General features: G+C 50.5%; 3 protein-coding genes and 1 long non-coding RNA gene across 7 annotated transcripts; 3 read left to right on the top strand and 1 right to left on the bottom strand.

The window, feature by feature from the left end:
- The first annotated feature begins 34,518 nt into the window (after positions 1-34,518).
- LOC121456222 lies at positions 34,519-64,732 on the top strand. The gene is made up of 3 exons (XR_005975616.1): positions 34,519-34,543; positions 58,694-58,870; positions 64,712-64,732. It is a non-coding gene; the product is annotated as an uncharacterized LOC121456222 (long non-coding RNA).
- A 4,481-nt stretch (positions 64,733-69,213) lies between these two features.
- On the top strand, positions 69,214-88,900 carry LOC121456711 (GRB2-related adapter protein). Its single transcript, XM_041665114.1, has 5 exons — positions 69,214-69,355; positions 76,446-76,543; positions 80,466-80,588; positions 86,042-86,210; positions 87,898-88,900. Exons 1-5 carry the CDS (start codon positions 69,278-69,280, stop codon positions 88,081-88,083), a joined length of 654 nt encoding a protein of 217 aa, XP_041521048.1. The 5' UTR covers positions 69,214-69,277; the 3' UTR covers positions 88,084-88,900.
- A 125-nt stretch (positions 88,901-89,025) lies between these two features.
- On the bottom strand, positions 89,026-140,203 carry Slc5a10 (solute carrier family 5 member 10). Of its 4 annotated transcripts, XM_041664777.1 has the most exons (18): positions 140,090-140,203; positions 134,502-134,573; positions 134,041-134,145; positions 133,635-133,694; positions 133,110-133,214; positions 127,091-127,196; positions 126,764-126,844; positions 125,272-125,477; positions 120,342-120,477; positions 108,090-108,098; positions 105,650-105,665; positions 100,307-100,329; positions 94,537-94,644; positions 92,345-92,495; positions 90,007-90,175; positions 89,702-89,917; positions 89,431-89,488; positions 89,026-89,318 (listed from the first exon to the last, which is right to left on the bottom strand). In XM_041664777.1, the coding sequence occupies exons 1-18, from the start codon at positions 140,201-140,203 to the stop codon at positions 89,212-89,214; spliced, it is 1,842 nt and encodes a 613-aa protein (XP_041520711.1). In that variant the 3' UTR covers positions 89,026-89,211. The 4 variants fall into 4 exon arrangements, with proteins under 4 accessions (XP_041520711.1, XP_041520710.1, XP_041520713.1 ...); XM_041664776.1 differs by lacking the exons at positions 100,307-100,329; positions 105,650-105,665; positions 108,090-108,098; XM_041664779.1 differs by lacking the exons at positions 94,537-94,644; positions 100,307-100,329; positions 105,650-105,665; positions 108,090-108,098.
- Positions 99,272-127,448, top strand: Fam83g (family with sequence similarity 83 member G). The gene is made up of 6 exons (XM_041664775.1): positions 99,272-99,371; positions 99,667-100,260; positions 111,253-111,420; positions 117,760-117,884; positions 118,546-119,806; positions 124,841-127,448. Exons 2-6 carry the CDS (start codon positions 99,736-99,738, stop codon positions 125,201-125,203), a joined length of 2,442 nt encoding a protein of 813 aa, XP_041520709.1. The 5' UTR covers positions 99,272-99,371; positions 99,667-99,735; the 3' UTR covers positions 125,204-127,448.
- Positions 140,204-141,561: the final 1,358 nt, after the last annotated feature.

Below are 141,561 nucleotides of genomic sequence, written 5' to 3'. Positions count from 1 at the left end.
ATCTTCCTGGAGACTAAAAAAAGTAAAAGAGAGCCAGGCGGTGGTGGCACACGCCTTTAATCCCAGCACTCGAATAGCAGGTGGATCTCTGTGAGTTAGACACCAGCCTGGGCTAACGAGCTAGTTCCAGGACAAGCTCCAAAGCTACAGAGAAACCCTGTCTTGAAAAACAAAAAAAAAAAAAAAACAAAACAAAACAAAACAAAACAAAAAAAAAGAATCTGCCTGGAGAGCTGGAGTCCTAGCTTGGCTATACTGGCTTTCAACTTAACAAGTACGATTTACACTCTTAAAAAGACAGAAAGAAGAAAAAAACTGCTTGCAATAGAAGGTTAATGGCAGATCTGACAATAGTAGAGAACAGCTTAATATATTTTAAATGAGGGTTGGATTAAGAGACTTAAAAGTACATACCAATTTAAAACATGAGACTTATTGCTTCATAGTCTGGAATGAGATGCAATGAACAGACAATTATAACATTTAACAGTAAACATAGGTGCAGTGCTTAAAAGGCCAGGACAGACCATTATACCACCACTTCTGAAAAGCCCAGGAGTCTTTAGGATACACCTGATACGCATCAATAACTAAGAAGGTGAATTTAAATATATATATATATATGTATATATGAGATTTTGGCTGCATGTATGTGTGTGCCATATGCATGGCTGGTAACTACAGAGGTCAGAAGAAGGCATCAGATCACATGGAATTGGAGTTATACACTGTTGTAGGTCCTGGGACTCAAACCCAGGTCCACTGCAGAAAAAACAAATGCCCTTAGCCATATCTTGAACCACTAACTTTACATGAATGAAAGATAAATAGAGTTTTTAAAGTTTACCTTTCTGGTGCAGAAGAGATGGCTCAGCAGTTAGGACCACTTACTGCTTCAGCAAAGGACCCAGGTTCAGTTTCCAGCACCCACTTCTTGACTAACAACCATCTGTAACTCCAGTTCCAGGGAATCGGGTACTTTCTTCTAAACCATGTGTGCATATGGTACATTTTGCTTACATATATACAAGCAAAACATTTAAATAAGTGTTTTTTGGTTGTTTTAGTTTCTCAAGACAGGATTTCTCTGGGTAATAGCCCTGGCTATCCTGAAACTCGATTTGTAGACCAGGCTGTCTATGAGTTTCCTGTAAATATAAAATCGTTCCAAGCTAAAGTTTTTCTTTTCTTCTTCTTCTTCTTTTTTGTTTTTTTTTTGTTTTGTTTTGTTTTTTGTTTTTTGAGACAGGGTTTCTCTGTAGCTTTGGTGCCTGTCCTGGAACTAGCTCTTGTAGACCAGGCTGGCCTCGAACACCCAGAGATCCGCCTGCCTCTGCCTCCCGAGTACTGGGATTAAAGGCGTGCACCACCACCGCCAGGCTTAAAGTTTTTCTTTTAAATACAGACACACAGAGCTGTCCCTGTGGCCTTAACTACTGTGGAGATTACAGTACCACCTAAGCCTAGGCGTTTCAGGCCATCTTGGGCTAGGTAATGAGAACAACAACAAACAAAATAAACAAAACACCTGCACAGAAAAAGTTGTCAACAATGCATCAGAATGTAATTGAGAAACCCCAGCAACTCTAGGAGAGCCTCTCTCTCTTTTTCCCTCTGTGTATGTGTGTGTGTGTGTGTGTGTGTGTGTGAGAGAGAGAGAGAGAGAGAGAGAGAGAGAGAGAGAGAGAAGAGAGTCCCCATCCCCTCTTTTGTTATTTGTTTGTTTGCTGGGATTTGAACACAGGCCTCACACAGCTAAGCCACACTCTGGCCGAGCCCATACACAACAACATGGCACATTCTCATACAGGCCAGGAGGGGTAAGAAGCTGGTATGTCACCTAGTGCTGCAATCCTATGAGGCCATATATGTGATGTGGCCGATGGGACAGTTGAACCAGGATGGCGGCATGGTCTGCCCCCTCTACACATTTGGAGCAGTGCTCTCGGGGTGCAGTCTCCTGTTTCTGGAAGTGCTTCTCAGAGCTTTTCCACACTAACCCATCAGTGGAAGAAGAACTATCTCAATTTCTGTTCTTACCTTTCTTTTTATTTTTAAGTCCTGGATATAGAACCTAGAGTCTTGCAAATGCTTTTTTGTTTTGTTTTGTTTTTTGTTTGTTTGTTTGTGTTTTTTTTGATTTTTCCAGACAAGGTTTCTTTGTATAAAAGTCCTGGATACCTAGCTGTCCTGGAACTCACTCAGTAGACCAAGCCAGACTTGAACTCACAGAGATCCACCTGCTTCTGCCTCCCAAGTGCTGGGACTACTACAGGCATGCACCACCACCACCAGACTTCCTGCCTTGTTCTTAATGCCTTCATGTAGTTACAAGTCTCATGGGACAAAGAACAGTACCCCTTGCCGTGTGGTGGTGGCACATGCCTTTAATCCCAGCACTCGGGAGGCAGAGGCAGGTGGATCTCTGGGAGTTCGAGGCCAGCCTGGTCTACAAGAGCTAGTTCCGGGATAGGCACCAAAGCTACAGAGAAACCCTGTCTCAAAAAAACCAAAAAAAAAAAAAAAAAAAAAAGGAACAGTTTCCCTTGCATTCTCCTCCCAGAAGCAGTGCTGCACGCAGCATGTCTTGATCCAGTTTTGTCTTCACTCTCCTTAACTATGTGTCTGCAAGGCAAATTTTTCAGGGAATAGTTCTAGTCAAGCCTGGTGGTACAGGCCTGGGATCCCAGCATTTGAAAGGCCAGCTCAAGATCTGCCTAAGTACTTTGGTAAATCCTTGTCTCAAAATAACGGAGAGAGCAGGAAAACATAGCTGAGTTGTGGGGTGGGCCCCGGGCACTGACTGAAGCAGGAGAGCCAGGGAACAGAGTAGCAATCTGGAGCTCTGCTCAGTTTGGATTTGTACAGTCCCAGGTCCCGGTTCCTTGTGAAAAAGCGTTTGACAGTCCAGTTTTTTTGCCTGCATGTACTATGCACACACACACACACACACACTTGTCCAAACAATGCACGGACCCCCCCACCTGCATTGGGCTACAGGTACACCTCTCTCTAAACCAGTGGTCCTCAACCTTCCTAATGTAGTGACCCTTTAATGCAGTTCCTCATGTTGTAGTGACCCCCAACCATAAAATTATTTTTGTTGCCATTTCATAACTGTAATGTTGCTAACGAATCATAATAAAAAATATCTGTGTTCTCCAAAGGTCTTAGGCGACCCTATGAAAAGGTTGTTCACCCCCAAAAGGGGTCTCGGTTCACATGTTGAGAAACTCTGCTCTAAATAATAGTATAAGTCTTTCCACCCATAACAGCAGTCAAACTTAGACAGTTTCTACTCAAATATGCCCCCAATGTATCCAGTAAAAAACATAGAAGGACCTATTGGGCCTGAACTGGTTGTGATGTACATACTGCAAGGGCTTTTTTTTTAACCCATTACCATTTTAAGTATATTCATAATTGGGCACACATATGATTAAAATCAGGAGCATCATGGAAAGGAAGATACTCAGTAGGAACAGCAAAGAAAAGAGAGACACAGACTACAGTCTTTGGCCACCTTACTCCTCCTTCTCTTGAACTCCGTAAGAGGAAGCCCCTTAAGTACACTCACTGACCACACTCATGAGGCCCACCACCAGTCTGGTCAGTACAGTCCTCTTTCAATCTGTGCGATCATTTCTAATCTTGCTTCTTTTGTAGATCAGTGTAAGCCCTATTTTCGATTCTTTGGATGAGCAGTCAAGAGCCTGGAAACTCCTGCTGGGGAGGAGAGAGGATCAATTCCATAGTCATCTCTAGGATCCTGCTAGGCAGGAACTTACATTGAGTTCTCAGGCTCAAACGTAGGATTTGTGCCAACCACCAGCGACAGACAGACTGACAGACAGACGGCCTGTGTGCTGTCAGACAACCTCCTACCCACATGGGTGTCCTCCACTGGGTTAATGTGACATCTATCCACTGTATCAAGAATATACTTGCCAGCCAAGCATGAGAGGCAGAAGCACATGCATCTCTGGAAGCTTAAAGATAGTCTAGTCTACATAGCGAGCCTCAGGATAGCACTAAACAACAGAGAGACCCTGTCGCAAAACAGACAAGCAAAAAAAGAATCTGTCCGTCAAGTCTCACTTCCTAGGTACTGGTGCAATCAGGGGTGGTGATCTTCCCCAGCCTTGCTGAGATTCTCTGAGCTGTTCCATTTCTTTCTACAGACTCCTCTTTCTCTCCCTCTCCTATACTGTTGTTAGAGGCGCATGTGTAGCCCCACACAGGTGGACTCTGAGGATCAGATGCACTGTTTGGACAGGGGCGTGTCTTGCATAGTACATACTCCTTTCTCCCATTGGTTAACTAAAATCAATTTCTGTTCCTCCAGACCAAAGAACTTTGCTTGACATCTTCCTTCTCCAACTGCGGTTTAATCACGCACAGAAATAATAAGCAACTCTTCCGGCGCCATGGCTCATTTACACCATTCATGAGAGACACTGAGTTGCGCTAACCCTCTGCTCCCTCCCTTCTGGAGACTGAATCAGCTGGGGATACTCACTAAGTTCATGCTTAAATCTAGTTAGTTTTTATCCCCGACCCTTCCAACCATGTTTTATACGCAGTAACAAATCACTTCCTGTTTGTATTCAGAAGACATTGTAGAGAGAAAAGACTTGCCACCAAGCTGGGAACTGTCCCCAGTAGTCTGATGGCTGCTGGCCTGCATCACAGTCTATGCCAGCATCAGCTGATCATTTGGAACAAAATGTCCAAATCAAGACTGAGATGAGCTCTCTGGATGTGTGGTCTTCTCCGATGCCGTGGTGCAAATCCTAGCTCCGCCTCTGAGGAGCTGAGGTTGCCTTCCGGGGCCTATCCTTTCCATCCTGTTCAATAGAGCTAACAGCCACAATGTTGCCGTACTGAGATTTCTGCCAGGGTTCTGTGAGCGGTCAGGTCAGAATGCTTTCACAATCTACTTCCTCAATTTTCTGAGCCTCATTTTAATCAGCCGTAAAACTGATAGAAGACCCCTGTTTTATTTGCATCACATGTTGGACAGGAGAGTCCTATTACCTAAGATCTGAAAGTGCTGGGTATACAAGGAAATGTCGTATGTCCTTTGGGACTGTCCCAACTATGCAGTGCTGCTTTGAGACTAGCCCCATAATCCTGATTTCCTAGAAAAGCGTGAGAAGCCACCGCTGCCACCACCACCCCGAGACCAAGCCTTGCCCAAAATGTCCTCACACAGACCAAGCAGGAAGGAACTAGGTGGGTGGCTGCACCTTGTCACCAGCGGGAAAAGTGAAAGCTATGGAGTAGGCTGGAGAAGCTATTCCATCTCTCCAGCCTTCTCCATTGGAAACTGTCCCTATCTAGAAACAATCCTGGTTCCATGAAAACACAGTTCCTGGCAGCTAGGAGGCCCAGTCACAGCAGTGCTGACATTCTGAGCTTTGAACTGCCTTTTGCCTCTGCTGAGTGCTGGATAAACCGCTAACTCAGAGTAGCAGAGAACTGCCCAGGCTAGACTCTGTGCATAAGAAGCACCTCAGAGCCAGGCCATGAGCTCGCAACAGCAGGGTGATCTGGAAACCTGGAAACCTGCAGGGCAGCTCTCCTGCTGCCTTTGCCCTCACTGCTACTGTGCAGCATAGAGGCCGAAGATGTCCCTGGGCCTTCAGGAAGGAGAGTGACAGGGTCAGAGCTACTGAAAAGTCAAGATGTAACAATCCAGAAAGAGGACAGAAGACCAGGGTCCCGTAGAGTAGGAAAGTGCAAACTTAGCCACACACAGAAATATCCCCAGTGCACGTCCCTGATGCACGTGTGTGTGTGTGTGTGTTTACCCCTGCTGGGGTACTACACTGAAAGTGAGAGGACAAAGTGTGGAACTCAGTTCTGTCTACCACATGGGTGCCAGAGATTAAACTAGAGTCCTTGGGCTTGATGGCTCTTCGTTTGTTTAATCCATTTTTGCCTTTTTGAGACAAGTTCTCACTATGGAAGCCAAGCTGGCCTCAGACACACAGAGATCTGCTTGCCTCTGCCTCCAGTGCTGCTATTACAGATTCAGGAGCAGCTTATGAAGCACAAGAGATGAAACCCAAGGCACCGTGCACGCTGGGAAGCACGCTGTCACCGAGCTACAGCCCCACCTCTCTCCCAACTTTTTTTTTTTTTTTTGCCTCTCTCTCTCAATTCTAAGTTTTTTTCTGTTCTCCCCGCTTCCTTCCCTCTTCATCTCTTCTCTCCAAACAAAATTCGAACTGAAGACCTTGAGCGGTGGCATACACCTGTAACCCTGTCTCTTACCGGGGGGGGGGGGGGGGGGGGGGGGGGGGGGGGGGAGTGAGTCAGGTGGGCAGGGCAGGAGGAGGCACCTCTAATCCCAGCACTCCAGAAGCTCTCTACATAGGGAGAGTCAGGACAGCCGCAACTAGAGAGACCCTGTCTCCGCAAAAAAAATGGTGGGGGTGGGTGAGGGAGGTGAAGCAGGGAAAACAGGAATCCGAGTTCAAGGTCATCTTTGGCTAAGTACCCCATTTCTAAAAAAAAAAAAAAGGAAATGTAAATTGAAAATATACAGCAGTGATCACTAATAAATTTTTATAGATGTGCTTAGCTGAGAGGCTCTGATCAGAAACGCGACAAGTTGCACCCCCATTCTCTCCATCTGGGCTGCTAAGCACAAGCCTCCCACACACATACCAGGCAAAGGCAGGACAGGTTAACCAGCTGGCACCTCTCAGCCCCCACCCAGCCCCGCTTTCACATCTCTGTGGCTACCCATTGCACAGATGGGGAAACAGCTCTAGCGTGGGGCAGAACTGCCATCTGCCTCATCCGCTGGCCCTGTTCTGCAGGTGTCCCTGAAATATCTGCCCCGCCATTTCCAACCACACATGTGTACGGTCACCCTGCGCATACTCTTCTCATGTTTGGGCTGGCCAAGGCTAACAGGGTTGGGGGAGTCAGTAGTCACTGGGGACCTTTTCTGGATGTCCATCCTGCCTACATGAGTTCTCCAGATGGTGACATCCTGTTTAGGTTGTCATCTGTGGGACAGTTCTTGTTTACTTGTGGTTCTGACTTCTGTAAAGTCCTGGTCATAGGCAGCAAAGCCTGGGTATGTTTGTTGGGTCAAACGCAGCAGTTCCAGAGTGTTTGCGTTTGTTGGGCCAAGAAAGGAGAGACTAGATGCCCCCATGGAGCTGGTCCATACGTTGTGTCTGGATGTGGGGAGACCGGGACTACATCTCCTGTCTAGTGAGACATAGAAGCTGAGTTCTTTGTGAGATGCCAGGCTGGTGGTAGGATGGGGAGAGAATGGCAGCTGGCGTTCCTGTGATCCCGTCAGTCGGGGACAGAGCCTACAACCATAGTAAGGAAAGCGAAGCTCATGATGCATTTACGCTCATGTGTGAACTGAGAGAAAGCCTTTGGCTCTTTCCCAGAAATGGAAGCAGGTCTGCGCATGCGTGGCTAGGGGTGGTGGCGCTGAGACGCTCAAACCACGTACTGGAAATGGCTCTACACAGCCTACTCCACAAGGGTCAGGGCAGTTCGGAATCCACAGCCTGGGGCTAGGTAGGGTTGTACATGCCCATATTCCTAGTGCTTGAGAGGCTGAGGGAGGAGGAGCCTAGCCTACCGTTGTTTGTCAAACCTTCCTAGGAAGCTGCAATACACTCATCTACTCACCTCAGATAGGAATCACAACTGACCAAAGTACGGATAACTACAAAATCCAATTTAGCGGACCAATGAGTTTCATCGGGGTGACTGTTGTGTGACAAAACTTTCCCTGGGGAAATGTGGCACATACATATATCTACTCTCCCCAGAAAAGGAACCCACACGGACCAAAGCAGAAATACCACCAAGGTCCAATTTGGTGAACCAGTGAGATTTATTGGGGTTGCTTACTCAAAGACAGCTGCCTTACTGAGGTCCACTCTGGCATGGTGACAGCTCACAAATCTGGGAACCTGGACAGGTCCACTCTGCCTGGAGACAGCTCAGCAGGCGGGAGAGTGTCCTTTCCAGAAGCCTCATTTGGTCTCCCTCCACACACACACCCTTTTTTTTTAACAGTTTTGTTAGACTGAGAATCTTCACAGCTAAGAGTTGAGTCTGTTGAGTCTTCTTTGCAGCTTGTCTTGTTTCTGAGGGACTTGGCTTTTATTATTTACTCTGGCAGGGAGGGGCCTAGTGAATCTGCTCAGTTACAGGGACTTTGGGAAGAGATCTGAGGTGTTTACCTTCCTATTGAAAGAGCTTCCCTGCAGAACACACAATTTCAATCTTTTTTTTTTAATTTATTTATTTTACATATATAGTGTTCTGGGCACCAGATCTCATTATAGATGGGTGTGAGTCATTATGTGGTTGCTGGGAATTGAACTCAGGACCTCTGGAACAGCAGTCAGTTCTCTTAACCTCTGAGCCATCTCTCCAGCCCATATTTCAATCTTGTAGTAAACTGTTGCACAACACCAGCGGAGTAGCAACAGCCTGTCTCAAAACCAGCAACAGCTGCTCGAGCTTCATCTCTGCACTTAGGAGTTGCTATTCCTGCTGAAGACCTGAGGATTTCGTCTTCAGTCCCCACGTCTGGCAGTCACAGCCATCCATAACTCTAGCTCCAGAGGTCTGACTCCCTTTTCTAGGCTCCAACACCTACATGCCAATAAAAATAAACACATCATTTCTTAATTCCAAAAAAGTATTAGACGTATTGATTTTAAGTTATATGTGTGGGTGTTTTGACTGTATGCATGTATATTTAACATATGTATGCTCAGTATCTTTTTGTAGTTGTTGTTTTGAGACAAGGTTTCTCCATGTGGTTGCTGGGAACTGAACCTCTGGAAGAACAGCCAGTACTCTTAACCATTGAGCTAGCTCTCCAGCTCCAACATGCTGTGTCTAAAAGGTCAGAAGAGGTGATCAAATCCCTTGAACTGGAATTAAGGATGTTAGTGAGAACAAGAGCAGCAAGTGTTCTTAACTGCTGAGCCATCTCTCCAGCTCCAAATACATCTTTTTTAAAAATTCCCACCACCTGTTTTAGAGCAAAAAAGCTTCACTCTCCCCACACTCCTCTGCTTTATATATGAATCTCCCCTGCCGTCCTTTGCTGTTCCTGCTGTCCTTCCCTCAGATTCCTGATGCCCAGTCCCCATTCCCTTCAGCCCAGCCTTAGAAAACACTAAAATAGTCCTCTGGCTTAACCAGCCTCCATTATCCCTGGCAGCATGTCATAGGCTGATTCTTATATCTAAGGACTAACCAGACCTGACTAGCTTAGTCTCTAAAATCAGGTACATTCCAGGTAGCTTGGGGCAAGGTGGTAGTGTGAAAGAAAATGGCTCCCATAGGGAGTGGCACTATTAGGTGTTGCTTTGTTGGAGTGGGTGGCCTTGTTGGAGGAAATATGTCACCATGGGGGTAGGCTCTGAGGTCTTCTATGCTCAAGTTACACACAGTGTGGCACTCAGTTTACTTCCTGTTGCCTGCAGATCAAGATGGAGAACTCTCAGCTTCTCCAGCACCATGTCTGCCTGCATGCCACCTGCCATGAAGATAATGGACTTCATTGCTGAACTGTAAGTTAGCCTCAGTTAAATGTTTTCCTTTGTAAGAATTGCCATGGTCACAGTGTCTCCTCACAGCAATACAAGCCCTAAGACAGGCAGTATCCCCTAATTAAGACAGACAGTGTCTCTACAACCAGATCAGGGATACTTAGTCAGGATATGGTGAAGCCATGGTTAGAAGCCCAGGCAGAAATCCAGGCGCTTATGTGGAGAGTAGTTTCCCCTGGGCTTTGTGGAATTGTTCACATCCAACTTCTCACTCTGCCAGTCCTGGCCACCAGCCATGAGGGATGCAGATCTGACTTCTATTTCTGAGAAACAGAGAGCCAGGACTTCCCCTCAGCTCACCCCACACACTATGTTCTTGAAAACCTGAGTCACAGCCACGCTGTCTGAGTCAGTCTGGCTAGGGCTCCAGTCTCCACACCACCCCTACCACACCCTGTACCCAGAGGAAGTCTGCAAACCCCTGTGCACCAGTGACATGGAGGTGTAAACTACCAGCCTTATGGAGTGACCCAAGGATGGTGAAAAGGGAGGGATCCTACTCTCTCACATAGAGTCACAGCATGGCAACCAGGACTGCCAACATTGTCCACCCAGAGGCCACTACAGGGGCTCTACCCCTTAGCACTCCCATGTCTGTACAGAGTGAGGACATGACCGCTCCAAGGTATGGTTGAGGGGAAGGGTTTTATTGTAGCTAGGAGGGAGAGTACAGCCAGAGGCATCCGGAAGAGTCCAGAGCTGGGAAAGAAAATAGTAGACCAAACACGACCAGCAGACTGAACTGGACCATGAGAGAGGAGCGGGGAGAGTGAGAGAGGAAAATGAAAGAGAGAGCAAAGAGGGAGGGGCCAAAGAGAGTACATGGCTAAAACGGCAGGGTTCTGTAGGGATAGGAAACTGGGAGAAGGGAAGCCCTGAGTTGAAGAAGATTAGGGTAAGGAGCTGAGGGGAACCACAGGTATGGAGAGAGCCTGGAGGCCAGCAGACACTTAGTATGCTAACAGGCACCAACTATAGTTAACCTCTTTTGGACCTGACAATACCATCATGCTTTGGAGCAACAAAGGAGAAAACAGAGTCATGGGAAAGTGACTTCACTCACCTCAGGTCACAAGACAGCCAATAAACTGGAGAGAGAAACCTAGAGACGGTGTTTCCATTCACAGCCTCCACATTCCTCAGACCTTGTGCCAAAGATGCTGAGAACTCTGTCGTCAGCTTTGCCTGATCTTCGAATCAGCCAACAGAGATGAAGATTAGGATGGACCCAGTTCACACAAGGCTACCCACCTGTGGGAACCACTCTAAAATCTGACTGCCATGGGTCCCGTCAGGGGTAAGGTTTCTAAGATGGTCACTAAGGGGGACAGTGCCTATCAGGGGATGGGGTTAATCCTCTGGGAGTCATAGAACCTCCCTCAACAGTAGAGGGGAAAGAGAGGGGGGAAGGAGAGGAAGAAGAGAAGGGGAGAAGGGGGGGATTGTCACACAGTGAGTGAGGCAGCACCCGCTTTGCCTCTTCTACCTTAGACCCTGGTCTTCTTTCTCTTGGCACTTACTGAAGCAGTACAAGGCACTGGTGACCATGAACTTCCCAGCCCCAGAACCATGAGCCAACACACCTATGTTCTTTGTAGCTTTTCAGTCCTCGGTATCCTGCTATACCAATAGGAAGCAGAATATAGAGGCGTGTCACAGGTATGGGGCACAATCAGAATTCCTTTTCATCTTCCAGCCTGACCCAGAAGGACAGCTTTTAATCCCTCAGAGAAACCACATACTTGGCCTTATCCCTAGCTATGATTTGGGGTGTTCTCTGCCTCAAACCCTGACTGTGTTAGGGAAGAGAGGTGTTACTTGGAACACTCCAGATTCTGAGGAGCAGGTCCAGGCCAGGGTACAACCACAGTGTTCAGACAAAATCCTGGGCTCGGGCAGCTCCAACAGGCTGGGCTTGGCTCTCTGTGCCAATACACCAGTTAAAGAGACGTGTTGGTAATAGGAACAGAAAAAGGGGCCCTTCCTAAGTTCATCTTCAGGGTAGTGACTTGTGTTAAAGCAGAGGAGGAACTGGAAGGACGAAGGTGTGTATAATTAAACAGCCTGCTCACGGTGTGGCCTGGTTGAACATCTCAGCTGTGGTCCTTCAAGGTGATCCAGTAAGTTGTTAGTCTTCCAGGGATGGGTCTAACCCGGTTCAGGGTGATCTTCTCCAGGGTGAAGTCTCTCCTTCCTAGGTCACTGTCCTCATCCGGAGGACAGTCTGTCCTGAGACATCCTGCTGTTTTTGGAATCCCAAGAGAGCGTCAACTTAAAGCAATGACTTATCTCCTGCTTTCAGCCCGGACGAGAAGACAAGTCAGAGAGGCATCCATTAGTGGTGAGCACACCTATGCAGGGTCAAGGGGAAGTCTGAGTTAAAGGAGACTGAAGCAAGGATGGAGACCCAGACTTGCCTCCCATGTTTTTGGTACCCTGGGGGCCCAAGTAAGAAGCCAGCATTTCTTAGCAAAAGCAGATTCTGAGGCCTGCTCTGAAGAGCAATTTGGAGACTCGAAACTGAAGACACCCAGCCTCTAACCCCAGAGCTCTACCTGCCAGCTGTGTCAAGGACTTGACTGACTTCTGCAGTACCTCTGTCTCTATTTAGAGAGGTCTTTAGGTTGTGGACACCTAGGGAGGACACGCAAGCTCCATGCCAACAAGGCTACTGCTCTAGCTGCCCAGGGTGGGCCAACCTCATTTTCTGGGGGCTCTATCGAGGGAAGGGAAACTATTAAGCCTCTATGCCTTCCCAGAGAAAGCATGTTCCCTCAGATCAAATCCTGCCCTTGCTCAAAAAGGATCAGTAGCTACACAACACTGAGAGTCACCCCACCCTCACCTCAAGTTCAAGGTCAGTGCGTGTGATCCCACCCACATCTCTAGGGCCACCACCTGCCAGTCCTTCCTTGCTTCCACCCCAAGTTTCCTCAGGCCATTCTGTATGCCAAAGGTGAGACCTTACCCTCGCTACCATCCTGCTGGGAAAGGCCTGCTAGGTCCTCAAAGTCAAAGAAGTTCCACATCTCCCCAAAGGAACCAGATTTCAGTGTGAGAAATGCCTATTTGTCGTTCTGTCAAAGGTACCTAGCTCACTAAGGGCCAACATGCCATCAATGTCCCTGCCTGGTAAAACTTGTATAGAAATCTTTTAGTTTCCCCCACCTGGTAAAATTTTTGTTGAAATAAAGGCCCTTCTGCATCCCTGAAACTTGGTGGTCTGTAGCAAAGACCCTTTCCCCCTTTCCTTCCTTTCCTTTATGCTAGCTCTTTTTAAACCAGCCAGTCCTCAAAGACTGTGAGGTAGGACCCCCTCCCTCTGCTGATAAAAAGACATAGTCACGGGGGCTGGAGAGGTGGCTCAGTGGTTAAGAGCATTGCCTGCTCTTCCAAAGGTCCTGAGTTCAATTCCCAGCAACCACATGGTGGCTCACAACCATCTGCAATAAGGTCTGGTGCCCTCTTCTGGCCTGCAGAAATACATGTAGACAAAAATATTGTATACCTAATAAATAAATAAATATAAAAATAAATATTTATTTATTTATTTATTTATTTTCGAGACAGGGTTTCTCTGTGGTTTTGGAGCCTGTCCTGGAACTAGCTCTTGTAGACCAGGCTGGTCTCGAACTCACAGAGATCCGCCTGCCTCTGCCTCCCGAGTGCTGGGATTAAAGGCGTGCGCCACCACCGCCCCACATAAATAAATATTTAAAAAAAAGACATAGGCACCACCTTCATTAGCAACAAACAAACAACAACAAAACAAAAACAACAAAAACAAGTGCTCCTCTTGCTCCTTGTGCTTGCTGGCACTGTTGTAATTCTGGCGCTCCCTTTTACACAAAAAGAAGTTTCCTTGCTAAGCTACTTTGTGCATTCCTTTGTGGACACCAAGATTCTTCTTTGTTTCCGCCTCCAGGTGCTCTGGCCCCACATCGACCACACTGGGTGGCAAGTTCCTGTCCCTCCTGCCTCCTCCACCAGCAAAGCTGTCTGTGGGCTAAAGCAGCCTAGGACTTCTGCTCCCAGGGCCTCCCAGGGCCGGGCTCAGGGGAGCAGCCCAGCCAGCAGAGGCCTGGCTTAATGGACGGCAGTCTTCACTGGGTGCCCTTGGGAGCCTGCCTTAAAACAATGGCCCTAGAGCCAACCCCTGGATACGATCTCAGAAAGAACTCAGATGGGACAGAAAAGGGGAGGTGTCCACAACGGAGCATGCAGGACAGTCTTGAACAAACTGCAGGCAACTGGTACTCAGTTTTGTGGGGGCATCAGAATGATGGCGGCCTGAGCTAAAGGTCACTCTTGGATGTGGGAGCCCTGAGGAAAGCATGGTCAAATTCTGGAGCAGGGGACTCCAGCCAGCTTCTTAATAAAGCCCCCAAGCTCCTGGCTGGAAGTCTTTGGGTCAATGTACCTGGATATGTGAACTTCTCATGGTGAAGGAAGGAAGGAAGGAAGGAAGGAAGGAAGGAAAGAATGAAGAAAACACGGAGTGTTACTGCCCAATCCAGGCATCTCCAAGCATTGGGCAGACCCAGCCCCACTAACTGTGTGACCCTGGAGCAGTCACCGTCCCTCTCTGAACCATATTTCATCCTCAGTAAAGCAGAATGCCAGTCCTACCCTCACAGGAGACGAAAGGCGGGGTCTCCGCAAAGAGAAGGGTGTCACTCGGGCTCTCAGCCCCAGACTACCCACAGGAAGCAGCACACGGGCTAGTGAGCACTATGTGGGTGCAGAAGCCACAGAAGGCAGGCTCAGTGCCCAGATTAGAACCACAGGAGCCCTACAGAAACCACATCAGGGCTACCACAGCCCCACCTGCCCACAGGGACTTCCGCTGCTGCCTCTCCCAGGCAAAGCGCTCCACAGACTGTCTAGTGGGCGTGCTGGGGCTGTCGTGGATCAACAACCGTACATATGGCAGCCCCCCCCTCCCCCGCCTTCAAGCCCTGGTACCTGCTGCTCCACCATCTCCTTCCTGCCCTTTCCTCTCTGCTTGAGCAACACTTCTGCAATTGTTTTAGTTGCTCTTAGGAAAGGGAAGCCCTGACTAGTCACAGTGGGACAACCAGACCCTTCCCTCATGCCTGGCCCTCTTTCCTGGTAACCTAATCCTATGACTGCCTCCTGTTAACTCCACTGCAAAATCCACAGAGACCCGCCTGCCTCTGCCTCCTAAATGCTGGGATTAAAGGTGCGCGCCACTAAGTCTAGCTTTTCTACTGCTATGTTTTCTGTGAATGTGTGAGCGTCTGTATATGTACCACATGTATGCAGGTTCCTTGGGAGGCTAGAAGGACACTGGATCCCATGACACTGGAGCTGCAGGCTGTTGTAAGCCACCCAACGCTGCTGGTGCTGGAAGCCAAATTCAGGTTCTCTGTAGGAGCAGCAAGTACTCCTAACTGCTAAGCCATCTTTTCGGTCCCTTGGAGGACAGTCTTTGTACGTGCATGGGTTCATTAATATAGACAATTTTCTATCACTTCTTATTGTTTAGTATTTATTTTTGCAGGGCTGAGGAACATGTGTAGGGCTCTACATACACTAAGCAAGCACTCTGCCACTTAGCTGTACCACCAGCGCTCCTGTTTCTACTGAATTAAGAATATGCCTTATACATTACCCCCGTGCTCACCCCCCCATCCCAATTAGAATACCTGACCACATGTCTTGAGATTATTCCTTATCTGTACACAGATACTGTTCCTTTGCCTGTCCATGGAGGTTACTGTAGTCAGGCTGTTCCCAGCGCATAGGCCTCTAACGGAGAACCTTGCAGAGTGGAATTAGTGAATATGAACCAAGCTCTGCGAGACAAATTCAGGATTTCATTTGTGTACCATTCCTTCTGCCCCACTCCTCAGAGCCAGCTGAGTGCTATGGAGTGTGCCTCCCAAGTCTTTGTTGTTGCTGTTGCTGCTGGTCCTGTTTATCATAACTCTATATCTATCTATCTATCTATCTATCTATCTATCTATCTATCTATCGATGAGTTTTACCTACATGTGGGTGCCTGGTTCTGGAAGAGACCAGAAGAAGGCATTGAATCTCTTCTGACTTGAGTTACAGAAGGTAATGAACCACCTTGTGGGTACTGGAAATGGAACTCTGGGTCCTCTGGAAGAGCAGTTCGTGTTCTTAACCCCTGCTAATCCCTTTGCTGCCCATTTATTTTAACCTCCAAGAATCTTCCCCTGGCCTCTTGTACTAGAAGACCCCTTAGGTCTCTCTTTTTGGCATTTTGGATTTTTTTTTAATTATTTTATGTGTATATACAGGTGTTGGGCAGCATGCTTGCCTGTGCACCACATGTATGCAGTGCCCACAGTGGCCAGAAGAGAGCATCAGATCATCTAAAGCTACAGATGGTTGTTAGTTGCCGTGGTCATGTAGGTGTTAGGATCAAACCCAGGTCCTCTGGAAGAGCGGTCAGTGCTCTTAACTGTTGAGCCATCTCTGCAGCCCCATCCTTCGTGGGGATCAGAAGAAGAGGAGGATGAATATAGGACCCACAACTGAGGCCAGATATCTGCCTGTGTTTGGGACAGCGCTTTTAGGCTCTCTAGGAGGTCCACTTCTTCCAGAGGCAGGATTAACTCATCCTGCAAACTAGGCACAAGGGGTGGGGGCAGACCATATATTATCTCAAAAGGGGTTAGTCCTATCTGGTATGGGGAGTTCCTCACCCTGAATAGGGCATGGGGAAGGAGAGTCACCCAATCACCGCCAGTCTCCAAGACTCATTTGGTAGGGTCTCTTTTAGGGTTTGATTTATTCTCTCAACTTGTCCTGAACTCTGAGGGCGGTAAGCACAATGGAATTTCCATTCAGTCCCCAGTGCAGTGGCTACTCCCTGGCTTACCTGTGAGATGAAGGCAGGGCCATTGTCTGACCCTATCATGTGTGGGAAGTCAAACCTGGGAAGGATCTCTTCAAGTAATTTCTTTTTTTTTTCGCGACAGGGTTTCTCTGCGGCTTTGGAGCCTGTCCTGGAACTAGCTCTGTAGACCAGGCTGGTCTCGAACTCACAGAGATCCGCCTGCCTCTGCCTCCCGAGTGCTGGGATTAAAGGCGTGCGCCACCATTGCCCTGTTCTTCAAGTAATTTCTTAGCCACCACATAGGCAGTCTTGTGTTTGGTAGGATAAGCTTCAGTCCATTCTGAAAGGTGTCTATAAAGACCAACAAATATTTATATCCATATTTACCTGGTTTGACTTCTGTAAAGTCCACTTCCCAGTACGTACCTGGGTGATTATCTCTCATTTGGACACCTCTTTTTCCTTGTGTTTTATAGGAGTTTACCAGCTGGCATGCTTTGTAGTCACTTACAGTCTTATCAGTAAGACAGTTTGCTTCCTGAATCTTTAGTGGAGATCCAGAGATTAGTTCTCTAAGTTTTCAGGTTCCCAAGTGGGAGGTTTGGTGAATTCTTTGGAGTAGGTGCTTCCCTTATTAGGGAAGGAGCACCTTTCCTATTGGGAATCTCCACCATCCGTCTTTTTTATAGGCTCACCCTATTTGGGCAGCCCAGGTTTCTTCATCCGAATTATAATTCGGCTGGAGAGGTAAGTTACAAGGAGCTGGATCAGTTAGTATGGGTAGTCACTGTAGCTGTCATCAGGGCTGCCTCCTTTGCTTTTTGGTCTGCTAGATTGTTTCCCCTAGAGATAGCATCTGTTCTCTTTTGGTGTCCTGGGCAATGCATTACCGCTAGCTTCTTTGGAAGCCAGAGTGATTCTAGCAATTCTAATATTTCCTGTTTATTTATAATAGTCTTTCCCTCTGCAGTAAGCAGCCCCCTTTCCATGTAAATCACCCCCATGGATGTGCAAGGTGGCAAATGCGTACCCGCTGACCGTGTCAACGCTGATTCTTTTGTCTTTTCCTAGATGCGAGGCTTTTGTTAATGCTATCAGCTCGGCCTTCTGGGCTGAGATACCAGTGGGCAGGGCCTCCACCCAGACTACCGCATGGGCTGTTGTCACTGCGGCCCCAGCATACCCGTGCCCATCTCGCACAAAACTGCTCCCATCCGTGTCTCTTCTGCATCTGTCGATCACAGAGGTCGGATCAAATGCAATACACATGAGCTAAAATTTCAGCGCAGTCGTGGAGGGGAGCCTCTAGGTCAGGGTCAGGCAGCATGGTAGCTGGGTTCAGGGTTGTCGGTGTTTAAAAGGTTATTCTGCTAGGGTTTAAGAGAAGAGGTTGGTAATGAGTTACTCTGGCATTACTTAGCCACCTGCCAGGAGACTGCTTTAAAATAGATTCCAAAGCATGTGGGTACACACCTCAAGAGTTTGTCCCAAAGTTGGGTTAGCAGCATCTCTGACCAAAAGTGCCACAACCACAATGATGTGTAAGCATGGAGGCCACCCAGAGGCCACAGAGGCCAGTTTCTTAGATAAGTAGGCAACTGGTCTCTTCCATGGCCCAATGGTCTGAGTCAAAACTCCCTTTGCTATTCCCATGTTGATGTCAGGGAGGCCTAGGGCAGGAGCCTCCAACAGTCTCTGCTTGATGGTATCAAAAGTCATCTGTTTTTCTGAGTTCCAAGTTAAATTTTTCTCCTTTGTAGCCTCATAGAGAGGGCGAGCAATTTCAGCGCACCCTGGAATCCAAAGTCTGCAAAATCTTGCAGAGCCTAGGAATTCTCTGACTTGTCTCATTGTCTTTGGCACAGGTATTTTTAACACTGTCTCTTTTCTGGCTTCAGAAAGCCATCTCTTACCTTCCTTTAGTATATATCTGAGGTAAGTCACCTGTTTCCTGCAGATCTGGACCTTCTTTGCTGATACCCATAGCCTAAGGTTCCCAGAGCTGTTAAAACGTCTTTGATTCCACTCAGGCATTCTTCCGCTGACCTGGTGGCTATTAATGTCATCTACATATTGTAAAAGGGAGACATGAGGGTGTAGAGCTTGGTACTCACTCAAACCCTCACGAAGAGCTTCATCAAATATGGTGGGAGAGTTTTTGAATCCTTGTGGCAGCCTCGTCCAGGTCAACTGTCCACTTACTCCAATGTCCGGATCATGCCATTCAAAGGCAAAATACCCCTGGCTACTTGGGGCAAGCAGGAGACTAAAGAAAGCATCTTTTAAATCAAGAACTGTATACCACCCCTTTTTGGGTGGGAGCATGCTCAGCGAGGTATAAGGGTTAGGTACAGTGGGATGGATATCCATTACCCTTTCGTTAACTTCTCTGAGGTCCTAAACAGGCCAATAATCGTTGGTGTGTGGTTTCTTAACCAGCAGGAGGGGCATGTTCCATGCGGACTGAACAGGGCCACAAGATCCCCTCTTATAGAAGCCGTCTTATGTGGGGAGTAACTCCCATTTTGGCCTCCAGAGTCATGGGGTACTGGGGAACTTTCACAGGGTCTGCATTAGCCTTCAGTTCCACATGTATTGGAGGCTGATGTTTGGCCAACCCCATTCGCCCTGGCTCTGTCCAGACTGTTGGAAATTCTAGGAGCCAGGTGTCCATATCTGGGCTGGGGGTAGATTTCTGTTTGTGGAGGCAGTACTCCTCCTCCAAAGGCACTGTGAAAAACACTCCAATGACCTTTCCATCTGGGTGTTTGATGACGCCTGCATTGGTAAAATAGATCTGTGCTCTCATTTTGGTGAGGAGGTCACACCCCAGGAAGGGATATGGACATTCAGGAAGGACTAAGAATAAGTGGGTTACGCGTCCCACTCCCAAGTCCACTGTTCTTCGGGTCGTCCATTTATAGGGTTTGGTGTCTGTCGCACCTTGCACCCAGGTCTGTTTCCCCAACAGGAGTCCCTCGGGTGTCAACAGTACTGAACTTTCTGCCCCTGTATCCACCATGAATTGGATAGGTTTCCCCTCCATTCTTAGGGTTACCCTAGGCTCAGGGAGGGGGCTGAGCCCCGTCTCCCCTAATCACTGTCTTCTTCCAAGGCAGCAAGGATGGGAGTTGACTTTTTTCCCAATCCTGTCGATACTTCTCCTTTGTTTCTTATTTTGGGGCACTCTCTGGCCCAATGTCCTTCTTCCTTACAATACCTGCACTGATTCTTTCCTAATTTAGGCTAGAATCATTGGCCTCCCTCCTGTCCTCCTGTCCTCCTGTCCTCCTGCCTCGGCAGCGAGGAGTACTTTTTCCATTTGAGCTTGCTGCCTATCCAATATTTTGGTTAGGCTCCTCTCTTGTCTTTTGTCTCTCTTCTCCTCCCTTTCTCTATGTTCTCTTTCTCTTCTCTCTTCTTTTTGGTCCTCTGTTTCTCTCTTATTGTAAACCTTTTCTGCCACTGCTACTAAGTCTCTTAGGCCCTCTCTCCTAGTCTTTCTAAAGACTGTAATTTTCTCTTACTATCTGGTGCTACTTGATTGACATAGGCTCAGATAATGGCCTGCTGTGCTTCCCCAGACTCCAGGTCATAGGGCAAGTATTATTTGAAAGCCCCCATCAACCTTTCCAGGAACACAGCTGGGCTCTCATCCCTTCCCTGCTTCTTTTTCATTGTAGGCCTGCATATGAGTGGTTACTAATAACCATACAACAGAGTTAACGTTAGGCTGTCTTAAAATCTCCCCCACTCAGGAAATTGGTGTATTACTTTTCAATTTAGTCTCAGGCTAATTCTTAGGACAGGAGCAGAAGACAGCCACATTCTTTGCCCAAATATCACAAGGATGGTCTCTAGCCAGTTTGCTGATAGTGTTCCCCTCTGAAGCTCTTTGAACTCCACAGTTCATGTTGCTCTTAGCAGTTTTCCAAGTTCCTAGCAGGATGGTCCATTCAACCCTGCTTATAACATTCAACCACATTCTAGTCTAAAGTTCCAAAGCCTTCCACATCCTCAAAAAACCCACATGGGCAAGTCTAACATAGCAATAAGCCACTTCCTAGTCCCAATTTCCACCTTACTTTTTCTTTGTCTTTCTTTTCTTTTCTCTCTCTCTTTTTTTTTTTTTGGTTTTTCGAGACAGGGTTTCTCTGTGGTTTTGGAGCCTGTCCTGGAACTAGCTCTTGTAGACCAGGCTGGTCTCGAACTCACAGAGATCCGCCTGCCTCTGCCTCCCGAGTGTTTGTTCTTGTTTTTTGGTTTTTTTGTTTTGTTTTTCGAGACCAGGTTTCTCTGTAGCTTTGGTGCCTGTCCTGGAACTCCCTCTGTAGACCAGGGTGGCTTCGAACTCATAGAGATCCACCTATCTCTGTCTCCCAAGTTTTGGGAACAAAGGCATGTGCCACCACTGCTCAGCCCATCTTACCTTCCTATTGTGGCAAAACACCTTGCTCAAGACAACATAAAAAGAAAATATTTGCCAGGCAATATGAATGCATGCCTTAAATTCTAGCCTCAAAAAAAAAAAAACACAAAAACAAAGCAAAGAAAAGAAAGAGAAAAGAAAACATTTAATTGGGATTGCAGTTTCAAAGGGTTTAGAGTCCATGGTGGACTTTGGTGGGCAAAGGCATGGTGTCAGGAACAGCTGAGATCATACATCTTGATCCATAAGCATGACGGTAAGAGCACTAACTGGAACTGAAACCTCAAAGTCCACCCTCAGTGACGTACCTTCTCCATCAAGACTCCACCTCCTTGTGAGGGTTTTCCCTGCACAAGGTCATCTTGGCAGTCAGGAGCCAAGGAATACCACAAAGTCACACCACAGAACAAACCTCACAAGAGAGATTTATTGGAGAGAACAGAACAGCAGCTGCCTTTGAACGGGAAGAGACAGCAGAGGGTCGGGTGGAGGGAAGGGCTTTTATAGGTTTTTTTGGAGCATGTGCAGTGAGCTAGTGGAAAATTTCGGCATGGTTAGGGGTTGGAATTATTGATTGGCTAATAACACTGAGTCACAGAACGGGGATTTCCAAGTTGTAGGAGATCCAGGTCAAGCCAGGGGCAGGGTGTTTTCCCTTTGACCCTGGTTTTGGGCTTGGGGTCAAGTCCAAGGCAGGATGTTCTTTCCCTGGGCCCTTTTCCTATACTCCTAATCCTATCTGAACAGTGCCACCAACTGGGGATGAAGTATTCAAGTTTATGATTCAATGGAAGCCATCCTCATTCAAAACACCATAGCTTGTCTTAAAAAACAGAAGGAAAAAAAAAAAACCAAAGCAAAGGAAAAAGAAAAAAAGAGTAAAACTCAAGGTTACAATAAGCATGGTTTCAAGACCTAAGAGCTCAAGAGTGTGGCCATGGTCAGACACGCCTGTAATACTAGCACTTAAGAGAACAAGGACCAAGCAGAAAGATTGTTATGTGTCTGAGGCCAGTCTGGACTACACAGTACGTTCTAGACCAGGCAAGACACTGGCTAAAAAAATAAGGAAAAACCAAAAGAGCTCAAATGATATGGAGTGTGCATCCAACATGGCTACCATGTTGCCTCTCTTTCCCCCCCTCAAAAAACTCACAAGTTATTAATTCTCTCTGTAGGGCGACTGAGAGTCACTGGCTTGGCTGGTGTGACTGGGTACCTCTATTTCAGCTTCAATACAGACTGCATGGAGGGGTGTGGATGTCCCATGTATCTTACTCTAAGGCCTGGATAAAGGGCTGATGGCTGGGCAGAGGGACATCCTTCTGGACACCTGCCAAGTCAGCATACTGGAGCCTGTAGCTTTATTACAGCTTCTGTTACCATTCATTGACCAAAGTCAGTCGGATGGCTAAGGCCAGCACAGAGTAGTGCACTATGGAAAATGGGAAGCTGTATTCTCAGCACTCTGTATTATGCAGACCATTCAGTGAACACCTACTTGCCTTTCTTATAAGGGCACCCTAGGGTCCAGGGAGAAGTGGCCCACAGTGATCAGCACCTGGCTGATCTCTCAGCCTTTTCCATAACTCAGGCCATCTTACCAGTGACCTACTGATGTCCTCAGGGCTTTTGTTGTGTGACAAAACTTTTCCTGAGAAGAAGAAAAACACACATCTATTCACCCCAGACATAGCAGCCAAAGTACAGATACCATCAAAGTCCAATTTGGCAAAACAACTGAGAGAGCTGGGGAGCCAGACCAGAGCCATGACAGGCTTCTAGTAGCCTCTGTCAGCGACCAGGCCTTAGTTTCAGTTTACTGGAACCAGCTGGAACTGGGCAAGCAGTTCTTGGGGAAGCGGCATCCTGGGACAACCAATCAACCAATCAGAGGGTGCCCTACGACCTCTTGCAAATTTAAGAGCTAAAGATAGCATCTCCCACCCTTAGCTGAAATAAGGGTGAAGAGTTACTTCCAGAAGCAGAAATGAATCAAAGACAGCTGCACTGCCAAGGCCAACTCTTACCAGTGACAACTCACAGCCTGTAGGTAGCTCAACCAGCTGCAAAGAGTCCTTTCCAAGGAACCATGGTCTAGACCTCTTCCAAACAGCCGATCTGGTCTGGATCTTAGCCCAGCTTTGCTCCCGAGGGGAACTCTCAAGTGTTTACTGTGTACTCTGGCAAGGAGGGGAGGTTTAAAGAATCTGATCAGTTTCAGGAACTTCCCAAAGCCTTTGAGTTGTTCATCTTCCTGCTTAAAGAGCTTCCCGGAAGGATGGATTGTTTAATCTTAGAGAAAACTTTTACACAATACTTTGGACTCTGATATACCTCTGATAGATCTTGCCCTGCTCCCTGTGGCAAGCACTGGCCTTTCTCTGAGCCTCAGTTTCCTTTATTATAGACTGAGACTCATAAGAACATCAACTTTAGACCAAGAAAAGGTCTGGTAATGTTGGCCTATGATGACCTCCAGTTTGGGTGTGATAGTGAGTACCAATTTGACTAGACAGAGATACTTAAGAAATTAGCACATTTGTTCGTGGGCCTGTGAAGGCATTTGTAGACGTGAAGTCTCTGGCTAGCTATTGATGGATTTTTTTTAAAAAATAGACCTCATAGGAGAAAGTAGAACAATGAAGGGCATGCTGTTTGGAAGAGGGATATCTTTGGGTTCATGTCTTAGGGCCCCTCAACCTGTCTGCCATGATATGAATAGCCCTGTTATAACACACTTTCTGCCCTAAAACTGTAGCTAAAACAAACCTCTCCTCCTTAAAAAAAAAAATTGGCAGGGTGGGGCTGGAGAGATGGCTCAGAGGCTAAGAGCACTCACTGCTGTTCTTCCAGATGACATGGTTTTGAGTCCCAGTACTCACATGTGTAGGCGGAGTTTTCCTGTCCCTGCAGCTGCTTTTGAATTACCACACAGAGACTTAGTATTATTTATAAATGTTTGGCCATTAGCTCAGGCTTATTACTAACTAGCTCATGCATTTAAATTAACCCATTTTTATTAATCTAAGTTTTGCTACATGACTCATGGCATTACCTGTCCTCTAGGATATCTTGTTCCCCTGACAGGCTGGCTGGCATCCCCCTGACTCCATCCTTCTTTCCCCAGCATCCTCAGTCTGATCACCCCACCTAGACTTTTTGCCTGGCTATCAGCCAATCAGTGTTTTATTAACAATGAGCATATCCACAGTATTTCCCCCTTTTGTCTAACTAAAAAGGAAGGTTTTTAACTTAAACATAGTAAGATTATATATGATAAAAACAGTTATTAAGTAAGAATTACAGTTACAGTATTTAGCCCATTTGTATTTGGCAAAATTAGAAAATAAATGCTGTGGGTTATGCCTGTTTTCTCCCTTCTACAGTCCTCCAAATCTCTATGGTCAGCTAGTGTCTAGTTCTGCCCTCTTACTCAAAGCAAACTTTGTCATAAAATAATCAAAATATTGCAGAATACGAATGGGGCCTCACAACCTTCTCTAACTCCAGTTCCACAGGATGCCATACCTGGAATATATATGATGCACAAATATACATGCAGACAAATACTCACACACATAAAGTAAAACTAGTGAGAAAAAAATGACAAGTCTCATTATATGGTCCTGGCTGGTCAGGAACCTGCTATGAAGTGTAGCTTTGAATTCACAGAGATACCCCTGCCTCTGCCCCCCATAATTTATTAATTATGTATACACTATTCTGTCTGCATGTATGCTGCAGGCCAGAAGAGGGCACCAAATCTCATTATAGATTGTTGTGTGGTTGCCGGGAATTGAACTCAGGACCTCTGGAAGATCAGCCATTGCTCTTAACCTCTGAGCCATCTCTCCAGCCCCATGGTGAACAATTCTAAAGAGACACCCCAAACATAAGTTTAACTCTATGTCTTCTCCCTCTGAGGAAGTGGGAAACTTTGGATCAGATTTGAGGAAGGAGGAGAGCAGACAGATACAGAATATGTGTCAGTCCAGTACTGCCTTAGACCATGTGGCCCAGGTCTTCCCTTACTAACGAGATAAAAGTGCCACACAATGCTACTAAGGTTTTAAACTGGAGTTAAATATTTTAACAATTTAATTTTTTGTTTTATGAGACAGAGTTTCTCTACTTAACAGACCTAGCTGTCCTGGAACAAGCTCTTGTAGACCAGGTTGGCCTCGAACTCACAGAGATCTGTCTGCCTCTGCCTCCCGAGTGCTGGGATTAAAGGCGTGTGCCACCACCGCCCAACAAATTGGTTTCTAAGGAATTTAAAAATCCAGCCAACAAGCCAGGCGATGGTGGCGCACGCCTTTAATCCCAGCACTCGGGAGGCAGAGGCAGGCGGATCTCTGTGAGTTCGAGACCAGCCTGGTCTACAGAGCTAGTTCCAGGACAGGCTCCAAAGCCACAGAGAAACCCTGTCTCAGAAAAAAAAAAATCCAGCCAACACAGAGGATCACAAATCAATCTGATCCCCATCCAAGCTATGCTCTCAGAATAACAGCACCACCTACAGGAGGTTGGCACACCTCCCCATCCCTTCGTTCCCATCAAGAGTTTGTTCTGAGGAGCCCAGGGGAGACCTCAACAAGCTTCAGATGACATGACATTTCAACCGTGATAAGACAGACATATGGACTCTCTACCTCCTCAGTTTGAGACTATGGAATTCCTTCTTGACTTTCCTATTCCTGCATATGCAGGAGTAATTTCTTTTGTTAGAGTCACACTAACATCTAGTATGAATGCTTGTTTGAAAAACATAGAGTCATTGTCTGCATTTAATCTCTATGATGTGTGGATCCCACATGGACCTGTGCTCTGTTAGGGGATGGCCTCATTTTATTGTTGTGCTGAGCTCACAATAAGCAAAAAAGTTATTATGTGTTTATTGCCATTTTATTGACAATGACATCATGAAGACATTGACTGCCTTGTGACTTTACCACCATGGTTCACGATATCAAAACTTCAAGACTCATAACACGTCCCAGTACTATCGAGCTCCCATAGCCCCAGCATTTCCTGCACACTGGCATTCAGTTACATACCTTAACCCTGGATGTCTAATAGCATCATGGAAATGGGAGACCCAGAGGAAACTCCAGCATGGGCTATGTTGCCTAGTAACCAACTTGGTGCCTCTTTTCTTTTCTTTTCCTTTCTTTCCTTTTCTTTTCTGTGGTTTTATTTATTTATTTTTTTGTTTTGTTTCTTTTTTCTTTCTAGGCAGGGTTCCTTTGTGTACTTGCTCTCTAGACCAGCCTGGCCTTAAACTCACAGAGATCTGCCTCTCTGGGATTAAAGGTGTGCACTACCACCCAGCAACTTGATGTATTTCCTATACCAGACTAAGAGGTAAGTAATATCAGATCTCCACTGGCTTTTTTTTTTTTTTTACTTTTGACACTTTGTTTTGTATGATATATTTATTGACTTCTAGTGTGGAGTAAAGAGTTTTCCCAGCCATGTGCATCCAACACTAGCTAGCTACTAGTGGGAGTGGGGGCTACAAAGCGTTAGTGGGAGCTGACACTGTGAGATAGTGAGACCTGAGGAGTCTGTGTGACCTTACGGTGAGCCGGGGTAGGCAAAGATCTGCGAAAGCACAGACCTGAACTGAGGCCCAAAGGATAGATTACCAGGTATGGAAAACAGGCCTGAGTGATTTTTTTAAAATATTTTTTTTAGGGCTAGAACAACCAAAAATTAAATTATTTATTTATTTTTATTTTATGTGCATTGGTGTTTAGCCTGCATGTATGTCTGTATGAGGGTATTGGATCCTGGAGTTAAAGATGGTTGTGAGCTACCATGTGGGTATTGGGAATTGAACCCTGTTGTCTGGAAGAGCAGTCAGTGCCCTTAACTGCTAAGCCATCTCTCTAGCCCCATGGATGTGTACTGTTCACATGAACACAGCCACATCAAGAGTGCCAATGTCAAGCCAGGCAGGTGCACACACCTTTGATCCCAGCACTCAGGAGCAGAGGTAGGCGTATCTCTGTGAGTTTGAGGCCAGCCTGGGCCACAGAGAAAGTTCCATGACAGCCAAAGATACACAGAGAAACCCTGTCTGGAAAAGACAAAAACAAACAAGTAAGAATGCCAATGTCTGGCACTGACGGAAATGGCAAGGCTTTCCTTGGGTCGGGGTCAGAGGAAGGGCAAGGCCTTCCTCTGTGCAGTATGGATGTTGACTAAAGTTGACGTTTAGCTAAAACAGCTCTTGCACGAAGTTTTTTTTTTCTTTTTTGTGGATTTTTTTAATTGATATTTATTGAGCTCTACATTTTTCTCTGCTCCCTTCTCTGCCCCTCCCCCTTCTCCCTTCAACCCTCCCCCAAGGTCCCCATGCTCCCAATTTATTCAGGAGATCTTGTCTTTTTATACTCACAGAAATCATCCTGCCTCTGCCTCCCAAGTGCTGGGATTAAAGGCGTGCGCCACCACCACCTCCCAGCTTTGCACAAAGTGTTGACCTTAGTTAGCTTCCCTGTTTCAGACTGCATTTATTACACCACAACCCAGGTTGCTCTCCAACAGCGACACCCTACTGAGATTAGTAATCTACCTCCTGGTTTGTGATATTATATAACAAATTCACTGAGCATTCAACCCGGCTTTACCCTACTCGGGTCTGTCTTTGCTACTCTCCCGTCACTCCCAGTTTCCATGGCCCAGTCACACAGCAGCAGCAGCCAAGTGCTAGACAAGTTGCTGCCAGTAGGCAGCTACAACAGCCAGAGGCAAAGAGGAATCGGGCTGCCTGTGTGGGAGGCTGGAGATGCAGGCTCCACTGGGTCCTAAGGACAGCTCTCACTGCTCAGTGTCTCCGAGACCATTTTTCTTCTCTAATTGAGATAGAATATCTTCTCCTTCTTGACACTCCTTCGCTCCAGTCTTGTCTGCTTTTGTTCCTGCCACACTGAGCCCTGGGTACCACTTCCCACTTATAGTGACATAGATAGATGCTATCCTCCCCCAAGTTCTTTTGGATGCTATTGTGTTCTGCGTTTCATATTCTTTAGACTGCAGGTAGCAAGTTGCTGCTGCTGCTGTTGCCAGTCCATTGAGAGGATAGAGAGGGTCCTCTGCCTAAAAGTATCTCAAGAGTTAACTCCAACATCATGGTTTTAGCAGGGCCTTCTCAGTTGAGCTCCCCTGGATCTTTTAACACCAACCCGATGGTCCTGCTGTATGCTGGTGCTTCCTTTCTTTCCTATGAGCTACTTCTAGTCACTCAAAATCAAAAGCACAGCTCAATAGATCATTCTCTCAACTGTACGAAGGGGGAGGGGAAACTTTAGAAAGATCTATTTTAAATTATGTGTATATGTGTGGTTTGTGTGGGGGATGTGCATGTGCCTTCAGGATCCAGAAGAGGGTGTCAGATCCTCTGGAGCTGGAGTTACAGGCCATTGTGAACCATCAGGTCCTCTGCAAGAGCAATAAGCACTGCTCTTAACCACAGAGCAGCTTCTCCAGTAACCCATCCCCCCCAAAAGATTTTGTCGGCCTTATGTTTCACCTTGACACAAAGTTCCAAAGTTTAAGTATGTGCATAGGTAATACTAATTTGAGACATTATCTTATGTTTGTACTTGAATTTAGCCTTCTTTTATTTATTTTTTTATTTTATGTGCATTGGTGTTTTGTCTACATGTCTATGTAAGAGTGTCGGATCTCCTGGAACTAGAGCTACAGACAGTTGTGAGGTGCCACATAGGTACTGGGAATAGAACCCAGGTTCTTTGGGAGAGCAGCCAGTGCTCTTAACCACTGGGCCATCTCTCCAACTCTGGTCTTCTTTTATTAATGTGGTATCAAAGAAAACTATCCTTTAAGCCAAACAACCACTATCTTCATTAGACTAGCTGTGTCTGCTGGGTTTGTTGGTTGTATAAAAGGACGGAGTAAGGATACTTACTGGTGTGTGTGTCCAGCCTCTCTTCCCAATCAGTTGTATGCAGTTCTGCCATAAGTGCATATGGCCCCCAGGCTGGGAAGACTAGGAAAAGGGAAGGCCAGCCACCTAAGCAGCTAGAGGGAAAGCATCATCCAAACTGGAGAAGACTTGCTACTTTAAGGTCACCCACACTTCTTCAGTAACCCCTCACCCATGCCCTGTAAGTAAGAAAAATAGGAATTTTTTTTTTTTTAGTAAAAAAGGATTTCTATGTAAATACTAAGATGAGTAGATGTTTTTCCACAACAGAAAAGAAAGATGGAAAACTTAAGCAAGTTACAAAGACCTGAACAAGTTATATAAAGTATGTAGACGATGAGACTTTGTATATATGATGGTAAACTTTCTAAGGTCTAAGTTCAATACATTGATGACAAACTTCTACTTAAACCAATGAAGCTATTGGTTTGCTTTTCATAACAATTACAAGGACAAAAATCAAAATTTATTTTAACAAAATGGTTAACCAAAGTTTATTTTAGCCTGTTTTTTTTTTGTTGTTGTTGTTTGTTGGTTTGTTTTTGTTGTTCTTGTTTCATTTTGGGGTTTTTGGTTGTTTGGTTGGCTTTTGTCTCAGCTTTATCAAAATATTGCACAACAATGACATGCTCCAGAGTGGCGTAGCTGACATTCTGGGTGATCGATAACCATAAACGAAGGCGTATGTTGACATGGTCACAGGAATTTAAAAAGTTGACTTTCGGGGGCTGGAGAAATGGCTCAGAGGTTAAGAGCATTGCCTGTTCTTCCAAAAGTCCTGAGTTCAATTCCCAGCAACCACATGGTGGCTCTTCTGGCCTGCAAGCATACACACAGACAGAATATTGTATACATAATAAATAAATAAATATTTTTTAAAAAAAGTTGACTTTCTCCAAGTTCAACTAGATTCCAGGTGGCTGTTGGGTGGGTGGTGGGCAGTAGAGATGATGAAACACATTTACTAACAAATTCCTCTTACATTCTTAGGTGACAGGGACCAGAGCAGCAGCTGGCTTTGTCTCAAGGGACAGACCAGAAAGGGGTGGGAGGGAGGCCTGTCTGGTCTTAAAGTGACAGGCTTGTAATCCACTGCCTAAGTCCTGTGGACATCTTGTGGTCTCTGTATTCGCTGTCCCCACCCTGTCCCCTACCTCAGGGTCCTCAGAGTATAGTTTAAAACTCACCTGAAGGGGAAGCCCGCCCTTCCTCGGACAGAGCGTGCAGCCTCTATGTGTGCAATCTCCTCACTCTGTGCCTACCTCTCACCTGCAACTTTCTCTTTGGGGTTCAGCCTGGCAGCCCTTAATTGCCCTGCCCAATCCCCGTCTTCTCTTTCTTGGGACCCCAGGAAAGTTGTTTTCTCTTTCTGAGCCCATTGCCACTCCTGTGAGTGGGAGATATTTGTCCCACAACTCCTGAGTGACAGCTATGAGCTAGGTAGCAGCTGGAACTATTTATCTGACTCAGAGGCTGCCAGCTAAGCAAATGCATAGCATCAGTTGGTGGTCCCAGGCAAGTGCTGGGGTTGGGATGGGGGTGCAGGCATTCTCTGGAGAGGTAAGGACATCAGTCTCCTTCTTCTGGCTTTGGAGGTCTGGGTGACCCCGTCACTCTCAGGCTTGTTGCCTGTCCATGCTAACTCTGGGGTGGCTCCAGACAGTCTCGAGGCCTTCAACAGAATTGCTGAGATTCCTTCTAAACCATCCTCCTCGGACCGTTTGTCCCACCACTCCACTCCTGCCCTTGCCATCTGAAGGAAACAAGCTCCTGTTTTCCACTCACCCGTTGCTCAGCAGCCTTATTACCACAAAACTCCACGGTGGCTCTCAATGGGAGTAAAAACCCTTTCCCTCGGGGCCCGAAACTTCCCCACCTGTGTGTCTGGCAGCCGACTGAGAGGGGCCAGGAACCTGCCACTTCCAGGTTCCCGCCTACACTCTGCCCCGCCCACCTCTGCCAGCAGGGACGTGGCAGGAACTTTGCTGTGAACCCTATCTTTGCTCAGGACAAGGTCACAGTCACAGCCACCACCAGCCACTTTAGAGGTTTATTGGGGTTCACCCTGCCTGAAGCTTCTTGAATATACAAGGTCTTTTTTTTTTTTTTCATTTTGTTGCTTTTCTTAAAAAAGGGCCTTGCTATGTTGCCCAAACAGCCTCCTGCCTTAGCTTCCCTCGGTGCTGGGATTACAGGCCTGTGGCACCACCCTTGGCAACAAGGCCCTTCTTTAAGCAAAAGACTACAACCTGAAGAATACATAACAAGACAAGTTGCCAAGAAGGTGAGGTCAGAACAGAAGCCTGCGGGAAAGACAGTCTACACCACTGCAATGGAAATAGTTTCTAGGCACCCGCGGCCAGGCTCAGTGGGGCATTCCTGTAACCCAGCACTCCTACGACAGCCTGGGCTTTGTAGTCAGAATCTGCCCCTACCCCCCAAAAAAAGCTTACAGGTATTCAGGATGTGCAACAAAAATAAAGTAAAAGCTGAAAAAAGATTTGCTTGTCTTATGCAACCACTTGGCAAATTGTTTGGCGGTGGTGAGGGAAATCTACTCTGTAGGGCCTCACAGCCACCCCATGTGGGCGTAGGCATCAAGGGCTGTGCTAGAATGTTCCCCACTGTGGATAATAGCTCCGAACTGGTGCATGATTCAGACAATGATGCCCCAAAGAGAAGCAGGACCTCTGACCTGTCCTCCTCTCTCCTGCCTCCTCTTGGCTGTGGATCCTGCAAATGTTGAGTCATTTGGCCTCTGCTTCAGTTTCTTCTCAGGGAAAGTGGGTTGAAGATTCTGCAGAAGGTGCTGGAAAGGAGTGAGTTACTACACCCCAAACATGTGTCTAGAAAGTGCTCAGTGAACCTGAACCCTGACTGCTGCTTCTAAGGTCACTTCCTCCTCTCAAAGTGGGAATTTGGGTGCAAGGAGTTTCTTGGGGAAGTAGCCCTAGGAAGTCAGTGAAGACAGGAAGGAAGGAAGGAAGGAAGGAAGGAAAGAAGGAAGGAAGGAGAGAGATGGACACTGAACTGGGACTAGTCCCTGCTGTCAGCCTGGCACTGGAGCACTGAGACCAGCACTCAGGACTGCTCCCTAGCACAGGAGTGACCGAGCAGCCCTGGCCTTTGCCTTTCACCTGGGCTGAGTACTCTGCAGCCAAAGGAAACTCTTTGCTGAAGGCTGCAAAGCAAGATAGGGCACTCGGTTAAGCTAGAAAACAGTGAAATTCATTTTCTGGTTTTTTTTTTTTTGCTTTGTTTTGTTTTAATGAGCAGGAACATTCCAGAAATTTGGCGCATACTTACATTAAAAACTATCCATTGTTTGTGTGAAAATAAGTTTAATTGGGTTCCTGTGCTTCCGAGGTGGGAGTGGGTGAGGAACATTTGTTAGCTGCTGGCTGGAAGCTCGGTTGGGGCTGTGAACTGGGAGCCTTGGTCCCCACAGGAGTGTTTCTGCCTTGCATCTTGGCCGTGCTCCTCCCCGTGTGGCACATGCTTTTTCCAGGAGCCACTGATGATCTTGAGGGTTTTGCTTGTGAATGTTCTGCTGTTTGTTTGTTATTACAGGCTTATCCCAGGCTGTTCTCACTATATCTATGTGGCCCAGGATGAAATATACACGCACACACGCTCGCGCGCGTGCGCGCGCACACACACGCACACACACGCACGCACGCACACACACACCCTACCCCACCCCACCTCTACTGACCAATCGCTGGGAATATGCGTGTCTGCTGCCATTGCCTGGCTCCCCTGAGGCTTTTACAGGTCCCTATTGGTCTAAACAGCCTCAAGTACGGTCAGCAGGGATTTTAGGGGATATATGGTTAGTTTCACTTTCTGTGGACTCTGGATCTAGAATGTCTCCCCAAAGCCCATGAGTGGAAGGTTTCCAGACCATAGTGCTATCGGGAGGTTTAGAACCTTTGGGAAATGGGCCCATTAGAAGAAAGCTAGGACGTTGGGGGCACCACCTTAAAGGGACTATTGCAGCCTCAGTCCTTCTCTGTGTCTTTGCTTCCTGGATGTCATGGGATGAGCAGTTTTAGCCTCCTCTGGCTGTGATGTACTCTGCCACCACAGGCCCTCGGAAACTGTGAGCCAAAGTCAACCTTTCCTCTTTGCAAGTTGAATTTTCTCAGGTTATTTTGGTGCAGTGACCAAACACTAACACATTTATTAATGCAGGAATGGGGTTTGTGGGTGTGTGTACACACACGCACGTGCACATGCAGATGGAAAGGGGGTGCTGACAGTGGCCATCTTGGGAGTGACTTGACTGTAACGAGAAAGCAGTTCCCTTTTTTGGGGGGTCACTTGACAACTGGGCGTGAAGCCAAAGATTCCACGTGTACAAAGCACATGCTCACGCCAGCCGGGCAACTCCTTCACACTCGTCCCGTCTGCCAGTTACATCATGGTGTGAGGACAACTTTAATTCTCTCCCAAGTGCTGCCTTGTCTCCTATAGATTGTGCCTTCTTATGTGAACTCTAAAATCAATGTAGTGGATACAGAGACTCAGTGTGTAGCCCAGACTGGCCTTGAGCCTGCACCAGTCTTCTCAGCATGGCCAACTGGGTGATGGGTTACAAGGGTACAAGTGTGTGCTTCCATGCCAGGATAAACGCTAACTCCTATCTAATTAGCAACATCTAAACATGCTCAGAAGTAGAAAACAGGAGTCCCTACCACACAGCCTCAACCCCACCGTGTGTTTCATTGCTTCCTTTTTGTTGTGCCTTGGTGGGGGGGGGGGAGCAGAGTCTCATTATATAGCTCTGGTTGGTCTTGAACTCAGAGAGAGAGGCCTCTATTTTCCCAGTGCTGGATTAAAGGCACAGAACCACCATGCACAACTGCTTCTGCCTACTTCTCAGTGAGGAACAACAAACTATTGTAAAAGTAAGGAAAATGTTCTGCGACATTGTGTTACATTTATATGTGTCCCTTTTGTTTTCTTTGTTTGAAACAGGGTCTCACTATGGAGCTGTTGTGTATCTTTTTGTGCATCTGAATCAGAATTTAAGTCCCGGAAAACTTCCATCGTTGGTTGGGTGCAGTTCAGTGACAGAGGCTTGACCCCCCATACCAAAGCACATTTGGCTTAGGAAGAGAGCAAGCTTCCTGGGCTCTGCAGCCAGACTCCTTTAGCATTAGCATTCTTGATTGGCAGTATTTTTGTATTGTTACCTAAGTGAACTTGACCCATCAGAGCTCTTTTTAATAGATCCATTTCTCTCTCTCTCTCTCTCTCTCTCTCTCTCCCCCCTCCCTCCTTCTCCCTCTCCTTTTCTTTTCTTTTTCTTTTTTTTTTTAAATCAGCTAATGGTAGAACAATTTAGGAGTTCCGGGGGTGGAAAATTCCTGAGCTGCAGGAACCGCAAGGCAGAAGCGCCCCCAGCTGGCCGTGTCTGTCCCACTTTCCTCTCGACCGCGCCCTGCTGGCTGGGGTGGGGTGGGGGCTGAGGTGGGGGGGATTGCTAGAAGAAGCGGGCTAGGGAGCTGCGGGGATGAAATGCAGCGGTGATAGGAGCTAGGGAGTTGGGGAGTCAGGAACTGGGGAGCTAGGGAGCAGAGAAACTGGAAGTGATGGCCACCTGTGGGACTGGGGAGCTGGTTTGGAGTTTGGGGAGCTGGGTGCAGAAAACTGGGATCTGGTTCTGCGGGGGAGCTTGGTCCGCGGAGCGTGGGGACCGACGTGAGGTAGGCTGGGCTTGCGGGAGAAACTGGGGAGCCTGAAGGCTGGGTGTCTGTGGGCTGGGAAGCTGCAAACACACACACACCCGCGCGCACATACGCACCCCGGCTATCGGCAGCCACCTCGTCTGAGGAAACCCGGCTTGGGTGGCTAAGTGCTGCGTTGGGCTGAGTCTTGGTGGCCAGAACATCTGGAGCTGCTGCAGGAGGGAAGTCTGGAATGCCTATGGTGCCTGCCGCAAGAGGGCAGAAGGGCGATGGTGCTGTTTGCACGTCGCTGAGAAAGCGCTGGACCCTGGATCCCATAAGCTTGCGGCTTCCCACCGCACTCCCACCGGGTGAAACAGTCCGATGTGGACTAAGTACAGCGCAACCTAGCAAGCTTTGGTTCTTGAGCCTGTGAAGAGATTGGACTCTTTACCCAGTGAAAGGAACTTAAAGAATTTTCATTCAGCGTGTGCTGGAGGATAATGTAATTATGGGGATGAACAGATTAGAAAGAGAGTTGGGCAGAAAGAAAAGAAAAAACAAAGGAAAAGCGGGGTGTTCAAACTTCCTTAACGTTTGTACAGCTTTGGGTTCCATTCGAGAACTTTCTCTTTTTGCTTTTGGAAACAGGGTTTCTCTGTGTAACAGCCCTTTCTGTTCTGGAGCTCAATTTGTAGACCAAAGATCCGCCTGCCTCTGCCTCTTAAGTACTGGGATTTAAGTGCTTTTTAGCAAAAGAAGCCAGCATGGAGAGATGGCTTGATAGCCGCTTGCCTCCAAGAGCGATGAGCTAAGCTTGATTTGCAGGATCCATATTGTAGAAGGAGAAAAAGGACTCCAGGATTTCTTCTGACCATATACACACACAAATGCACCGCGCGGTGCGCGCGCGCGCGCACGCACGCACACACACACACACACACACGATGGATGGATGGATGGATGAACAGGCAGACAGACAGACAGATAAGATTGAAGAGCCAGGCAGAGTGTTGCATGCCTTTAATCTCAGCACTTGAGAGGGTGCGGCAGGCTGAACGTGCTGTCCTGCTCTATATACGTGGAGTGACCCTGTCTCTAAAACAAGAAGAAATAAAATGGGAAGAGGAAAGAGGCCATCTGTCCCCACTCTCTACAGGGGACTCTGGCTTCTGCACCTGCAGTCTCTTTCTCGGAGTACACTTCCACATGCACAAATAAATACACAAATCATTACCCTAAAATTTCAGGGATGTGGGCTGGAGAGATGGCTCAGTGGTTAAGAGCATTGCCTGCTCTTCCAAAGGTCCTGAGTTCAATTCCCAGCAACCACATGGTGGCTCACAACCATCTGTAATGAGGTCTGGTGCCCTCTTCTGGCCTGCAGGCATACACACAGACAGAACATTGTACACACAATAAATAACTATTTTTTAAAAATTTCAGGGATGTAAGGAGTGTCACATAACTTTATTAAAATTGGTTAATAAGTTTTGTTTGTGTGTATGTGTGTGCATGTGGAGGCCAGAGGTCAATGTTGGGTGTTTTCTATAGTCACTCTCCACCTTATTATTTTTCATTTGTTTTTATTTTTAGTTATATATGTCTTAACTTGGTTTCTATTGCTACGATTAAACATCATGGCCAGAAACAACTTGGGGAAGAAAGGATTTATTTGGCTTACACTTTGATGTCACACTTCATTACTGACTTAAGCCAGGGCAGGCATTCACCAGGGGTGGGGTGGGGGTGGGGGGTAGGGAGAGAGGTGGAGTGGGGTGGTGGGGGATGGGGAGACCTGGAGACAGAAACTGAAGCAGAGGCCACAGAGGAAAGCTGCTTACTGGCTTGTTCCCCATGACTTGCTCAGCCTGCTTTCTTTTGCTGCTGTGACCACTAGCCCAGGGCTAGTACTGTCCATGTAGCTTGGGCCCTCCCACATCAATCATTAATGAAGAATATCCCTGCCCCCAGACTTTCCTATAGGCCAGTATGATGGAAGCATCTTCTCAGTTGAGGTTCTCAGAGGACACTAGCTTGTCAGGGAAAAACTCACCCTAGCGTATATGGGTGTGTGTCTGTGTATGGGTACATAACTGATCTTTTAAAATAAATATGTGGAGCCAGGTGGTGGTGGTGCACGCTTTAATCCTAGCACTCGGGAGGCAGAGGCAGGTGGATATCTGTGAGTTTGAGACCAGCCTGGTCTACAAGAACTAGTTCCAGGACAGGCTCCAAAACTACAGAGAAACCCTGTCTCAAAAAACCAAATAAATAAATAAAACAAAGTAAATAAGTGACAACAGGGGCTGGAATGACAGCTCAGTGGTTCAAAGGATCTGGGATCTGGGTTCAGTTTCTTGCATGCATGTTGTGGCTCACAACCACCTGTATTGTAATCTAGTTCCAAGGGGCCCAGTCCCCTCTTCTGCCTTCTTCAGGCTCCAGGCCATGCATGCAGGCAAACACTCACACACACAAAAATTGACTGAAAGGAGAAGGCAAAAGCACCTTGGCCCGAGTACTGCCATTTTGATTTCAGACTCCATTTTACCTGCAGGGTGAAGTAAAGTTCAGGTCCCCAAGCCCTAGGGGAGCTGAGAACTTTCCAATGGCTGACCAACCCCCTCCCTAAACCATTGAAACAGTTGCTATGCATCTTTGGTTCTCTAGGAACATTACGGATGTTCCTTTTTGTTTTTTTTTTAAAACTTTTATTGATTCTTTGTGGATTTCACACCATCCATTCTGATCCCACTCATCTCCCCATCCCTTCTGCCCTTGTAACCCCCCCCCCAAAACAAACAAAACAAAGAAACAAAACAAAACAAAAATAAAAAGAAGAATTGTGTTGCGGTGGCTGTAGTGTGACTCACTGAGTCACACAGTTTACCTTTGGTCCAGTCATCTTTACTGCAGTGTTCATTAAAAGACGTAGGTCTGGTTCAAGACCTCTCCTTTCTGCCGCCACTGATCATGGGCTCTCGCTGGGGCTCCTCTTGGGTTGTCCTGTGTCATGGAGATCCTGCTGTTTTGGATCTGTAGGTTCACCCCCTTCCCACGCTCCAACAGTTCATAGATGAGGTGGATGTTGGGGTGGGGCACCCCATAGCCCTGGTTCTGGGCCTGGGTGGTAGCTGGGTTGGTCAGTTTGCTAATTTCCCTCATCCTAGGCAAGCCCTCCAGCACTGCCTTGACTCACTCACTTGATGCAGCCTGCAGCAAGGAGCAGGGCCAGTTCTTCTGCTTTTGGGCTCTTAGGTCCGGGTTCCCCTCACTCATATTGCCAGGGCCAATTCTACTGTTTTGCCAGGCAAGGTGCAGGGCCCCCTCTCCCATAACAAGTCTAAAACAAATGTCTAACAACAACAAAACCTCAGAACTGGAGAGAGGATTGACTTTGTATGGGCTGCTGGGCAAGTGTGAGGACAGGACTGCGCATCTCAAGCACCTGCATGAAAACCCAGCGGGTGGAGCCATGGCCCAACAGTTAAGTGCGCTGGCTGCTCTTAGAGGACACTCACTCGTTCAGTTCCCAGCACCCACATGGCAGCTCACAACTGTCTGTGACCCCATTTTGAGGGGATCCAGTGCCTCTTCCGACCTTCATGGGCTCCTGTACGCACTCGGTGGACATACGGACACATACAATAAAATAAGTATATTTTTTAAAAAGCCTGGAGCGGCAGTGCGTATCTGTAGCCCTAGCGCTGGGAAAGGCAAAGAGGTGCAGAACCCAGGTGCGTGCTACCCAGCCAGTCTAGCAGAACCTGGAGCTTCAGGCTCAATGGGAAACTTTAATTCAAAAAATAAGCTGGGCGGTGGTGGCGCACGCCTTTAATCCCAGCACTCAGGAGGCAGAGACAGGCGGATCTCTGTGAGTTCGAGGCCAGCCTGGTCTACAAGAGCTAGTTCCGGGACAGGCACCAAAGCTACAGAGAAACCCTGTCTCAAAAAACAAAAACAAACAAAAAAAAGGTGGAGCGTTATAAAGTAAGACGCTGGACTTCCATATGCTCACACATAGGGGTGTGTACATCCTCGTACACATACATATTTCACACACATACGTACACACATGCAGGGTCTCTGGGACCTGCGTGGTGACAAAGTGACAAGCTTCGGGAGACAAGAAGGCCATTCAGCACAACACAACTCAGTAGCCAACGTTGGATCAAACTGCAGGAGTTTATTTGAGGCGTATTTAAACAGCACAAGCTTGTGAAAACGATAGATCCTTGCGATGGATGAGCGATTAACTCAGCCCCATCGGCATAACCAAGCAAACGTAAATCTCTCTGGGGAACAAAGTAAGAGACACACAGCTGTGGTTACGTCGAAACTTGTCATAAAATAGATGTGGCACCTTCCACAAAGATGGGTTCTACACAGTGACTGAGAAGAACAAGCTGATGAGAAGGCTCTGGGGGAGGTGGGGAAGGTTCTGGTAGGGGAGGACCTGGAGGAGGTGGGGGAGGGTCTGTTACTGGAGAGTCTCCAGCCACACCGAGGGCTCAGAGGTCACCAGGCTAGAAAGCACAGCAGCTCCAGCCTTCTGGGTGGAAAACAGGTTTTGCATTCCTTCCCTCGAAGGAACAACCCTGTATGCTTAACATTCCAGGTTTCCCTAGTGCAGGGGTTCTCAACCTTCCATAATGCTGTAACCCTTTAACACAGTTCCTCATGTTGTGGGGACCCACAACCATAAAATTATTTTTGTTGCTACTTCATAACTGTAATTTTGCTACTGTTATGAATTGTAATGTAAATATCTGATAGATAGGATATCTGATATGTGGCCCCCCCAAAAGGGCTGTAATCCCTTTGGGAACGACTGCCCTATTGTATGTCTGTAAGCAAAGGCCTCTGTGTCGTCCCCAGCCCTGCCCCCAAATCTAAAACTCTGAGAAAATACACAGAAAGGAGACACAAAAAATCAGTCAGCCAGTTATTTCCTTATTAGGCGCAACAACTGAAATTCTGGGAAGGCGGGGCCTGGTGAACCCGGCTTGCATGAGAGACTGTCATTTGGCCTGATCGCCTGTGAGATCGCCTGTGAGATCACCTACAAGTTGTCACAGCTATTCTGCTTCGGTGTGGTAGTTTGATCGTGTCAGACCTGGAGGAGAGAGCCATACTAAATGCTTTTATGTGCATTGTGAGTAACTGTCCTCCAAGACTAGTGACCACCATCCTAGGGGGTTCAGCTGTGCCCCGTGGAAAAGATTATCCCAGCTAGGCGTGTAGACCAATTACTTCCCCTCATGGGAGGATGGGGAGGGTCACAAACCTCTTACCTGATAGCCAGCCACTCCCTCCCGCCTGTTGTGTGTCACTCTTGATTGCACTTAATTGCACATGGCTAGGGGGAGGGGCTGAGGAAACACTAGGAGAGGGGGCTTATCAATGCAGCTACAGGGAAGTCCTCGTCCCTGCTGAGCAAAGGCTTTCCAGGTGTGGCCTGTTGGGGGCGGAACAACCACACCCTCTAAATCAGCCTCACCTCTGTTCTGTAAGGAAGCCCAATAAACTCATTGGTTTCCCAGAATGAACTTTGATGGGATTGTGCCTCACAGCTTGTCATTGGCACCTTAGGAGAAAGGGTAATTCTGTTTATGTTTCCCATTGGGAAAGAATTTAGGAACAATCTGGAATTGTTAAATATAATTATGGTTTATGTTAGGGTTCTTTCCTGCAGTACATTCTGTGGATGCAAAGTGACAGGTGTCTGTCACTGCAGTAGCCCACAGAGCAATTAATTCTACTACGGCTCACATCTCTGCCTGTTCCCCTCTCCCTTTACCCTCTGGTGACCACTGATCTTTTAAAATATATGTACTTCTATTTTTATTTGAAAGACAGAAATCAACCATAGAGGTCTGAGGAATTGTGACATCTAATGCATGTTCATGTGTGGGCTGTGAACTGATCAGATGACCACTGATCTTGTTACTGTTTCTGTAATTTCATATTTCAGAATATGTGTTGTTGAAATACAGCCTTCTAGAATTGCTTCTTTCACATGGTGATGTGTGTATCGGTTTCCTTATGTCTCCTCCTGGCATGCTGGCTCATTTCTTGTTAGCACTGAATAATTCCCATTGTCTGGATGTACCAGTTTTGCGGTTTTTTTCCCCTTATATTCTTTCTAGTGGGCATCTTGGTTGTTCCTCCATTTGGCAAATGTGGACCTAGCTGCTATAAACATCCATGTGCAGGTTCTTGTGTGGGCATACATTTTCAGTGTAGACATACATTTCAGCTCATTTGGGCAGATACCAAGGGCTGAGCTCGCTGAACCATATGGTAGAGTGTGTTTAGGGATGATCTGCCTGTCTTTTGTGGACTGCCATAGCAAACCCCACACTGGGCAGGTTAAACAGCAGTTAAACAACAGTACCTGCTTTCCAATGTCAGAGGACTAGCAAAGCAGGTTTCCTGCTTTGTCTTAGAGATTACTGCCTGATCCACAGCCCTCCCATGGGAAAAGGAGAGGAAGGGAGGCACCAGAGAAGGGATGGAGAGGGGAGAGAGGAGAGCACTAATCCCATCGATCCTGTGGCTTTGTTTTACCCTAATTGACCCCCATAAAATCCCTGTCTCTAAAAACAGAGGGAGCCGCTAATCTCAGGACACGGAAACATTCAGTCTAGCATTGTAAAACTGTCCTCTAAAGTGGCTGCACCGTCTTAAGGTCAGTCACACCTCCATCAAAGACCTCTCTGGCTCTGTGCTTCCTCAGCCCCGATGTCAGGACTCAGTGTTCTGGGCCTCCTCCATCTTCTTTTATTCCTTCGGTTTGTTTGCCTGAAATCCAAATTCAATACAATCTTATTTTCTTATTTTGTTTCATCTTCTGCAGTGGGGAGGGGTTGGTAATAGAAGATGACCCACAGGGTAGGGCCTGGAGCAGAAACTACCTCAGTCAAGGCATGGCCTACCCACTCAGGAATGATTCTTTTTGTTTTTCTTGTTTTGAGAGAATCTCACTATGTATCTCTGGTTAGCATGTTACTCACTATATAGACCAGGCTGGCCAGGAACTCAGCGATCTGCCTGCCTCTGTCTTTAGAGTGCTGGAATTAAAGACATATATCACCATGTCCTGCTAATGTATTTTTTAAAAAGATATTTTGTTTCCAGTGTGTGTGTATGCATGTGAATGCAAGTCCCTGTAGAGGCCAGAGGAGGGCCTCGAGTCCCCTGGCATTACAGGTGACTGTGAACCTACAGACACAGGCGCTAGGAGCCCAACTCAGATCTCTGCAAGAGCAGCAAGTGCTCTTAACTGCTGAGCCCTCTCTCCAGCCCACAGCATACCTTTTAAAACGACTGTGTTCCAGATTTTTTCTTTACATGGTTCTCACTCAGCTGCTAACACTATGGATGTGGTGATGGGGTACAAACATGAAGGTGTCTACTCCCGACCCCCAGTTTAACTTGGGCTATGCCCAGATTTGAATAATCTAGCAGACTAGGGTAAGATAAAAGGATTTTATTCTCCTATTAAGTCATCTATTACCTTGATCATCTATTAGCTCCGTACATTGCTCCATCAGGGTTAAAACATCAAATAACAAACAAACACTCTGCCTTAGTCAGGGTCTGTTGTGATGAGACACCGTAACCAAACAGCAAGTTGGGAGCCAGGCAGGGGTAGCATATGCCTTTAATTCCAGCACTTGGGAGGCAGAGACAGATGGATTTCTGTGTGCGCTTGAGGCCAGCCTGGTCTACAGAGCTAGTTCCAGAACAGGTTCCAAAGCTACAGAGAAACCACATCTTGAAAAACAAAAACAAAACAAAACAAAAAAGCAAGTTGGGAGTTGGGGAGGAAAGGGTTTATTTGGTTTACACTTCAACAGCACTCTTCATCATCAAAGGAGGTCAGGACAGAGCTCAAACAGGGCAGGGACCTGGAGGCAGAAGCAGATGCAGTGGCTACCGAGGAGAGCTGCTTACCGGTTTGCTCTTCATGGCTTTTTTTTTTTTTTGAAGATTTGTTTATTTATGTATATGAGTACTCTGTCTTTCTAGGCATCAGATCCCATTACAGATGGTTCTGAGCCACCATGTGGTTGCTGGGAATTGAACTCTGGACCTCTGGAAGAGCAACCAGTGCTCATGACCACTAAGCCTTCTCTCCTGCCTACGGTTTGCTTTCTTACAGAACCCAGAACCACCAGCCCAGAGATGGCACCACCCATAATGGACTGTGTCCTCCCCGTTGGTCACTAATTAAGAAAATTCCCTACAGCCCGATTGATTTTTGTTTGTTTGCTTGCTTGCTTTTCTGCAACATGGTTTCTCTGTGTTGCCTGTCCTGGAACTCACTCGGTAGACCATGCTGGCCTTGACCTCACAGAGACCCGCCTGCCTCTTCCTCCTGAGTGTTGGAATTAAAGGCAGGCACCACCACCCCGCCACTGCCAGGCTGCCTAAAACCGGATATTATGGAAACATTTTCTTAATTAAGATTCCCTCCTATCGCCGGGCGGTGAGTACGCCTTTAATCCCAGCACCTGGGAGGCAGAGGCAGGCGGATCTCTGTGAGTTTGAGACCAACCTGGTCTACAAGAGCTAGTTCCAGGACAGGCTCCAAAACCACAGAGAAACCCTGTCTCAAAAAAACCAAACCCCCCCCCCCAAAAAAAAAAGATTCCCTCCTATCAAATGACTTTAGCTTGTATCAAGTTGACATAAAACTATCCAGCACATACACCCATCGGACAGTGCCTAGCCCTGTTTCTAGTGTCATTGAAGTCCCACTCTGAATCCTTGGCCCATGTGAAAGGCTGTGTTTAGTGTACAATTTGCAACTGTCCCTTGCTCTAGCTGAACCCCAAAGAGTACCAGGCTTTCAGTGTGGAGCCAGGAGTTCAGGAGCGAGGAGCCAGCGCATGTGGCCATCCCTGCCTTCTGCTGTGTACATCTCTCTGTTAGCATCAGGTCCCAGGATAGAGGAGCAAAGTACCCATAGCTTTGAGAAGAGGCCACCCCAGCTACCTAACACTACTTAGATGACAGAAATGTAAGTTAATACTTCTCTCTTTTTGGACAAGGTCTGACTATATAGCCCAGGATGGTCCAAAATCATGATGCCCTGCCTTGGCTTTCCAAGTTCGGAAGTTATAAGCACCCACCACCATACCTGCCTATCCAGCTTTCTTGAGCTTATGGGTTCCAGTGTGACAATAACGCTCACATTTTGAGCCACAAATCATAATTCATTTTACACCATTTCAAAAATAAACGTGTTAAAATGAATTGGTTTTATTGATGAACCCCCCCCCCCCCCACACACACACACATAGAGGGGATAAATCCTGGGTTTAAGATTTCGTTTTGCTTTGCCACAGAATGTGAGTTCCTGCAGTGGTTTGGGTGAGCATGTCTTAGTGTCCTGGCTCCAGTCACTGTGCCTGCCTGCTCCCATGATGGTGGTGGACTCTTGCCCTCTGGAACTGTGAGCCCAATAAACCCTTCCTTCTACAGGTTGCTTGGTCACAGTGTTTTGTCACAGCAACAGAAAGCGAGATGCCTGTTTGGGGGTGTTGTTCTTTTAATGCCAGGTTGTTAGCCTGGTAAGATTCATATCTCCTGAGCCTTCCACTTCCCTTTTGTACTGATTAGTCAACTGCATCAGATTGTGAACTTGAGTTCCCACCAATCGGATGAGATGCAGTCTCCACCCGCCTCAGGCATAGCAGAGCCACATTGGCTCCTGTGTGTTGCTCCCCTGGTTTGGGTCCTGACACACTCGTTTTGCAAAAAAGAACTGCCTTGCCACGCTATTCTTGCTGTTTATAATGTGTTCCTTTGTTTGCCTTGGAGATTATTTCTAACACTTAGGAGCTGGGTGTTATAGCAGAAGCCTGCACATCCCAGTGCCAGAATTGCAGAGCCAGGAGAATCACTGAGTTTGGGGTCAGTTTGAGTTATAATGGGACCTTATTTCAAACAAACAGGCAAACCAAACTGATTGACTTTAAAGAATTCCTCTATGGTTGAGACACACTGAAACTAAGCAATACCTTGAAGTGCTTTGCTTTGTTTTTAAACTGTTCCAAATTGAGACTAGTGCCGGTGACCATGAAAAAACAAACAAAAAAAAATGAGACTTCAATAAGTAGCACTGGCTTCTTACATTGTCCTTCCAAATTTAGATGCCTCTCACTTTGGGAGCACAGGCCACACTGTGTGCGGTCTGTGAATGTAAGTTCTGGGTTCTGGTGAGAGGTGCCATGAGTTCAGTACTCAGCGCCAGTCCTGGTAACACGGGCTTGCTGTTTCCGAGCTTTCTGTTGGACTTTATGACCGAGCTGCTTTTGAGGATGACAGTCTCAGAAGTGTGCCGCCAACAGGAAACAGAAATAGTCAAAACAGCAAAGGAGCGGCTGTCAGCTTGGCCACCAGCAGAGGGTGCGCTTGTGTGCGACATGAGCTTCAATCGCCTGGGCCCCTGCAGGAACAAGATGTAAGGGAAGGTGATCTGCCGTCCCCAGCTGTACGATAAGACTGATGAAAGATTAATTAACTAATAGATGTAAGGGTCGCCTCTGTGATACACACCCCACTAGTCAACTATGATAAAAGAGCAACTAGCTATAAGATATCAGGGGATGCACTATGGTATCCCCCATGATGAACTGTGTGACAATAGGTTAACTATAAGATATAATAGAAGAACTGGGCAAGGTGGCGCACGCCTTTAATCCCAGCACTTGGAAGGCAGAGGCAGGTGGATCTCTGTAGGTGGCCAGCCTGGTCTACAAATTGAGTTCCAGGACAGGCAGAGCTATGTAGAGAGACCCTGTTCACTCCAAAATCTGTTCACCTCAAATAGGACATCAGTGGCAAACAACACACAACCACCCAGGCAATTCCACCCAAGTGGCTTGGGGAATTGTTGAGTTTAACTGGGGCGACTTTCAGTAGCGTGGGCAAAGACTAATTTATAGGAGTGTAGGCGACTTACGGGCGACTATACCATTGAAGAAAAACTCTCAACAATGGTTAACTACCTATATAATCCTTGAGGAGGAGTGGAGTGGCACCTTACGAGCCCCTCCCACATCCACGATAGAAAATTAATGGGCCCAGCCTTGTGCAGCTCTGTGGGTAGCCACAGCTGTTGACAGTAGCTGAGGATAAACACCAGCTTCTGGCGGTAAATGCCCGATGCCCAGGGGCTCAGAAGGCTCCACCTTACAGCCTCGCTGCCTACAACACCTTTTTTTCTCCTGGGCTGGTTTCACTTCCTGGGTGAAGTTCTCCTTGGCAGATGTTTCCTGGCTCTGACATCGTCAACATCCTGGGGTCTCAAACTTCATGAAATGGCCTCTCAGGGCCTCTGTGGAGAGACTCCCCTGTCCACACACTTGGCCACAGAGGTTCTGAAATTGTGGAGGAAGATTCCACAGCCAATTTACTCCTGTGTCCTTCCTCACGTCAAACCAGAAGCACCGGGCACTCCCGCGTTCAGCTGCTGGCTTGGGTAGAGTCCGCCTTCCAAACACCTTTGCAGGGATCGTGCCCTGTTGCTTTTCAGGAGCAGGAAGCTCCTCAGGACTGGATCTTCACACACTGGAAGCTTAGCTGGGTGGGATCTTCCCCCAGGGCAATCACAGAAGTGTGACTGCTGTGGTGTCAGCCAGCAACTGCAGAGGCCCAGTCACTGCAGTCACTGTGGGTGACAATAGATCTATCTGATATGGTGGCAACTCTGGAGGTGAGGAAACTCCAGGTGTAAGGGAGGAAATGCAGGGGAAAAGGGGCATGAGGCTGCCTGGCTTCAGCCCTGGCCTCCCACTTAGCAGGTAGATTGGATATAGAGAAATGGAGGTGGTTGACCTGTTGTTTTTTGTTGTTGTTGTTTTGTTTTGTTTCTTTGTTTGTTTACATCTAAGGGCCCTAAAGGGGAAGAGGACACAGATTATAGCAGTAATATAGAGCCATCTGTGGGACCCCAAAACCTGGAACCCATGGGAGGAGTCAGGTAGTGATGAGGGTGGGGGTGATGGCCTAGAAGGAACAAAAGATACCCATGAGTAGTCTGACCTTGGATACAGAGAAAAGGAAAATCCAAGAAGCAGCACAGATAGGGGTCTTTTCAGTGGTCTGGTCACAAGTGTGAGAGACCATGGTAGTAGAATAGTCAGTGCTGGATTTCTGGAATTAGGGAAAAGTTTTACACAAGCAATGAGAGAATCTCTCGGGGCCTGGCCTGTGATGCTATGGGATGTGGGGCAGATGGGATCAACGTGAGTGTTGCAGAAGCTGAGAAACGGCACGGCGCAACATAGTATCCCTCTTTGAGACACAGGCTGCACGGCCTGAGGCGGTCCAAGTGGAACCAGTCCCTGACGGACTGGCTCACAGGAGCCATTAGAGATGCTTGGTCATCAACAGCTAAGGTTCCCAGAGATATCGGGGGCTGGAGGACAACAGAGGAGGGACAGGCATGACCGAGGGCACTAGGTATGAGGGAAGAAGTGTATGATGCCTGGGTCACAAGGCCTGAGAGGATGGAGTTTACCAGAGACTCAAGGAAGACTTGATGAGCAAGGACCTGGAGACCGTCACAGGGCTCTCGCAGCTTTGCTGAGTCTTTTGGTGGAGTAGGAAAGGCTTTGGCGATTAAGGAGGACTTTGGAGGACTTAGACCAGCGTGTAAAGAGTGAGAGCCACCCAGAGATAAGTGTAATGTAGAGCAGAGGAAGACGACTGTCTTTGTTACCTGAAGGTAAATGTGGCAAAATCTGTGTCAGGCTCTAATTCTTAAGGGGGGAAGAAAATGACGGAAAAATCAGATTCTGTGCTAACCAACTCCTGGAAGGTTTTAAAGCCAGAAGAGGAATTTACAGAATGCGTCCATGATGAAACAACACAGATGCAGGAGGTCAAGGCTGCCCAAGGGGTGGGCCATTATCCCTCCAAGACCAAGCAGACACCTTTCCTCGCCTGGAAAAGGATATACTATGGGTGGAAATGGTTTGCCCAGCCGGGACTTTTCCCAACAGCAAGGTGTGTGGGGTGGAGAGGCAACAGTCTTACCTATACCTACAATGCCACCCAGAGCCTCTCTGACCCAAGAAACCAGTCTGAGCAGCAGGTGCAGAGAGGACAGCCAGATCTCATTTGCCATTAGTCTTGAGCAGGGCTGAGCTGTCTAGCCAGCCCCACCAAGCTCACGGGGTTGGGGAAATACAGGGAGGTTCCATGGAAGAGCTCCAGGGTGTGGAAGTGAAATGGTAGAGAGAGAAAGAGAGAGAGAGAGAGAGAGAGAGAGAGAGAGAGACTGAGGATTATGGAGGGCTAAGTTAGTGCCTGCTTTCCACGCTGTGGGTCTGCAAAGGGAACAATTAACAATTAATACTGATGGATAAAATCTTCCCGTGCTGTTACTTTGCTTACGATTGACTTTAGTGACTCCTGAGTGGTAAACTTCTGTAATCGCCGGACACAGCTCAAAACAGATGACAATGGACTCCCAAATGCTTCACCAGGGTCATCCCACAGTCCCTCTCACTATTCACTAGGAGATGGTGGCTCAGGACTTAGGACTGCTGCTCTGCCCAACCCGCTTAGAAAGGCTTTGTTTACAAGGCTGTTGTGGAGATTCAGAGACTTATTTCAGAGACACATGGGTGCCCCTGAAGAAGCCAGTATGGGGCGTTAGTTCCCCAACTAGGGGAAGGGGGGCTCCATCTGTGAGGCTATGGGGAAGCCCTCATCCTGCTGGGTAAAGACCTTGTGAGGGAGGACCACTCATACCTGGTGCTGGGTAAAGACCTTGTGAGGGAGGACCGCTCATACCCGGTAGGTAACCCCTCACTTTTGTTCTGTAAGAAAGTCCAGTAACCCCATTGGTTGGTTCCCCAGAGTGAACCCTGGGTGAATCCTGCTTTTCTTGGACCTCGGGAGGAAGTGGAGGTGGCTTGCAGCCCCTGGGAAGGAACTTGAGCAACAGCTCCTGGTTTGGAGGTTCCCACACATACACCACTGGGCCCATTGCCCTCAGGTCGCTGGTGAGGGGCCGGATGGTAGTGGCAGGTAGCTCATGGTGAAACTGCACTGCTCACCTCAAGGCTAGAAAGCAAATGAACAAGAAGAGACAAGAATCCTATTACCTTCTCAACAGTGTGAGACCCCAGGACCCAAACTTTCCCTTAAGTATGTCATCACCTCTCAGCAGTGCTACCCTGTGGTTAAAGCCTTTAGCAGGTGAGCCTTTGGGGACCTTTCTGCATCCAGACTCTAGGAAGCTCCTTGTTGTCAGAAATGCCATGTGTGCTGCTATGATGCTTGAGTCGCATTCTGGTTAGAGCTAAGGATCCTGGCTCCAGTCTTACAGACAGTGGCAACAGCACAGGCCTTCTGGGTGTACCCAGAGGACAGCTGCCCTTGGCTCATGGCCCCACAAAAGCCCATGCTTTTTCTCCTTCACTGGGCCTGCTGTCAAAGACTCAGGTGCCCACACAGCTGCTGTGTCCTTTGTGTGAGAGCAGCCAGTTGTTTTGTCTTTGTCTTTCTCTCCTCCAGGTCCCTCTGCTGGGAACTTCCTGTTTAGGAGGAGGGAAAAATCCTACACATTCCCAACTCTGACTCAGAACCCCGGGGTGTTGCCAATCTGAGTGCCCTACCTCCATCTCATAGTGTATGAAGATGCTTGCGATGAGGGGTTTTGTCAGCTGGACACAACTTAAAGTTATCTGGGAAGAGAGTCTCGGTGAGGAGTTGTCTGTATAGGGTTGGCCTGTGGTCATGTAAGATCCAGCCCACCATGGGTGGGTACCATTCCCTAAGATGGGAGTTTCTAACTGCATAAGAGTGTAGAAATTAGTCAGGCTGTGGTGGGGCACACCTTTAATCCCAGCACTCGGGAGGCAGAGGCAGGCGGATCTCTGTGAGTTTGAGGGCAGCCTGGTCTACAAGGGCTAGTTCCAGGATAGGCGCCAAAGTTATACAGAGAAACCGTGTCTCAAAAAAAAAAAAAAAAAACGAAACGGGTGTAGAAATCAAGCCAGTCATAAGAAAGCAAGCAAACAAGCATTCATAAATGAATTCCTTCTTCTTGATGTGGACATGATATGAGAGTCATCCCAAGCTCCTGTTGCTAGGGCTTCCATGCAATGATGTGCTGTAAACTGGAATTTCACTGAAACAAACCCTTTCTCCCCTAGGTTGCTTTTTGTCAGGGCATTTTCTCACAGCAACAGGAAGAAAGCTACAGCCCTTTCTAGTCAGCCTTTCACTGGGGCTCCTCCCACGTGACTCACCCTGGAGGCTCTGCTGCCTCACTTGACTCTCCTTGCATGAAGGAACCAGAGGAAGCGGGCTGTGACACTTTCTCAAGTGTTAGTCTCTTGCTTATGCCAAGCATGGAGGAACTGGAGGCCTGACCGCCATTTGTAGATCGTTGCTTTAATCAACCACGCCAGCCCCTGTGCTCTCCCGGCTCATCTGACCCGAATATTCCAGGTCCATGAACTGGGGCCCAAGTGTTCAAATATTTGAACCTACAGGGGTCATCCTGGTTCAACCCACCACATGGAGGCTAGGTGTGGGGCCAGATTCTCAGCTGACTTCCTGACCTAGCAGAGCAATCGCCCAAGACTTTTCTCCAGCCTCAGGCAGCGACTCAAGGTCTCAGTGAGTTCTCCACTTCAGATGATGACTGGATTGAAGTGAGCCCTTTAGACTGTTTTCTCACATGTATGTACATGGGCATACTTGTGCTTGTGTGGAGGCCCAGAGAATGACCTTCAAGAGTTGGTTCTTTCTATCCCATGGGTTCTAGGCTCAAACTCAGGTTGTCAGACTTGGTGGCAAGCACCTTTGCCTGCTGAGGGTAACAAGAACCTAGACATATCAGCAGCAGTGGAGCAGGAGCCAGAGACACAGCTCCACAGTGCCTCAGCAGCCTGGGGAGCCAGCCGGTCAGAGGCCTCCCCTCGGGGGAGCTGGGTTCTCACTACACAGCAGAAAAGGGTTTCAGGCCCAGCCAGGGTGAAGCAGAGCTGGAGTCTGTTAAAAAAATGGTTTGTTGGAGGAAGTGTTGTTGTTGTTGTGAGTATGTGTGTGTATTGTGGTGTGTGTATATGTGTATATGTATTTGTGTATATGTATGTGTGTGTATCTGCGCGTGTGTATTTGTATTTATGTGTGTGTATGTATTTGTGTGTGTGTGTATGTATTTGTGTGTGTGATGGTACACACGTGTACCACACAACATGCATGAAGCTCAGAGGACAACCGAGTGTTGCTTCTCACTTTCTGCCTCCTTTGAGGCAGGGTCTTTCTTGTTTGCAGCAGTGCTGTGCACTCCAGACTGGCTGACTGGAAAGCTTCCGGCGTTAGTTATCCTGTCTGCCTCCCACCTCAGTGTAGGAGCGCTAAGGGCGCACACTACAAGTGTGAGTATGGGCCCCTCAAAAGAGAACCCCCACTTAACAGTAGTCACACTTATGATTTTAGGGGCTTCTAAAGTTAGTACTCTTTAATGGGTTCTTTTCCCTTTTTTTCCTTTCCTTTCTTTTCTTTCTTCTTTCCTTCCCTTTTATCTTTCTTTTTTTCCCAACTTCTCTTCAGTTAGTCCCTTTTGTCTTTCTTTCTTTCATTTTTTTTGAGACAGAGTTTCTTGTAGCCCATGAGAATTCAAGCCAGCCTTGAACCTGAGGATGATCTTCAACCTCTGCCTCCCGAGTACTGGGATTACAGGCATACACATCCTTGCCCAGTTAGGTGGTCCTGGGACTGGAATCCAGAGCTCTATGCATTGCATGCCAGGCAAGCATTGTACCTACTAAACTATACCCCCGGCCCTGTTGAAAGGATTTCCTCTTTTTCTTTTCTCTTTATTTATTATTGTTTGTTTTCGAGAAAGGGTTTCTCTGTGTAGCCCTGTCTGTCCGGAAACTCTACTTGTATACCAGGCTGGTCTCAAATTCAGGGATCTGCCTGCCTTTGCCCCCTGAATGTTTGAATTAAAGGTGTGCACCCTCATGCCCTGCTAATCATTTATTTCATTTTTCTTTATTTAAGATAGATAGCTCAGGCTTGCCTGGAACCAGCTCTGTAGACCCGACTGCCCTCGAACTCACAGAAATCCTCCTGACTGCCTCCTGAGTGCTGGGATTAAAGGTGTGCACCACCACCACTGGATTTCTCTCTCTCTCTCTCTCTCTCTCTCTCTCTCTCTTTCTCGTAAATGAAATCCTAGGTTTTTCCAGAGTCATGCTGAAAAGAAGTGTACAGGCTGGTAAAATCAAACCATAGGACATAAGAACTGAGGGAATGCTTCCCATACTAGTTTCAAGGGATGAAGATGTATGTTTTGACTGTAAATGAATTCATAATTTCATTTATAAACATCTTGGGCTCGTAACCAGGAAAGGAGAGAGGTTAACACAAATACCATACTTTATGATAAAACATAAGCATGATTCATTGCTGTTTGAGATACTTATTTGAAATATCTCTACATAAAAAGAATGTTGTTTCTCTGGACGATCCTCATAGCAAATTTTCTCAGTGGTGATGAACTCTTGACTCTTAGAGGGCAGGAGCCACAGGTGAAGGGCTCCTTTTCCTCGCATGCTCCCTTTGTTTTCCGTCTGACTAGAAGCCTGTCTGCTTCCTCTGAGACTCCCCAGCCTTTGCCTTCTGGTGCTGGGTGTCACTCCTCACAGGGAGCTCTGACATGGGACAGGAGAGCTGAGGAATTCAGGAGTGGCTAGAGGCTGGAGGAGGCAGGACTCCTCAGATCAACACTGCCCCCACCTTGACTTTCCAGAGACACAGCCAGGGCTCCAGAGCCGTAGAGCACAGCTCCGTGGTATGGTGAGCCGCTGTGTTGTCGCCAAGAGCATAGGAAGCCAAGATGCTCTGAGTCAGAATGGGCTGGGTGAGAGGAGAGCATCATGAGGATGGAGTCAGAGCAGTGACACTCAGCTCAGCTTCCATCCCAGTAGAAGCTGGGCTGCCCTATGGGGAGCAGGCTGTAGCTTCCTGAGGTTGGAAGCTGTGCAGTCACTAGACTAGATGATGAGCGGTGTAGAGGTCACGTTAGGGGCTTTTGTCATCCAGATTGGCAGAAACATGGGATCTCTCTGGAGAGTTCATCCCAAGCACACAAAAGACAGAGGGGGTGGGGTGATGACAGAGACACACACACATTTGTGTGTGTGTGTGTGTGTGTGTGTGTATGACATGCTTGTGACTGGAGGTACCTGAGTGTCATAACGTGTATATGGAGATCAGAGGACAATTGTAGTGATATTTCATTTGTATTTTAATAAATGAAGCTTGCCTGAAGATCAGAGAGTGAAACAGCCCCACTGGTCAGTATTACACAGGCAGTGGTGACACACACCTTAAATCCTAGTACCCACACTAGTTTGCCATAGAAACCGGACATTAGTGGTACCCAACTTTAATCCCAGCACTAGAGAGAAATATAAAACGGGAGGAGACAGCTCTCAGACAGTCTCTTCCTGAGGATTCCTGGAGGCAGGATCACTATTTCAGACTGAGGTAGAGGTAAGAGTCAGTGGCTGGCTATTTTGCCTTTCTGACCTTCAGGTTGAACCCCCAATATCTGTCTCTCTGTTTTTATTAATCGCGCTACAGACAGTTTTCAGGAGTTGGTTCTCTCCTTCCTCTGTGGGTTCTGAGGATGAAACTCAGGTCATCAGGCTTGTGCTGCCATAGCTTGTATCTGCTAAGCCATCTTAGCAGGTCAAAGATTTCTTTAATGTGTGTGCATGTTGGTATGTATACATGTTTTGTGCACGCAAGTACTCATGAGCATACATGCGGAGGCTGGTGGTCAAATCCTGGTAGCTTTCTCAACGTCTCTCCCTTGTGTCTGGAGTAAGGTGTATAGTTACTTGTCTCGCTGATGCAATGGCATAGCTGATACAATCAACGTAATGAAGAGTTTGTTTTCGCTCACAGTTCCCGCAGATAGTGTCCGTCATGCCGGGGAAGGTTGGGTGGCAGGAGCAGCAGTCTGGTCACACGGCATCTGCAGTGAGGAAGCAGAGAGCCATGGGTGCTGGCGCTCAGTTCTCTCTCTTGCGTTTGGTCCAGCAGTTATGGTGGATTTCCCCATCTGTTGAAAAGTCAGTCTGGAATCCGAGCACGCCATCGATACGACAGCACACAGGCAAAGTAAAAGTAAGGCGGCGAGGCAGCATTTACTGGCGCTGAGCCATGCACCGCTTCGTTTGGGTAGCAAGCGCACTGAACAGGAAATGTGCTGGATTTCTGTCCTTGAGGGCACTGTGGTGCTAAGAAAACGAAGGAACTGGGGGAAAGGGTCCCTTGTCCTGGCCCATAGAGTTTTGAGCATGTCACAAGACTTCTGTGTAAACAAAGTTTTCCAAGGAGGAGGAGATTACGTGGCCACATTGCGAAGGTTCCATTCCCATGACTAGTCCTTTGATAGAAAAGACTTGATCCTTCCAACTCTTTCCCCCACTACCTCAATGTACCCAGCCTAGAAAATCCCTTGGAGTGGCTCAGAGACCATCACCAAAGTTACTCAACATCCTGTCAAGCTGACAGTATTAGCTAGTACCACAATCTGATTTCAACAGTTCATTTAGACTAGCTAGCCCACAGCTCCTGAGGATCCGCTTGGGCACTGGAATTGTGGGTGTGTGCCCCTGTGCCCAGCTGTTTTTATGTGAGTTCTGAACTCAGTTTCTCATGTTTGTATCGCAAGCCATTTACTGATTGAACCATCTCCCCCACGCCCAGAGAGCTCTTAAGACTAAATTATGTGCCAGGTTTGAAGTGAAACGCTGTGTTTCTAACAGTAAAGAAGCAAACTAACGAAAGACTAAAACCGGAGTCTTTCAAGGTCCATGTTGGGCAGGGCGCTATGAGGACCTCTGCAGATCCGCTTCCCCCCCCAAACTGGGGGAAACCAACGCGAACAAGTACACATTTAAAGTCCTGGAGAATTATCGTCGTCATGAACAGAAAATGAAGACTCACCTACAAGTGCTTCTCAACTTATGATGGTGTCCCAACCAGATAAACGCATGGTAAGTTTAACATGGGAGAAAAGCATTAAATCTACCTAAATTTCCTTAAACGTGCTCAGACACTTATGTTCGCAGACCGTTGGACAGAATCATCTAACCCCTACTAGTTTGTAATGAAGCGTTGGCTGTTTGCAAATTCTGATGAAACAGAATGTGTGTGGGCGGGCTCACCTTGACTGGGAGCTGACTGTGAGCAGCTCCCAGCAGCTCTCAGAGAACTTTGGGCAGTAGGTCTCTAACCCAGGAAGAATCCAAAGCCCACACTCCAAGTGTGACTTCTACCAGGCAAATGTCTGTCTCACATACTGTAAAGTTGAAAAACCCATGAAAACCATTCTAAGTCCAAGACTGCCTGCATCCAAGGGGCTGGGGATGTGAAGGGAGGTGAGGTGGGGGAGGGGAAGGAGAAGGAAGGACCAAGTGAGACCCCACACATTCTTCCTCCAGAGGGGCAGAGTTGACTCATCTGTAGAGTAGTTTATGACTCAGAGAATTCTAGAAATGGCAATTACTGGGGGTTTAACAGCTGTGTGAGGGCTGTTAAATCAGGGAAAGAGACGGGGTAACCCTGACAAAATCACCTTTATCCTGGGCCACTGTGGGTCTACCTGAAGTTGTGCCTGCTGAGGAACAAATAATCCACTCACTAAATAAGCAAACGAGAAAATAGTATAACAAGCCCTGGAGAAAGTGACGAGTACCTAGAATTATTACTCCTAACAACAACAAAAAAAAAAGTTACGAAACACACAAAAGCAAGAGGAAAAGCATGACCCAAACGCAGACAGAAAAAACTGTCCATGACATCGATCAAAGGCTGGGTTTTTCAGGGACAGGGACAGCCACAATCCAGCGCACGTTGCCAGAGGGCTCTTTAGCAAAGCATAGATAAGTTAAGGAATACGTGAAGATGGCATCATGCCACATAGAGGGTATCAGTGAAAGGGAAGAACTTGTGTGGAAGAGACAAAGGGAAGTGAGGAGATGAAAAGTACAGGAAGGAAAACGCAGCTTGAATGCCTGGAAAGTAGATCTGGTCGAGCAGAAGGGAGAACGTGTGGAGTAAGCATAGGCTGGTGAGCTGGGAGCAGTGGTGTGTGCCGAGTCCTGTGGACAGCTTCAGAGAGAGAGAGAGAGAGAGAGAGACCTGTGGACAGCTTTACACACACACACAGAGGGACACAGAGAGAGAGAGTCCTATGGATGACAGAAGTCAGAGAGAGGGAAAGTCCTGTGGACAGTTTCACAGAGAGAGAGAGACAGAGAGACACACACACACACACACACACACACAGAGAGTCCTATGGACAGCTTTACAGAGAGAGAGAGAGAGAGTCCTATGGACAGCAGTCAGAGAGAGAGAGAGAGAGAGAGAGAGAGAGAGAGAGAGAGAGAGAACTGTGAGCCGGGCGGGGTGGCGCACACCTTTAATCCCAGCACTCAGGAGGAAGAGACAAGCAGACCTCTGTGAGTTCAAGGTCAGCTTGGTCAACAAGAGCTAGTTCCAGGGCAGGCTCTAAAGCTACAGAGAAACTCTGTATTGAAAAAAAAAAAAGAACAAAGAATGAATGAAAAAATGCCAACAGCTTCACACAAATATGGGACGTTCTTGAAGACATCCATCAGATGAAAGGAAGGAGAAAGGAGAAGAGGAAATAGTCAAGAAATTTGGCAAAAAAAACTTCCCAAATATATCAGAGAAACGGCAACTTCTATATCTGGGAATCACAACAAAGCCCAAGAACAACACGAACTACAAAGAGAAATGACATTGAAAATGCTGACAGTCAGAGGAGATGAGAAACTCCTCCAAACAGTTTACAAGGGAGCCTGGTAAGACTCATATCTGAGACTCTTTAATCCCAGCACTTGGGAGTAAGCCTTTAATCCCAGCACTTGGGAGGCAGAGATGGGATGATTTCTGTGAGTTTGAGGACAGCCAGGGCTGTTACACAGAGAGACCCTGTCTTGAGAAAACAAAAACAACAAAAAAGAGACTCACACCTGGCTCATCAGCACAAATCATAAAAGACAGGAAGACCGCGTGTTTTGCTCAGGGGGGTGGAGGACAGCTGAGAACCCTACATCTAACACAGCACAGCTGTCTCTCAGAAAAGAAGATGAAACAAAGACTTTTCCAGATGAACAACGACAGAAACTGAGAACTTGTTGCTAGCACATTTGCTCTGTGGGGAATAGCGGAGAAGCGCTTCAGGATAGAGCCAGTGACCCCAGCCAGCAACTTTAATTCACATAGACAGACGGTGATAGAAGTAGAGAAAGATAAAACTAAAAGGCACTAGTAAGGGTGATCATAAAAGATGGTTGATATGGTCTGAATGAGAATGGCCCTCATGGCTCATATATTTGAATGCTTGGTCCCCAGTTGGTGGAATTGTCTGAGAAGGATCAAGGTGTGGCCCTGTTGGAGGAGGTGTGTCAATAAGGGTGGGCTTTAGTCAGGCCATGGCGATGCACACTTTTAATCCCAGCACTCGGAGGCAGAGACAAGTGAATCCCTTGAGTTCGAGGCCAGTCTGATCAACAAGAGATAGTTCCAGGACAGACGTTAAAGCTACATAGAGAAACCCTATCTTGAAAAAACAAAACAAACATAAGGGTGGGCTTTGAGGTTTCAAAAGACTTCAGCCATTTCAGGTCGGTCTCTCGCTCTCTGCCTCTGACTTGTGGATCAAAATGTGAGCGCTCAGCTCTTCCTGCTGCCATGCCTCTGCTCGGCCATCATGGACTCTAGCCCACTAAAACCATAAGGTCAAATTAAATGCTTTCTTTTATACATTTGGTGATGGTGTTTTATCATAGCAATAGAACAGTAACTAAGACGGAGGTATTTATTTTCTTCTGTCCTCTTTTAACTGATGTACACAGTGAGTAAAACAATTGTCACGTCACATGTATTCACACACACAAGGTAGGGCCTTAAACATATGGAAGCCTAATCTATTTGTCAATAATAGCACAAAGTGGGTAGGTGGGAGGAGATCCACACAGAACGAAGGCAATGAAAATCAATGGTAAGGTGATGTGGGATGTCCTGTATATGTGTTACTTTTATTTGTTGATGAATAAAGCTGTTTGGGCCAATGGCTTAGCAGAGCAAAAGCCAGGTGGGAAATCAGAACAGAGATAGAAAGTAGTCAGAGTCAAAAAGACACCATGTAGCTCCTGAAGGAAGAGGACGCCATAACCTTACTGGTAAGCCACAGCCTCATGGTGATACAGATTAATAGGAATGGATTAATTTAAGATGTGAGAGTTAGCTAGGAATATGCCTAAGCTACTGGCTATACAGTGTTGTAATTAATATAGTTTCTGTGTGATTATTCGGGTCTGGGCAGCTGGGAAACAAAAGAGCAGTATCTGTCTATAAAATGGCACCCACTGTCTGGGGCATGGATCTACATAAGACTTAAAAAAGCTTAAGAAGAAAAAAAGGGGGGCTTCTAGACTCACAAAAAAATGGGAGCCAAGCCCAGTATCTTGGTAGCTGCATCTTTTTTTTCAAATAGACTCTGTTTGCTGGCAGTGAGCAAAAGGCATCCTGACTCAGGATATGATCTAGAAATGAATACTTTGCCTTGGTATGGATCTTGGTCTATTGATATAAATTTAAGGTCAGTTTTGTTATACTGTGTATATTTATTTCTGCTCTTATTTAAGGTATTTAAATTTCTGCTCTTATTTAAGCTCAATTTAAAATGTAATGTATAATTTAAGAAATACAGATTAATAGAGAGTCATCTATAATAATCAAACTTTTAGACATGTTAGTTAAGTTTTCTAGATATGCAGAGATATATTTCAGTTAGATAGATAACCTTCAACACTTCAGAGACCTACAGAATATGGCATTTAAAAGGTTTTAAGGAGTTAAACTTTTGGGGCTGGAGAGATGGCTCAGAGGTTGAGAGCATTGCCTGCTCTTCCAAAGGTCCTGAGTTCAGTTCCCAGCAACCACATGGTGGCTCACAATCACCTGTAGTGGGGTCTGGTGCCCTCCTCTGGCCTGTAGGCATACACACAGACAGAATATTGTAAGTAAATAAATAAATATTTGAAAAAAAAAGAAGTTAGACTTTTCTCAACAGTGAGACATATCTGCTTTTGGCAGCACCAATTATTTCAGAGAAATTGATGGTCACTGAAGAAGCTTGTTAAAGAATTTGCCTTCAATGTGACAAGGGTAACCATTGGACATGACGCTGCTCTTGCTGAACTGCTTGATGGTATGCTGCATGAGCTGGATATGCAGGATCCACAGAAAAATGACTGCTGAGCTTGCCTAAAGGTGAGATCCTTTGGGGTTTCTACTTCATGAAAGAGCCTGCCAGACATTCTGCAGGACACAGAAGAAAGTGTTTGACAAACTGCCAATATAGGTGAAACAGTCTTTCAAATTTCCTGCTTCATGGAAAAGTCTACCAGATACTATGGGCCTGTAGTTTGAAGATGCCCCAATGTGACAGAAGAACCCTGGGTGACTGTCCAGGCAGTGAGATGTCTCTGTCAGTTCTAGAGTCCTGGAAGTTGCTTACAATGCACTCCCTGCTTACTTAAGTAATATTATATACTTCTGTGGTCCTTGAAGAGTTGAAGACAGATAGTTGCAGTTTTCTTTAGTTATGATAAAGGATAAATTAGATATAAAACTTTAGACTCACACAAATAGGATAGATGATAGAGTATATCCTTAATTTGCCAAATGTAAATGGACTAAATATTGTAACTATAATTCTTGCTTGATAACTGTTTTGTATATGTACTTTTACTATGTTAAAGTTAAAACTTTCTTTTTTATTTAGAAAAGAGGAGATGATGTGGGATGTCCTTCTGTATATGAGTTGCTTTTACTTGTTGATGAATAAAGCTGTTTGGGCCAATGGTTTAGCAGAGTAAAGCCAGTGGAAAATCAGAACAGAGATAGATAGATAGATAGATAGATAGATAGATAGATAGATAGATAGATAGTAGGTGGAGTCAAAGAGACACCATGTAGCCACTGAAAGAGGAGGAAGCCATAATCATACTGGTAAACCATAGCCTCATGGTGATACACAGATTAATAGAAATGGGTTAATTTAAGATGTAAGAGCTAGCTAGGAATGTACCTAAGCTACTAGTGTTGTAACTAATATAGTTTCTGTGTGATTATTCGGGTCTGGGCAGCTGGGAAACGAAAGAGCAGTCTCTGATTACAGTAAGGTGACAACATTGTACTGCTGAGGTTGTGATGTTAGTAAAAACAACAATACACACAAAAAGGAAAGGGAAGTACTATTAAGGATTAATATTTTTAGGCATCACTGGTTGCAAAGAAACAAATCAGAAGCCCATTTAGGTAAGTTAGGATTTAGAAGCAAGTCAAGCATGGTGGCGAATGCCTTTAATCCCAGCACACAGGAGGCAGGGGAGGAGAATCTCTGTGAGTTTGAGGCCAGCCTGGTCTACATAGTGAGTTCAGGACAGTCAGAGCTACATAGAGAGACTGTATCTCATATATAAATATGTATATGTAGAAGCAGAGGCCAGTGAGACAGCTTAGCAGATTTAGCTTGAGGTGCCATGCTGCCAAACCTGTTTGATCCCTGAGACTCACATGGTGAAAAAAGAGAATCAACTTGGTTTTTGATTTCCATATGCACACACACGTGTGTGTGTATGCATGTGTGTATGGATTGAAATTTTATATTGTTTACATTAGTCAAAAAGAAGTCCTAAAGATTAGTAGAGAGACAACACATGGGCATCTTGAAGACTAGGTAAAGTTATAGACACTGAGCAGCTACATCAATGATATCATTAAGTGTTTCTTGTTGTTTGGTTTGGGTCTCATACTGTAGTGCAGGCTTCTGGTACTCATGATCCTCCTGCCTCAGTCTTCAGAGGGCTGTATAGCACCACACCTAGTCACATAACATTAAATATTAATGGACTAAGTATTGCGTTCAACCCAAAAGATACAAACAAAATCTAGCAACTCATAAAAAGATTTTGACAGTATCAACAAGTAGGATTTCTCCCAGGAATGAAAGGTTGGTTCATCATATGAAAATTAATTAATTCAACACATTGTATCAGTACAATAAAAAAAGGAAGGCTGGTTGAGTCACAGAGACACTGTAAACTATGGCAGCCTGTGTTCTGTGAGAGAGGGTTTTAAAAAGACATAAAGTGCTGGTAGAATAGTTGAACAGGTGAGGGCATCTGCCGCAAAGCCTGGTGGTCAGAGCACCCCCTGGGATCTATAGAGAAAGAACCAACACCTGGAAGTTGTCTTCTGACCTCCACAAGCACATTGTGGCAGGTATGAGTGTGTACGTGTCTGTGTGTATACACATAAAAATAAATAAATAAATGTGATAACTAAATAGATACACGTTTTTATAAAGCAAAACAATCATTTCTCTAATCCCAAGAGAAAAGTCATTTAGCAAAATACAAAATACAACCTTTTTTCATGATTAAAAACATTCAAAGAACTAGAAATAGAAGTGAATTCCCTCAACACAATAATAGAATCTACAGAAAGCCCACAGCTTGCATCATGTGCCGTAAAGATGGGTTATTTTCCTCCAAGTCCGGGAACAAAGCCTCTTTTTACCACTTCAACTCAGCATTGTGCTGGAGGGGCTAGCCATGGTAATTAAATATGAGAAATAAATAATTTCATGCATTAATATTTAAAAAGAAGTAAAATTATGTCTAGTTATGAATGCTATTACCTTGTGTCTAGAAAATCACGAGGAATTATACACAGATATGGGGACTAATGGGTGCACTCAGCAAGGTCACAAGTTGCAAGACCGACACATACAAAAATCACTTTTATTTTTGTACACCTGCAGTGAGTAACCTGAACAGGAAGTCAAGAGCTAGACAATTTTGTTTGGGTTTTTTTTTTTTTTTTGCCTGAGACAGGGCTTCTCTGTATAACAGCTCTAGCTGAACTGGAGCTCGCTTTGTAGGTCAGGCTGGCCTTGAACTCACAGAGATACATCTGCCTCTGCCTCCAGGGTGCCAGGATTAAAGGTCTGTGCCTGACTGAGAGCATTCTAATTGTAATGGTAAGAATATAAGATTAATGAATACATCTAGCAAATACAACATAAAATTACACTTCAAAACCTACAAAAAGTGCTGAAATTCAAGAAGGTTGAATAACTGGGCAAACATCCCAGCTCACAGGCAAGAAGACTTAATGAGAGGTGACTACATCGCAGGAAGACATGTTCCCCAGGTTCTTCTTCATCTTTGGGGAAGCTGGCAAGATGATTTTAAAACCTGATGGAATTAGAGGCTAGAGAGAGTCAGTCAGCAATGTGTTTGCAGAATAAGCAGAAGGATCCATGTAAAAAGTCGGGTACGGGTAGGGTGTGTTTGCATTCCCAGTGCTGGGGGGATGGAGACAGGAAGATGTTGATGGTGGCACAGAGGGCCCAGAAGAGCCACCACAATATGCAAATGAAGTGCAATTTAAGAAGATATGATTCTCCTGATTTTTAAAAGCAACTACAAAACTACAGTAATCAAAACAGCATGGTACTGGCACAAGAGCACACACTGATCAGCAAGGACAAAGTGGGAGCTGCTCTGACTAGACCTGAAGCATCCCCTAAGGTCTCATGTGTTGAAGACTTTGTTGTAGCCCATGGTGCTGTATAGGTGAAAGGAAATTATGTTAAGGGAGGCACCTGCCATGCTTAAAACCTTTGGGGGTCAGGGGATCAAAAAGATGGCCCAGTGGTTAAGAGCAGAGAACCTCAGTTCTGTTCCTAGCACCTATAACTCCAGCTCCAGATCCGACTCCTTCTTCTTAACTCCAAGGGCACCTACGCCCACATGTACACACACACACACACACACACACACACACACACTTAGAGAATATATAAATAATTAAAACAAAACAAAACACAATCATTTTCCTGGGCCAGGGAGTTGGCTCAGTGGTAAAAGTACTTGCTTCCCAAGCCCAAAGACCTGAGTTCAGATCCCAGCACTTTGTTTGAAAGTTGGGCATGCTGTCATCTTGTGTCTGTAAATCAGGAACTCCTATGGAGATGAGAAACAGATAATTGGCCCAGGAAGTTCATGGGTCAGCTAGTCTGGAATACACAGTGGATCCAGATGCAAACATCAAGAAAGATCCTGCTTCAGATCAGGTGGAGAGCACCCAAGACTGTCCCCTGACCTTCACGCGTGTCCTGTGACACATCTGTGCCCTCACACACAAATGCACACACACACACACACACACACACACACACACACACACACACATGCAAAACAACAACAAACCCTTTCTCAAACTCCAGCTCTGTTTCCCACGTCTGGTCCTGGTTCTGCTATGCAGTCAGAACCCAGCTCTCCCTGCGGGGAGGCCTCGGACCAGATCCCTCAGGTCACTAGGGTAGCCCTGTGGAGGTGTGTCTCTGGCTCCAGCTGCAGCTGACATGTCTGGGTTCTTGTCTCAGGCAAAAAAAAAAAAAAAAATTCAGAGACAAGCAAAGTAAGGAACCCAAAGGAAGTTTATTACCAAGATGAGGTCTGTACCCAGTGGGGCAGCAGTCTTTCCAGGATCAGGAGGCCTCTTGGGATCCTAGACAGCTCATATTATAGCTAAGCTTTAATGGAAGGGAGATTATTCATGATTTCAGATGGGGGAACTCCAAGAATCGGTTGGACTTTCCCCAATGGGGCTTGCTCCCCATTTCTATTCTTACATGGGGTTTTCTAGGTGCTTCATGGGTAAAATGTGTGTTAGGACCAGGGTTTTATTTTTTTTTTCTTCTCTGTGTTCTTTTAGTGACAGGGTTTCAAATAGCCTAGGCTGACCTTGAACTCCTCCTCCTCCTCCTCCTCCTCCTCCTCCTCCTCCTCCTCCTCCTCCGGCAACTGCCACCTCCTACTGTTGGAACTACAGGCGTGGATCACGATGTCTGGTTGCTTTTTGCTGACCACTCTGTAGCCCAGACAGCCCTTGAACTCACTGTGATGATGCTCTTGCTTCAGCCTCCTGAGTGCTTAGCACAGGGTGTGGTGGGGTGGGCAGGTGATTTTGCAAGGCTAAAGTCACTAAAGTGAGGCAAAGGACAGCCAGCAGCCAGAGGCCATGTGGGCCTGAGCCAGCTCTGTGGTTACATCACCTTCCAGCTGCCTCTGCATCTGTGTGCTTGTCTAGACGACGTCATGTGTCACGGGCGCTTTCTTTCACGGCTTCCGGTAAGAAAGCTGGCAGTTCTGGTTCCATTTTTTAGCTCTCGGTGGTGGTTGTGGGGAGCAGGGTGGGACAGGGGAAGGTGTTACAAGAAGCGGGGGGGGGGGGGGGGGGACGGGGGAGAACTTGCCTCTTAGTTGGCTGGCAAGCCCAGAGCAGTCTTAGGGCTTTCTTGTGCAGGTGTTTGGGGGCCTCCTCACAGTCACATGTTCTTTTGTTATATTCCAGGAAGGAGGTTTTGAGTTGTGACATCACAGCGTCACTGACTAGACTAGCTGGCTTTTGCACGTATCCGTTCTCAATAAAGTGGTGCCAACCAGCCCTGGAGTAGATTCTGGGGCATTTTCTGAAGGATAGGTTAAGAATTTTTGTCTCTAAGGAACCGATGCTCAGGCCCTGGTCATCACATCCGTGGGAGGCCAGCTTCAACCCACTATACCACGGGGAGGCATAACCAGAATTTTCAGGGCAAAACCGGAAGTCCAGGCAGCCTCAACAAGTCAGGCTTGGCCACCTTGTCCTAATACAACAACAGGGGAGAGCAGTGAAATCAGAGACTTTCCCCTATAACCACATTTGAAAGAGGAAATAAAGAGTCCAATGACCTTGTCTGTCTCCAGGAGGCTGACTTGAGGTGTGCAGGGGGCTAAACAGGAAGCAAGGAGACAGGAAGCAAGACCCATGTTTAACTGTGCAGTCCTAGTCAAGCTGTGCCTTGGTTGATCAACAGCTCAAGTCTGGTTCTGCAAAGTAGTTCAAGAAATTTTTATTGCTCAATTGGATGGTCACCCATAGTGGTGACTGCCCTCCGCTGGGGTGTATTGGGGGTGTCTGTCCTGAGGACTCCTGGTTGCTGGGGGTAGTCTCAGTCCGTTGTCATAACCAGTTCATTAACCAGTTCTGTTTTTGCAGGAATCCAAGATGACCGTGCGAGCGAGTGACTTGGGAGGGAAAGGAAGACAGAGGTAGGAAATAAAGAGCTGATGAATGAGTCTCGCTCGGCCTGTAGCTGCCACCTTCTCTCGCCACTTCCTGACCTCTGCCTCATTCTAGGCCTTATCGATCATAGGGTTGGTCCTACAGCATCTCAGAGAGTTGAGTTGTGTTCACCCTTCTGTGAAGAGCTGATACTCAGCCAGGGGCAGTCAGCAGCCTGGGGCTCCCGACCTTCCACACCTGACTTCTGAGGGAGAAGCATTTCCCATATCAGATTGGGGTGGGCATGTGCCAACCCTAAGCCACATCACTCTGAGGTTCGAAAGTCTTGCCCGAGACTGAAGCAAAAAGAAAAGAAGCAGCTTAACTCCTGTCACCTTGAGTCTATGGCAGGGAGGGCAAGGGCAGAGAGCAGAGGCAGGGACCTTGAGGAGGCCTGGATGGGTCGCTTGAGAGCAGGCCGCCACTCCATGCTGTTCCCCTCAACAGCATTATTTGTTTGTTTCAATATGTCCTTTTTTGTGTGCTTGTGATAAGTGTAAATTGGCACACATCTTCCCACATTTTCATAGACCTTCAGAATATAAGCTATAAGAACGCCAGGCTGCTCACACTCCCTCCACCTGCTCACCAGTTCATACTGGCTGCACTGTGGCCTTCCAGCTATCCCCTGCAGCTATGTTGTCAGACAAAGACATGAATACAGAAGTCACGTGCAAAATAGCTCTGTTCCGCCAATGGTGGCAAAACGAGACAGCCACTTCAGAAGAACAAAATCAGATCCGTATATTCCACCCCACACAAGATCAATTTAAACTGCACCAAAGGCCTTGATTTAAAACCTGAAGCACTGAAACTTCTAGAAGGTCTATATGTAAGCAAGAACTGATAAGTAGCAGGGTGGTAGTGGCATACACCTTTGCTCCAGCACTTGGGAGGCAGAGGCAGAAGCAGGAAAATCACTGTGTTCAAGGCCAGCCTGGTCTATAGAGTGAGTTCTAGGACAGCCAGGGCTACACAGAGAAACCCTGTCTTGAAAAACAAAACAAAGAAAAAAGAAAAGAAAGAAGCAATGAGTGCTGAACAGGGTGACTCCTGCTGCCAGAGTGCAGTGGTCCTGGTGGGTAACTGCCTTCCTCTAGAAGGAGGTTTGTCCTGCTGGCTTCTGGTTGCCGGAGGGGGCATTGTTCCCATCCTTTGCCATAAAGATGTTTATTAGCCTGTCCTATCACACAAAGAACTGCAAAAATTAAACACCATAAAACCCCAAACTAACAATGAACAAATGTGCTAATGCAGTGTGGACCTCCTCAAAAGAAGATACACAAATAGCTAATAAGCATTTTCTAAAAATTAGAAGCAAGCGCATCTCTAAGTTTGAAGCTAGCCTGGTCTACAGAGTGAGTTCCAGAGAGTCAGGGATACACAGAGAAACCCTATCTTGAAAAAGAAAAAAAAAACAATAAACAAAAGATTTTAGCAGGGCATAGTGGCACACACCTTTAATCTCAGGACTCAGGAGGCAGAGAGGGGTGGATCTCTGTGAGTTCGAGGCCCAGTCAATATCGTGAGTTCCAGGACAGCCAGAGCTACACAATAAGACCCTCAAAACAAAAACAAAAAACAAACAAGCAAAAAACAACAAAAACAAAAGTTATTTAACACCTCTAGACATCAGGGAAAACGAATACTAAAACTTCTTTGCTAACTACCTCGCCCTAACGGTCACCATCAAGGAACCTGACAACTAATGTTGGCACAGACATGGGGAAGAGGATCCCTATTCTCTGCTCATGGGAGTATGAACTGGTGTGGCCACCAGGGAAACAGTATAGAGTTTCATAGGTAAGTTTAGGACTACCATATGACCCAACTCTTAACACTCCAGGGAATGTACCCAGAGGATTGTAGCATACCAGAGACACTTGCACATCTGTGATCATTGTTGCTTCAACACAGTAGCTAGGAAGCGTTATCAGCCTAGGTGTCCATCTACTGACACCTACGTCAGCCTAGGTGTCCATCTACTGATACCTACGTCAGCCTAGGTGTCCATCTACCAACGCCTAAGTCAGCCTAGGTGTCCATCTACTGACTCCTACGTCAGCCTAGGTGTCCATCTACTGACTCCTACGTCAGCCTAGGTATCCATCTACTGACGCCTAAGTCAGCCTAGGTGTTGGTCTACTGATGCCTACCTCAGCCTAGATGTCCATCTACTGACGCCTAAGTCACCTAGGTGTCCATCTACTGACGCCTACGTCAGCCTAGGTGTCCGTCTACTGACACCTAAGTCATGACACGGCAGTGCATACACAGGGAAGACCCATTTAGCTGCAGAGAAAACTGAAAACTTCAGGAAAATGGGTGGAGCTGGATAGCAGTACATTACACAAGATGGCCCAAGCTCGGGAAGAAAAAGCTTCGTGGTCTTTTCATATGTGGGTCCTAGTTTGTAACGTATACGCATGCTCAAATAAGGGGAAATGTGGGTAAAACACTAGAAAGGAGACAGAGAGAGAGTGAAAAGAGGTTCTGAGGAAGACGGGGGTGGGTGAGTGCACAGGACGCATGTGACATGAAAGCAGAAAGCGGGGTTGGGGAGACTGGAGGAGAGTGGGAGGGTGGAACCCAAGGAGGGGGGAGAATTATCAAAAATGTATTTTATTCAACAAGGCTGCTATGATACATAGCTGTTTGTATTCTCATTGAAAAAACTAAATTTTAGAAGTATTGTTTTTCTTAATAATTTATTTACTTTTATTTTATGTGCATTGGTGTTTTGCTTATATGTATTTCTGGCCAAGGATGTTGGATTCACTAGAACTGGAGTTATGGACAGCTGTGAGCTACCATATAGGTGCTGGGAATTGAATCCAGGTCCTCTGGAAGAGCACCCAGTGCCCTTAACCATTGAGCCATCTCTCCAGCTCCCTAGAAGTGTTTTTTAAAAATATAAGACCATGACTGGGCATAATGGAGCACAGCTTTAATCCCAGCACTCTAGAGGCAGAGGCAGGTAGACCTTTGAGTTGTAGGTCATCCTGATTTGCATGGAGGGGTCCAAGACAGCTAGTACTACTTACCGAAACCCTGGATTTTTTTTTAAATCTGCTTTCCTCTTTCAAGATTTTTTGTGTTTATGTGTATTTTGATTGCAATATGCCTGTGCACCCCTGTGTTCTTGGTGCTCACAGAAGCCCGAAGACGGTGACAGACCTAGAACTGGAGTTACAGATGGCTGTGAGCCACTACGTAGATCTAGGAATCAAACCCTGGTCCTCTGGAAAAACAGCCAGTCCTCTTACCTACTGAGCCATCTCTCCATGTTTTGGAAAAACATCATATAAAAAAAAATCTGTTTTCATTTGAACCCATCCAGTTCCCATTCTATAGCTTAGGTTCTTCATCCTGTCCTTGTGTGTTTGGGAATACTGACTCACTGTGGTTCCTGCGGAGAACTCTGGTTCCAAACACATAGCTGTGTTTCTCTGTGTTAGATTCTATCCTCCAATACTTACAACAATGCTGTCTGCACCAATGTCACAGCCCTACCAATCTCACCAGGGAGATTTAGTTGTATTCTTGCAGACTGTAATTGACACACAGCACAGGTGCTATCCAATGACTCGTGAGTGAGGTTTGGATGGGTGAGGAGTTTTCTGGAGCAGAGGGAAGACAGGGGGTGGCAGGTAGGAGAGGGCCGTGTGTCCACCGCAGTGGCTTGAGCTGTTCTTTGCTTACAGTGGGGGGAATAAGAGGGTTCATGTGGGAGCTGTGTGGAGCAGGTGAGAGGAGATGGCTGGGAGGGTCTTGAACATGGGCTGGATCTTGGGGTCCACACGGCAGGTGCTTAGGAATCTCTAGAAGTATCAGTAGTGTCCTAGTTAGAATTTTTTTTTGTCAACTTGACACAAGCCAAGGTCATCTGGGAAGAGACAACTTCAGGGGGAAAACTGCCCCGTAGACAAGTCTGTGGGACGTTTTCTCGACTCATGATTGGTGTGAGGGGAGTCTAGTTCACCGTGGGTAGTGTCACCCCCTGGGCAGGTGGTTTTGGGTACCCATTGTATAAGAAAGCAAGCTGAGCAGGCCATGGGAAGGAAGTCAGTAAGCAGTGCTCCTCCATGGTCTCTGCTTCGGTTCCTGCCTTGGCTTCCATGACGGACTACAACCTGTAAGTCAAACAAACCCTTTCCTCCCAAGTTGCTCTTGGTCATGGTGTTCATCACAGCAAGAGAAACCCTGCATAAGACAAGTAAGAAATATGGATACTGTGAGACAGGAGCCAATCACGAGATGGCTCTGTACCATCCGAAGTGGAGACACTGGGATTCCCCAGAGTCAACGTGGGTATGGGAGCACACCCTCCCTGAGCTGTGACATGGGTGACTTGTCTCCGCTTCCTGTTTCTCCCCCATCAAGGGCAGTTTCCGGCTCCAGCTTCAAAAGAACAAACACTCAAAACAAAGGAAGTGGTCCTCAACCACGGGAAGCAGGAAGTGTCTGCTGGGTCCTCGGCTGAAGCCCAGGGACAGTGGGATGGAGTCCGTGGCCCTGTACAGCTTTCAGGCCACAGAGAGTGACGAGCTGGCCTTCAACAAGGGGGACACGCTCAAGGTACCGAGCTGGAGCTGGGCTGGTTGGGCTAACAGGGGTGGTGGGGTTGGAATCAGGGTCCAGGATAACCCTGGTAGTCAGAGCTGTGAGGACTCAGCTGAACCACCTCTGTGTCCCTCAGTTTCTCTGTCTAGGAAATGGGAATAGTGATTACCTCCCTTTGGGGCCATTGTGAGAGTCTGAGGCAGCTGCCACGGTGCCTGGCAGGAGTTCGTTCAATCCTCCAGTTTTGTACTTTAAAACAATAACGACTGAGAGAAAGAGAATTAGAGAGAGAGGGTGTAAGTGAGAGAGAAAGAGAGACAGAGACAGAAACCGTGTGTGTGTGAGACAGTTGGTCTAGAATAAGCCGACATCCTAAGCAAGTAGGGCCAAGATAGCTAGGATTTAAGTATCCAGCAGTAACGTGAGGAGAGGGAAAACAGAATAATATACTTCCTTTGCTCTCACCTGGGCTCTTCTGGGTAGAAACGGTGGCTGTCCGCGTTGTTAGAAAGATGGGTGTGTGAACCGTCTAGTAAGAGTGCCCTTACTTAGACATTTGCGTGTAATGGAAGAGCCCGGGGGCCACAGTCAAGATCTGGGGGGTGGTCATGCTAGATCATAGGCACTGGAATGCTAATAGTCTCCCCTGTGCCCTCCGTTGCCCTTCCAGTGACCCACTGGAGCAACTGGCACAGGGCTAGGTGGCTACCACTTTGAGTCTGGCCCCAAGAGTCGAGCATCGGGACAGCTTCTCTGAAGCGCATCCATGGGACCCATGCTCAGCGAGGAGCTCCTGGGTGTGGAAGACCATTGCCTGGCTACAGTGAAGCAAGCCAGGGAGGTATCTACGTGAGCTGAGTGTAGAGTGGAGTCTCAACTTTTATTGCTTTAACTCTTGGGCCTTTGTTCAGTCCCTTGGGTGTCTGAAGCTCTAAGCTGGGGTTCAAAGGTTGCTATGGGTCTAAAGCAGCCACATACATTTGTGGCGTCCCCTTCTTCAAGGCAAGGTGCTGGCACCTGGGTCTGCCTAAGCTGTTGGCCCTGGGTCCTGTGCACACTCAACCACTTTGTATCTGCCTAAGCTGTTGGCCCTGGGTCCTGTGCACACTTACCACTTTGGCCTGGGAAGGGCCTGGGCCAGGAGACTCTATGTGGATCCTAGTTTACTTCAGAGGCCTGGGCTTCTCTGGAGACCAGCTTGGGATATATCCTCACATACACTTGAGGCTGGAAGGTAGCTGGCCCACAGGAATGCTGTGTAGAAGATTCTAGCCCAGGTTCAGAGGGTCCAGTAAAGTCCCCAGAAAATTCTGTGAAGCCTGATAGCCTCCTCCTTCACAGATTCCCAAGAGGAGCAGGGAATCACATTGCTAAGAGTCTACTGAGAAATAGGGGTGAAGAGTGGGAGGAGGGGAATCCAGCTACCCATCACAAGCCATGAAAATAGGGACCTGGAAGCCCAAGGCAGGAGCAGCTTGCACAGTCAGCTTTCAGTAAGGGGGTGGGTAGGAAAGCAGAAGAGGCCCATGTCAAGCTCAGGGGGCTACGTGTAGTCGGCAGACATTGGGGAGCTGCATCCCCTTGATTCACTTGACAAGCACTGGGCTACTTAGCCAAGCTTCGTGTAAGGGCACAGGCAGAAAGGCAGGAGGCCAGGGATTGGGAGAGTCGCTGTAAGCAGGGAAGACAGAGCAACTTTTCAAAAGAGGCATAGAAACCTGGGCACTGAAAGAACTGGCTGTGCAAAGAGCCTGGGGAAGAGAGCGCAGGTCAGGCAGGGCTCTCACAAAACCCCGAGGCAGGACCTTGACCTGTTTGAAGAGTCTGACAAAACTGTGAGAGGGAGGGGAGGAGTCCAGGTCTGCTGGGTGAGCAGAAGGGACAGAAGGGACACAGCCATAGCTCAGACTAAGAACAAACATCATGACCAAAATGACAATAATGTAAAAAGAGTTCTTGCTTTGTTTTGTTTGTGAGACAGGGTCTCACTACGTAGCAAGGCTGTTCTGGAACTCACTATGTAGACCAGGTGGGCCTTGAACTCAGGGATCAGACTGCTTCTTCCTCCCCGTTGCTGGGCTTAAAGGCATTTGATACCACACCTAGCTTTAAAGAGCTCTAGAAAGTGTGTGTGTGTGTGTGTGTGTGTGTGATGTATATGTATACTATTACACACACATATATACACATATACACTTACACTATTCTGTCACAAGTGGGAAGACAGACAAGGGACACAAGCAGAAACTTGCAAGAGAAACAAAGTGAGCAGGTGTCCGCCCAGATGCATCAGTGACAGGCACTGTGTGACTGGTGTCTGCTGCCCACTCTGCATGACTTCGTTGTATTTTAATTAATCTATTATTTTGAGACAATATCACTATGTAGCCCTGGCTGGCCTGGAATACACAGAGATCTGCCTTCCTCTGCCTCTCCCTCCAGAGTCTGTAACTGAACATGTTCACCACCATGCCTAGGACTTTAAAAACTTCCCTTTGAAGAACACCAAACACACAAACAAAACTTCCAAGGTTGTTGAGAGTGTGGAGAGGTGTGTACTTCCTTGTGGGGTAGCAGATGGGTGAAGTGACTGATAGACATCTGGGAAACACATACAAAGTTTTAAATGTTTGTACTTGGCCTGGTGGCATGTTCCTGTAGTCCCAGCATTTGTGGCGCTGAAGCAGGAGGATTGCTTGAGCCTAGGAGTTTACCTGGACAGCATTGCAAGTCCTGTCTCAAAATGAATAAATGAAAAATAAGATAATTTGTTGTGTGGCCCAGAAAGTCCCTTTATAACCAGACAGTATCTGGCAGGTTCTGGGTCCTGGTCCAGTTCCTGGTCTAGACTCCAGCTAATCGTCAGAAAGCAAACGGCCAGGCGGGCAGTGTTGGCACTTCCAGGCAGCTGATGCTCTGGTGGTGGCTACACCACAAATTAGGCACAGGAGTCATCCTGAGTGGGCCCTCAGGAAGGTAGATGTAGCCCTACCACTCTGTAAGAATTCAGCACCAGCCGGGTGGGGATTGGGAGGAAACCCATCCTCCCCACCCCAGAGCACCGGAAATCACTGAGGGTGCAGAGCTGTCAGAACTATTCCAGCCCAAAGTCACATTCTTTTTGTTTATTTGCTTGTTTTCTTCCTTTCTGTAAAACTGTAGTATTTACACTGTGTGAGGGCACGGATGCCGCAGTGCTCTTGTGAAGCTCAGAGAACAACTTGGGGAAGCCAGGTCTCTCCTGCCACCGTGTGGGTCCCAGGGACCAAACCTAGGTCATCGAGCTCGGCAGCAAGTGCCTTTGTCTGCTGAGCTCTCTCCCTCTTGTTTGTGAGACAAGGTCTCCCTGTGAAGCCCAGGCAGTTTGAATTCACTATGTAGCCCAGGCTAGCCTCAAACCTACAGTGATCCTCCTGCCCCAGTTCTTCAGTGCTAGAATAGATGCTCATGCACTACAGCCCCCCACCCCCACCCCACCAGGGCAGCGCTAGGAAGGTGCTCAGGACTTTGTGCGTTCAAGGCAAACACGCTATCTCTTGGTCCCTCTTCAGAGTCCTTGCACAGGCTGGTTCTGCAATCCTTTTTGTATTGATTTTCCCCGGCTCTGCGTTAGACCTGTTTTAGACTGGCAGGAAACCGCAGGATAGGAGGGTGCATCCCCCACTGCTGCAGTCAGCCACCAGCTGCTAGCCGTGGTTACGACGAACCGGATTGCTACGTTAGTGCTGCCCGCCACACATCTAGATTTGATTTCCTCGTCATTTCAACTCGCTAACACGTTGTGTGAAATAGTATTCAGTATCTTCATTCTAGGATTTTTGGCATCACTTTGAACTTGACCCCAGAGTGCTTCCCCACCTCGCTATAGTTCCCCCCCCCTCCCGCTATCTGGAATTTAAAAAGATTACACCCATGTGTACAGCAGCGGCACTTCCTCTCTGGCCAGGGTTTCTACACTGTGTGCTGGTGGCGTTCAGCCCTTCCCCAGTTGGTCTCTGGCGAATGTCACCATGTCATGCTAAGTCGTGCCAGCTTGAAGGTGGAACACAACTTCCTCTGCAGGTGCTCATAAAATCTAGGAGGAAACCCCCTGGCCCATAGGCTAGCTCAGGACATGTGGCCCTGAGTGAGTCTTACCAGGGATGAAGGCCCTCTTTTGCAGGCAGTGCTTGCAAGGGTAGATAGCTAGCACCCTGCCACTGTTCGCTGGAGGAAGAGCACAACACTATTCTCTCTCTCCCCCCACCTCAACACACACACAGACACACACACACACACACACAGAGAGAGAGAGAGAGAGAGAGAGAGAGAGAGAGAGAGAGAGAGAGAGAGATACGGAGTCTCTCCATGATTAGCTTGCCTCAGAGACCCAGGCTAATATCCCCCTGGAAAGCTGATGGCACCCACACATCCTGGCAGCCTACCCCTGAGTCCTTCCAACTCTGGACTCCTACCCTGAATCTGAGCATCTCTCCCTGCCCCTGAGCCCTCTTCTCTGGTCATGGAGCCATGCAGTGCCCTTCAGCACATGCTGCTGTCCTGCCTCCAGCCCACAGCCAGACATGCCAGCCTCCTTTAAGGAGACAGAGGTGGGTCCATCTCAGAGCCGTCGCCTGGCTATTCCCCATTCCCTCTTCTTGGACACGATTCCCCTATCTTTTCACCATTGGTTTCTTTCTCTTCCTTCTTTCTTTCCTTCCTTTTTTCTTTTTCTTTTTTTAAATTTTGTTGATTTTTTTTTGAGCTCTACATTTTTCTCTACTCCCCTTCCTGCCTCTCCCTCCCCTCCCCTTCAGCCCTCTCCCAAGGTCCCCATGCTCCCAATTTACTCAGGAGGTCTTGTCTTTTTCTACTTCCCATGTAGATTAGATCCATGTAAGTCTCTCTTAGGGTCCTCGTTGTTGTCTAGGTTCTCTGGAATTGTGATTTGTAGGCTGGTTTTCTTTGCTTTATATTTAAAAAACACTTATGAGTGAATACATGTGATAATTGTCTTTCTGGGTCTGGGTTACCTCACCCAAAATGATGTTTTCTAGCTCCACCCATTTGCCTGCAAAATTCGAGATATTATTTTTTTTCTGCATTGTGTAAATGTACCACATTTTCCTTATCCATTCTTCAGTTGAGGGGCATTTAGGTTGTTTCCAGGTTCTGGCTATGACAAACAAAGCTGCTATGAACATAGTTGAGCACATGTCCTTGTGGCACGATTTGAGTCTTTTTTCTTTTTGCTGTTAGAGAATGGAGAACTATGAACAGTGTCTTACTACGTCACCCAAACAAGGCTAGAACTCAACAATCCTCCTGCCTCAGCCTTCTAAGTGCTGGGGTGACAAGCACGGACCACCAAACTAGCTGATTCCTTTTTGTAAATTAGGGCATCTCCAGAAAGGCTTTTGTGAGTCACTCTGGGTACCCCTTTGGCAGCTCCTTGTCCAAACAATGGCTCCCACAGCTCTCTCCCCAGCAGGAGGCTGCTGCTTTCCTTGGCTCTTTGCTTCTTCACAGCACTACTGCCCATGGGTCACAGGCTCCTAAGGCTGCATCTCTAGGACTCCTGCAGTCTGCACCCAGTAGGTGCTCAGTCAAGAGCTATCAGTGACTGTGTCTGGGGACAGTGGGGAGACCAGCAGCAGGTAGGGCCAGAGGTGGTGCAGACAGGCGCTGTGCCTGAGCTGGGAAGCAGGACTGCCCTGAAGTGTGTTCCCTGGGGAAGTTCCCAAAGCTCCAAAGGTCTGGGGCTCCATCAACAGTAAGAATTCAGCAAGGTAAGCACAGAAGCACCTCGGGTCCCTATAAAGAGATGGGTAGAAGCAGGACAGCACATGGCAGGGGTTACGGGCACAGTGTTCGCTTAGGTACTACAGGACGGGACATTGTATGGTGTTGGCCACAGCTGTGCCCATTTAACAGACAAGGATGCTAAAGCCAAGACCCTAGAGACGGCAGGAGCAGAGCTCAAGACCACACGGACTTCTGCATCAAGCTGTGGCCACTGGGGAAATTTGGTTTCATTTTGAGTGAAAGTGGTTTTGAGTCAGCTACCTGCTTCCATCGGCCCAGTGCTGCTGACTTTGTTCAGACCAGGAAGGAAGGACGGGTTCAGCCTGGCTCCAGGGCCTCTCAGGGGGCAGGTCGGAGTTGAGGCACAAGCCCAGACTTCCAGGTGCTTTTCACTTGTGGATCATACTGGAATATGTCTGTGTCCCCTGTTTCTGTTATTCTGATGGGGAGGGGAAGGGGGCAGCCAGCTCTGCAGTGGCTCCAGGTACAGAGCAGGAGCAGAGGGGGGCGGGGGTGAAAGCCCGTGGTGGATCAAGGCCCCCATGACCAGCATTTCTAAAACCCCAGGCCAACTATGCTGTGCCACGCTGGTCAAGTTCACGCCTTCTCTGAGTCTGTCTGTGAAACAGCACTTGGTGATGTTCAGCTTCTTCTGGTTGCTTGAGAACTGGGATGACACAGGGCAAGTGTACCCACGGGATGAGTGTGCTGTCCCCTCCCCAGGGCTACTTTCTGCCCTTCAGTGGTTAATGCAGTGATTCTCTGTCCAGTTCTGCCTAGTGCACCTGGGGTGACAGGGCCCAGCAGGCTTGCAGGGTGTCTGTGGAGTCCAAGCATCTGGGCCAGAACCTGGGAACTAGCTTCATCAGAACACAGTTCTTTCCTCTGTTCTGCTATTCCTGGCTCTCATGTCATTCCAAACATGAAATTCATGTGACCCAATGTTGGGGCTCACTGACTCATCTGGGGGCCTCCAACTTCATGTCACATCTCAGTGGTCAGTGATTGGCTGCTCTGGGTTCCTACAATCAAAAGACCTACTCCCACCCCCTGAGGCCCCTGGGTCACCCTGGGGGTCTGGATGGGAGAGCACAGAGGCCGCAATGCCCCGTGCCATAACCACAAGCTTACATGGGCTCAGCTGCCTCACCAGGAGGCACAGGCCTGCTGTGGATGACCATCTATCGGCCTGTAGGCTGCCTTGGCCTGTGGGCTGCAACAGGGCCTCATCCAGGGCTCTGACCTCCGAAAGGCCTGGGAACAGCTGCAGACAGCAGGACCTCAGCAGGTGGCTAAGCATCCATGTTGCTCCTGCCTACAGATCCTGAACATGGAAGATGACCAGAACTGGTACAAGGCTGAGCTTCGAGGAGCCGAGGGTTTTGTTCCCAAGAACTACATCCGTGTAAAGCCACATCCGTGAGTAGTCCCCACTGCCACCATCCACCTGGAGGCTATCAACCCCACTTTGCCCTGCCAGAGCCAAGATGTTTGGGATGGTCCTAAATACCGCACAGCTCGAGGAGATGGACACTGGCTGATCGGTCTGAAACTTGGGGAGGTTAAGAGTACAGTCAGACCCAGATGTCTCAGGCCTGGGACCTAGGTCAGGTTCCTAGGAGATGGCATTGAGCATTGCTCTCAGAATGCCTGGGCCACTAAAAAGTCCCTGACCACCAGCTGGATATACCTTAAATGGCATCGGGGTCATTGGTCTGGTTCCAGGGAACCAGGCACAGAGACAGAGGGAGACACAGGGCACAGAAAGAATATGTGGAAAGGCAGACAGCATCAGGGTACCTCTCAGAAGGGGTGGCAGTGAGTGAGACGCTGAGGGATGAATAGGAGTTGTCTGTATAGACAAAGCGGTGGCTTAAGGCATTTTCAGGGGAAGGTAGAAAGTGGGAGGAAGCCAGAATGAACCTAGGAGAGCAATGAGTAGAACCAGTACAGGGGACTGGCCGGAAGAGCCTGGGGTGCTGAGCCAAGGGAGTGGGAAGCCATGGGGTCCTGAGACAGTGTGTGGGGGGGGGGGAGTTCAATTAACAGGTGGGAGCTATGCTGTGGTCTGGGTGGGAGGAATGGAGGTGCAGGGTGGGGCTCAAAGGGTATTTCCTCTGTGTCTTTTTTCTGCTTCTTTCCAAACCTGCCGCTACCTCTCTACCACCTCCGGCTTCCTGTTTGGGGTCCTCATCCCCAACCACCCTGCTGGGTCCCAGGCCTTCCTGCCAGGTACACCCCCCACCCACCCACCCACCCACCCAGAGGCAGGGGAAGGAGAACACAAGCATGAAGAGAGAAAAACATAGCATGTAGTTCAGATGCTAGCCAGGCGAAGCCCGGGCCGGGCATGAGCTAAGGCTGTAGTCATCTGTGTGGCCTCAGGGAGGGCGTAAAGCAAAGGTTGGAGGGCTGTGTGTGGAGTCTGAACTGCTGAGAAGCCCTGACCTTGGGCTGGGAGAAAGATGGCAAGGGCTGAAGTCCTGGGTCAGGCTGTCATGGAGGACAGGAGGAAAGAGGGGCCAACAGGGTACTCAGAGTCACGGAACCCAAACCCCTGGTGGCCTGGAGGGCGGCTCTGGCCACCTGTGCTTAGACCAAGCAGGATCATGATCACGTGCTAGCCAGATCCTAAGGGGCCTGCTGAGTAGTTGGCCCAGTTTGGTAATCTTAGGCCCTGCCCAAAACAGCTCTGGGGGACATTCCCTCTTGGGTGTGAAGACCCTAAACATAGGGGTGGGGAGAGAGGGCTGTAATCCTTAAAGGCCTATGCCAAGCCCTCTCTGTCCCTGAGCCCCAGGGTGTCCTCCGCCCCTGGACCAGGAGGCACTATCCCTACTCTCAGTGAAGTTGGAGGACTGTGAAACCGTGGGGTGGGGGGTTCTCAGGAAAAGGATAAACCCCTGGGCCTGCAAGTTAGAATAGAAGTTTGTCAGGGAAGACAGAAACAGACTCAGGGGTGTGTGGAAGGTAGGGAATAAGCCACGTTCTCATAGCGGCAGCTGGAAAAGCCTCCAGGTGGCTGTTCCTCTAGCTGCCCAGCTGTGGGGGAGCTATTAACATCGTCTTACAGACCAGCAGAGGCACACAGAGATTGGGTGGCTTGTCCAACATCACTTAGCCAGCAAGAGGCAGGCTGGGATTGCAGTTAGACGGTAGAGGCTCTTCATGAGCCTGCAGAGAGGGAGAGAAAACCTGTGGGAGCGGCGGTGTGTGGGGGCGGGGAACCTCTCCGGAGACCCCAGGCCTCCCTGAGTTTCAGTTTCCACATCAATAGAAGAAGCAACGTGATGTAGTCAGACAGAGTGATGAGACTGAGTGTTAGAACTCTGGAGAGTGTTCCCTGTCCTTCGAGCAAGTAACCCCCTCCCTCCATAACTCACAGCCCACTGGACCCATTCCCTGTGACCCTGTCACCCCAGGGGTCCCACCTCTGCTGCTTGGAGATTGTATTAGTCAGGGTTCTCTAGAGTGACAGAACTTAAAGAATGAATCCTCCCCCCCCCACCTTCTTCTTGTGTGTGTGTGTGTGTGTGTGTGTGTGTGTGTGCGCGCGCGCGCACAGGCGTGTTTGTATGCTTTATTAGAACACTAATGCTTTATTAGAACAGGCTGTGGTCCAGTTAATCCAACAATGGCTGACTATGGATGGAAAGTCCAAGAATCCAGTAGCTGTTCAGTCCACGAAGCTGGATGTCTCATCTGATCTTCAGTATACGCTGGAATCCCACAGTAGGCTCTAATGCCAAGGAAGGAATGAACTTGCTAACAAGGCACGGGCAAGCAGACAGACAGCAAAAGCTTCCTACTCCCGTGTCCTTACATAGGCTTCTAGCAGAAGGCATGCCCAGATTAGAGTTTCCCAGCTTAAAAGATCTGGATTAAAGGCACGTTTTCCGACCTCAGACATATGGATCAGAAGTAGATCTTTCTACTTCAAATTAAGCAAAATTCCCTCACAGGTGTTCCCTCTTTTGTGGGGTTTAGTTAATTCCATATGTAGTTAGGTTGACAACCAAGAGCAGTCATCCCAGAGACCCAGTTCTAGTGTGTGGGTTTTGGAGTCCCGGCCAGGCATGACAGGCAGTCTGCAATTCCTGAGGACCCCTCACCTCCAGGGAATCCCCTCTAGATCTCAGCACACTAGCCTAGGAGAGCAACTGGCTGGCAAGGCTGGCAAGGCTGCTGCAGGACCTGGCCAGCCCTACAGATAGGAAGGACACCGGGAGAGGCTGTTACGGCAGTCCTGTATCAAGTCTACTCCTACTCGGGAGGGGCTCAGGAAAGGGAGGACACTACTACTGACGTCATCCATACTTATTTGGGGTGTGCTAGGCCAGCACGCCACCACTGACCCACACCCCAGCACGGGTCTGCACTTTTTAATTTTTGAAAATTTGTCCTTGGCCAGTGAGAAGGCTCTATGGTTAGAGGCGCTTGCTGCTGAGCCCAATAACATGAGCTCAGTCTCTAGGACTCAAATGGTGGAAGGAGAGAACCGACTTCTGATCTCTCTCTATGTGGTACAGACATTCCTGCATGTGTGTCCACCAGAAATAAACACATTTTAATGTTAAAAAAAATCAAGGCTAGCTCAGTGGTTAAGAGTGCATATTGGTCAGGCAGTGGTGGCACATGCCTTTAATCCCAGCACTCAGGAGGCAGAGGCAGATAGGTCTCTATGAGTTCGACAGACCTAGGGCAACACGGAGAAAATGTCTCAAAAAACAAAACAGCAGCACTTGGGAGGCAGAGGCAGGCGGATCTTTGTGAGTTCGAGACCAGCCTGGTCTACAAGAGCTAGTTCCAGGACAGGCTCCAAAACCACAGAGAAACCCTGTCTCGAAAAACCAAAGGGAAAAAAAAAAAAAACAGAACAAAACAAACAAAAAAGAGTGCCTACTGCTCTCTTGTGTGGTTTCTAGCACCTACATCAGGTAGCAGCTTACAACCAGCTCCAGGGGATCTGATACCCTCTTCTGGATTCACGGGCACATACCCTCCCATGTATGTATGTATGTATGTATGCATAGGTGTGTGTTTGTAATTTAAAAATAATAAAAATAAATCTTAAAAGGGAAGGAAATCCTTCTCTACTGTCAGGTTGGGTTGTACAGGCTGGTGGAGCCCTGGAGCCTGGCCCTTGTTTGTCTTGGGTGTGGGTTTGTCTGGCCTGGTAAGAAGTGGCAGAGGCAGGTTGTCTTGGATGTTTTTTGCCTCTGCTGTGTAACCTTGATTTGCTTCCCTGCTTCTCAATTTCCCCACATGGAAAATAAGACAATGGTGCCAGGGACAGAGGGCCAGCCCTGCCCAGCGCTGACACTGTCCCCTCTCTGCACAGGTGGTACTCGGGCAGGATTTCTCGGCAGCTGGCTGAAGAGACTCTAATGAAACGGAACCACTTAGGAGCCTTCCTGATCCGGGAGAGCGAGAGCTCCCCTGGCGAGTTCTCCGTCTCTGTGAAGTGAGCTCTGGGGTGGGGGGGTGGGGGGGTGCAGGAGTGGAGCAGACCTGGTAGGGACCCTGGCTAAGGGCTCAGAAACAAGTCCTCTGAGCCCTGAAAAGCACAGGGAAGTGCCGCAAGCAGTGGCAATCCAAGACGGCCAGACTTCTTGCCTGAGCAGGCTTCTTAGTTAGAGGAAGAAGTGTCCATTGGTGCCCTGGGCTGGTTCCACTCTATGGCAATGTCGAGAGGACGGGCCTTGATGCCAGGCACTTCTAATTCTGAAACTGTCATTTTGTGGCTGTGTGACATAGGACCAATTATCTAACTTCTCTGAGCCCGTAAAGCAGAATGTGGTGTTTACTCTATAGGGAGGAGCTCACACCTCGCAGGAGAGGGCCTGACCACAGAAGCTCAAGCAAGGTTGCTGAATGGGGAACTGTGAGGCTTATTAAAGATGAACACCGTCGCTCTTTAGTCTGGTATAGCAGAATAGAATTGAGGGCTGCGGGGTCAGCCCCTGGCTGCCAGTTCTGGCAGGTTATTGACTTCTCAGTTGCGCCAGGCTGGAGATGACGAAAATAAGGGCTGCACGGTGGAGACAGAAACAAGGAAACACGCGCAGCAGGAGGCTAACCAGGAACACCTGCTGGGGTCTCTGAACTGAGAGGCACTCTTCCGCCTGGTGCCCAGGGGAGGCTTTCAGGCAGGGGGCGCTGCAGTGCCAAACCCCACTGTGGGATGCCCTGGGTTGTGCAAGAACCATGATGCCAAGTGGTGGGAGCGACTGAAACAAGGGACAAGGCCTGGCTCACACTCAAAGAGAGGGGGCCAAATGGCAGAGGGCCTAGCACACAGCTTGGGCTTTTCTCTCAGAGCAGTCCCGAATCCTGAGGGGTTCTGAGGAGGAAAAGTTCCATCTGTAGCAAGTCCCCCTGGTGGCTGTGAGGAGGAAGGACTTGGCGGGCTGAGGCAGCAGGAAGCCGGCAGCGGATAGTGTGCTGGGGAGGAGAGCAGTGTCAAGGCCTAGAGATGACATGGCTTAAGACAGCAGGCCCTACAGGATCTGCTCTGTTGCCTGGCTGCTCCTGGAATGAGCTTCTGTGCTAAAGGGACAGAGGGTGGTGTGGCCTGTGTGTGGCTCTTCAAGGATGCTTGACCTCTGGCCAGTGGCTTTCAACAACAGGCCTATTGAGGACCAGGGCAGTATATGACCCTATTGTTCCTGTGGACTACGGTCTCTCCCTTCTGCTCTCATGGCCTGTGGGAGCTGCAAGACCCACCACAGTGGGGAGCTACTGCCCTGGGACCACATCACGTGTCCTGTCTCCTGCAGCTGCTTGGCAGCCACCCCAGCCACTGGCTATTTCAGGAAGGTCCCCCACACTTTCTCCAGCCACCCCAACTGTGCAGCAGCCATTGGCTACTCCAGGAGGGTCCCAATCACATTCCTCTTGAGCGTCCCAGAGACCCAGGCTGTCTTGACAGATTTTGGGAGGTAGCTCTGACTGGCCACCCTGGGACAGGGAGTATGATGGGATACACATAGACCAAGAACTTCTACCATGAGCAGGCGCAGGAGGACGACTAAACACAGAGGCCATACTCCAAGAGGGGAAGAGGCAGCAGTCAGGCCTTAAGCATGTGTGGGAGCTCTACTGGGGGCTGGGGGGATCAGGCACAGGAGACATGTATGGCGATCTAGAGGTTGTACGTTGAGGGCTGTTTGGATGGTAGCATGTCCGACTGGGAGGGCAGATGGCAGTGTTCTGGGGCAGATTTTAAGTAGGAGAGCTGAGCCAATGTGTGGTACTCAAAGATACCCTGGCCCACACCCCACCCGTCCCTTCCCAAGGAGTCCTAGCCAAGCACCTATGTTAGACCAGGCCAGTGCTTCCCCAGCTTGGACCACCAGGTGGCCATCTCCACCCTTGTTTCCTCCCAGGCTGGGTCAGGGATCCTGAGACAGACTAATGTGTTAGGATCCCAGAAAGGGAAAGAGTCCCAGCTCCGATGTCTCCTAGCCCTGAAATCCAGACAAGTTATCCTGGGAGCCTCGGCTTCCCCATCCATAAAGTAGACATTGGCATAAATAGAACTGTGTTCTGGGTACACACTCTGTAACTATCGCCTGAGGTGGAACTGGAGGGGAGCACCTGCTCAGAGACCACTTCTGGCTCCTCTGCCCTTGCCCAGGGCTTCCCAGAAGACAACTGATTGGGATGGTTGGGAGCCCTGGTCTCGCCCTGGCTTTGCCTGGATCTTGTGTATAACTTCAAGCAGACTCTGGTCCTCTCTTGGTGGTCATATCCTCAGCTGTGACCCCGAGTCAACCTGACAGTCCACCCTCCCTGGCAGGGATCTCCCACGAGTTCATGCCAAGACACATAGAGCTGTCGTCACAGGTGGCTTCATGGGCCTTGGATGTTGTGCCATGCCATAGCACAGCTAGTTGACTGGAGAGGTTTCAGAGAGCCGACCCCCTGAACCCTGTGTGCCTAACTGTCCCCATGTACTCCTCTCTGAGCCACTGGAGACTCTTCTGTCACAGCTGATAGTCCCCAGTTAAGGAGCCTTGCTTCCTTTCTGGCCATGGGTGCCTTGGGGTTAGTGAACATTTGTCTGCATTACCAGACGGGTGCTACACTGAGTACCTACTGTGAGCCAGGCCCTGTCCCTGAGGCCACTACTAAATAGGACAAAGCTCCTTGTTCCCCAAATACCTGTGTCCTGGTAGAATGAAGAACTCATGATCAGCAAATAATGGTACCTGGAGTAAATGAGGCAGGGCTGTAGATCCCAGTGTGTAGATAAAGAAAGAGGGGTGAGAAACTTGCTACTGACCTCAGTGTCCTGTCAGACAGTTTCCTGAAACACAAAGACCTGGCAAGGCCTCTCAAGGCTGGCTCTCTTTTCCCTGTGTGCTGCAGTGAGGACTCTCCACTCCCCCTTGTTCCCCAGTGGATGGAGCAGTGAGTGCCCAGACCTGACCCAAGTGAACCCCAGCTGGGAACAGGGGCATGTGGGCTCCTGCCCACCCAACCTCCCTTCCCCTCTCAGCAGCGGCTGCTGCGACCAGGCAGGAAAAACTCGATGAGCAAGACTGTCCTGACTAAGACCATGAGTTTTTCGAATGCAGGGAACTGGCTCAGCATAGTCCCTTTGGGGGTTGGGGTCAGGGGTCACAGAGTGGTGCCCAGCGAGGGACACAGGCAGTCACCTCCACAGAGGTGGAGATAAGTAAAGATAAGTGTGCCAGGGACTTCTGCAAAGCCCTGGAGTCCAGAACCCAGCTCTGGGGCTCGAGGGCAGGGTGGGGTCTTGAGGAGCAGCGTGGGATGGAGATGTAGAGGGACTGACCCCTTTCCAGACAGCCTGGCCCTTCCTCAGCTTGGAAACAGGAAAAGCTACAGTGCAGGCCAGGTGGAAGAAAGGACAAGACATGTCACATACAGCCCAGACTGTCACATTTCCAAGCCCTAAGAATTTCCCAGCTGCCAGGTTGGAAAGTTTTAGAACTCCTGGCCCCATGCCCTGTCCCCCAGCTCTCCCGTGGGATCCAAGAGCAACCCTCTGCAAAATTCTCCAAGCCTCAGGCTCTCAGCTGCTTTCGGAGGAGCAAGGACTTATGAGTCCGGAGCCTGCCCTGTCCCACTCCATCTTGCCTTGCTGGGTCCCTGCACTCCTAGCCACATCAAGCCAATCTGTTGTTCAAAGTGACCCCTCCCCATGCAGCTACCCCTAAGGCCAGAGAGGTGGGCCCACCGTCCCCTGCTCACCCTCAGCACCCACACCTTAGGCACTGAGGCGTGGGGATTGTGGCAGCCCTGGCAGAAGCCTCCTCTGAGGAAATTGGCCCTTCCAAAGGTGTATAAGCAGTGCCGTGACTGCAGGTAGGGCTGGTCTGAGGCCAGGTCACCTGGTAGCTACAGCCCCCATGGAAAAGCCCTCAGCAAAGCCTGCGGTGAGGAGCTGAAGGTGTCGTGGGCTGTGGAGACATTCAGGGCAGCTCTATCTCCTCGCTTTCTGGTGCCTGTACACAAGCTTTTGTGAGTTTTGTGAGCGATAAGACTGGGTGAGGATACTGGGATCCAAGTTGAACCCTGGCCCTGATGACTCGCACGGGGTCAGCTCTCCAGAAGTGGGCAGTTTATCAGTGACTTGACTGTGAATGGCAATGCAAAAATACGTTCCTCCTGGAAGACCACGGCCTAGAGAGAGGATTGTTTACGTAGTCCAGACTGGCTTCACACTGGACTCTGGGATTTCAGGTGTGAGCCGACGCCCTCTCCAGACTCTAGTCAGGGCTGGGCAGGGAGCGTCCCCAGATTCCTAGCGCTGTCTTCATCCTAAACCTTCAGCCCATCCCTGGGGCTGGAGAGAGAAGGAGCAGTGGAGGGCAAGGTGCGGCTACAGACTTGGGAGGAGAATGGTCTCTCTGGAGGGCGCAGCCCAGGGTGTAGGTCGCTTTTGGAATAATATCTGGGACATATTGTCCCGGTGGGAGTGACAACTGCCATTGTCCCCACCAATAATCAATCAGAGAGCTCCTCTGAGCATTTGTGACTAGAGGCAACCCCACCTAGCCTTCCTTCTGTGGATTTCTGGACAGGCTGCGGCTGCACTCAGGCCTCAGTTTCCCTACTGTGCATAGGGTCAGGAGGTAAGACTAGCCACCTGTGACAGGTCCCAGATTTAACCGCTGCCACCGTGCCCACTCCCAATGGCACCTCTGAAGCTGTCTGGCTGTTCTGGTGTGCAACAGGTTGCAGGTTAGGCCCAGGCAGGTCCCTGGGCACAGTCCCTAATAGGATGGCCTACTTTAGTGGGACTGGGATAGACTTGGTACATTTTGGTGGCATTGGTCTGAAAGGTTGAACATAGAACTAGAAAGCAAGGGGCCGTTGGTTTCAGAGAAGCTAGCAAAGACAAGAAGCCAGCTCTTGAATCTGAAGAGTTGGGTTTATCATGAGGGCTGTGGCAGCCATGGAAGGCTCTTGAGGGGAAAGAAAGGACACGGAATAGTCAGAACGCCTGGGTAGCTCTCATAGGCACAGAGTTTGATCAGAGTCTGCATGATCTTGGGACTCACTCCCCAGAGTACTGGGAGGACTGGGAGGGGGAGGGGAAGAAAGAGATTGTCAAAGTTGAAGGGATGCCAAAGAGGTATGAAAGACATGTGCCCAGAGGTACCCAGTGATGGTCCCAGTACGCCAATGTTGTGTTTCAGCTTTCTTATCCTAAAACACTCTGAAATGTTTTCCCTGTAAGAAAACTGAGGAGTTCAGAGGAGTTAAATGACTTGCCTGAAGCCACACAGCAAGGAAGTGCCCTTGTCTAGAGCCCATGCCCTGAATCCCTATTCTACCAGGATGGCTTCCAGTGTCTTTGCCTCCTTTGACTTCAGATGCCCCCAGAGAAGTGCCTGGCTCCAGAGACGGGGCTAGGTCTGAGGCACTGGGTCTTCCCCGCAGTTATGGTGACCAGGTGCAGCACTTTAAGGTGCTTCGAGAGGCCTCAGGGAAGTACTTCCTATGGGAAGAGAAGTTCAACTCCCTCAACGAGCTGGTCGACTTCTACCGAACCACCACCATCGCCAAGAGGCGGCAGATCTTCCTGTGTGATGAACAACCACTGCCCCAGGTAAAGCTGGGACAAGGAACCCTGAGTCTGAGGAGCACTGCCTTGCCCTCCCCAGAAGCCCAAGTCCCCAAAGCGGCATGAGTGTGGTCCCTACAGGGAAGGAGGAAGGAGTGTAGAGAAGATAGGAACAGTGCAGAAACTTCACCCTGCCCACACACTGAAATCGTGTAGGGTGTGCAATAGGTGAAAATAAGTGCTTGCTAGTGAACGACTGTATGAACACCTGCTGAGTCCCACAAGCCGAGCTGCACTGTGCACTCTGATTTGGGTTTTGGCAGGAGTTTTGTTTGTTTTGAGGTAGGATCTTTCTGTGTACCCCAGGCTGGCCAGAGATGTGCTATGTAGAACAGATTGGCCTTGAAGTCTCCGTGATCCTCCTACCTCAGCCTCCCGAGCACTGGGATGAGCCTGGTACTCTGTGCCCATGTTCTGCCCACCTCTTCATTCCCGTTACACAGATGAGGAAACAGGGGCCAAGAGTGAGCCAGCTCAATGAGAGGCTCCTTCTCTGCTTCCCAAGGAGGAGCTGAGCTTGGACAGGATGTGGGCAGTGTGACCCCCCCCTCAGGGACAAGGCCTAGCTGGGCCCCGGGTGTAGAGAGATCCATCCAGCCCTAGTCCTCACAATAACAACAATTTTCCAGCAGCCAGTCCTTTCATCAAGGAGCCAGGAGCAGCTCTCGCTCTCATTAGGATGACGACACCAGCCGACTGGGTTATTAGTGCAGCACGGTGTTTTGCTTCAAGGCCAGGACAAATCAAGACCTGGGCATATTTGAACTTGAGCACCACAGAGAGGGAGGGGAGTATGATTCCTGCCAAGGCTTGGAGAGGGCTGCTCAACTTCACAGTCAAGCCTTGTGTTTTTCTCTTTTGAGACCCTGCTATGTGACCTGGGGGCCATTTCAATCCTTAGCTCCGCCTTGGTTTCCCCTTTGTTCAATGGGACGAGTTAGGGGTTTGCTTTACCAGGAGAGACACACTGTGACTTCAGAGACCCCCCCAATGGTGCCCACATGGCTCCACTGCCTGGCCTAGTGATCTAAGGTCCAAACATCAGCCCCTCCTGCTCACCACCTAGGCCAGCTCTGCCTGGTGAAAAGGGAGGGGCTGATCTGACCTGTTTTCCTCTGTACTGGCTCTGCCAGAGCCTGGGGTCACCATTGGGGGGCGGGCAGGGTGAGCTTCTTCCTTCCTGGGCAGAGCCCACTGATCCTATCACGTTTGGAAGTTCTGCAGGCTCAGCAGAGGCAGAGGGGAGGGCCTGAGCTGGGACACAGCAGGTGCCTAGCAGGAACAATAGGGAAGATGGTAGGGCCCAGGAGGCAGAGATGAGCCGAAGCCATCAACACCCAGGACCCAGACCTGAGAGCAGATAGATAGTGGAGATAGCATTTCTACTCCCCCAAGCCTGAGGAGTCTGTGGAAGAATCTGCTCCTTAGTGTTTTCCAAGCCTAGGAGTACTTCCATGTGGCATCAGTTACCATGTTTTTGTGGGCCCAGAGGTAGGTTACAGGACCCAGAGAGAGTTGGACCTTAGTTCCACAAGCTATGTAGCAGGGCTGTGAGTGGCAGAGGGCCTGTCCCATGTCCCCCAGCGGGAGCGCACATCTTCCATGGTGCTCCAGGGGAAGGACAGCTCGCTGCCTCCAAAGAACACTAATTATTCTGCTTGCTCCTCCACAGCCGACCAGGGCTTGCTTTGCCCAGGCCCAATTTGACTTCTCGGCACAAGACTCATCCCAGCTTAGCCTCCGCCGAGGTGACATCGTGGAAGTCGTGGAGTGTGGGGACCAGCACTGGTGGCGGGGCCGGGCCGGTGGGCGTCTGGGTTTTTTTCCACGGAGCTACGTGCAGCCGGTACACCTGTGACCCCATAAGACCAGAGGAGCGATGCTCTGGGCACAGCCTCTTCACACTAACCAGGACCGATGTTGGTCACCACCAGGCTGGTTGCCTGGTTCATAATGCCACCCGCCACTGACAAGGCCCAGCCTCTCTAGGCTTGAGGACCGACTGCTAATGGCTAGGGCCCCGCTCAAAGAGTGCTCCCCTTGAGCAGTTACCTGTCGCCCATGTTCCTAAAGCACCCTTCAGATTGTGCAAGTTGCAGGGAATGTGACTTAGCCCTGAGCAACCTGGACTTCCATGAGGGCACAGGGTAGTTCCTCCCACTTGAACACCTTGGAAGCCCCTGGCCTTACCCTACCAGCAGCTGATGAGGCTCTATAGAGGTGAGTCCCATCGGAAGAAACCCCTTAGGGACAGATGCCATACAGTGGGTCCCCTCCTGTTGGCTACAGAGAGAGAGAGCCCAGCCTGGAGGCATGGGTTCTGCTTGTTCTGGAAGAACAGACAGCCTATGGCCTGCATTGAGTGGACATGAAGTCCAAGGAGATGACGCCTGGCCATTGAGGGACCCTGAGCTGTCTCCGCCCAGAGTCACAGCACCTTCAGGTTGGGAAAACTGGGTCAGATTTGACAAGGCCTGGCATGGTGGTGGGCTTTGGGGGAGGGAGGAGGAGAGAGAGCGTGCACCTCTGTGGTTGTCTTTAGTCCCTTGAAGAGCCCAGGTTGCAGGGGTTCTCCCTGAGTCCAGGCTGGCCCAAGACCCTTCAAGCTCTGAGCCTGGCATACCCTATGCTCTCAACCCATACCTGCATATTCAAAATAAAACATGAACCAGTAGACACCCAACAGAATCTTCCATATCGGACTTCTCCTTTTTGTATTTATTTTTGTTTTTACATCCAGACCATGGTTCCCCCTCCCTCCTCTCAGTTCCCCGCCCCCCAACATATCTGACTCCTTTAGTGCTGTTTTTGAAAGGTCTCCCCACCATATTTTCAGAGCTCCAGTTCCGCTGGCTCAGCCAGACACTCGGTACTGACTACTGTAGAGCTGTGGACACACTCTGTTTCCTTGGGCCTCCATGGCCAGCCTAGGAAGGAGGGTGGCCCTGAGGACTGAAGCGCCCACATTCCCACTGGGGTGGCAGCATCAGGCAAAGTAGGCATAGAAGAAGATGTTGACACACATAAGGAAGATGGCGTTGAAATTGCACACGCGGGTCCAGAAGGCGCGTTTCTGGGGTGTCAGGCCAGCGCCTACAGGAGGTTGAGGCAGGTCAGTGAGGGATACAGGCTATTCTTGGGTGTCCATACCTCCAGCCCTAGCGTGGTGTTGGGATGAGGAGCAGTCCCAGGGGGATCCACTTACCTGCTTTGGTTTCTATGGACTGGTCCAGAACCAGAGTCCACCAGGTTAGGTTTTCTATCTGCAGGGAGGAGGTGTGGCAAGACAGAGTGGCCCGGAAAGTAGCAGATCAGTTACAGAAAGAAGCTTCAAACAAAGACAGAGGTCTGGGCCAGGAAGGGTTAGGAGTCAAAGGTGGGAATGTCTGGAATCAGAGAGGGGCACAGAGACAGGATTCCGTCAGGTCAGGAATGGGGCCTGTGGTGCCTGGGGTCAGGGAACAGGACTGCCTCACCTGGCTTTGCTGAGGGGGCGGGCTCAGTAGGCTTCCAGCAGCCACCACAGCGCAGGTGAGGAGGAAGAGGGCGATGGCAAAATGCAAGTAGTGCACACTGCGGAGGAGGGCTGGCCCCGAGTCTGGCTGGCCGCAGGGGGGTTCCGGGTACAGGAATTCCAGGACCAGCCTCAGGGCACCCACCAGCAGCCCGGCCATTAGGCCCCAAAAGGCCCCCTAGGGAAAGGAGAGACAGAGGAAGACCTCAAAGGACTCGTGGGGCACCCTTTAAGGGGAACCCCACCGGACCTGTCTGGGCTACCCACCTGCTCATTGGCCCTCCTCCAGAAGATGCCCAGAACGAAGATGGCGGTGACAGGGGGCGCCAACGAGCTGGTCACCGACTGCATGTAGATGAAGAGCTGTCCACTGTTGGAGCCCTGCAGGACTGGGATCCAGGCCACGCTCACGCCTATGAGCACCACGATGACCAGCCTGCGGGCGGCCAGCCCTGCCTCAGCTTTGAACTTCCCTTGCTCTCCAAGACCTGCCTCTGGTTCCCTCTGCCCATTTCAGCGCAGGCCACCAGGGACCAAACGCTCCAGCTCCATTTCCTGCCGTGGCTCCCTGCGGCCCATGCGGCCGGTTACTCAACCCTGCCCTAGCCTTCTTTGTGCGCCCCCACTACAAGCACGCACGCACTAGGCATTTAGGGTTCGGTGATTGTCACAGTGGTCCTCATACCTGGGGCCAACCTAGGGGGATTTAGAACACCTGCGGAAACTGCACAATCCCAGTCCCTTAACCCTCAACGCTCGGCGGGTTACCCCGCCTCCCACCTCTCTGCTGCCCGCGGGCGCTTTGCTCCTCCCCCAAGGCCTTGCTAGAAACTCTCCAGGCTTTGGGGCTGGCCTTGCAAACAGATCCACTGTCCTAAGCCCAAAGGAACCCAGGGACAGTGTGGGTCTGGGGGCTTCAAGGGGGAGCCTGGAAACTCAGAGGTTGAGTCACCCTGCCAGGGCTGTAATCACACCTGGCCGAGTCCTCTCCCCTCTCACTCCGGGGTACGGTGGGCAGGCGAGGCCGGTGTCCGGCGCCGTGCAAGACCGACTGACTGGCTGTGTGCAGAAGGGTGGGTCCTTCCCCCACCTTCCCATTTTGCTTCAGGCCGGGCCCCGGGTAGAGGGTGGCAGAAAGAGGAGGTGCCGCTTTGATTGAGGCTAATTAACCCTTAGACTGGAGCACAGCTGGGCGCGGCCTCTTCAAAGCCTGGCGGTCTCCACCGACAAGCCCTGCACCCTCCAGCCGGAGGGCCTAGCAGCTCCTGAACTTCAATCTTCACGTTGCTGGCCTTGGTTCACCGGGCCCCTGGATGAGGAGGAGGCTGCCTCTTCCTAAAACAACCTACAGGGGGTGCGCACACAGCCAATCTCATGACTGTCTGGCATGGTGTGAGGTGTGTGTGTGTGTGTGTGTGTGTGTGTGTGTGTGTGTGTGTTGGGGGGGAGGGGGCTGAGTCCTCCGAATTGCTCAGTTAGACATAGAACTCCAAGGGAAGAGACAGAATGGGGCAGCTGCGAGGGAAGTAAAGGAGGAGGGTAGGGTCCTGAGCATCACTGTCGGCCTGCAATCCCAGCTTGCCTCTGGCTTAGAATGAGGCCAGCTAGGAAGAGCCTGTTTCTGGGAGGCCCCCATAGGCCAAGGTTGCTAGGGCCCCTGGAGTCCTAGGCCAGAGAGCGGGGCTCAGAGATGCCCAGAGTCTGAAGGGCTTCTTTCAAGGAAAAAGCTATCTTAGACAGACAGGCCTCTGGTCACACTGCAGCTGCAGAGAGGCAGGAGCAAACAGGTGGTCAGGTGTCATGTGACCAGGTCTGATAGGTCAGAACCTGAACTGCTAGAGAGGCCAAAGGCTCCCTTCCTGCAGATGAGCTCATGACACCCCGGCTCCCAGGCATGTCCCAACAGGGTTCTTCTCACAGAAGCTGGCTGCTTTGCATCACCGGAACAAGCGCTGGGAGAGCCCCTGCCCCAGGCTCCAGGAGGAAGACTGCAGTCAGCCCTTGTTAGTGAGCAGGGAGCAGGCACACGAGGAGGAGACCACTCTCCATCGCCCCACAGGCTCACAGTCAAGCACAGGGGCAGGGCGGAAATGTCCCGCAGGGAGGCTCATTTTGATATATTATGGCCCGACAGTGAGAGAGGGATCTGGTAGTGGTCTGGGGCGCGGTGGGGAGTGCTCACTCTTTGTGGGGAGTATCTGGAGGGCTACCCAGAGGACAGAGGTGAGGCTCAGTGCTGGGTGGAGGAAAGAGAGCCAGCTGGAGGAAACAGCCGGTCCTCAGCCGGCCCAGGGTGTTGGAAGCCTGAGACTAGCGGCATCATTGTGGTCCGGGTGTGGCCAGTTTGAGGATTAGCTCTGGGATCCCAGGGTAGCCAGAGCAAACCAGAAGGCTCAGAAAGATCTTTGGTGTAGTTGGGGAAGCAGAGTTGACTCCAGGTGAAGGAGTCAGCTCAGGAATGACAAGTGTACCCCAGATACTCTGGCCGCTTCCCTTCTTTCACTGCTTAGAAAATTCCTATGCATCCTTCAAACCCCAAATCTGGTGAGGACTTCCCAGGTAGGTGGTGCTGCAGAAGCCCCACCATGCCCTGACCGTCCCATACCGGCCCACCAGCAGCAGCTCCCGCTCTCCTGCGCCCGGCCGCAACCGCCTCCAGATGTCCATGGTGAAGAGTGTGCTGCTGCTGTTAAAGATGGAGGTCAGCGATGACATGAGCGCAGCCGTCATCACAGCTATCATCAGCCCTCGAAGGCCTGCGGGCAGAACAGGGCCCCCAGACCCTGAACAGGCTGGGAGTGAGCGGCCTGTGGCCCTGCTGTGGAGTAATCGCCCCCATGGCAGGGCTGTTTTCAGCCCTGGTGTCTACCTTCTGCGGAGCCTGAGCTGACAAAGCACTTTCCCTGCCCCGATCCAACTGCCTTAGAGTGAGGAGCCCAGGACAGCCTCAGTTACCACGGCAGAACGATGGGGATTGGGAGGGGAGGCAGGTGCAAGCATGGGACCCTTTGCAGCGAGGTCACACCTGGGCAGTGGCCTAGTCTCTGGAACTCCTTGGCATGCCACTTCCTGTACACAGCAAGTCCCAGAAGGCATGATGGAGCCCTTCTTGACTCTGGGAGAGAGCCTTTGTGGAGGTGAGGGCATGAGAAACCCACCCTATTTTCTGTGAGTGGCCAGGCAAGGCAACATTTTGGGAGTCAGGGGCTCCAAAGGGCCCAAAGGACTCAGTGCTCTGGTGCTTTAGTTTGGTCACCTCTTGTGACTCCTCCCCTCTGCCTTCCAGAGTGGTGTTGATACACCTGACCTCAACTCCGTAGCATGACTTCTAGGCATCCCATGACCTGCTTTGTTTACTTCTCAGGAATGTGAATTAAGTCATGGTTCCCCCAAATATTTATCTACCCCCCCCCCTTGGTGCTTGGAAAGTAGTTGACTTGTTGCTTACTGTACCCATTTCTGAGACGGAGCTCAAGGTATAGAAAGGGCTGGTGGCCCAACAAGTGTCTGTCAGTGCTAGGCTGAGTCCTTAGCTCAGTATGGAAGGGGAGGCACAGCCTGAGGTGGGAGTCCACGGTGTGGTCAGGTCCTGTCTCTGTTACCCTCAGGTTGGGTAGACTTATTATTTCCAATTTACACACAAGGGCACCAGGCAGGGAAGTGGTGTGCTCCAAATAACCCCACTGGCACATAGCAGAGCCGAGGTCTGTTCCCAGGTGTGTGGACATCTGGGCTTGGCTCTGTGGGAAGGAAGGCAGGAGGCAGGGAAGAGTCTAGATTGTAGGGCTCATGGAGCTGGCTTAGGGTGGAACTTCCCCCAGCCCTGGATCATTGTTGCTGCTTGCACACCTCCCTGGCTGAGGAACTCACCACCTAATACTAGAATAGCAGGGCTACCACAAAGACCATGGGGAAAGCCAAAATCTGTGCCATGGCTCTTCTGTGCCATGGCAACAGTACCTTTGTGGGTGGAGCTCATTCTTACAAATATGGGTGCTAAGGGTCCAGGATTCCTGATCTCAAAGGAGTAAGCAGTGGACTTCGGTTTGCATGACATCCTCAGCCTCAGTTTCCCCATATGAGAAGGTATTAGTAAAAAGGTGAAGACAAGCCGGGCGGTGGTGGCGCACGCCTTTAATCCCAGCACTCGGGAGGCAGAGGCAGGCGGATCTCTGTGAGTTCGAGGCCAGCCTGGTCTACAAGAGCTAGTTCCAGGACAGGAACCAAAAGCTACGGAGAAACCCTGTCTCGAAAAAAAAAAAAAAAAAAAAAGGTGAAGACAAGGCAGTAGGTAGCCTTTCTCCAGAGGTGACCTGCATGGTCAGGTCTGTAGTAGCTGGCATGCCTGTGGCCTTAGCAAGGTCACCTCACCTGTCTAGGGCTTTCTCTCTCTCTCTTTTTTAGATTGATTTATTTATGCATGTGTGTATCTGCTTGCATGAGTTTATACGTATCACATGTGTGTGCAGGAGCCCTGAGAAGCCAGTATAGGGGATCAGATTCACTGGGATTGGAGTTACAAGTGAGCTACCATATGGGTACTGGAAACCAAACCCAGATCCTCTGCAATTGTCTTAACCACATCTCTCCAACCCCGAGTCCCCATCTTTAAATGAAGATAAGCCCAGCTGAGCAGTCTGGGGAGAAAAAAGAACTGACATAGGGGAAGCCTGGGTTTTACTTACGGTCACTTCTGTCTGGCTGTTCAGATGGCACAGGGACTCACACAGAGCAGTAGCCACAATTCCAATCCTCAGTCACCAGGATCTATCACCTGTATGTGACACGGGAACTCACCTATGGGCATCAGCTCCATGACCAGCTTTGGGTAGGCAATGTTGGAGCAGCCAATCTCAGCCCCACAGGCCCGCAGACACTCAGATGGTACCACACAGCCCACATCATCTGTGAGAAAACAATGCCTGGGCATCACATACACACATACACCAGACTAGCCGGAGCTGCTCGTCGGCGGCCCCTCTGACTCCTCATTTCAGTTTCCCAGAGCTAGTCCTTGGGGCTCTGGCCCCTGTTATCGTCCCTGCCACTGCCTCCATTACTGGCCCTCATCTGGTTGTTTCCTGCTCCCAGCTCCAAGCCAGGGGCTACTGGCGGTGTGCCCTACCTGTGACCCTGTGCCGGTGCTTGCTGCTTCTACACCTGTCCACCCATCGATGGTCTTAACCACCCTCTTGAAGGTGGGAAGTAGAATCAGGAGAGGGGAGGCCAGCCTTTTGGGAGGTGGCTGGTCCCATAACCTCTGTGGAGCACCCCAGCACCCAGGACATCTTCCTTGCTTGTGCTTTTTTGCACACGCCCAGCACTTGGTGCCTCTGTGTCTCTGAAGGCACAGGCCCTCCTCCCTTGTATGCTGTTGTCCTGCTGACACCCATGGCCGCCTTTGTTTATCCCCTGCTACTCCTCTGAGGTTCCTGACTGCCCCTACCTGTCCACCTGCTTAGAACTCCTGAGGTACAGGATCAGTTCCTGTGGCTTGTTTACCATGCCACCTTCCTCACCAGCTCTGGAGCACCCCAAGGGCAGACACCAGTTTGAATCATCCCCAGTTCCTGGCATCGCCCAGCCCAGGGCTGGGCCCAGAGGAGACAGTCTGAACTTTTGCTGAATGAAGGAATGAGTAAGTGAGAGGAGGGAGGAGGACGGAAGGACGGAGGAAGAGAAGGGAGAAAGGTTCCCAGGAAGAGCCCCACGTAGTTCAAGTACTTTCTCCCATCTCCTCTCCCAGGGGGTTTACAGTCCTGGGGAAGTCCCAGAACAGAGCCTGGGACTCTGGCAGGCTCCTGAGACCTCATGGGCCCGAGTCTTAGAGACAATTTGCATCCTGGGCCCAGCCCTGCCAGTTCTGCCACTGGAGACCCAACCCTCCTGGGAGGCAGAGACAGCATCCCAACACATAATGACTCTTAAAGCCAGGTGAGGAGATCCCCCAAATTCACCGTGCCTCACCCAGACTCCTCACCGCCTCTTCTGTCTACCAGTCTGCCCGTGGCCTGTCCTGCTCACCATCCCCATATTCCACAGAGGGTCACAAGGCTCAGACTGTGCCAAACCTTGACCCTTTGGGCACCTTCATTCCCCACACCTCTGGCCCCGCCCCTCCCCCCGCAGGCGGCACTCAGGCTTTTGTGGGCATCTTTGAGCCTCTGTATCTGCTGTTCCCTTTCCTTGGAACGCCCCTCCCTCCTCATAAACCCAAGGAATTTAAATTCATTCTTCTGATCTCACGGATGTTTGGCTTCCCCAGGTCTGGTAGCAATATCCTCCTCAGCACCAATAACCTTCCAACTTCTGTCAGCCCTGCTCCCCACCAAGGTTGTGGGGTCCCTGGGAGACTCCTGGATTTCAGTCATGCCTAGCAGAGCCAACATATGACAAATACTGGCCAAGTTTGTTGACCAACTGAATGGCCCTCTCTTAAGGGAGCTGCCAGGCACACTGCCTCAAGGGCAGTTAAGGTCCTCATGACATTCCAGCAGGCACATTCGCCCATCTCTGGGAGCCAGCTCAGAGGCTGTTTGGCTAGTAAGTGCTGGAAACAGGCATGTTGGCCCCAGTTAGAAACCGGTTTCCCCAGACCCTTGCTCTATGATGCAGAGTGATCCTTTAATGTCTCTAAGGTTGTTTCCTCTTGTACAGGACAAAAACTTAACCTCAACTCAACCATCAAACCTTATGTAAACTTAGCTCAAAATGGATCATGGATTTTATGCGGACTATTAACCAGTGGTTGAGCTTTGGGGGAGTAGGTCAAAAGTGATATTACAGCAAAAGCATGATCTGTGACGGGCAAATCCGATGAAGTGACACTATCAAAACGCACAACTTCTGCTCGGTGTGATACCTGTGGAGAGGACAGAGACACACACTGCAGACTGGAAGAGACCACACACCCTCCACATGCCAGACAAAGACTCTGTATCTACAGTACACAAGAGCACTAGAAACTCAGCAACAGAGAGGAATCTAGCACGAAATGGGAAAAGCTACGAGAAGAACCCCACTGAGAACATGCACACTGCAAACGAACACCTGAGACGTTCAATGGCTGCCCTGGCTAGTTTTATGCCAACTTGACTTAAGTCAGAACCATGTGAGGAGGTCAGGCTGTAGGTAAGCATGCAGGGCATCTTCTTAAATAGTGATTGATGTGGGCGGGCTCAGTCAGTGTGGGTGGTGCCATCCAGGGCTGGTGGGCTTGGGTTCTGAAAGAGAGCAGTACTGAGAAAGCCCTGGAGAGCAAGACAGTACACAGCACTTTCTTGTGGCCTCTGCTTCAGTTCCTACTTCCAGGTTCTGGCCTTGAGTTCCTGCCCTGACTTTCCTGGGGCGTGGACTGCTACCTGGAAGTATAAGGAAAATAAACCCTTTCCTTCCCAAGTTGCTGTTGGTCATGGTGTTTCATCAGAGCAGTAGGAACCCTAACTGAGACATCAACAAAAGTCATCATGAGTACAGTTTATAGCATAGTAAGACCACTGAGGCCAAGCAGTGGTGGCGCACAAGCTTTAATCTCAGCATTTGGGAGGCAGAGGCAGGTGGATCTTTGTGAGTTCAAGACAGCCTGTTCTACAGAGGTAGTTCCAGGACAGCTAGGGCTACAGAGAAACCCTGTCTCAGAAGAAGAAAAAAAAAAAGCCTATTGAGCTATAGAATGCTTGCATGAGCAGCTAGGCTCCATCCCCTGTCACTGCAAGATGAATAAATAATAATAAATAATTATTTAATTAATAATTAATTATAATAAATAAATAAATAACCATACCAAAATACTATACAATTACACAAATGGATGAGCACGTGTTCGCCTTGCTGGTGGGGCTAGAAGATGGCCCAGAGCTCTAGGCTGCACCCTGGAAGTGTACTAATGACGCTGTCATCCTCAGAGGACCAGGAGGGAGAAAATGGCAGCCAGGGTTAGGGTGAGAACCTGGATGCCTAGTTCTAATGAGTAAGGTCTCTGCAGTGGTACAGTTCTGCTATTCCAGGCTGGCCTCAAGCCTGCAATCCTCCTGCCCCAGCATCCCAAGTCCTGGGCCTGTCAATGTGCACTGCCCTGAACATCTTGATGGTAACGACTGTTACACAAATCTATACATATGACAATACTGTATACCCTCCCAACACACACACACTCATATGCACACACAGACACACGCACACATAGACACACAAACAGTACTAATGAGATCTGATGCAGTTTTGTGGATGGCACCAGAGACTTTTCTGGCTGAGACAGTTATGTCGTGATATACCACTGTGGGAAGTGGTGAAAGGTACCCAAAACGTCCCTGTTCACTTTTTACAACTTTTTGTGACTTGACCAAGAGTGAGGCAGATAAAGAGCCTTCCAGCCTGGAGGCCAGATTCCTTAACGAAACTCTACAGTGGTAAGAACAAGAGGACAAACTGAAAACCAGCACAGTTTTGCTGGGAGTCCAAGACGCACACCCCTGCTTCTCTAGGCTCCTTGGGAATGGGAGGGGAGGAGTGATTCAGGTAGGCTAGAGGGGAAAGGTGTGGAAACACAGTGTTCTGCAGGGCCGTGGTGGCGCACGCCTTTAATCCCAGCACACAGGAGGCAGAGACAGGCAGATCTCTGTGAGTTCGAGGCCAGCCTGGTCTACAAGAGCTAGTTCCAGGACAGGCTCCAAAACCACAGAGAAACCCTGTCTCGAAAATCAAACAAAAAAACCAAACCAAAACAACAAAACCCAGTGTTCATAGGTATAAGTCCTGATATGGATGAGGGCCCAAAGGTTGGGGTGGAGGGCTTGGGCCTTGGGGATCAATGATGAGACCCTGTGTACTAACTAGACTTGAGGGGCAGCAGATGCAGGGCAAGGAGGGCTTCCAGGCTAATGGGCAGTGGCGATATGTCTGGAGGGGTACAAGGATGCTATGAGACATCTCAGTCAGATAAGTCCAGGGTCCACTGGGATTCAAACCAGCTCCATCCTGGCCAAGAGCTGGTGGATGGTTGGGAAGACAAGGCAGGATTGGCCTGGTGCCCTGCAGCTAAAAGCTTCAGGGAAGGAGCCTTTTGTCTGCAGGGTTTATTGAGTTTTGTCAATTTGCACCTGACACCCTGCCCTCAGCTGTGAACCCAACGTTCTCCATTGCTGGGGGACACTTAGCCAAGAGCTGGGTCTGAGCACAGCCTGGTCCTGTTCACCCTTCCCTGCCGCAGGGTTTAGGCACATGTTGTGCTCCAGGTCATGACAGGTGGGTATGTCAGCTCTGCGGACATCAAAAGTGTGGAAGCAGTTGAAGGGAGAGGGGTTTCAGTCCATGAACCAACTCTCTCTCCTCAATTGGACAGCTGAGCATCCCACCTGCGAGAAGACAAAACTGGGCCAGGGCTGAATCAGGATCGGCAGCAAAACTTGGGGGAGGAAGGTTTCTGTGCGGCCCGAGGCAGCAAACTGTCCAGCCTTACTCTGTCTGTGGAAGATGAATCAGCTTCCGGCCCCGCCCTCAGGGCCGCACGTGACCCCAGGTGAGGGCGGAGGGGCTGGAAGGGACCGCCCTTAGTCACCGGCCGTCCAGCCCGCTGCCACTACCAGCGCCTGTGGTTCCTGGGGTCGCCAGCTCTGCACGGCGCCACCTGCCCGGTAAGCGATTCCCTCCTCCGAGCAGGCCTCCGGGTTTGCGAGCCTCCCTTCCCGAAGCCCAGGTCGGACTTGGTGCCCCTGCTCTTACTCCAGACTGGGGCGGGGTTCCCCGGCAGCCCCAGCTTATTCCCAGGGCTCCGCGAACCTCAGGCGGATCCCAAGAGGAGAACCTCTGCCCTGGACGGTCGGCTCCCTTCCCACGCCCCGCCCCCGCGACCTCGCCCCGCCCATGCCGCTCTGCCCCGCCCACACCCGCCCTCTGACCCGGTCCCCGGTCTTCTGCTGGTTCCCCCAGGTGCGGTTCGCAGAGGCGCTGCCGCCGTGAAGGTGCCCGTCGGGCGGCGTTCCCACAGCGAGGGCCGCCATGGCCTTCTCCCAGGTGCAGTGTCTGGACGACAACCACGTGAACTGGCGCTCCAGCGAGTCGAAGCCCGAGTTCTTCTACAGCGAGGAGCAGCGGCTAGCCCTGGAGGCCCTGGTGGCCCGCGGTCGCGATGCCTTCTACGAGGTGCTGAAGCGCGAGAACATCCGCGACTTTCTGTCGGAGCTGGAGCTCGCGCGCATCGTGGAGGCCATCGAGGTGTACGACCCGGGCTCCGAGGACCCGCGGGGCTCGGGCCGCCGCCCCGAGCCCCAGGACAACGGCGGCGCGGATGCCAGCGAGGATGCCAGCGCGGCGGGAGGACCCCCAGCCACGGCCGAGCCGCAGCCCTCGCTGGAGTACTGGCCCCAGAAGTCGGACCGCTCCATCCCGCAGCTGGACCTGGGCTGGCCTGACACCATCGCCTACAGGGGTGTCACCCGGGCCAGCGTCTACATGCAGCCGCCCATCGACGGACAGCCGCACATCAAGGAAGTGGTGCGCAAGATGATCAGCCAGGCGCAGAAGGTGAGGCGCCAAGGCGGGACCCGGTTCACCCAGCATGCATGGGAACCCCGACGGCTCGGGGACCGCTGACTGACCTCTTGGTTGCGTCTTCCTGCGGGCGGCAGCCGAATGCCCATCTCTAGCAGGTGGAACTGGGCGCAAAAGGCGTCTGTGTCCGGCTGAAAGGTTTCTGAACCCCTCGAATGCATTGCAGGAGTGGGGTGGGAGGACTCTGGGCTTTCTCTCTCACCCACTCTCCCTTGCCTCGCCTCAGATCTGTTAGAAGATAGAAGCTCACACACACACATGAGCTTGCTAGAAGGGGTCTACGGGAGAGGCTGGTCTGAGGTCCTGAGAAAATCTGCCTGCTTCCTCCTAGATGTGCTGAGTGTCTGGCTGCCAGCTGCTCAGCTTCACTGAGCCCTTTTACGAGGGGCAGGAGCAGCTGCTGTCCAGTCCAGGGTGTCTGAATGAATGGGGTTCCACGAGTTCTCACCTGTGGGAGAGGTGACAGTGTCTGCTTGGGTTGTGGTGTGTCATCGGGAGACTTCTCAGGCCTTGTTTGGATTGCCTGACACCCACTGGGCTGTACAGTGCCCTGGCTATGGGTGGCTGCCCCACACTGACACACTGACACACATCTTGAGAAACAGTGTACACGGCTTGTCCACACAGCCAAACCATAACTGGGTGGCGGGGACTGTGAGTGGAGGCGTGCCTGCTTGGACAGGTTAAGGTGTTGCAAACTGTGTTCTGTCTGGAGCAGGTCTGGTGGCAGTGAGAGGGTTCCTAGCTGGGTCTGACCCCCTTCACTGTTCAGGTCCAGAATGGAGCAGTCAGCATACAAGGCCAGATGCTCACTCTGGGGACTGTCCTGGCTGACAGGGCCTGGGGAGCTCCTGGGCAGAGAGACCAGAAGTGGGTCCTTAGCTGGTGGTCTGGCTGGTTTCCAGCAGCTAGAGGCTCTGTCCATAGCACCACTAGCTGAGGGTTTCTGCTCTGTAGGCACAAACCGCCTCTCTGGCCATTGTGATGGTGGAGTATTGGGTGGCGGGAATGAGGAAGGACTGGATAATCCTCTGGACACCTGGCAGTAGTTGGGAATCTGTTGCCCCTAAAAGGGCCTGGGGTGACGCCCACTTGTGGCAGAGTCCAGTCCCTTGAGAGGAGGAATAAAGACCCTGAATGGGGCCTGACCTACTGTGCCAGCGCTCTCACGGCAGGTAGGAGGCAGCTGCCACTTTCCGGCTTGGCCTGGGAACAGCCACAGGCTCTAATCTTCTACAGACAGAATGACATAGAGCCAGCCAGTGATAGGGGCAGATAGGGGTGCCTGGGGCCAAATTGTACCCTTAGGGTTTCCTATCCACATCCCTGTGACCACAGCAGAGATGTCTCCGTCCCTACAAACCTACAGCTTCATATTCATCCTGTCCCACTTCTCCAAGGTTATTGACAACACCTGTCGAGGGTGACAGCCAGGAAGACATTTATCTTAGTGAGCCCATCTCTGTGGCACTGTAGTGGGTGACCTCCTCTTACTGCCTATCAAGGAGAGGCATTGCCCTCAGTTTCCTAGATTTGGAGCCTGTTCCCCGTAGCAGGGAGTCCCTGAGGGTCCTGAGAATTGACAGCGGCCTTGCCCATCTTACAGAGATCAAAGATTTGTTCACAGCCCTGCTGTGCAGTTTTGAGCTAGGCCTCTCCCTTGTGGGCCCGTGTGAGTCCCTGTTCCCCCACTTCTGCTCTGTGGCCCACACAATACGTGAGGAGGCTGTAATAATAGCTTCAGTGGAGTGTGAGCACTTTATAATCTCGGGTGCTGCTGCTATCTGTCTCTTTTTTCACACGGTAGAAACTGAGGCCAGACTGGTTGGGCGTCTCTGTCCAAGGTCACTTAGTCCTGTTGTACTCCAGAACCTAGCCTGGCCTGGTAGAACAGTGGCCAGCAGGACCTGAGAGAGGCAGCTGACCTAGGTGGCCTGAGTCTTTACCTCCTAACTGCTGCTTCCCAGCCTCCTGGGGCAGGCTCAGATGCCAGTGGGTGCTGACGGAGCACTTTGCCCGCCCTCTCCGTGCTCCTCCCTCTAGGAATGCTTCTATCTTATCTGTTGCCATGAGTCACCTCTTGCCCACCTCCCCCTTTCACCCTATGCCAGTGCTAGGGAAACCCCAGCCTCCTAGGGTTGGAATGGAGGTTGGGATGCTGACTAGCCCTTTTCCATGGGGACTTCTGCACCATGGCTGCTGGCATTGAGTCACCCTGCCAGTAGTCAGCACAACTGACAGACCCTGGGGCAAGGAAATGACACAGCACACACTCAGCTCACGCCACCTCAGCCACCTCTAGTGGCCATGTTCCTGTCAGGATTACTCTGCTGCATCCTCTCTTCCCTGAAGACCGAAATGGTTTGACTAGGAAGGGCCTGGAGTGTTGGAGCAGGCCATAGTGCTGCCTCCCTATGAGACTGGACCAGCCCCGGCTCCTCCCTCAGCCCCGATCATTCTGTCTGTGAAGTGGGTACAGGCATTGAAGACTGGAGGGTCCCCTTGGTCCTGCCATCACCTGCAGGAGCTAAACTCATCTGGAACAGAGAACAGTGGGGTCCCCTGCATCATGCTCTTTTGGTTGTGTGTCCGTGAGCTTATATGCTCTGCACTGCTGCCCAATGGCAATGAGCTCCCCTCTGAGGCTGCCCCTGCCTACCCTCCCCACCCCTCTTCCACCCTTAGGCTGGGAGGAACCTCCCCTGGGCTCCAACCGCATACCAGAGGCCTGTAGCATCACGCCTGGGAGGGATGAGAGCTGAGCGAGTGTGGCCTCCAGAGGGTGAGGCTGGGTAGGGTTGGGCCTCAGGATCTTCCAGCAGATCCCAGCGCCCACCCCAACAAGGACTGACTCCTAGATCCCCTTACCAGCCCAGGGGCATCGTGAGTTATAGCTTTTCCAAGTTACTGTGGAGGACACAGAAGGAAGCTGAGGTGTAGGAGCTGGCCCTCAGCTAGGCCCAGATTTATGTCTTCCAGCCAGGGCTTAGGTGTGGAGGTCCAGAGACCTCTGTGTTCCTGCCCAGGGCCACACAGCAGGAAGAAAGTGGAACCAAGTTCCATGATGCCCGATTGACCTCACATCTTCCTGTCAGGTCCCTGCCTTCACACTCTGGAGTCCTGGAGTCTTGGCTCCAGGAGAATAAAGGCAGCATAATGAGGCATTTATTAAATACCAACTATATGCCAAGTGCTGACAGGCACTTTACCTGCTCTGTGTAGTCCTCACCGCAGCTCCATAAAGTAGGTGTTGCCCCCATTGTCCACAGAAGGAACCTAAGGTTTGGTGGCTCAGAACTGTGGACTGGAGGATCTGGGCTGCAGGCTCTGTGCAACCACGTCCCATAATGGGCCCATTAGGCCCAGTTCCTGGCCTGCTTGGCTCGGAGCAGTGAAAGCATGTTCACAGGCTCCTGAGCCCCTAGACACTGGGCTGCCAGAGGTAGAGGAAGGCTGAAATGGGGAGCCACAGCTATGCCCAGTCCCCCTGGAGACCATATCCCTCAGCACCACAGGCTAGCTGCACAACACATCGTAAAGGTTCAGTCAGCGTTGGCCTGAGTGCCTTCCACAGTATTGTAAGGGCACATATGTCATCTAGTGCTGCCGTTCTGTCCAAGTTTGTGAGCATACCTACGTCTGCAGGCAGCATCTGACAGTGTATGCCTCAGGATGTGTCCTATTTATTCGGTGGCACATGACTGCACCAAAATAGCCCCCAACACAGAGGCTTCTGTGGGCCAGGAGCTGCCTTCTGCCTGCTGTGGCAGCTCCCGCCTTGGGCCAGGCCGCACCTGTTGGGGTGGGAGCCATCAGATAGCATAATCCCAGGTGTTGGCTCCAGACTTCTCCAAGGCTCCCCACCCCACAGCAGGTACCTGCATCTTAATGGAGAGCTGAGATGTGCTCTGCCCGGAAGGAGCCCTTCTGCTATTCCAATGGAACCCTGCCGCCTGCTTACATCACAGATGAGACCAAAGCACAGAGTGGGATGGAGCTTTGGGTCTTTGGTATGGCTGGGCCTGGACTGGGTTCCATGGCGCTCCAAGTCATTGTAGTTTGAAAGGTTACCCTGAAACTGAAGGTCACCCCATGGGCTGAGAGAGGCCCTAGATTGCCTGCCATTTAACCACTACTAGGGTTCACAGCTGACCCCCCTGGACAGACCCCAGACAAGCTGGTACCTTCCAGGGTACACTCCATGTGGGATGTGGGGAGGACTGGCTTCAGTGTCAGGCAGGCTCAGGTCCAAGCCCAGTTCTGTCTTGTCTGTGGCAACTCCTGAGAGTTCTGCACTTCTGCCCTGGGTCAATCTCAGTAAGACTGACACTTGCTTGTCAAAGTCTAGGTGAGGTTTAAATGACCACAGGAGAGCATGAGTTGTCCCTCAGCGTGTTGTGGTCCCATGGGAGGTGGTGCCGTGCTGTGCCCAGTAAAGCCAGGTCTCTTCCTTCACTCCCTCTATCTTCATATTCACCAAGAGCCACTCAGGGCATGTCACCTCCATGGCTCTACAGCCCTGTTTCCAGCCTCACTGAGCCCCAGGGACGGAGAGAAGCCTGGTCTTCCTGGGGTGCAGGGAGCTCCTGAACAGCGCTTGTGGAGTGACCAGCATGGCTTCTTGTCTGTGACTTGCTGGCCGCAGCCCTCCTCTAATTGGCTTTAATGAGGCTTCCTTCTAATAGGTGGCATGTTCCCAAGCAGCAGCTGGCTTCCGGTCTGGAGGGGGGGGGGTACTTGGAGGTCCATCCTATCTTCATAGCACTGTAGCAGGTAGAGAAACTGAGTCCTGGAGTGGGAAAAGACCCAGGAAGGCAAGGCAGGGTAGGGCAGGGCAGGGCTGGACAGGTTGAGGCAGGTGTATTTCAGGATAAGGTGGGCTCTGGGAGATGGTGGCATGGAGCTAGGAAAGATACATGATCCTGACAGTGGGAGAATGCGACCCTGGGCTGTCACTGTGTCTCTGGGAAGTGCAACATTCTCTGGTTCCCTACATGTGAATGTTGGTGACCTACTATTCGTCCTGTGGCTTGGCTCAGACCTCTCCACTCCAAGAAGAGTTCCGCCGTACTACTAGAACACAAGATAGGGCAGGAAAATCATTCTTCTGTCTCCATCCTCTTCATTGATGGAGAGAGGGAACGCCTGGGCTTCCACCATGGAGTTGGCTGCAGTCCCCAGCCTCAGTTTCTTATCTATACAGGGGGGTGATTGCTGCAGTGCACAGCCTGCCAGGAACAAAATCTTGCAGCTTTGTGCATCTGTTTTTATGTTAGCTTCAGTTTTGAAAGTTATTTTCCCTCACCATCTACTTCTAGTTGGACGGTTTGTTTTCATTTGGCGCTCAAAAGACTTTGTGCGCTGCCTCTTCTCGCTGACTGATAGGATGTCAGCTTGGCTCAGTTCCTCCATATGCAATGATCTGTTTTCCTTCTGGCTTTTCTTTAGATCCCATCTTGTTGATTTTGAGTGATTGGTTTTGTGTGCTTTAGCAGTTTTCCTCCCGTCTCTTCTGTGTGTGTCATTGAGTCTGTGGACTTCCATTTTTATCAAGTGAAGAAGTACAGTTGAGTAGTTATTTGGTTATGTGTGTTTCTCATCGCTCTCCCACTCCACCCCTACAGTGAGCTGAGGCTCCAGCTGTCTATTAAACTCCTTGAAGCTAGCCAGGGGTACTGACAACATGCTGTTTCTTCAGCCTTTCTCTGTGTGACATCGGGATACTTGGTGCTGCTGTGTCTTCCATGATATCTAACCTACTATTCATGCCATCCAGTATACATTTTCATTTTGTGTTCTTTTTTTTTTTTTCCGAGACAGGCTTTCTCTGTGGTTTTGGAGCCTGTCCTGGAACTAGCTCTTGTAGACCAGGCTGGTCTCGAACTCACAGAGATCCGCCTGCCTCTGCCTCCCGAGTGCTGGGATTAAAGGCATGAGCCACTACCGCCCGGCTCGTTTTTTTTTTTATTCTTCTCTACCTTTATTTATTTTGGCAGGGTCTCTCCAAAGTTCTGGTTGTCTTGGAACTCACTCTGTAGACGAGGCTGTTCTCAATCTTTACAGAGATCTGCCTGCCTCAGCCTCCTGAGTACTGAAATTAAAGGTTGCTCTGCCTCATCCCGCCCCTTCAGTGAGTCTCGTTTTCCCATTTCTTTGTCTGTATTGTAATTCTCTATTGAATATCAGAAACAGTGGATTTTCTGTTGTAGGCTCTGGTGTGTATTTTTTAAAAGTACTTTAGAGCTTTGCTGTAGAATGGAATGAAGTTTCTTAGAATCAAACACTTTTGGGGGGATGGGGTGTAGGCTGTGGGTGGAACCCAGTCCTCAGCATACCTAAACCTTGATAGGAAGGTGCAGAATAGACTTTAGGATAGAGGCTGGTCCATCGGCCCACTGAGCACACCAAGCCCCGAGAGCTTTACCACTTCTGGAATACAGATGCTGGCATCTGTGCCACTTGCCTGCCATACTGACGAGCACTGGAACAGGGAGCCGGGCTGTTGACATGTGGCTCTTTGGCAGAGGTTTGTCCGTACTTGGTTCAAGACTTCCTTGCTCACTACCTAGGCAGCATCCTTTTTTGGCCTGTCTACAGGCCCCATGTATCAGGATGACTTCTGCCCTAGCTTGGGAGACAGGAGCTTCCCGTGGTCCTGTATGAGGATTATCTATTACTGTAGCTGCCCCTAGGGGCTCCTCCCAGCCTGGATGTTTCCTTCCATGAGTGAGCTATCCCGCTGCCAGCTGACCGCGTGAGGGGCCCTGAACAGCTCTCCAGCTGTGGGCAAAATCAGCAGATGGCGTTGGAGACAGCCTGTATCAATGCTCAAGGCTGGATGTCTTGGGGGAGAGGAACCAGTGGGGTCAGGATTCTCAGGAGAGGTGTGTCAGAAGCTGGGCCAGTACCCCAGCAGTTTTCAATTATGTTCAGACCAGCCAGCTGCCCCACCTGCCCTTCCTCTCTGGCACTTGTGGGGAAACCTGTCCATCCACTGTCTCATGAGGACACTTTGCTCTACTGGGTGAGATTTAGAGACACAGGGGCCTAGAAGAAGCCGCTGCGGGTGTTGGGAGCTCTGGGCTGGTGTCAGCACCTGGCGAGGCTGGAGCCTATGAGACTCTTTGAAGAGCAGCTACCAAAATGTCCTTTCACAGACCCTGTTGACATGGCAGGATGCTCCAGCCAGCCCATGCAGACCCCGCTGGGCTGTGGGCAGGTGCCAGCAAGGAAAGGACAGGCTTTGATAGCTGGTCCACCATCCCATTTCATAGATGTGGAAACTGAGGGACCTAAGACAGGAGATGGCTAAGACCAGGCCTCGAATGCTGCAGAAGCTCTGGGGCCACACTGCCTGTCTCACTGATAGATGGAAACTTCCTGAGAACTGCCCAGTCAGGACAGGACACCCTTGATAAGCTCACAGTGTCACAGATGAGCTAGGCAGCCAAACAGGTAACTAGGTGGTCTTGAGGCACAGTGCTTCCGTGTCCTCTCCTGTGAATGGGAGGGAAAACTGCTGGTTGCTGCATTTGTAAGGACCCTAGAGGTATGGTGCTGGTGTCAGGAACTGTGAACCCTAGACATCCCAGCCTGGGAAGAGGGGTGCAAGGCAGGACAGACTTGTTTCAGTTTCTGTCACTGACTGCCTCCACGTTGCCATCTACAAAGCCAGTATATCCTAACATGTCCCAAGATTTCTCAGGGAACCTTTGTGGCCTGACCATGGACAGAACAAGATGTGAGATTTCTGGGCGGTAACAAGAAGCTTTCTCTTAGCATTACCTCACATAACAGAGCACTGTGAGCACCTGTCTTCAACATCACCTCAGACTCTGGAAACACCAGGCAGCCCTCCCCTCCAGCATCACCTCAGATCCCAGGAGCACCAGGCAGTCCTCCCTCCCAACATCACCTCAGGTCCCAGGAGCACCAGGCAATCCTCCCCTCCAGCATCACCTCAGATCCCAGGAGCACCAGGCAATCCTCCCCTCCAGCATCACCTCAGATCCCAGGAGCACCAGGCAGTCCTCCCCTCCAGCATCACCTCAGATCCCAGGAGCACCAGGCAATCCTCCCTCCCAACATCATCTCAGATCCCAGGGGCACCAGGCAGTCCTTCCTCCCAACATCACCTCAGATCCCAGGAGCACCAGACAGTCCTCCCCGCCAGCATCACCTCAGATCCTAGGAGTACCAGGCAGTACTCCCTTCCAACATCACTTCAGATTCCAGGAGCACCAGACAGTCCTCCCCTCCAGCATCACCTCAGATCCCAGGAGCACCAGATGGTCCTCCCTCAGCATCACCTCAGATCTCAGGAGCACCAGGCAGTCCTCCCCTCCAGCATCACCTCAGATCCCAGGAACTCCAGGCAGTCCTCCCCCTGCCCCAGCATCACCTCGGATCTCAAGAACACCAGACGGTCCTTCCCTCCAACATCACCTCAGATCTCAGGAGCACCAGGCAGTCCTCCCAATACCACCTCAGATTCCAGGAGCACCAGTCAGTCCTCCCCTCCAGCATCACCTCAGATCCCAGGAGCACCAGGCAGTCCTCCCCTCCAGCATCACCTCAGATTCCAGGAGCACCAGGCAGTCCTCCCCTCCCAGCAATAGCTGATAGTTATTTAGTCTTCCTTTCACAATCCTAACATAGAATCCAACACATAAAGAGAACCAACCAGCCATGGGACCCTGTCAGAGATCCACCTTGGGGCATAGGTCCCAACAAGTCCATCTTGGCAACCTGTGATTCCTGGATCAGGTCCCCTGTCCTGCTGGGGCACATCTCAATCTGCTGTGGTGCCCACAGCTTGAAACCAGCCGTGACAGATCTGGGGTGCAGTGGGCTGGAGAACCTCCAGGGCACAGTGTGCCAGCCAGGTCAGGCCTCTTTCCAGGGCAGTACATGAAGCTGTTCGCCTTCTCAGGATTGCTCTAACCAAGGGGGCATCATGGGTATAGTGGCTTACAGCCTTTGGGATCTCAGGCAAGGAGGTCCCTGCAGCAGCACCCCCCCCCCCATATATACACTGCCATATAGAGTCGATTCTTGTAGCAGCCTCTGACTTTTGGCCAGCACATAAGCACATGGTAGGCGGAAGCCCTCAGGTCCTCTGTCTCATCTCACCTCTCCCACTCGGCAACGGAAAGTGCTTCCTCATCTAGTGCTGATGTTGTCCTCTAGCTTACCCTGCCAGGGTAGCCCTGTGCCCGTTCTACCACTAGACAGCCCCTAAGACATGGTGAGTAGCTCTCCTCTGGAGACCCACGGATCTCCCTAGGGCTTGGCCTCCTTTTCCCTTTCATTCGGAGCAGATTAGCACTCTCAGACCACAGGGTCAGACAACAGCCCTGCACATCTGGGAATAGGTAGCATTTACTCTGCTTCAGCTTGGCTCATGACTTCACCAGCCTCAGTTTGCCCAGCTGTGTGCTGGTATCTCACCTTGCTGTTCCTGAGAGGTTGGAGTGGGGCTGTCGCAGGCAAGGCTGCCTGGGGAGAAGGCAGCATGTGGGCATCCCTGAGGACCCCCTTGGGTTGGGGTCTTTGACAGGCATTGCCTCAAGTATGCTTGCTTCTCATGAATGCAGCCTATTTTGCGGATGAGAAAACGAGAGCCCAGAGTTGTTTAAGGGTTTGACTTAGGGCTGGAGAGATGGCTCAGAGGTTAAGAGCATTGCCTGCTCTTCCAAAGGTCCTGAGTTCAATTCCCAGCAACCACATGGTGGCTCACAACCATCTGTAATGGGGTCTAGTGCCCTCCTCTGGCCTGCAGGCATACATACAGACAGAATATTGTATACATAATAAATAAGTAAATAAATAAATATTAAAAAAAAAAGAAAGAAAAAGGGTTTGACTTAGGGCCACTCCGCAAGGTCACTGCAGGGCAGGCCTGGAACTTCCTCCTGCTGAGGAGTTTGGACTTTTGTGCCAGATGAGCAGCAGGCATCAGCAGGGCCAGAGACTTGGGAGGAGCCCAGATGGGCCTGCAGCGGCTAGCCTAATGAGCTCACTGTGGGCGTGCAGACGTGTCCCCAGCAGGTTCCAGGTGGCCTTTTGTCACCCTGCATGTACTGATCTCACTGAAGGAAGATGCTGGCTGTGCTCCTGAGCTTAGCCCCCAATAGTTCTGTGTGGCTTCCAGCCCCTCTGTCCTAGTTCTCCAGGTACATCAGCCAGTAGGGAAGGGGCAGCACAGGGAGCTGGCAGCTGAGTTGGGAACATCCCTGGTCTAACTATTAGCGTGCTCTACCAGGGACCAGGTCCGCACTGTGAGTTCTGCTCCAGCCCTATGGTTCGCGGAAACTGAGGCAGGTGGTTGCCTGGGCCGGCCAGGTGTAGATATGCTTTGACCTCTGGAGTTCCACCCTTAGTCAAGTTCAGGAGCGTGGAGATCACTTGTGGTGGACATAGGTGCTGGCACGTGACAAGAAGAGCACATGCTGATGTGGGTGCTATCTGATCCAGGTAGGCATCCTGCTGAAGTTCACAGCAACCCAGGATTGGGTTCCAGATTAGTGGCCATGCCACCTGCTGGCCTCTTCCCCATTGTGGCCACATCTGGTATGTCTCCAGGTATTGGGAAGGGGCATGTGTAGCTGATTTTGAATCTGACCCAGGAGGGCACCAATACAGATTCTTGAGCTGAGACCCTGGCTATGCTCAGGGCCTCCCTGGACCTTGCTTGGTTGCAGCACCAATCAGTGAATCCCAACCTTGTTGATGAAGGAGGCCCGGAGGACCAGTCTGAACACGTGGCACTGTAACATAGACCTTGCCCCTGCTCTTAGGTCATCAACCCTCCTGCACCCTGCTGACATGTCTGCACTCCTCCCTACACCATCTGCCTTGAGGAGTACTGGAGCCAGGGTTTTCACAGGCTTGTGTCTTGGGAGCAGCAGGGGTGTTGTTCCCATTGCTGTGCTGGTAAACCACACTCTCTTTCCCCATGCTCAGGTGATAGCTGTGGTCATGGACATGTTCACTGATGTGGATATCTTCAAGGACCTGCTGGATGCTGGCTTCAAGAGGAAGGTGGCTGTGTACATCATTGTGGATGAGAGTAACGTCAAGTACTTCTTGCACATGTGTGAGCGGGCCCGCATGCACCTGGGGCACCTCAAGGTGAGCTGTCTTCCCTTGCTTGTGCAACCAGAGGGCAGAAGTCATTCAGTCAGCCAACAAGACAGTGCCTTAAACCAGAGTTCAATCGCCCTGCGCCTTTCTGCCAGGTGGTCACACAACTTGAATGCCCTGAGGGATAAGATATTCACTACCTCCAACAGTCAGATAAGATAAACACAGCTCTACTGCCTTCACCCAGCTGCCAGAGCGCCTGCCAGGTCCTGTGCTACCCATTCCATGTAGGTCTCCCGTCTGGTCTGCCTGCATACCTCTGGTGACAGGTGTGTGCTCACGGCCTCCACAGGCAGCTCATACCTCACCTTGAGAGCGCTAACCCCCCCCCCCCCCCCCCGAGAAATCTTTCATTGTGCTAATCCTAAATTGATCTCATCAGTTCCACTGTCTGGCATTAGGATCTGGCTCAGACACCTCTGTGCTGGGTCAGGGTTGACATGGACTTGAGATGCCTAACCAGAGTAGAATAGATCTTTGAGGCAAGGAGGCACAGTGGAACAGAGTTGGGAGAGAGAAAGCCAATGCCTGGATTCTCAGCTTCGCTTTGCTGTCTGAGATCTTGTTGCCTACCACTCTAGGCTCTAGGATTACATTGGTCTGATGGGTAGATAAATCAGTGTTGCCAGGCTCTTCCACGAAGACCCCCTAGTACTTCGTGGCTTGCTCAACTGTTGTGCAGCACCTTTGTACAGCATGGAGCCATGAGTATAGACAGGTCTGCTGCAGCAGCTGGTGCTCTCATAGCATGTGAGTGTCCCGGCACTTTACATATTTAGTTTATTTAAGCCTGTTGACAACCCAAGTGGCATGGACCTGTCATTCCCATTTTGCAGATGAAGCAGTAAAAGCAGCTGCCTGATGTCACTGCCAATAAACTAGAGATGAAGGCCAGGTGCCCCAGGCTGGAGGCCTGTGATTGGAATGCAGGTTCCAGATGGTCATCACACAGGGCTGGTGACAGTGGCAGGGCTTGGAACCTGTAATTGTCAACATTTGTCAAGGCCCCCTACAGAGCCTTTTAAGTGGGTGTGAGTTCTCTGCTATGCTGCCGGTCTCTAATTTTAGGGACTTCTTCATGTGGTCTCCAGGTAGGTTGACCCCAAGCCTCACACCAGCCTGGCATGTAATTAGCATCTAGAAATGGCTCTGGGGTAGCAGACAGCTCATGCCAGAAAGAGCCATTGTGTGGAAGTTCAGAAAAAGGTGACTTGGGACTTGGCTACGCTGTGGGCGGGTGGCATCTCCAGAGCTCCAGGAAGGTCCCCACTCCATGCATTTGCCACACACTGGTGGTGCTTAGCATGTATGCCACTCGACCCATCACCTTGGTAATAGAGGCAGACGATGGGTTGGGCCCTGTAGGTACCAAGGGGTATCCTCACCCAGGCTGACTGCTTGGTGTCCTGGCCCCACAGTGCCTGAGGGCTCTTAGTAGAGAATTCGTGATGGTTCCTCAGTCTGGTGTTTTCTGAACTGCAGGACATGGGAAGCAGTGGGACTTGGCCTTGTAGTTATAAGACTCTGCCTGTGGCTTTATGGGGGTGTCTGAACCCAGACGCTTGTAGCTGGTCAGACTAGTCTCCCACAAGAAAGATAGGGAAACTGAGGTCTGGGGGAAGGTATGGCTTGTGCCTAAAAGTCAGTAAGGAATTGGCTTGACAAGGAGAGTGCAGACCTGTCTCCCAGAATTCTTTGGTGCTGCCCACACTGACTCTCTGCCCACTGACCACTGTGGGACTTGGCACCCAGAGGATAGTAACTGAGAGACACTAAGGCTGCGTAAGTGTGCAGCTGCCAGCCTAGGGTTAGGACAGGGGCCATGGGAGTCTGCTCCATCCCAGTATTAGCCTTCAACTGTCCCAGGACCATCAGGGCAGGAGGGCAGCTTGCTGGATTCAGTAGCCTGTCCTGTCCCACCCTCTCGGCTTTCTCCCTGGGAAGGTGACCAGGTCTAAAGGGCATGATCTAGGAGGCAAACCTTGTCATGGGCAAGCAGTAACCCTGTCTCAACTGTAGCAGCCTCACCACAGCCCTGAGTAAGTGGTCAGAGGTTCTTCTGGGCACAGCCCTGCCAGGTGTCACTGTGTGGAGAGTCTGCCTTCCTGGACAACATGCCGTGGGCTGGTTAGGTATGGGCCTGTTTCGGTAGCACTTCCTGTACTGGAAAACCATACACTGCTCTCAGCCACCCACTGCCTTGTCCCAACCCTGCTCCAACCTGCCCCAGAGTCAGTAGGCCCAAGTTATAGGTATCCCTGGTGGGGTCCCATTTATGACCATGGGGCATCAGGCACCACGTTGGGAAGACCCCAAATGCCCTGTCAGGTAGTTACTGGCTCTGGCCTCCATCGCTCACGTGGAAAATGGGCCCATCTTCATGCCTTCCCTCCGGCAAGGCTGTTGTGCAGAGTGCAGGAGTGTGGTGGGCACAGAGTGAGATGGAGGATCCATTGGCGGTGTGTGGTGAGGGGCAAAGCTCCTAATGCCCCTCAGATCTGTTCTGAGTGCCAAGTGACACTGGCTTTCTCAAAATAGTAGTCTGGTAGGAGCCATCCTCTTTTGCCAGTGGTTGTGTTAATGCCACCGCTGACCCCATATGAAGGGGACTGACATACATAGCCTCTTCCAAAGTGTGGGTCCCAGCTGCTCCAGGCACCACAGTCTGCTGGCCCCGTCGGCAGTAAGGAAATGAACCCCTGCATCACAAATAGGAAATAGGCCTTGAAAATAGTACCCGGCCTTTTGACCTTATCACTTCCCAGGGTCACAGGACAAGGGTAGTGACTAGGTTATATATGGGGGTGACCCTAGTGCCGAGAGGTACCCATGAGCTAGTGGGAGCCAGGCCAGAGCTGTGAAAGACCTAGCAATATGAAAAGCTCCTTGACCTGTGCAGGCAAACTGGAAAAACCAGCAGCCACCTGAGCTGACTGCACAGCCAACAAGCGAGGAAACACCAGCCATCTGACAGCCATGGGAAGGCACATGGCGAGGATACATGACTGGGCCCAGAAGGCCAAAGAAGGACAGGAGAGGCTCCAGCTGGGATTATTGGGGCGAGTAGAGGGGGAGGTGGGCTGGACTCCATGCCCTGTCCCTTCTTGAGTAAGCTCATGTTCTACCGCCTATGGTTGGGTCTGGGCCACTGATACGTAAGGATATATGCCAGTGCTTGCATCTGAGCAAAGGGGCTCCCCTCACCGGACTGGTCTGAATCAGGTACTGTTGGCACTAATAGAGGCAGGGCTGTTATTAAACATCACAGTGTTAGCACAGCCCAACAGTGACTTAGCCACCATGTCAGTCATTCTAGAGGAAGAGCCAACCAAGAGCACTAACACCAGGGCTTGGAGCTGGGTAAGCTCACATGTGTCTAAGCCCCAGATCACAAGGGACTTCCTGTTGAATATCACGTCTGTCCACAAGTCAAGAAGTCTGTACCTGGGTAAACTACAGCTCTGCCTCCCACCCCAGCTCATCTTGCACCTCCTCTGGTCCAGGCATGGCTGACCGATGCCTTTACCCTGCCAAGGTCTGGAGTGTGATCTGCTACATCCTATCAAAAGATGATGATTCATGGCCTCCCTTGCTGAGTCCTCTAAACTAGCCACCAAGTGGGTTTGACAGTTCTGGTTTCCCTGAAAAGTCCAGGCTATCACAGATGTGCTGCCAAGTTTGCACCCCAGTGTGTCCCAATGAGAACTCAGTCCCTTCTACAACTCCCTACAGGTCACTAAGCCCTCAAGCTGCAGGTGGCCCTGGTAGTTAGATGCATGCTGCAGGTGAGGGAGCTGAGGCATGGAGAGGCCCAGTTAGTGTCTGGCACCATGTCTGGAGTCACATAGAACAGAATTCTAGAATGCCCAGGCCAGCTTAATGGAGACCAGCATAGTAAACCCCAGCCCTGTGTCCTCCACAAGCACTTTGGGCCAGAGAAACCTGACTCATCTCTGCTCCTGCCCTGCTTCACCCAACTCCACTGTGCCTTATGGAGGTCTGAAAGAGTCTCAGGACCCTCCACCCCACCTGCCCCTACCCAACTAGGGGCATCCCAGGACCTGAGACAATGCAGCTTTGTGGGTTCCTCCACCTCTGCTCACGCGAGCCCAGACACCTGAGACATTACCTCATCTGGGCCAGGCCCGTGGGGCGAGGCTACCAGGAACAGGAGGCAGAGGGCGGGGGGCCTGATGCAAGCCCCTGCCTGCTGCCCAGCCCCAGTGGTGGATGAGCCGATGGGTTCAGCGCCAATCCCCACTATGCGGGCAGGGAAATGGTAGCCCAGAGAGGGCCAGAGGTTTTCTTAGAATCACACAGCAGGTGAGTGACACAACCAGGCCTGCCTCTCACATGGCTGAGTTACCCCCAAAATGTAGGTAATGGCTTTCTGAGTAGAGAGACCCCAACAAGAGAAGTGTGCCGGCTGGCTGCCTCTGTGGGGCCCATGGCCCCAGACACAGAGTGTTGGACAGTGAGACCACAGGATACCACAGGGCTGGGCTGTGGTTGGCACAGGTGACATGGAAGGCCTCTAAGATCCTTGTTCCAACCTCTGGTCCCTGAGTGTGCAGCGTGTTAGGTACAAAGTCACGAGTGCTAATTGTCCTGGGCCCTGGCCAGCTTCCTGCTGAGCTGGCTGTGGGCAGGCCTGTGAGCAGGCGGGGCCAGAGTAAGCTTGGCCCTGCAAACAGCTTATCTGCCTTCTGTGTCTGGCCCCACAACAAGACAATTGTTCGCCCCACAGCTGGGTGGACATCATTTAGGGACGCACCCAGGGACCACCCCTGTCGATTTCTGTGGATGGTGCTCTGGGCCACCAGGGGAGTCTGGGAATAGGAAGCACTAGACAGGAGACCACCTCCCTTGTATGCCCCAGCCTCCCTGTTCTCTGCCTCCGTATGTCCATTGCCATTCGGGTTTAGCTGTATACGGCTCCTGCTGCCCACAGCAGAAGCAGGTGGGGCCTCTTTCACCAGAATCAAGTCCAGCTGTGCAGACAGCCTGCTCTTCCGCTGCCCAGCCTCTGTGTCCCTCCCCTGGGGCGCTTGCCCTCCTACCTTGCCCCACGTCATCCTTTCCCGGGAGCCTCCCAGCCCCTGCCTCCATTCACTCCTCTGCTTCTGGGCACTCCAGGTGCTTGTTTTGACTCATCTGCCTCGCTGCCACCTCCACAGTAGCATCCTTGTCACCGTCATCTTGGTCTGGCACTGGGGGCCTCAGCAGGGGTCGGTGAACAAAGGAACATGTGGGCAGTTAATAACCTGGAACCGCTGAGTGGGTGAGCCAACAGACAGGCGAGTCACAGCGGAGTCTGACAAAGACTTTGTCACCAACCATTGTCTGAATCCAGAGCTCTGACAGGAGTGAGACTTCCGTCATAGGAGGCATGTAAGTAGCCCAGTCAGGAAGTTCTGGGAGGCCAGATGGGCGCTAGGTCCCGTACGTGTTGTTCTACTTCGTAAGCCTCAGCAGTCCCTTTATGCTTAGATTTCAGTCAGCTTTTCCTCACCTCTGGCCACCTGCACCAGCACTGGGTCTTGTAGCACCCAGGTCCTCGATGGTTCTGGAGATGCTATACTAGCGAGAAAGGCCCTTTATGTATTCAGGACCAAGGAAAGGCCAGTAGTTTTGGTTCCACTTTCTCTTTGGTCAGGACTCTTTGCTCCCTGGGCCTCTGTGAACTCCTCTGGGCTTGAGGGCCTTCCCTGCTGGCTCTAAACATGTGATAGGGACTGAAGATGGCCATTTATGAGACCATCTCTGGAGCCAGGCCTCGTGCCATCTCCAGAGAGAGTTTTCTCCGAGTGCCTGTAAGGGAGTCCAGCAGACGTGACATGGGATGTCAAGGGTGGGGAGAGGACCGTGGTCAGTCATCCTAGAAGACCCTGGACGTGTCAGAGTATAAGACCCCTGGGTCCTTAGAATGGCCCCTGCCTGCTTCTACTCCTCTCCCTCACCCGCCACCCAGCTGTCCATAGGACCTTTCTAAAAGTTAACCTTCCCACTCAAGACCCTACAGCACCATGGACAACAGCATTTCCCAGATTATTCTTGCCACCGAGGTCTCATCTTGCCCCATGCTACTGTGTGGATGCTCTTGGGGACACGCTGAGAACATGCTGGCCCACAGCATTCAGCAGCGGCTTCACCATTGCCCGTGCCTGGCCCAGCAGTCCAGATAGACTACCCTTCTCCACACCTTGCGCCTCACTCCGGTCCTGACTCCCCACAACTGTCTCCAGGCTCCGGGCACTCTGCCGCCTCCACCTGTGAAAGCAGCGCCTGTAGTTATTATCTAATTCTGCCTCCTGTCTCCCAACACAGAATCTCAGGGTACGCAGCAGCGGGGGAACAGAGTTCTTCACACGGTCAGCCACCAAGTTCAAGGGTGTCCTGGCCCAGAAGTTCATGTTTGTGGATGGAGATCGGGCCGTGTGTGGCTCCTACAGGTGATTCTCCTCTGGGACGTGGGGAGGAGCTGCCTCTGGATCCCAGTTGGTTTCTGCCCTTAATCCCTGCATGTGACATGCTGGTTATTCCAGTTCATTGCTCCCAAAACTGCTGAGCTGTGTGCAGGCCTGGGTCCACCCAGTCTCTAGAGACAGGCCGGGAAGACTTTCCTCCAAGCAGGCTGTTGTTCCTTCCCACACAGTGACTGGCCCAAGGGTAGGGTGGGCTAGGTCACGGTGAATTTGCCCAAGCCCTCTTGGAAGTGGCTTTGAGAGCCATCTTCAAGGACAGAGCCAGTTCTGCATCATCATGAGGCAGGGCAGATTTGACACAGTAACTCTGGGATTGATGACAGCAAAGACATCAGTGATGGCCACTGTGCTGGGTAGTTCTTGCTACATGAGGCTGCAGTGGGCATCCTCATGCTGCCTTCATGAGTCCAGTAGAGTCCCAGACTTAGATTTGAGCTCCCCAGCTGTGCCCCACCCCCAGTGCCACTTAGGTTGTTATGCTAGGGCCCGGTGGCCAGTCTGACAGACCCCAGCTGGAGTATACACTATAGATGTCCCCTGCCTCAGGGGCCAGGGACTCTCACTAGATCAGGGTACTAGGGCTTCATGTATTCCGTGCCTGACTTCCTACCTTGCCTTTATGTTGTAGCTTCACATGGTCAGCTGCAAGGACGGACCGGAATGTGATCTCTGTGCTGTCTGGTCAGGTGGTAGAGATGTTTGACCGGCAGTTTCAGGAGCTGTACCTCATGTCTCAAGGCGTCAGCCTCAAGGACATCCCCATGGAGAAGGAGCCAGAGCCAGATCCCATTGTGCTACCATCGGTGGTGCCCTTGGTACCCACGGGCACCGTGGCCAAGAAGCTTGTCAACCCCAAGTATGCACTGGTGAAGGCCAAGAGTGTGGATGAGATTGCCAAGTCTTCCTCTGAGAAACAGGAGGTTGCAAAGTCCCCAGGGCTTCAGGGCCCCACAGTTGCTGAACGCCCAGGGGACCTCTCTGAACTGCTACCACCTATCCACCCGGGGCTGCTCAACCTGGAGAGGGCCAACATGTTTGAGTACTTGCCCACATGGGTAGAGCCGGACCCAGAGCCTGGCAGTGACATCTTGGGCTACATCAACATTATTGATCCCAACATCTGGAACCCTCAGCCCAACCAGATGAACCGGATCAAGATCCGTGACACGGCCCATGCCAGCACCCAGCACCAGCTATGGAAGCAGAGCCAGGAGGCCCGTCCCTGCCCAGAACCCTGTCCTCCCCCAGCACCCAGGGACTCCCAGGATGTGGTCCCAGCTGAGAATGGCTTCCCCCAGGGGAACCCTGAACCACAGGCCCCTGTGCCTAAGCCCCGGACAGTTCCTGTGGCAAATATTCTTGCCCAGGATGGTAGTGATATTGGCTGGGCCCTAGAGACCCCAAAAAAAGAGACACCCCCAAATGGGATAGATCCCAGGCTACCCATGACAACCTGCCAGAGCCAGGCCTCACTACAGCAACAGTTATCTCTGACCCAGGATGACCCTGATGGCCTAGAGACAGGACTCCCCAATGGGCTGGATGCGGAGGAGGAGGAAGATGATGACGACTATGTGACCCTCAGTGACCAGGACAGCCTCTCAGGCAGCTCTGGCCCTGGCCACCGGCGGCCCTCGGTGGCCTCGTCCATATCAGACGAGTACTTTGAAGTGAGGGAGCGGTCAGTACCTCTCCAGAGGCGTCACTCAGAGCAAATGATCAATGGGCCGGGCCACCCACCCCGACGACAGCTGAGTGCCCCTCATGTAACCCGAGGGACCTTTAGTGGTCCCCTGAGTGGCAGCCCCCTGTGGGCCCAGGGTCGGGGCAAAGAAGATGTAGATACATCAAGAATGCAACCACAACGCCCTATGGACAAGCAGGCTCAGGTGAGTCTGATCCCTCATCCCTAGGTCTTCTGCAATCACCCCAAGAGCCCAAAATGCCCATGCCCTGGGCCTTTGGGTCCCTGACTCCAATGACACCCCTGTTACAGAAAGATGATGAATGGGGAAAAGTGGAACCACACAGGGCCGTGTGGCTGGCCATTTTTATGCTGGGGGCCTCTCAGTCCTAGAATCTTCTCCAAAACAACTTTATAAAGCACACATTTCCACATACTCAAGAGTCACAGGGTCTGATGCATCCTACTAGGTAGAAGGTACAGTCCCATGAGAAGGCTCATGGGTGGTCACAGATGTTTCTTTATACTTACAGGGTCACACAGTCAGAAATACTCCTCTTCTGGACTTTATCTAAACTACCTTCCTGTAGATTATTTTGTGCTCCTAAGGACAAGTCCCTCCCTCTTCCTTATTGGGCAACAGCAGATCCCTCTTTTGTCACCTAGTGGCTTTTGTAGACTAAACCTTTAGAGCCTTGGGTGCCTTGCCACTGAAGGTATGGCCGCAGAGCCCATCCTACCTGGGAACAGTGCTCGGCTGATCATGCCTGGCATGATCATCAGGCCCATGGGCAGCATCTTCAGGTAACTGGCTAGGATGGAGCCTGCTTTGGCATGGTTCAGGTTCCGGGCAGATAGGGACCGCTGCACGATGACCTGGGGCACAGGGGGAAAGAAATGAGGCTCGGCCTCGGGGATACCCATGTCGGCATCTCCTTAGTGGACCTTGTGAGGTGACACTGGTAGATCAATGTGATCATCCCTGGCCTCACCTGAGATGAGCAGCCAGAGTGTCAGCACAGCAGACACCACACAGGAACACTCACCTGTCTCCCTGTCCATCCAGCAGGGCAAAATGGGTCCCCTGGTGTCTGTCAGAGCTAAAGGGGGCCCAGGTGTGTTGGACTCCAAGACCCCCCCACCTCCTGGACCCTCATAAACAACAGACATTCACATAAATCCTGGGAGCAGAAATTGACATTGACTACATGACAGGGCAGGGCCCTAGACCTAGGCTGAGGGAAAGCTTGCCCCTCAGTAGTAGTGATGGTTGCTAGACCAATCCTTAGGTAAATCCTGATGGCCTCCGTTTCTGGATCTGCAGAATGGGGGTGGGCTGCTAGTCAGAACTTTTCCCCTTTTTTTCCTTCTGTTTTTGAGACAGTGTCTTCTCTAGCTCGGGATGACTAGGAACTTAACTGTAGCCTATGCTGGCCTTGAACTCACAACAATCCCCCCTGACTCAGTCTCCCAAATAGGATTAAGGCATATGTGAGCACATCTGGATTTGATGTGAAAAAGCAGGAGGTTGGGAGTGTTCACAGGGCTCTGGGCACCTGTGGGGCCAGCAATGTTGGCAGGTGTGGGTCACTGGTTAGAGCAGGAGCTCTGGTGGCACAGCCTGCTTGGAGGCTTGTACAAGTGTAACTCTGAAATGTGCTTTTCCTGTGTTGTCGGTGTCAGCGCCTGTGACTCACAGCTAGGAAGAAGCTGTCATCTTTGCTTCCTTCCCGTGTGCCTGCTAACACTGACCCCTCAGTGCAGGGCAGCAGACCCTGTCCCTCTTCTCCCACTGTCTCACTGCAGGCCTGATTCCTATATGTACAGTGGGGTTGTTTCAGGGAGGCCCTGACGGAGCCTCGCCCTCCGCTGACCTGAAACTCCAGCTGTCAGGAGAGAGAAGCCCCCATTTCCCTGAGCCTGTAGCCCGTGCTCCTCTTTGATTGGCAGGATACATTTGAGCCTGAGCAGCTGGCACTGTGACAGATGCTATCGCGAAATTGGAGCAGTCTAGGGTGCTCCCCACTACCCAGCTTATGCATTCCTTTTGGGGAGGCCTGCACTCCCATCCCTGGCTTGGCCACTTCACCATCCTGACCTCTGACCATGGATATTGCCACCTAACTGAGTATGGCTTCGAGGATGAAGCTGGTCGCTTCGGTGGGCCTGGTTCTCTAGGACCCTGGGCTGCTATGCATTTCCTGAAGTTTTTTGTATATACATTTTTATTGATATTTATTGAGCTCTACATTTTTTCTCTGCTCCCCTCCCTGCCTCTCCCCTCCCCCTTCAACCCTCCCCCAACGTCCCCATGCTCCCAATTTACTGAGGACATCTTGTCTTTTTATACTTTCTACTTCCCATGTAGATTAGAGCTATGTAAGTCTCTTTTAGCATCCGCATTGTTGTCTAAGTTCTCTGGAATTGTGATTTGTAGGCTGGCTTTCTTTGCTTTATGTTTAAAAAATCACCTATGAGTGAGTACATGTGATAATTGTCTTTCTGGGTCTGGGTTACCTCACTCAAAATAATGTCTTCTAGCTCCATCCATTTTCCTGCAAAATTCAAAATGTTATTTTTTTTTCTGCTGTGTAGTACTCCATTGTGTAAATGTACCACATTTTCCTTATCCATTCTTCAATCGAGGCATTTAGGTTGTTTCCAGGTTCTGGCTATGACAAACAAAGCTGCTATGAACATTGTTGAGCACATGTCCTTGTGGCACGATTGGTCATCCTTTGGATATATACCCCAAAGTGATATTACTGGGTCTTGAGGAAGGTTGTTTCCTAATTTTCTGAGAAATCGCCACACTGACATCCAAAAGGGTTGTACCAGCTTGCATTCCCACCAGCAATGCAGAAGTGTTCCCTTTTCCCCACAACCTCTCCAGCATAAGTTGCCATCAGTGTTTTTGATCTTGGCCATTCTTTTTCAGGTATAAAATGGAATCTCGGAGTTGTTTTGATTTGCATTTCTCTGAAGACTAAGGATGTTGAACATTTCCTTAAATGTCCTCTAGCCATTTTAGATTCCTCTGTTGAGAGTTCTCTGTTTAGGTCTGTACTCCATTTTTTTAAAAACTGGATTATGTGATCTTTTGGTGTCCAATTTCTTGAGTTCTTTGTACATTTTGGAGATCAGACCTCTGTCTGATGTGGGGTTAGTGAAGATCTTTTCCCATTCTGTAGGCTGTCGTTTTGTCATTTTGACCGTGTCCTTTGCTTTGCAGAAGCATCTCAGTTACAGGAGGTCCCATTTATTAATTGTTTCTCTCAGTGTCTGTGCTATTGGGGTTCTATTTAGGAAGTGGTCTCCTGTGTCAATGCGTTCAAGTGTACTTCCCACTTTCTCTTCTATGAGGTTCAGTGTGGCTGGCTTTATGTTGAGGTCTTTGATCCATTTGGACTTGAGTTTTGTGCATGGTGATAGATATGGGTCTATTTTCATTCTTCTACATGTTGATATCCAGTTATGCCAGCACCACTTGTTAAATATGCTTTCTTTTTTCCATTTGATATTTTTTGCTTCTTTATCGAAGATCAGGTGGAAGATGTGTAGATTGATATGCGGGTCTTCTATTCGGTTCCATTTGTCCTCCTGTCTGTTCTTATGCCAATACCAGGCAGTTTTCAGTACTGTAGCTCTGTAGTAGAGTTTGAAGTCAGGGATTGTGATGCCTCCAGAAACTTCCTGAAGTTCTTGACTGCTTTCATAGGCATGGATGCTGCTGGTGCAGAAATCCAGGGGCTGCCTTTGTTTACAGGACTGCAGGATGCATTCCCTCTGTGCAGCCTTCTGCTTCATACGAGGGACAGCACGGCCTGGGAGGGGCAGTGGCGGTGGTGTGGCAGAGCCTGTGCTTCATTTGCTATTGCCCTGCTTCCTGTTTTTTTAAGACAGGGTCTCACTGTGTCACCCTAGTTGACCTGGAACTCCTACAAAGACCAGTCTGGCCTTGAACTCACAGAAGATCTGCCTGCCTCTGCCTCTCAAGCAGTGAGTTTAAAGGCGTGTGCTACCACGCCCAGCCCACTGTTGGTTACAAAATGGTCACCTACTGTGTGTGGACCTGTAGCATGCAGGATAGAGTTCATTCAGACCCTCAAGGCCATTGAGGGCCATCTGGGACCCAGGGTCTGGGATACCAAGGCCTGGCATCCTGGAGTAGACCCAGCCCAAGGTGAGGCCAGGGAGGCATGGCTGGTGATGTGATCACCTTGGGTTAGCAGGAACCATCCTCTGTATCCCTGGTGACCCTCTCTAGGCCTCTTGGGCTCCATATCTGCCCTCATCTAGCCACGAGGGCAGGATAGATGCTGACTCATTGGCCTTCATGGAAAATGCTTTCGAATGACATTCTACCCAGAGATGTGTGGCTGGGCCCGGCCTGCCTGGTCAGGGGAAACAAGAGATGGCAGGGATTAGGGGCCTATCTACTCCCCTAGCAGGCCCTCCAGACTGCCTTTCACCCTCTGGGGTTGGCCATCAGTCCTCAAAGGAAAAGTGTACCGCCTGCTTCAAGCCACCTGAAAAGCCTAGGCAGGAGGTAAAGGCCAGGTGGGAACCTCAGGCATGTGGGGTCCCACAGGAGAGTAGCCCTGCTGGAGAGCAACCGATTACTAAAGGGAAATGAAGGCCTAGCCTCCCAGTGCCTCTGTCCCCTGGCTGCCCGTGTGGATTCCCACACTGGAAATCTGTATGAACTGTTTCTCCAGTTGGTGTGCATCAGGTGTGTCTGGGTCTTGATCTTCAGCCCCTGAGTGGAGCTGGCCCTGCGGGACCCTCAGGGAGGCAGGTGTGTGTGTGCATAAGATACTATGAAAACGGTCACAGCTCTCCTAGCTGCCGGCCGTAGCCTGGTTGACTTATCCTATGGGGGGCTTAGTTTGAGTGAGCACCACTCTGGACACCAATGGTCAGTGGACCTGTGCCTATCCCAGGACCCCCCCCCCCCTGCTCCCCTCTCTAGGGCTGCCACAGCCTTCAGGACAGGTCCCTAAATCCAGAGAAGTGAAGTGGCTTGTCAGAGCTCAAAATCAGGAGAGGTCAGAATTGTCTCAGTCCTCATCAGCCACGCAGGCTCAGATGGAGGCACTGTCACCACCAACCCCCTCTGGTCCCTCCCTCCGTATCTAACCCTATTTGCAGATGGATGGTCTGGGGCACAAACCACAAAGGGAAGTCCTTCTGCCCACCTGCCATGTCATTCAGACCTCACTCTCCTTTGTCTCTCCAGGGCCAGCACTTCCACCGACATGGGGGCACTACCTCAAGGACCCCGGGGCCTCCCCGTTACCGGCCTGCTGCTGATGGCACTCAGACCTCTCCCAAGAAAGCAAGCCCAGCCACAACAGGCCCCCACCACTGGCAGCCCAAGAGTGGCCCGACACCCCGAATGCTACCAGATCCTGGGAGTCCAAGGCCGACCCGAAACACTCGCCTCCGAGCAGAGCTCACGGCCACCGAGGAACACCCAAGTCCCTTTGGAATCCCATACTCAAAATTGTCCCAGTCGAAGCACCTGAAGGCCAGGGCAGGTGGCAGCCAGTGGGCCCCATCGGACTCTAAGCGCAGGGCCCGAGACCATAAGGAACCCTAGCAGCTGAACTGTACCCCAACCCCACCCCAGAGGGTAGCAGGTGGGGGATGGGCAATGTTGGTGCTCACCTGGTCAGTGCACCAGTACCAGGTGGCCATGATGGTCAGACCAAAGGTCATCCCAGTCCACGGGAGGTCTCCTGTGGAAGGGTCCCGGAACATGTGCATGGCGTCTGCTCGCGGCAGGTGGCAGGTGGTGTTGGGGATGGTCCTGGAGGGGATGGCCTGGGCATATGCTGCCTCCAGCTGCTCGTAACCACCGATCTGGTCGAAAGCTGGAGGGTTGGGCACAGATGGGTTGGTTTTGGGTGGCCCTGACTCCCTGGCTCCTACTACCCTTGTCTCACGGATAACTTCATGCATCAAACTGGAGTCCCTACCTCACCTTGCCTGCTCTAGGAAGGGTCGAGGTTTAAAAAAAGAAAAAAAAAAGGTGAAATAGAGTATTTTATTTGTATTTAAAATATAACTATTACATGAGCATTTTGCACATGGGCCCACAGTGTCCTGTTGGCCAGCAGGAGTCATGGCTAGTCTCCGGAAGACTGCTGGCCTCAGGCCGGGGTTCTCTGCCAGTCTTTGGACTGGCCCTTCCAGGAGGTGGAAGAGGTTTTCTTGGTGTTTGAGTCATCTAGTATTGAAGCCATGACCTGGGCTTCTGAAGGCTATGACTTCAGCAGAGCTGAGACACTGCTAGCATGTGGCCCCTTCCTTCCAAGACACAGAGAAGGGAGGCAGAGGCTCCTCTGCTCCTCATGGTCAGCCTAGCAGGTAGGGCTCAGGCCAAGGGTCTTTCCTCTGAGTCCAGGACATGTCTTATCTACCTCAGGGTGGGGTGGTGCGAGGCCAAGCCCTGGCCTGGCAGTGTCTATAGTCACTGCCCTCTCGTCCAGCCTGTGCACGGCCATGAGACCCCTCGCCTGCCGGAGATTCTGGAGACGGAGGCTGTTACCCTGGGAGGAGCACACCTGGACGTAGGACAGCTTCTGGCATCACCCAGGCTTCCTTTCTCAGCGAGGTGTGGGGCTAGGAGCCTAGGTAGGCCAGGGTCTGTTTCACCAGGAATCTCTGTGAGGAGGCCCAGGGGTAGCCTCTGCCACAGGGTCTCAGACCCTGAGCTGAGGTTTCACCTTTAAAACCACCCACCTTAGGACCTATCTTTCCTCCCTGCCTCCCCAGCTCTTTCCCTTCCAGGGCATCAGTAGAACTCACTTGTCTGATTCTAGACTAGTGTTACCTGTCCAGCATACCTCCCTCCCTGCAGGCTTTTGTCTGACGGGAGACAGCACCTCCTAGGACTCTGTACATGACTTTAAGCGCTGGCTGAAACACCTCAGCTGTTTTGTGGTCTACTAATTGTATGCCTGCGTGGCTGCCTGCTGTGGGGCCTGCCTAGCCCTGAGGGAGCCTCAGCAGCGCCTCACCACTGCACCCCTATAGGCAGGAGGAAGCAGAGCCTACCAGCCAAGGAGGCCAGTAGTGGGGCAGATCCATTGTGGCTTAACCTAAAGAACTCCAGGGTGCTGCGACAGCCCACCCTTGCCCAGCCCCCAGACCTCACCTTTGACTGCCAGAATAACAGCGCCCACCACCATGATGACCGTCTGCAGGGCATCTGTGTATATCACAGTGGCCAGGCCCCCTGCCGGGAACAAGGTTGCTGGATAAGTGTCCCATCCCTGAGCCAGGAGAGTCTGTCTGACCAGCATTACCTGCTGGTGGGTTTGCTGTCCTTGGAGATGGGAAAGCTGTGCACCAAAGTACCTAAGCGGTTAGCCATCTGACACCTGTGAATTGGCCACTCCCAGGCCCCCTCCCCATGCTGTGGGAAGGTTTCCCTGCATGTATCCCTGGCTCTTTGTTCCTGGTGGGCTTCCAGGAACCATACCTGCAATGGTGTACACGGCCGTGATGGCGAGGGTGAGGATGGTGGACAGGTAGAAATTCCAGCCCAGGCAGATGTGAACAAACAGGGCTCCTGCATACAGGTCAATCTGGGGAGAGAGTTGGGCAGAAATCAGACATTGTAGTGAGATACAGGGCTCAGAGACACTGGCGTTGTGACTTGGCCTCAGCCATTGTTAAGTGTAGGTGTCCCAGGGGAGAGGAATAGAGACACACCGCACAAGCTGTTCATTGCCTGGTGGGGCAGCTGAGGGTGGGAGAGAGAGAACTGGCTGTGGACAGCTGTGTGTCATGTTCAGGTGTATGGCAAATGTTACTGTCACAATAAAATTCAAAGTGGCCAGAACCCACCAGATAGCGTGTTGTCATTGAATTCGGCCCCGACCCAGGGGGATATGAAAGAGCTTTGTCCCCCAGTTCCATAAAGGACCATGACAAGGAGGCTTCCAAGAGGAACTCCCCCAGAGACTCAAACTAATGCGCCTCTGAAGTAGCTGCAAGTTGTGCAGAAGGCAGTTCTGTTGCCCTTGAGCAGGACTGGCCTGCAGATAGCTGTGTCAAAGGCTGGTCCCAGGGCTTGGCTGGGCAGGCAGCCTGAGGAAGGCCCTTCCTTCCACCAACTGTGGGAGGACCAGGACTGGAAGAATGGGCTCTGCCCTGTCCACTTTGTTTCCAAACCTGCCCTTCTGTGTTGTGTGAGCCCTGGGAGGGCAGCTCAAGGTCAGCCTTCAGGACCAATAGGTCCCTAAGAAGGTGCAAGGCCATGGGTCACCCTAGCCCCCAGCTGTGTGGATCAAGTAGGCGCAAAGCCCAGCCTTCCTGAGGCCCAGGAGATGTGAGCCTCAGACCCTTTGAGCTCCTCAGGGCCTGGCTGTTAGAGCAGCCTGTCCGGCTCTGGACTCCAGAATCTAGGCCCCAGGGATGGTACAGGATGTCGGAGGGGAATTCAGTTCAATGACCCTGTTCCTTAACACCCCTCGCAAAAAACACCTTCCCTATATCTCTCCCCAAACCTTCCCATGTGCTCCTCCTCCCATCCGTGCCTCTCATCTCAACCTCTGCCCTGCTGTGTAAAAAACCCCTCTACACACATCACTGGCACCATAGCCTCTTATTCTTATGCCCATCCCTCCCCCCCAGCTCTCCCTACTGGCTCCTTCCTGCATTTGAGAGGTCTTCCCATCTGGAAACTCTAATGTGGTGTTTTCAGGTGACTGCTGAAGCCTTCATTTGGGCACCTGGCTTTGGGTGTGTGTGTCGGGGGAGCAGACTGGTCTGGGCAAAGACAGTGGAGAGATCAGCCTCCAGCTCAAGGACAAAAGACCTCGCTTCGTGCGGCTGAAGAGGCTGAGACTCAGGAAGGGGGAGACTTCTCAAAGCCAGCTCCCTGCTAGGTATCTGCACCTGGCATTGCCAGCCGAGGCTTGACCAGGAGTAAGAGGGGGGCTAGGAGACCTCAGGAGAGCTATTCCAGGAGTCCCCTTCCTGGCTGTTATCCAGCACTCACTCCCAGCACCGCGCTACCTCTAGGCTTTTAGCTTCCTGGGCCTGGGACTGTCTGCTCTGCTTCTCATCTTCTAGGCTGTCCATCTGACACACAACTCATCCACGGTGCCCTCCCTGCCTTCCACCAGAACATCCGAACAGGGTCGGGGAGGCCGACAGCACAGAGCTACGGGGTGAAGCCCTGCTCATCATCCAGGGAGAGCTCTACAGTCCCAAGAGAGACTGCACTGGCGAGGCCTGAACACCTCCTGCCCAGCCTAGGCTTCCACCTCCTACCAATAGAAGCTAACTGCTGTGGGGACCTGGGGCTGTCCTAGGTGGCCCAGTCTTTTGTACCTTTTGAGCAGATCACCTCCTCCTGGGTCATTGTGGTCCTTAGCTGTTACAGTAGGGCATCAGGTGTGGAACAGACATGTTTCCAGCCGCACTCAGCCCTCCATCCCTACAGCCCACTAGCCTGGCATTAAAGGTGCAGAAGATGGGGACCCTCCCTGGAACCTCCTGTCCTTTGTGCTGCCTTTTATTGGTGATATGGGGGAAGCCACAGAGTCTCACCTAATTCCCCAAAGATATGAGATATGGAGGCCAAGAGAGTGCAGGAACGTGTCTGTCATGGCAAAACCCAGAGACACTGCTCAAAGGACAGCACTGGCATCCTCGTCCTAAAGGAAGGACTACCCTCAGGCCTGAAACAAGCCAGGCCTCTGCCACCACCGCCACCGCTGCTGCAGTGGGTCTGACTGGCCCAGACTCACCTGATCACAGGCCTCCCCTCTCCCCTCTTCCTCAGCTACATCGCCACTCCTGTCAAGCTCTCTACAAGAGTTCTTTGCCTACCCTGGTACCCAGCTGGTTCTCCAAGCCCTGTTGTCCCAGAAAGCCTGGCATGCCTTGATAAGGGATACATGTTTGTACCCCAGGCACCATAGTCCATGACTCCCATAATGCTCTCGAGCCCCTAACAGGCAGTTGCCAACATGGGACAGCAGTTGCCTTGCTTAAGGTCACATGGTCCCAGGAAGAAGATGAGGCCATCTTTTTCAGTTGCAGGACCCTGGGCTTTCAGGCTTCTGGGGTTCCTCAAGGAGATCAGTACTGAGCTCAGCACCCCCTTCCCCACGCTGTCTCACAGCCCATCCTGAACTCAGCGGACGGGGAGGGGGTGGGGGGGGGAGCGGGGAGACATCTGTAAGGGGCAGCGCTGCTGGGCTCACAGCTCTGAGCTGAAGCGTTGGTGTTTCCAAAGGAGCCCACTCCACCTCCATCCGATGGGAATGGGCCCTTCCTGCTGTGACCTAGGAGCTGATGGAGACGGGGTCTGTGCCCTCTGCCTGCCATCCTTTCCCCGTTCTCTTGTGTTCATTCCTCTGAGGAGCTGCACAGAATTCCTGGGACCCCTCCAGGGGTCACTCATGTTCCCAATCTAGGGCCTTGCCCATTTTGTGGGTGCTGTCTCAGGTGGGGGGAAGGTGGCTCAGAAGAGGACCTGCTTGTCTTTGCCACACTCTGCCTCTCGCCACCCCTGCCACTGCGGACTCTTTCCAAATGCCCACCCCCATTTTTCCTCCCTGCCCCTTGACCGCCCTCCAGCCTTGCCTGTCCTTGCCTTATGCAAGAAGAATAACAGAGTGCCCATAACTGCTGGGCAGGGGGCTGGGCTTCCAGGCTCTGGCTGTTCCTTCCTTCCTTCCTTCCTTCCTTCCTTCCTTCCTTCCTTTTTTCTTCCTTCCTACCTACCTACCTCCCTTCCTTTCTTTTTTCCATTTATTTATTTATTTAGAGACAGGGTTCCAGCTGTCCAGGTACTCCCTCCATAGACCAGGCTGGTCTCGAACTCACAAAAATCTGCCTGCTTCTGCCTCCTGAGTGCTGAGATTAAATGCATGTGCCATCACTGCCTGGTGAGGATACACTCTCTCTTGGTTGATTTATTCAGACAGGGTCTTTCTTACTCTGTAACCAAGGCTTGCCTTGACTTCATCATCCTCCTGCCTCAGCCTCTCAGATGTTAGGATGACAGCGATGAGTCACTACCCTCAGCTATAACTTTCTAAGTCAGTTAATTCATAATCCCAGAAAATGTTGCAGGTCTGAAGAAAGAGGGAGAGAGAATAAAGGGGTTAGACGTGCAGGGATAGGGGTAAAAGAGGAAAGATTTGTGAGTCCAGAGAGGCAAAGGCACAGCATGCATCCCCAGGGAAGAGCACGTGGTAGAGGTCCATAGCGAGGGCAGAGGCCCTGAGGCAGAAACTCAGAGGCTTGCCTGGTGTTTGTGCAGTGCATGGAGGCCAATATGGCTGATGTGCATGCGGTGTGCGGCTCTACGGGGGAGGGAGAGGTGCTGTGGTGTGACGGATCTCCTTGTAAGCCATGATGGCTCACCTTGTGAGCCCTGGTTAGCCTTTATTGAGGGTTATGTGGTGTCATGCTTCGCTCCCCTGTTTTCCAGAGCCCCACAGTGATGGAACTGCACTTGGACTCTTGGCTCTGAGCACCGGCTGTGATTTTCCACACCGGCCATGGTAGATCTTCTGCCTGCTGGTGCTCCTGTCTGAACAATAGCAGCGGGAGGGCCCTGTGACCTCTGCCTGGACAAGCTGTACAGACAGGCAGGGCGTTCCTGGGCTCTGTGTCTGGGCCTACTGTGGCCCACGCACTTCAAATAGCTCCACACTTGAAGCCAAGACCCAGGGCGGGCCCAGCCTCTCCCAAACGAAGCGCAGCAATTAGTGCCTCCTCCCGCTTCCCCTCAGCCTCAGAGCAGGCGGCCCAGCCTGGTGCTGAGGCAAGGCCTTGACATGACTGCTCCCCATTTACAGCTGGTAACTTGGAGTCACCCACAAGGCAGAGTCTGAAGCCACATCCTGGCTGTTGTGGTTCTGACAGAAACCTGGAGATTAGCTGACCTTGGCCCAGTCACCACGACCTTGAAGGACTCACCAGCTGCTGCTGAGCTTGTCTCTGAGGCCCCTCCCGTGCTTCCTTATGCCCTCTGAAGTCTTGCCCAGTGGCCCACTTGGAGTCTCCCAGTGTAAGGCCTTTGATGGGGAAGGAAGCACCCCAAGATTCGGTCCATTTCCCTTTTCCTTCTCCCCCAGCTCAGCTGAGTGATTCTGCAGAGCTGTCCTGGAAGTGGCTGTGGATACCCCGCCAGTTCTGGGGCTCTTTGACCTCCCACAGCCTAAGGCCGCAGTCTCCTGTCCCCTCCAGAGCAGTCTGTCTGTCCCAGAGCCAGAAGTGGCACTTGACTGTTTATATGAATGTTAGAGTCTACCTGCCAGTGTGCCTCAAACTCCGCCACTTCTCATGGCCAGCCCAGCTTCTCCTCAGTCTCCTACCCCAAAGACGTTCTTAGTGATGGCCCCCATCTCTTTCCTTGGCATCCTCCCTGACTATCACATCTCTTCCTTACTGGAGCCCCAGGATTACCTTGTGTATCCTTCCATCCCCACCCCCTGACTACACACACACACACACACACACACACACACACACACACACACACACACGTAGAGTGGGCCCTGGGCAGGCCAGGATCAGGCCTTCTGCCTGACTTCTAGGAGGTGGGTTTTGGGAGAAAGGGGGTGGGGGCAAGAGGAAAAGTGGGAGAGGGACAGTCAAACTCAAGGCCAGGTCCCTCCAGATTGCAAAGGAATCGAGAGAGAGAGAGAGAGAGAGAGAGAGAGAGAGAGAGAGAGAGAGAGAGAGAGAGAGAGAAGCCATCATGATTCTCTGGGAACACCTAGAAAGACTGTGGCAGGATGTTGCTGAGGCCATGGGAAACAGCATCCACCTCTCCGGATCCTGAGAACTGGCTGTGCTCCTCACAAGAGGCAGCAGACTAGGCTGGGCCAGCTCCCTCGTCACTGACTCCTGTCCAAGCTCCTCTCAGGAGCCTGCAGCTGCTGGAGCAAGGCAATCCTGAGGAACTGTAATGGGCCTACCACAAAACCAATGACCTTCCTTCCAACCTCAAGTTCCCTATCTGTAAAACCAGGTGCTTGCCCCAGACAGGCCCTGAGTTCCTCCTATTCTGTCGCTGAAAATGGGGTTCCTGCTTTCGCTATTTCCAGGGCAAGGTCCTAAGAGAAGACTTAGAACCTAGAACTGGCAGGCACAATGAGGCCTTTGGCTCCCTCTAGTGGTGAATCCTGGCTCAGTCCCCTGGGTTTCTCTCTAACAGCTCTGGCTGCCCTTGAACTCTGTAGACCAAACTGGCCTCGAACTCACAGAGATCCACCTGCCTCTGCCTCCCAAGTGCTGGGATTAAAGGTGTGCACCACGACCACCCAGTTCCTGGCTCACTTTGAATAGCTCAGATCTCATCCTCCACCCTCCCCGAACTGGGCATCAGGAGCAGCTGTCTCAGACTTGGGAGATGCTGCCTCTCCCTGGCCCTCGGTTGCCAGAGAAGCTAGTCTCTAAGGCTCCTCCCATGCACCGTGCGTCCCTAGACCCTGGATGTTCCCATGCAGAAGCAGGCTGGGGCAGCTCACCGATATCTTGGTGAAGACAGACAGCAGCAGGGACAGGACAGATAGGTACATGCGTATGCGCTGGCCACCGAAGCGCTTCTGGATGTACTCAGGCAAGGTGACAATCTGGGTAGGCAGAAGGGATGAGGGCTAAGTGTTCTCATACAACATGAGTATCGGGAAGAACCAGCTCCATTCCGGGGCTCATCCGCCCCAGGCCAAGCCCTGCACCTAGAAAGCACAGAAGCTTCGGGAAAGGGAATTGCTGGCTCAGCGAATTCAGGACTGAGGCTGAGACAGGAGGGTCTCAGATAATGCAGACCGGTGTACGTACTACCAAGGGGCTGCCTGGAGCAGCAGCCCTGATAGGCAGCATGCTGGCCATGGTGGGCCAGTTGCGTGTGACAGTAAGGGCCAAAGGGATCAGCTGTAATTGCTTGACAGAAATGTCAGGAAACCCAGCCCTGTGACATGATGTCTCAGAGGTCCTGCCTGCCCCTGCTAACTTGGGGAGGGTCCAACCTCTGCCAAGGCCCCCAGACTCACCTCTGAAGATATGTAGATGGGTACAAACACCCATGCCAGCGCCAAAAGCACATAGGTGGCCTGTGGGAACAGAGGCGGGAAAGGGCTGTGGGCACAGCTCCCGAAAGCCCTACCTTGGCACACAGTCAGATGTGGTGGAGTCTGGTGGTGCTGAGGCTACCCCAGCCCCTCCTGCTTTGCTGTAAGAAGCTGGCGCTTCTCCCTTCTGTGGGCCTCTCTGGTCAGTGGAGTCACCCAGCGTGTCTGTGTCTACCACACACTTGTCCTGGCATGCTGTGCCCCACAGCCTGGCAGACCCTGGCTGATCCACACTGCTGGGAACCACACCATATCCAGGGGCCAGTCAGTGTGGCTGTGTCCCCTGCCCTGACCCTCCCGCAGGTGGTGCCCATCCTCTGAGGCTCACATTCCATTCGAAACCGGCCACAGCCACGCCACCAGCAGCCCCCGAGCCTGCCAGTCCGATGAAGAGACCAGAGCCCTCACTGCTTGCAAAGAGCGAGGCTCCGATCTGCAGAGGGAAGAAAAGTGATCACTGTGAGCCCATGACCTCAGCCCCACCAGACCCAGAAATACCTCCTCCCACCTGGCAGTCCAAGGGGGAAAGGAGGGCACTCCCTCTTCATACATGAAGAACCCAGGCTTTGAGGTGCAAGTTGGGGCACCCACAGGCTAAGAAATAGAGTTTTCAGACTCCAAAACCCTTTAGAGAACTTCGAGCAGTTTGTCCTTACACAGCTGACTTGGGGGTCCCCTCCAGCCCAGGCCTATCCCATTGAGCTGGTCTTAAACAGGGACCTTGAAGGAGGCACAGGAAGTGACCTCGGGGATGCAGATGGCCTGTGGACAGAGGAGAGGTGAACTCACCGGCCACCAAGCCATGTCCCGGCCTGCCAGGAAGTAGCCACTCACTGTGTTCCTGCCGGCTCGACATGCAGACTGCAAGAACAGCAAAGGGAAGGAAACTGCAACAAACTGTAACAAACGTCAGATGCTGCTGCCAGGGGCAGCTCCTCCTTACTCTGAGCAGAGCAATGCCATGTGACCCGCAGAGAAGTGAGACCATGTCTACACAGAGGCACATAGAATGTTCTTGGTAGCATTATTCAAAATAGCCCCAAGTGGAAACAACTCCAAGTCCACCTACTGATGTGCAAACAAAACGAGGCGTGTCCGTACAGTGGAATATTATTCAGCCAGCAAAAGAGGCACAATTATGGTGTTCCCGGTTTATTTTCTGTTTCAAATTTGGCTGTGATTCCTCTTGTAAGACAGAATGATCATTCCTATTGGTCAAGCAGGAGGGGATGGTTTTACAGACAGGCTAAAATTAGGCAACGAACACTCTAAGCAGCCTGTCAGCTCCGAAGTGACTGTCCTTGGGAGGCAGGGCAGAAAAACAGAGTTGTGGGGACCTCGGCTTACTTTAGGGTTTCTGCTGCAGGGAACACTGTGTTTATTATTCCCATTGACGCTTGCCTGGGCAGGCAGGCAGCGGTTGCCTCTTCCATCCTGCTGTCTTGGAGGGTCTGGGGAGCAGCTACTTTCACACTGAGGAGGTCAAACTGTAGTGTGACTGATTTCATCTTTTTTTTTTTCCTTTTTAGGATTTCTATTTTTATTTTATATGCATGGGAGTTTCGCCTGCATGTATGTCTGTGCACCGTGTGCATGCCTGGCACCTTCAGCGGTCAGAAGATGGTGTGCGATCTTCTGGAACAGATGCGCGTGAAGCACCATGTGGCTGGGAATTGAATCCTGGTCCCCTGGAGGAGCATCAAGTGCTCCTACCCACTGAGCCATCTCTCCAGCCCTGCGACTGGCCCCGTTTTGATTGTCGGCCTGGCCTGCTGGGAACTACTGTTCTCTAAAACAATGGTCTTTGTCACTTGGTTATTTAACAGCTCCCCCGTCATCAAACCTTCAGCATCAGAATTACATGCAGTTATCATCCCTTGGAACTCTGGTTTAAACTGGTCCAGACCTGCTGCCGGAACTTGAGTGTCTCACGCATCTCGTTTGTATTATTGTGTGTGCGTGCGCACGTGCGTACGTGCGTGCGTGCATGCGTGCGCACGTGCCCTGGCGCATGTATGAAGGTCAGAGGATAACCTCTGATGTCAATCCTCATCTCCCACTTTGTTTAAGACAGGGTCTCTTGCTGTGCAGCATTGCATAACCAGCTAGCTGTCCTGTGAGTTTCTGGGATTCTCCTGCTTGCCTCCTGTCTCCTTGTCATAGACGCATTGGTCTCAGGTGCGTGCTTAAATGCGTCCTGGGGTTTTGAACCCAGACGCTCACGCTCACACAGCACTTGCTTCACCATCGGGCTATCTCCCCAGCCTGACGTTTTTACTGATTAAAGTGACGCTCAGTGCACGGCTACACACAAGTGCCGGAAGCTTTTAGAAAGGACAGAGACCACAAGCGTGACTCTCAGAACAGCACCAAGATGCGTGCCCTTTAGCCGGGACTGGACTTCATGAACCAAATCCAAGAGGCTGCTAGGGAATCTGTTCCCTTAACCAGTGTTGGACGCCTTCACCCAGGCCTCTGAGCCTCTACAGTCCTTGGCCCACAAGTCTAAGCACAGAGACTGGGGGCACCGTTGTGGATTTCTCTCTGCTTGGGTGACAGGCACAGAGCCCATGGTGATGCCAGGAACTGGTGGGCTTGAAGGAGGGGCTGGCTGCGTAGAGTCCTGTGCACTGTCGCTAGGACGCTGCTGAGGGCAGTCGCTGGGGATGAAGGCGGCCTGGGCAGGGCGAGCTGAAGGCGGTGCTCTGCTTTGATTGGTCAGAGGAGGCTGATTTCCTTGCTGTTCCCTGGCTGACTGGAGTCACACCAGCTCTCTCCCTCAGGAGCCTTTCCTAGAAGCTACAGTCTCCCCCAACTGCAGAGTTTAATCATTTCTAGCTTTTGATTTGGAGGGAAGGAACAGCAACTTTTCGGTTCACTTGAACACTTACGGGGCATGGCAGGTTACTAATTAGCCTCATTTGGGGACCTATCTGGGGACATAGGGAGGCCTGAGGGGAGGAGAGACACCAGGAACCTCAGGCAGAGGAACAATAAGAGTATAAGCTCCCTGTCTATATGGACGCGGCACACCCAGATGGTTACCTTGGTAATATCAAAGGTTACAGATCAACATGGAAGATATAATGCTGATAAGGAAGCTGTGCCAATTAGCAAACTGCAACAGGGAGAGTCAGAGCATGCAGTCGGAAAAATGACACCAGAGATATGCTTAGTGCAGGGTTGTTAAAACAGCACTTTGTAAAACACACACGTGCAAGCACATGCGTGTGCATGTGCACATGCATGCACACACGCACGTACTGTGGGGCTGGAGAGATGGTTCAGTGGTTAGGGGCACACATACACACACACACACACACACACACATGTACGCACGCACCATGGGGCCGAAGAGATGGTTCAGTGGTTAGAAGCACACACATACACACGCATGCACCATGGGGATGGTTCAGTGGTTAAGAGCACACACATACACGCATGCACGCATGCATGCACGCACCATGGGGCTGGAGAGATGGTTCACTGGTTAGGAGCACACACACACACACACACACACACACACACCGTAGGACTGGAGAGAGATGGTTCACTGGTTAGGAGCACACACACACACACACACACACACACACACACCGTAGGACTGGAGAGATGGTTCAGTGGTTAGGAGCACACACACACATACACACACATACACACACACACACACACACCGTGGGACTGGAGAGATGGTTCAGTGGTTAGGAGCACACACACACATACACACACACACACACACACACACACCGTAGGACTGGAGAGATGGTTCAGTGGTTAAGAGCACACACACACATACACACACACACACATACACACACACACACACACCATAGGACTGGAGAGATGGTTCAATGGTTAGGAGCACACACACACACACATACACACACACACACACACACACACACCGTAGGACTGGAGAGATGGTTCACTGGTTAGGAGCACACACACACACACACATACACACACACACACACACACACACACACACACACACACACACACCGTAGGACTGGAGAGATGGTTCAGTGGTTAGGAGCATTGAGCGCTCGCTCTTCCTGAAGAGCAGCAGCTGCATGGTTGGTCACAACCATCCGTAGCTCCAGTTCCAGAGGATCTGACTCTTCTGGCCTCCATGGGCACCAAGCAGGCATGCACACGGTGCACAGACATACATGCAAGCAAAGCACCCATATGCATAAAATAAAATAAAAATTCAAACCAAATCAAACCAAAGCAGGACTCGAGAAATACAAAAATGAGCAGAGCTGGGTAAGAGGAGAACCCTGTTCTGTCGATAGCCATTTGTTGTTCAGTATTTGATATAATTGATTATGTTAGTGCTGTCTCTACCACCACCATCACCACCACCATCACCACCACCATCATTACCACCATCACCGTCACCACCACCACCATCATCATCACCACCATCACCACCACCATCACCACCACCACTACCACCATCATCACCACCATCATCACCACTACCACCACCACCATTGCACTGATTGGTTTTGTCGGCTACACTATATCTGGGAGGGAATCTCAACTGAGGAGATGCATCCATTAGACTGGCCTGTAAGTGAGCCTGTGGAACATTTTCTTAATTAGTGGCTGATGTGGGAGGGCCCAGCCCATGTGGGTGGGGTCACCCTGGACTGGTGGTCCTGGAATCTATAAGAAGGGAGGCTGAGCAAGCATGGGATCAAGTCAGTCAGCAGCACCCTCCATAGTCTCTGCAGCATCAGCTCCTGCCTCCAGGTCCCTGCCCTGACTTCCCTCAGGGCTAGGTTATGGCCTGAGAGCTATATGATGAAATATATAGCTCTTTTCTCCCATGTTGCTTTTGGTCAGGGTGTTTTATCAGAGCAATAGGAACCCCAACTAAGACAACCACCACTATCATTACCACCATAACCATATTATTATCATCGCCATTACCTCCACCATCATTACCACCATCATCATTATCATCACCATTACCATCATTATTTTCATCATCACCATTACCACCACCACCATCATTACCTCCACCACCATCATTACCACCATCATTATTACCATCATTATTATCATCACCATTACCGTCATTATTATCATCACCATTACCACTACCATCACCATTACATCATTATTATTATCATCGCCATCACCACCACCATCATCACCACCACCATCATTACCACCATCATCATTATCATCACCATTACCACCATTATTACCACCACCATCACCATTACATCATCATTATTATCATTATTATCATCACTATCACTACCACCATCCTCACTACCACCATCATTACCATCATTATTATCATCACTATCACCACCACCATCCTCACTACCACCATCATTACCATCATTATTATCATCACTATCACCACCACCACCACAACCACCAACACCATCACCACTGCACTGGTTGGTTTTTGTCAACTACACACATCTGGGAAGACTCTTAATTGAGGAAATGCAACCATGAGATTGACCTGTAGGTGAGTCTGTGGAGTATTTATACAACCATAACCGTTATCACCATCACCCTCATTATTATCATCACCATTACCACCTTTAAAACCTCTCCATTGCTATCACTACCATTGCCGCCCTCAACGCTGTCCAGCGTCACTAACCACTGTAGCCCCGCTGGCACTGCCTCTCCTATAGCTCCAGTGGTGGCAGTGGAGTGATGTCTTCTGCTGGCCCCACTGGTAGCTCTCATCCTGTAGAGTAGGCACTGTCACCAACCTACAATACTGAGTGAACATGACCAGTCTCCCATCCCCAGGCTCTTATCTTGGGCCAGGAGTCATAGAAGGAAAGAAAGGATAATGATTCTCCTATGGAGAACCTCAGGGCTCCAAGGCCGAGGCAGGGAATTGTCCTGACCATGGTGCAGGGAGCTGGGGCACAGCTGACTTGTTACACTCCCTCCCATTTATGAGTGCCTTGAAGACTGGCATCGCGATGACACCAGGGACAGCCCATGCCCACTCTGTGGACCGCTGGGTAAATCTAAAACCCTTTGCTTTGGCTTCTTATCCACTCCCAAGCTCGGCCTTCCAGGGGGCTGGAGTGGGGATGGGGCACAGGAAAGGGCCTGGCATCGACACAGCAGTGTTGGTGGATCTGTCGCTGGGTCGAATCATCTGCCTGTCACATTGGGGGGGGGGGGGGGACGACTAAGCTCAGGAGCTTCCAGGCCCCGAACACCCTCCCACCTCTGGCTTCTGCACTAAGACTTTGGGCATAGCTAGCGACTCACAATTCTAGTGCTCAGGCAGCAAGCCACCAAATAAAACCCGTGCAGACACCCAGGGACGTGCTGGCCCCAGTTCTACGGGGAGAGCCCAGTGGGCTACTGCAGGTTCTTACCCATATGCCCACGGCCACATTCAAGGCAAAATACACAGCAATGACAATGATGTCCGTGACACTCAGCGGGGTCCCTGGAGCATGGAAGTCCCCGGTGGAGTTGTCAGCTGCCATCCTGCAGTAAATACCACTCTGAGCTCAGGCACTGAGGAGAAGCAAGGTCACGAAGGGCTTTCTGAGCAGAATTAATTGATCATTAAACCAAGCGAGAAAGTGGCATCTCCAGCCCACGATGTGGCCGTGTGCAGAGGGGAGTGCAGGTATAAGCCTCTTTGCCCCCCAGCGGCAAGTGAATCCCAGAGGGCAGAAACTGGGGTGATCTGGGACAAGTGAGGGCAGGGGAAGGAACTTCTTAAACTCCGAGTGGGTTGAGAGAGAACAAAAGTGGACCGGCTCAGAAGGAGATGCCAATGCCCCAGTTTGGCTTTACCTAGACTTAATTTATGCAGGAAGCATGGGGCAGTGGGATGGCTGCCTTGCCTCTGGGGACATCTCCCCGAGGGACAGATTATACCCCGAGAGTCAGTCGTCTGAGCTGAACTCAAGATGGTGGCTCCTGACAATGCCAGGCCCTAAGTTCTGCTGCCATTCTTTCTCCTGTTTTTCCAGCAAGCAAGACAGGCCTGACCTGTCCACTTGGCCACCCATTTACCCACCACTCCAGCCTGGGCCAATGGCTGTCAAATACCAAGGACTCCTTGCCATTCTGCAGTTGCTCCCATGTCATGGTGAAAGCCACCTTAGGTGGTAGGTGATATCCCAGTCTGGCCAAGGACACAGAACTGAAGGCTAAGTTGTCTGTCCCCATCATTCAAGGGGCAGAACTAGGTTCTCCTACAGACTGAGACCTGGGTCTCTGTATCATGGCAGTGGTGGTTCTAGGTTCTGAGACTCCACCAAGACCTCCACCCCTTCACCAGGGCCATCAGTGCTCAGCAGGTCACAGTCGCCTCACGCCTCATTCAGCAGCCTGGCTCGTGTTCTGTGAAGTGTTTGGAGTTTAACTGTACCCTTCCAGAAGTGTTAATGAGTAGGTGACTGCCACCGGGAACACACTGGCCTACAATCCCACCCAGCCTGCTACTTGGCAACCCTGAGCAGAGACTAAAGGTTAACTCTTCTGTGCAGGACAAGAGCAAGACAGGAAAGTGAGCACAGGCTTCAGGAGGCTTAAAGGGCGCTGCCCTCACTACGCTTGCCTGCAAATGACTGTCCGCAGTGTCTGGGAACCAAATACTCACTTGTACCTGTGCTGGTATTTTGTTTGTACTCTAACAAATAAAGCTTGCCTGAAGATCAGAGGGTGGAGCTAGCCACTAGTTAACCATAGAGGTCTGGAGGTTTCTATAGACAGACTGTAAGTAATATGGCTGGGCGGAGAGAGGAATATAAGCGGGGAGGAGACAGGAGTTCAGTCCTTCTTCAGCTGAGGAGTAGCAAGGTAAGAGTTGGCTGTTTGTTCCTTTTCTCTT

This window comes from Microtus oregoni, unplaced genomic scaffold (assembly GCF_018167655.1).
Source record: "Microtus oregoni isolate MIOR12 unplaced genomic scaffold, Mior012 000015F_ref0000493, whole genome shotgun sequence".
In the NCBI taxonomy this organism is placed as follows: domain Eukaryota; kingdom Metazoa; phylum Chordata; class Mammalia; order Rodentia; family Cricetidae; genus Microtus; species Microtus oregoni.
This window is presented reverse-complemented; position numbering and strand designations above follow the sequence as displayed.

Excerpts from the sequence above, each read along its gene's own strand:
- Fam83g (XM_041664775.1), top strand. The coding sequence starts at position 99,736 with ATGGCCTTCTCCCAGGTGCAGTGTCTGGACGACAACCACGTGAACTGG. Across the intron at positions 111,421-117,759 it reads TGCACCTGGGGCACCTCAAG|AATCTCAGGGTACGCAGCAG; the intron begins GTGAGCTGTCTT and ends CTCCCAACACAG. Across the intron at positions 119,807-124,840 it reads CTATGGACAAGCAGGCTCAG|GGCCAGCACTTCCACCGACA; the intron begins GTGAGTCTGATC and ends TTGTCTCTCCAG.
- Slc5a10 (XM_041664777.1), bottom strand. The coding sequence starts at position 140,203 with ATGGCAGCTGACAACTCCACCGGGGACTTCCATGCTCCAGGGACCCCG. Across the intron at positions 125,478-126,763 it reads TGTTATTCTGGCAGTCAAAG|CTTTCGACCAGATCGGTGGT; the intron begins GTGAGGTCTGGG and ends CCAACCCTCCAG. Across the intron at positions 120,478-125,271 it reads GGTACTGGTGCACTGACCAG|GTCATCGTGCAGCGGTCCCT; the intron begins GTGAGCACCAAC and ends CCTGTGCCCCAG.
- LOC121456711 (XM_041665114.1), top strand. The coding sequence starts at position 69,278 with ATGGAGTCCGTGGCCCTGTACAGCTTTCAGGCCACAGAGAGTGACGAG. Across the intron at positions 69,356-76,445 it reads ACAAGGGGGACACGCTCAAG|ATCCTGAACATGGAAGATGA; the intron begins GTACCGAGCTGG and ends TCCTGCCTACAG. Across the intron at positions 86,211-87,897 it reads ATGAACAACCACTGCCCCAG|CCGACCAGGGCTTGCTTTGC; the intron begins GTAAAGCTGGGA and ends GCTCCTCCACAG.